Below are 144,179 nucleotides of genomic sequence, written 5' to 3' on the forward strand. Positions count from 1 at the left end.
CGGGACTCCTGCCTTCGCAGGGACTCCTGCCTTCCACCGCGTTTGCCTCCTGCCTTGTCTCCGCACCTCCAGACCAGCAGCGGCAGCTCTGTATGCTTTTAACTTCGGCACAGAGCTGCCCCTAATCAATAGTTTAGCGCGGTTTCATAAGGCAGCCTCGGGGCCTTTGCTAGGCCAGCCCACATCGCATCATCGAAGCGGGCCGGCTATCAAAGGCCCCGAGGCTGCCTCATGAAACCGCGCTAAACTATTGATTAGGGGCAGCTCTGTGCCGAAGTTAAAAGCATACAGAGCTGCCGCTGCTGGTCTGAACTCTTGGGCCGCTGAAGGAGGGCAAAGAGCAGCTGTCCTGGAGGTTTCCCTTCCTCTCGCCTTTACAGGTCCCTTTTTTCCACCTTTTTTTTTTTTTTTCCTTCAAACGGCAACGGGCCCCAGCATCGACATCAATCAAGTAAGTTCCACTGTCAATCAAGCGGTTCTGCTCGGCCAAAGCTTCCCCTGTGACATGAGCCACCCTCAGGGGAAAGAAAGTGACCCACAAAGGTGAGGGGAAGGGGGGCAGATGATGGAAGTTGGGGGGGGAGAGAGAGAAGGGGCAGATGATGGAATGGAGGAGATGAGAGAGAGAGAGAGAAGGGGACAGATGATGGAAGTGAGAAGAAGGGAGAGAGAGCAGAAGGCAGATGGATGTCAGTTGAGAGGGGAGAGCAGATGCTGAATGGAAGTGGGGAAAGAACACATACTGGATGGAAGGAGGAGATAAATAAAGGGGGAAGAAAATAGTAAGATAATGGAGGGGTGAGGGAAAGGGGTGACAAGCTGTGCGTAGACACAGTGAAAAGAGGGAAACAGGACTAAATAGTAAGAAAGAATTTAATTTAGATGGAGGCAGAAAATAGAGAAGGAAGACCAGAGAAGAAAAGGGAAGAGAGAGCAGAGAATGATCAGATCTGAGTGGAGGAAATGAGAAGAGAGATATGCTAAAAACCACAGGGGGGAGGGAAGGATAGAGATGCCAGACCATAAGGGGAACAGAAGGAAGATGATGGATGCTAGACCAAATTGGGGTGTGGGGGGGGGCAGTAGGAGAGATGGCAGGGAAAGACAGACAGTGAATGGAAGGGGCAGATGCTGGACTGAAGAGACAGAGAAGGTTATTATGCTGCTGTACCGGGCCATGGTACGCCCTCACCTGGAGTACTGCGTCCAGCACTGGTACTTGAAGAAGGACACGGTACTACTCGAAAGGATCCAGAGAAGAGCGACTAAAATGGTTAAGGGGCTGGAGGAGTTGCCGTACAGCGAAAGATTAGAGAAACTGGGCCTCTTCTCCCTTGAGCAGAGGAGATTGAGAGGGGACATGATAGAAACATTCAAGGTACTGAAGGGAATAGACTTAGTAGCTAAGGCAGGGAGAACGAGAGGGCACTCTCTAAAGTAGAAAGGGGATAGATTCCATACAAATGTAAGGAAGTTCTGTGGTAGAAAGCTGGAATGCTCTTCCAGAGGCTGTTATAGGGGAAAACACCCTCCAAGGATTCAAGACAAAGTTAGACAAGTTCCTGCTGAACAAGAACGTGCGCTGGTAGGGCTAGTCTCCGTTAGGGTGCTGGTCTTAGACCCAGCAGTGGCAATTCTTATGTTCTTAGGGCAGACACTGGCTGGAAGAGAGTGAAAAGGCAATGAAAGCAGAAATCAGAGACGACAAAAGGTAGAAAAAAATAATTTTATTTCTATCTTGTGATTCAAATATATCAGATTTGAAATATGTATCTTGCTAGACATAATTGGGGAGTGCAAAGCCCAGGCAGTGCTTCTTTAGCTTCTAGCTGGCTTAGGGCTCTCTCTGACCAGGGGGCAGTTGCCCTAGTTCCACTCCCTTAACACCATTCCTGTCATGTGTGACTGTGGTATTCTGTTACTTGATATTTGTGTAGCATTCTGTAATAATTTGGCTTATTCAGTTTTCTTGATAGTAGAGGGGATATATGTGAAGGGGAGGGGAGACAGGGGTTTTGTTGATTTTGCCCTGTATTATTTGTATTTATAAAATGACAATTGTATAGAATATTGTTTCTTTTTATACTTTAATAAAATATGTTCAATATAAAATTATAACTATTTGAGGCTTGTGCGGATGGGATCAGATGGTTTGTGGGACCGAGCTTGCGGGGACGGGGCGGCGATGGTTTTTTAAAAAAAATTTCAGTCTTAGTAGTTTGCCGGTCCACGAAATAATTATTTTATTTCCGCCGGTCCATAGGTGTAAAAAGGTTGAAGAACACTGGTCTAGATGTATACCCAGGATTTTGAGGGAGCTTTGTATTGGGTACTTGATTGAGTTTACTTCCAGTTCTGTTAGGGATGGTTTTTTGTCCTTCTCTAGCATTAGGAATTTAGTTTTGTCTGGGTTCAGCTTCAACTTATGATTCCGATGATTGGAATGGGGGTTCATAGAAGCAGCCCCATAAGTTACATCAAAATTTGGTGTGCTCAGCCCTCTTAGGGCTTTTCCTCCCTTTCATTAATATCATTGGCTTTACTACAAGAATTGAAAATATAAACATTAAAAAAAACTAAAGGAAGGTTAAAGCATTTCACTATTTGCTCTGAGTGTGTTACACATTGTTGTTTAGTGGACTTTTTTTTGTTCTTTTTGTTTAGGGATACAGTTATAGGAACATTAATATGGACTCTTTTAAGAAAACCGAATTGGACACAATTGTTTGAAGAATATTTGGACAATTTGGAATATTGGGGGTAGAGAATGACACGGTGACAAAATTCATCACCGTTCCCGTCCCCGCGGATAACCACGGGAAACCATCTTCATGTCATTCTTTAAGGAGAGAGGGAAGAATCAGAGTATGAATGGCCACAACCACTGACCCGCAAGCTTTGCTTTGAAGAATGCTGGTGTAGAAGGACTGAGGTTGAAACAGACACTACAGAATGACAGTCTCTGGTATCCAGAGCAGATATTGTGATGTCATAATGCCTCATTCCACCAGTGCCTAAGAGCCAATCACATCAGTGATGTCACAATGGCTTCATTATCCTTGGCTCACATAAGAATCAGAGTATGAATGGCCACAACCACTGACCCGCAAGCTTTGCTCTGAAGAATGCTGGTGTAGAAGGACTGAGGTTGAAACAGATACTACAGAATGACAGTCTCTGGTATCCAGAGCAGATATTGTGATTTCATAATGCCTCATTCCACCAATGCCTAAGAGCCAAACTCATCAGTAATGTCACAATGGGTTGATTGTCCTATACTTGGTTCCCATAAGAATCAGAGCATGAATGGCCACGACCACTGACCCACAAGCTTTGCTCTGAAGAGTGCTGGTGTAGAAGGACTGAGGTTGAAATAGACACTAGAAAATGACATGAGATTATTTCCCGCGGTTATCTGCGGTGACGGGAACGGTGATGAATTTTGTCACCGTGTCATTCTCTAATTGGGGGCTGTAAGGAGATGTTTCATTCTACTTGACTTATAAGTTGTCTCTTTTTTGCAAATTTTGATGTTGAGGACATGGTGAGTATTAGTTTTGGTCATCATTCCATGCATTTTGTTTTTTGTAATTATTTTTTTTTTTTTTACAATCTTTATAAAATAGGCAATTTTTAGAAAATTTTCTAGGCTTCCTATTATAACTCCTCTTCCTATTTTGTTTGCCTTTGAAATAAATTTTGCAGTTGCTGGTGTGCATAGAAAAACTGTTGAGACAAAATCAAAAGAGGAAAGTTTGCAGTTAGAAAATTTCCCCAATAAAGAAGCAAATTGAACTCTGAAGAATGACAGGGTTTGTGGCCTAAAGCAGGCCCACTGACAAAAAAGTTCATTGAAAATTTTCAGATACATCTAAAAAAAATCGGACTGGAGAACTAACAGGCTTATAAAATAAGTTTTCTGAGAACTAAAGAAAACAGCTGAATGCTGAAAAATCTACCAAAAAGGCTTAAAACAGTGGGAGAACCACTGGGGAAAATTGCATGTATCATTTTATGTTACTGTATGAAGTGGTGCTGAAAAGTTCTCAGCCCAACCAACCAACTTCCTAAATTCTGAGCTGAAGTGCCAATTTGCAGAAATGAAATGCTATGTTTTGATATTGTTTCACATCATTGATTGAACCAAATCCAAGCCACTCTCGTCTTGGTTGGGCTGAGAACTTTCCAGCACCCCCTTGTAGTGAGAAGTCTTTCAGTCTCTGGTAACCAGAGCTGAGATTGTGATGTCATAATGCCCCATTCCACCAATAAGAGCCAACCTCATCAGTGATGTCAGAATGGTTTGATTGTCCTATACTTGGCTCACTTTTATTACATACGAGGGGCTGCTGAAAAGTTCTCAGCCCAACCAACCAACTTCCTAAATTCTGATTTTTTTTTTTGTCACTGGAGCTGAAAAGAGTGTGATTTTATTTCGTGAAGTACCAATTTGCAGAAATTAAATTCTCTTTTGACATACACTTCTCCCTCATCATTCGCGGGGGATACGGGCATAGCCAGACCGCGAATGCCGAAAAACCGCGATTATCCGGCTCTGACCCACCCCCACCTCCCTGCCACCTTACCGGCCTTGCCTGGTGGTCTAGAGGGCTTTCGGGGCAAGAGCGATCTTCCTATGCTCCTGCCCCCATGCAGATCGCCATTGGGAAATGGCTGTAGGGAGTTCCCGTCGTAGTCTCGAGAGACTACGGGAACTCCCAGCAGCCATTTCCTCATGGCGATCTGCACGGGGCAGGAGCGTAGGAAGATCGCTCCTGCCCCGAAAGCCCTCTAGACCACAAGGGAAGACGGCAGGGAGGAAAAAAAGATGGATTTTTTTTACATTAAGACTGGTTTTTTTATTTTCCCCCTCCCCAGAAAAAAATTGCGATTATATGAAACCGCGAGTGCAGGAACCGCGAATGGGGAGGGGGACGTGTATCCACATCATTCTCTTCTGGCTGAGAACTTTTCAGCACCCCCCTCGTATATGCGTTATGTGCTCTGCAGGGAGGGGGGGAAAGTTACCTGGATTGGCGGGTCCTACACTGTTAACATCAATCAATCAATAAATAATAAAACTGCCTATTTAGTTCCTCCTTTTTTAGCCAAATTGATTTGGTCTTTAGCATTTTAAGGGCTCCTTTTACAAAGGTGCACTAGCGTTTTTAGCGCGCGCACACGATTAACACGCGCTTAGCCCAAAAATTACCGCCTGCTTAAAAGGAGGCGGTAGCGGCTAGTGCGTGCAGCATTTTAGCGCGTGCTAAAACCGCTAGCGCACTTTTGTAAAAGGAGCCCTAAGTCTCTGTTTCTCTGCTTCATTGGAACCCCTGAAACAAATCCTGGAGTTTTTGGCCCCCAAAGGAGCTGAATAATTCCAACTGCATTCCATCAGCTCTTAGCATAATCTTGTTCAAATCGATTCCATGTCTCTGCAAACGGTTCAAGTGGGGTTCTTGTAAAGAAATTGCAAGATGTTAAGTGTTGTTTTTAGTCTTTTAAATTATGGATGGTATCTATAGCAACACAGAGTACTTCATTATTTCTGAGTCTCAATTTTCCTGGACTAGTGGCGTTTAGAAATATAAATTAAAGAATACTAATTAGCAAACAGTTTACCCCAAACATGCTTTGCGTAAGTGCGATCAAATTCAGAACAGAAAAGATATATTTTAGTCATAGAGAGGCCCTTTTACTAAGGGCTCCTTTTACGAAGGTGCGCTAGGGCCTTAACGCACGGAATAGCCGTGCACGCTAGCCGCTACTGCCTCCTTTTGAGCAAGCGGTAGATTTTCGGCTAGCGCACTCTAATCCAGTGCGTGCGATAAAACCGCTAGCGCACTTTTGTAAAAGTAGCCCTAAAATGTGATAGAATCTGGGCTTAAACCAAGTTAATGAGGGATTTTACCGTGTTCTAAGTCCAGATTTAATGCAGTTTTGAAAAATATGCATTTTATTGCAGGTCATGTGCTGATGTTGCCTAGAGTTAACCCAGGAGCCCCTGTGTTAAGTGCTCATGCGTTAAACCCCTCCCCCCCCTTTTTTATGAAGCTGCATTAGCATTTATTTATCGCCGGCCGTGTTGATAAAAGTTCTGGCGCTCATTGGAATTCTATGAGCATCGAAGCTTTTACCGCCGTGGCCGGTGATAAAAAAAACATTAATGCGGCTTCATAAAAGGGGGGCAAATCTGCATTATCCAGTAACCCCCAAATTGTATAAATGGCGCTTTGAGTTGTGTGTGCAAATTTTAAATTGGAGTGTGTACCCAATTTACGTGCACAACTTAATTCAGTAACATAGTAACATAGTAGATGACGGCAGATAAAGACACGAACGGTCCATCCAGTCTGCCCAACCTGATTCAATTTAAATTTTTTCTTCTTAGCTATTTCTGGGCAAGAATCCAAAGCTTTACCTGGTACTGTGCTGGTAACTGGATTTTTAACAAGCAATTATTAACATTAATAGGTTTTCACTTAAATTTATGCATGTAAGTTTACGCGGGGTATCACAAAAGGGGGGACGTAAATGGTAGGGTCATGGGCGGATCAGAATTCCTTAACGTTATGCACATAATTGTAGAATAAAGGACATCCACACTAGAGAGTTGCACGGGGACAGAAATCCCACCCATCCCCGCCCGCCCCGCCAGGATCTTCTCCGTCCCCACCCGTCCCCGTCAGGATCCTCTCCGTCCCTACCCGTCCCCACAAGGAATTACCTCCATCCTCGTCCGTCCCCATAAAAAGCAGCAATTACTTCTGACAGGATCATCAATTCCACAGTTTCTTTTGTGTTTGCGCTGCTGTTTTCCTTGTGGAATCTCTTTGGTGGAACCCTTTTTTTGTTTTCTGTTCAGGTAATTAACTTATAAGCCCCCTCTTTTACTAAGGTTGACGTGTCCATTATATTATATGGACGAACCCTGCTTCCAAAGCCTTCCATCCCCGTGGGAGTCCCGTTGGCTAGAGGGGGGGTCCCCGTGGGAATCCCGTGGGCCAGAGGGGGGTCCCCGTGGGAGTCCCGTGGGTTAGGGGGCGATTCCCACAATCCTCGTTCCCATGCAGACCTCTAATCCACACCTAACTTTAGGCATCAGATTTTGCACTGCATTTTCATTGGAGCAAATTATCACGCCTATAGGGTTTCTTTTACTAATGCACACTAACCGATTTATCACGCGCTCAATGCTAAATCAGTTAGCGCGCCTTAGTAAAAGGACCCCATAGTTAGGTGCAGCTCTGAGGCATAAGCATTTTTCTATAAAATGGTGCCTTTTTGCTTAATTTCGTGATTACGCAGTGTTACCTTTGTAATGAAAGCAGGACTGTAGGTGAAAGGTTAAAACTGATCTACCGAGTAGTGCTGCCTTTTGGCTGAATGTGACACCAGGAAAGAGAAAGAAAAAGCCGCAGTTTTGGGTAAAATAGTAGTCACATTTCATTTTCAAATTTCGTTGACGTGGAGGGGCATAATCAAAAGAAACATCTAAGTCCGTTTTGGGCCTCAGTCGCAAGTCGCCCAAAGTCGGACACGAGAAAAGGTCAATTTTCAAAAAATATGTCCAACATTTGGGGGGGGGGGGGGGGGGTTTCCAAAAATCGTCCAACTGTATGTCCAGCCGTCTAATCGCCCAGACCGCTAAGTCGTCCATCCTTATACCCCATTTTCATCCAAAAATTTGTCCAAGTCACAAATGCCTAGAAAAAGACCTTTTGGGTGCGGGAGGGGCCAGAAAAGTGATGGACTGGACACCCAGGCATGGCATCAGAGTACTGGGGTACCTTATAGGACACTGCTGTGAATATCACAAAAAGGGTCCCACATACACATCTCACTATAGCTCCCCCCCAAAACACCCCCAGAATCTACTAGACCCACCTATCTACCACACCAACAGCCCTTATGGCTGCAGGTGCCACTTATATGTCAGTATAAAAGGGTTTGGGGGTTTATGGGGGGTGCACGTTTCACCATGAATGCAGTGGGCCTGGGTCCTCCTCCTTACCCACCCTCAAGACCACTTAAGCCACCTCTGTGCAGCTCTATTTGTTAACTAAGAATCTTCTCAGCTCTGCTTACTCAACCAGTTACCTTAATGAACAATATAGCTTTCATATTCCTTCATTATGTAAGATTGTATGTCTTTGATTGGAACCTCTTCGCTGACCTTGACTGTAACCTCTTCGCTGATTGTCCAGCGCTTCTTGCTGCAAACCGCCTCAAACTTCTATGGCTTTGGCGGTATATAAGAATAAAATTATTATTAAAAAATTTATTATTATGACTAGGCTTTCCTATGCCAGGCTGCCAAGTTCTGATGCTCTGGAGGCAGATATGTAAAATTGTTATTATGATTTTTATGGGGGATGGGGGGGTCAGTGATCACTTGGGCAGTGTGTGGGGGTCTGTACTTTGTGTCTGCAGTGTTTATCTGATCACTTTGGATATCTTCTAGTGACTTAGACCTGGTTTTAGATGGCCTAAGTCACAACGTCCAGGTTGTACATGGAGTATGACTAAGTCTAGGATGGCCCACATCCGTCCAAAGCCCGCCCTCGACACTCCTCCTGACATGCCCCTTTTAGCTCTGGTCGTTCAGCAGCACTGTGAAGGCCTAGCTCGTTTTTAAATATGTCTAAAATCCAGTTCGATTATCAGCATTCGGACGACCTGTCTTACTGATCGACTAAGTGCCGATTTTTAGATGTATTTCTGTTTCGATTATGAGCCCCATATTGTTTTACAATCTTTAGCTTTATCACATATTTTGCAAAAATCAGAAGCTAGGTTGTTGGATATTTTATTAGGAATAGTTATACAACAAATATTAGTAAACTGGAAAAATAACTCCGTTTTGTCTGAATGTGTTTGGTGGAATGCTTCTTTGCTTAGTAAGGAAATATGACGAGACAGCTGCAGTTAAAATGCACAATTTATCAAATTTTAACAAGGTTTGGAGACTTTTAGATGACTATTGTAGTAAATATTATATGATGTTACATAGAAACATAGAAAATGATGACAGAAAAGGGCCAAAGCCCATCAAGTCTGCCCACACTAATGACCCACCCCCATAACTTTACCCTCCAATATATCCCATAGCCCATCAAGTCTGCCCGCTCTGATTGCCCTCCCCCAATTTACCCTCTTAGAGATCCCACATGTGCATCCCATTTTTTCTTAAAATCTGGCACGCTACTGGCCTCAATCACCTGCATTGGAAGTTAATTCCAATGATTAACCACTCTTTCCCGCCCCTGATTTTCAGCGGATGCTCTCTTGTTGCCGAGGGTCCCCTAAGAAAGAAAATATCATCTTCCTCCTTGATACGACCGGTGATATATTTAAACATCTCAATCATGTCTCCCCTCTCCCTACGTTCTTCGAGATAGTACAGCCGCAATTTAGTCAGCCTCTCCTCGTATGAGAGATCCTTGAGCCCCGAGACCATCCTGGTGGCCATTCGTTGAACCGACTCAACTCTCAGCACATCTTTTCGGTAGTGTGGCCTCCAGAATTGTACACAATATTCCAGATGAGGTCTCACCATGGATCTGTACAACGGCATTATGACCTCGGGCTTCCTGCTAACGAAACTTCTACGGATACACCCCAACATTTGTCTAGCCTTGGATGAAGCCTTCTCCACTTGATTAGCAGCTTTCATGTCTTCACTAATTATTACTCCTAAATCACGCTCTGCTGCAGTCCTAGTTAAGGTCTCACCATTTAGGGTGTAACTTCTACACGGATTTCTACTGCCAAGGTGCATGACCTTACATTTCTTAGCATTGAAGTTAAGTTGCCAAGTTGAGGACCAGTGTTCCAACAGGAGTAGGTCCTGTGTCATACCGTCAGGCAAATTGCTATTACTTACTATGTTACATAGTTTGGCGTCATCGGCGAATTATGTTATTTTATCTTGAAGCCCCTTGGTCAGGTCTCCTACGAATATGTTGAAGAGGATTGGGCCTAAGACCGAGCCCTGTCTATAAATCTTTGTTCATATTTTTAAAACTCACAATAAGTATAACACAAAATACAATCATTTTATACTTTAACATTACTTATTATATCATCAAATTATAGCTTTCATCAAATATCTCCCCTCCCTTATATCCAACAATTAATCATAAACAAAAGAAATCATAAAATATTTCAACCCCACCCTGGATGTGTATGAACATAAGGGAATTAATATTTATTCTATGCAATAATTTCAATCTTTACAGTATCTTGTTAATGGCTCCCAAATAACCTGAATTTTTTTTTAATTTCCCTGCTGTATAGCAATTATCCTTTCCATTTTTAATATGTGGCATAAAAAATTCCACCAAAAGCTGTAATTCAGCCTCTTCCAATTTTTCCAGTTATTCGTAATCTGTTGTATGGAAACCCCTGTCATAATGAGCAGAAGCCTGTTATTAGAGGATATTTGGCTTTTAGCCCTCATTGACATGCCAAACAATACAGTGTCATAGGATAATGCCACTGGATTTTCTAACAAATTATTTATTTGACCCCATATTGATTTCCAAAAAGCAAGAATGAATGGACAATAGAATAACAAATGGTCTAATGTCCCAGCTTCAAGATGACAGTGCCAGCATCTATTAGATTTAGAGCTATCTAACTTCTATAAATGAACCGGGGTCCAAAATGCTCTATGTAACAGAAAAAAACAGGTTTGTCTCATAGATGTAGACACTGTACATCTCATCCTCCAAGACCAAATTCGTGGCCATTGAGACGCAGTAATTAGATGCTTAATTTGGATCACATCTGTCTATATAAATTCAATAAAAAACTAAAGCAGAAAAAGCCACCCTCATCAGAATGACGCTATGACTTATCAGATAACCCAGATGGCCAGAAAAATGAAGTTTGGATAAATGAGACTCTACAGTATCTGGAATTCATCAGATAATATTATCATATGGTTATGAGCAATTAGAGGTAACCCTATAAATGAGGCAAGTTTATCACCCAAATATGGCTGCTAACATTAAGGACAAGTAGTGAGTGAAAGTGTGCTCTGAGGCCACCTCTAATTATATATTAGAATATTATTTGATCATAGCGTTGAACTGGTGATTTATACCTAGTAGTTTTCAAGTGCGTTGTCATAACAACAGAAATTGAAATTCATTGTGATAATATTCACTCATGGGTTTTCTGGTAGCAGTATTTTTTCCACTATTTGAAGATCTTATCACATTTCAAAGGGTTGGGTTGTTGTTTTTTTTAAATATTTCGGGCAGAAATGAAAAAAGTAAAGATATTCATTCCTTAATCCCTCAGATAAGATCCTGGCTAAAACAAACACTTTTAAAAGTTCTCTGTGTAGCCCTTAACTGAAGCAGAACCATTGGGGCCATTTCTTTACATGAGATATATTCCCATTATAAGAAAGGAAATTCACGTATAGATTTTTGGCATGCCTGAAACATGCTCCTCAATCTCTCTGTATGCCAACTATTATCACATATCAAACAGCAGCTTTCTGAAACTGCAATTTGCATGTGGAGGCCTATACATACATGTAAATGCAAGAGGATGTGGTAAGAGCAGTTAATGTAGCTGGTTTTAAAAAAGGTTTTGACAAGTTCCTGGAGGAAAAGTCCATAGCCTCCTATTGAGACAGACATGGGGGAAGCCACTGTTTGCCCTGGATTGGTAGCATGGAATGTTGCTATTATTTGGATTTTTGCTAGTTAGCGTATTTTCACGCATATAACGCGCGCACTATACACGATTTTACAAACCGAGCATAACCATGCGCGTTATATGCGTGAGCGCATTTTACAATTTGTTTTTTACATTGCTGGTTCCCCCCCGACATCCGATTCATCCCCCAGCCCCCCCCCCGCACCATTTGCGGTGGAGAAGCAGCCTACCATGGGTTCACATGCCAGTGAGCCCTGTGCTGCTTCCTCTGCCGCGGTCCCACCCCTTCTCTGCACTGCTTCCTCTGCTACGGTCCCGCCCCTTCTCTGATGTCAGAACTCTACTGCAGCTTAGTAAAAAAACAGGGACTAATTTTTAAAAATAGATGTTTAATTGGTTTTTTTTAATGGCGCTTTCAATTATCAGTGCTGATTAAGCCAATTTTAAAAATTAAGCGCCCAGATCAGTTAGGCGCACCGATCTAAGCGCTTAACTTTAGGTGTCATTTATAGGATCAGGGCCTTTGTGCCGGAACATGGATCTGTGTTGGGTCTCCTTTGCTCTATCCAAATCCTTGAAATATTTTAATTTTTTTTTGTATCTAGAATAAAATACTTTTGGTTTTTACCTCGAGTGTCTCTTCTTTCTGTTGGTGCTCACGGTCCATTCGATAAGGCTGGCAGTATATCAAGCTTTAAATAAAACATATAAACGTCCCTTCTTTTTGTAGGCTGGTTTAAAGCACACGGTGGTGTAGCCAGGGTAAATGGCGCTCCTTCCCGCCCTCATCTCTACTCCCCCGCTCCTTCCCAACCCCCCCCTGCTTTGCACGTAACCCCCCTTCCCCTGTACCTTTTTAATTTTCCAGGCGAGAGCAAGAGCACAAACTTGCTGCCCGTGTCATGTTGGCTATCCCGCTGGCATCACTTCCTCAGCTCCGGAGTCCAGAAGTGATGACAGAGAGCAGCATCGCCGAGGCGGGAAAAATTAAAGAGGTACGAGGGGCAGAGAGGAGGATAGGTGCTTGCACCCTTTACAAAGAGCATGCCCGAGGCAGACCGCACCCCTCTTCCTACGCCAGTGAAAGTACATCTTTCTCTGAAGGGATAAGAACAAGGCAAATGGAGTGATGCCTGTGACGGACTTTGTATTCTTCACACAGTAAGTCATTCAGGGCCCATACCCAATAAAAACTTTTTTCTCCATAAATAGAAAAGGGTAAATTCCTTAATACATTTGGGTTTTATTTCACAACAGGTAATGGATTTAGCTGCACATGTTTACATCAAAGTATTTGATTAACTGTGTCTACTACCACAAGCTACGCCTTGTCTGGAATGAATGGAAAGTGTCAGTAAACTTTGGCAAGATTCATCCGAGTCCGCACCCACAGAACGTATGGCATGCAGCACGAGCGAACCTCTGACAACAGAAACAATAGCCTGCATTACACAATAGAGTGCCAGTGTATCCAGAGATGAAAACAAGGCTTGAATTAACTCTAAAAAATAATAACAACAAAGAACTCCTCGAAAATAGGCTTTAAATCATATTCCCCTATCTCATTTTTACAGCACCGCTTAGGCCATATAGTTGATGCTTTTAAAAGTACTCTGTATTTTTCCATGGAGGCAATGTATATTTATTGTGGTTATCCTGAAAACCAGATTGGCTAGAGAGTATTCCAGGACCAACTAGAGAATCACTGATCTATGTAACGGAAGAGGTTACTGTGCTGTTCATCATCAGAACCTAAAAGCAGGATGTCAACTGCTTAGAGCGATCATAGGGGAGGAGAATTTTAAAGCAGCAATACTAAAAAAAAAAGGCATTCAGCTAGCAGGGACAACAAACCTATAGATCTATTACAATCCTCCATTTGTGCTTTGACTTTTATTTATTCTGAGGAAATGTTAGCATATAGGAGGGAATTCTATAAATGCCACATAAAATGGGCACCAGTAAAGGTCATTTCTAAGTGCTAGTCTATAAAGGGCGTGTAGCGGTTATAAAATAGTGTTTAGTACGAATTCCCATGCCCAGCTCTTGGTGCCAGTCTAATGTCTGCTGAAACCTGGTGTAAATTCCTGCTCCCATTATTCTCTAGCACTGTGTGGAATGCTCCTGACTCACTCATGCAACCTCCCATGGTTATGCACCTTTATGGATTGTACACTATGGGCTCCTTTTACAAAGGTGCGTTAGGGCCTTAACGCACGCTAAATTGCCACGCGCGCTAGCCGCTACCGCTTCCTTTTAAGCAGGTGGTAATTTTTCAGCTAGCGCACGCTAATCCAGTGCATGCGCTAAAAATGCTAGCGCACCTTAGTAAAAGGAGCCCTATGTTTATAAAAACTTTATATACCGCATAACAGCCTAAAAAGCGGTTTACAGTGTATAGTTCACATTCATTAAGAAAAGAACTCCATTTAAAAATAGGAAAGGAAAGAATAAGGGCAAAAGTTAATTTTTTTTTCATAAAATACTATAACAATCAACATCTCAATAGTAACAATTCTAATAAAATTCTATTAATAAAATTCTATAACAATCAAAATCTCAATAATAAACCAAAATAAACAATTAATATCTCAATAATAATTCTAATAATAAAAATTCTAATAATAAAACAGTAAAACAATCAAATCTCATGAAACCATAACTAATACATACAACTAAAAATTTCCATAACAAAAATTAATCATTACATAAATACAGATTACAGTCCCAGACTCAATTCTTCAATTTGAGAAAGCCAATTGAAAAAAATATGGTTTTAAATGTCTTTTAATATCCTACTAGGGAGATTTATATAGTAATCTGTGAGGATTAATAATAATAAACTTCAATGCTCACAGCTCTAATAAATTTCATAAATATATCAAATTATGATTGTAAAGTGCTCAGACCCATACCCAAATACATCTGTGATAACTAGACTATGGTTGATGTGGGACCATCACTGCTCTTTACTGTCCCAAACCACTCACTATTTTTTTTAACTCGAGTCGGGAGGGGGGGGGGGGGGCAACAGTTTGGATATGGCTAAAGGTTTTTATTAGCACTGAGCACTGGCACTTTATTGAATCTATGGTTGTTTGTTAGAACTTATATCAACCGCTCGATATACCAGATAAGTGACTATAACATCTTTTATTCTATAACATCTTTTTAAAAAATAGTGAGTGGTTTGGGACAGTAAAGAGCAGCGATGGTCCCACAACAACCATAGTCTGTAGTTATCACAGATGTATTTGGTTATGGGTCTGAGCACTTTACAATCATAATTTGATATATTTATGAAATTTATTAGAGCTGTGAGCATTGAAGTTTATTTTAAATGTCTTTTAAAATTTATATATGATTCTTCTTTTCTCAAGTCTATGGGCAAGTTATTCCATAGCCGCAGAATCAGATGCCCAGCATTGTAGAATAACATGCAGCCAGATGCATGCACAAATCTAATTGGTGCCAATTAACATCAATAAATCAGTTACTAGCATCCAATAGAAGCTGTAAAGGATTTGTCTCCTGGGCAACTAGCAGGGAAGAAATATCCGCAGAAAAGCTCTTGACAAACTATTCAATGAAGACCAGACTTGTTCAAGCTCTCATTTTCTGTGTTCAGTTACGGATTTGAAAGCTGAACGCTAGAGAAACAAGACAGAAAGAAGATTGGCTCATTTCAGCTTTGGTGCTGGAGAAGAATTTTATGTGTGCCATGGACTACGAGAACTAACAAATCGATTCTGGAAGAGATCATAACGGCAATGTCACTCGAAGCCCAAATGATGAAGTTACGACTGTCTTATTTTGATCACAGCATCAGAAGAGAGAGATCACTGGAGAAGGACATCATGTTTGGGAAGATCGAAGGAACCAGGCAAAGAGGGTGACCTGCAATGAAGAACATAAGATTTGCCGCTGCTGGGTCAGACCAGTGGTCCATCATGCCCAGCAGTCCGCTCACGTGGCAGCCCTTAGGTCAAAGACCAGTGCCCTATTTGAGTCTAGCCTTACTTGCATATGTTCTGTTCCTGATGTGAATTGTATTATGCAGAATATAAGTGTGTGTGTGTGTGGGGGGTGGGGTGGGACATAACTAATATGTATTAGATACACTTTTAGTTAGGGCTCTGAAAGACAATAATATTATATGGAAGATGTAGTTGAATAGTCCTTCAGTAACCTGTGACACAGCAAACATAGCATGCAGAGTACATATTTTTCCTTCATAGAACAAAATATTTTGGTTTAATGTTTGGAACAAGATGCTGGAGCCATAACATAGCAGGCCCCTGGAAATAAGCTAAAAGTCACACTGACATATTTGTCTCTTGATGAGTTAGGGGAAATCATGCGACTACAGAAATGTATTGTTTAGCAAATGAGAGTTTCTGGTAAACATATTTTTCTTCCAGTAGTTTAGAGAGAAAAACACATCTGTTTATAAGAACATAGTTTTCTTCCACTTACATAGTTAGGGCAAATATTGATGAGTTGGAGTTATATATTGTTTCTGTGAATGAGATATTTGCAATAGAATAGAACATGTCTGCAGGGTCAGCATGACCTCAGTAAACCAGTAGCATGTGATGAGTTAAGTCACTGTTACTAAGGAAATTGCTAGCAAAGTAAAATTAAGAAACCATGTGACTTCAATTTGTAACTGGATTGTGATTGGAAGATGTACCAACTACGTATGTTTAATAATGAATTAGGGTAATTAATGATGTCAATAAAATGGCCAATCACCTGTATTTGGGAAGCCTTTCTGATGTCCCGCTTTTCAAAGCTTTGACTATTTTTAATTTTTTTTTGTAATTGTTTATTTATTTTTAAACCACACTTGTGTGAAATGTCTTTATCTGGTCTCCCCTGAAATAGAATTAAGAACTGAGGACTATATGGAAGGCAGGTAGGTAGCCTGTGTATATGATTAAATACACCTTTTGATGAAGACCATGCACCATTTTAGTAGACTTCCTCTGGACCAACTTCATCCTTTTTATATCTTTTTGATTGAAGGTGCGGCCTCCCAAATTGTACACAATATTCTAAATGAGGTCTCACCAAAGTCTTATACAGGGGCATCAATACCTCCTCTTTCCTACTGGCCATATCTCTCCCTATGCACCTTCTAGCTTTCACCATTACCTTTTCAACCTGTTTGGTCACCTTAAGATCATCACATACAATCACACCCAAGTCCCGCTCTTCTATCATGCACATAAGTTCTTCACCCCTAAACTGTACCATTCCCTCTGGTTTTTGCAGCCCAAATGCATGACCTTGCATTTCTTAGCATTAAATTTTAGCTGCCAAATCTCAGACCATTCTTCAAACTTCGCCATGTTATTCACACCATCCGGCGTGTCTATTCTATTGCAGATTTTGGTATCATCCGCAAAGAGGCAACTCTTACCCAACAACCCTTCAGCAATATCATTTATAAAAATGTTAAAATGAACAGGCCCAAGAACAGAATCTTGAGGCACACCACTAGTAGGATCCCTTTCCTCAGAGCAATCACTACCCTCTGTCGCCTTCCAATCAACCAGTTCTTGACCCAGCTTTCAGACTGCTCGCTACCATGTGTGTTCGAATGCATTCCCGCATGATATGCGGGCTCTAAAGTTTTGAAGAGAGAAGATGGAACTTCTATCCACTTGGGTGCTGTCCACAGACCTCCGACTCAATCATCATAGATCATCATACGGTTTGGTTCGATATAGCAGCCAAACTGGAGGATGGCCACACAAAACTCAACGTCCTGGATTTCAAACATGCCAACTTTAGTAGCAAGGGGGATGAGTTGATTGGATGGGAAAAAATTAGGGAAGTGGAAAAACAGTGGCCCAAGTTGAAAGGTAATAAAAAGAGCTACTGACCTTTATATGAAGAAAATAAATAAAAATAAAAGAGAAAAAAAGAAACCAATATGATTCTCCAAACTAGAGGTGGAAAAAAACAGAGGCAAAAGAATTGGTGTTCATGAAATATAAAAACTCAAGAAGAGGAGTACAGAAAGTAATATTGAATGAAACTGAAAGAAGTCAAGAAAACTAAAAGAAGTCAAGAGATACATCTGGTGAATGCGCAAATGGCTATAAATACAAGAAAGGGAGACAAAATCTTTTTCAGGTATATTAATGAAAGGAGGAAAACAAAAAATGGAATTACAAGACTGAAAGAAGGTACGAACCGCTATATGGAAAGTGATGAGGAAAAAGCAAATGTGCTAAAAAAATACTTCTGTTCGGTGTTCACAGAAGAAAAACATGGAGAAGGACCGCAATTGGTCAGAAAAGATACTGCACCGTTCACAGAAGAAAGCGTTTATGAACAACTTGAAAAACTGAAGGTGAACAAAGCTATAAGACCCGACGGGATCTGTCCCAGGATATTGAGGGAGCTCCAAGAGGTTCTGGCGGGTCCTCTTAAAGATTTGTTCAATAGATCTTTAGAGATGGGAGAGATTCCATGGGACTGGAGAAGAGCGGTGGTTGCAGAGATGAAGTAAAAAATTACAAACAGGTAAGCCTCACTTTGGTTATTGGTAAAATAATGGAAATGTTGAGTTTCTTATAATCTAATGGATTACAAGATCCAAGGTAACATGCATTTACTAAAGGTAAATTGTGCCAAACGAATGATTGAATTCTTTGACCAGAGAACTGGATCAAGGACATGTGCTAGATGTAATTTACTTAGATTTCAGCAAAGCCTTTGACACGGTTCCTCATAGGAGGCTCTTAAACTTCATGGGCTGAAGTTAGGGCCCAAAGTCGTGAACTGGATTAGAAGCTAGTTGACGGACAGAGGTTGGTGGTTAATGGAATTTGCTCAGAGGGAAAGCTGACTAGTGGAGTGCCTCAGGGATCGGTGCTGGGACCGATTCTGTTTAATATATTTGTGAGCGACATTGCTGAAGGGTTAGAAGGTAAGGTAAGGTTAGCCTTTTTGCGGATGATACTAAGATTTGTAACAGTGGACAGCCCGGAGGAAGTGGAAAACATGAAACAGGATCTTCAAAAGTTAGAATGGTCCAACGTCTGGCAACTAAAATTCAATGCAAAGAAGTGCAGAGTGATGCCCTAGCAGGATTTTTGGGGTAGGTTTCAATATAAGCCCTATCCCCGAAAATAAGCTCTAGTTGCTGACAGCAGCAGCGCTCCGCTCCCCCCCACCCCATCTCTCCCTCCCATCCGAACCACAAGACTAAATGTACCTTATAACAGACCGGCAGCGTTGGCAGCAATCTAAATAGGCTCCTTCGCAGCCTGGGCCATAACTCTGCCGCATCACAGTTGACATCATCAGCAACGCAGCAGAGGAACAGCCCAGGCTGCGAAGGAGCCTATTTAGATTGCTGCCAACGCTGCCGGTCTGTTATAAGGTACATTTAGTCTCGTGGTTCAGATGGGAGAGATGGGTCGGCGGATAGAAAGATGCTACATGGGGGATGGGAGGGAGGGATATAAGCTGCAAGGGTTCTGCTGCACAAGGGAAGGATGAGAGGGGAGGAACGATGCTGCACATGTGGGGGAGAGGAAGGAAATAGGAAGAATTGGGCTAGAGGAGAGGAAGGGAGAGATGATTATTGTACATTAAAAAATAAGACATCCCCAAAAATAAGACCTAGTGCCTTTTTGGGGCCCAAAATTAATATGAGTATCTTATTTTCGGGGAAACATGGTAGGTCAGGATGATCATGAAACGAGGAGCATTGCAGCCTCTGGTCACTCACGAGGGAACATTTCAGTGACAGGCTGCAGCTTTAATTCCTGGAGAGATTCAGAAATCAAATCTACCATATGCATGGGCTTGAAAAGTCTGCTCACATTAGGATCCTCCCCCAGATCCGAGCCTCCACTCAGATCCAGATCCTGAGATCTGCCACATCTGCAGCAGCTGTGGTGCCCCCCTGCATAAACAGGGGCATGGTAAAGGTATTTGGTGCAGCCACAGGCATTACCAGTTTGCCAGCTGAAACCTCACAGGGGAGGCAAGAAAAGTCCCTAGTCCAGACGAGGAGTCCTTGCACCGTAGCGTTGCCTGCACTCTCCCCAGGGCCCTCGACACCATTTTCATGGGTTCTAGGGCAGAAATAGCGAGAAGGCTCCCTTCAAAGGTTGAAGGCACTGAGTCCAGGCAAGTCTCACCCCCCTTACGGGCCACAGTGCACCCAGAACACAGCAGTGCACCCAACAACCAACCATCCACTGCAAATAAGACATGAATTCGTCACATTCTGCACAGGGAATCCATCTCTGTTGTCTTGCAAAAACAAAGCTTGCAAGTACTAAAATAACTTTGAAACAAAATTGGGAAAATCCAAGTTGGCCACCACTGGTGCCAATTTTCACTAAAAATACATTACATTACATTAGTTACTTATATTCCGCCTTTACCTTGCAGTTCTAAGCGGATTACAGTATAAGACAGCTGGACATATCCAGGAAGTTACAATTCAGGGAATGTTTACAGTTCTAAGCGGGAAATAGTAAAAGATAGCTGGGATTTTCTAGGAAGTTACATTTGTGGGATGCTTACATAATAGATGCAAGGAATTATAATTTAGGGACGTTTACATAGTGGATGCAGGGGGGATTACTGTATAGGGAAGGTATAAAAGAGGAGGCAGAGGAGAGAAGTTGGGGAAGGGAGGAGAGTTGAGGAATACTAGTAGGAAAGAAGGGTTTAGGCTTGGATACTTGTTAGGGTCGGTTAGAAGGTTGTATAGTTTTTTTGAATAGTAGGGTTTTGATTTCTTTTCGGAATAATTTAAAGTCACTTGTAGTTGATAACAAGTTGGAGATAAAGGGGTCCAGTTTCGCTGCCTGAGTCGCTAGGAGGCCGTCGTACATCTTCTTTTGCTGAGTTCCCTTGAGCGGGGGATAGGCGAATAGGTTCTGGGTTCTTCTTGTTCTGGATGTGCAGTTGAAATTTAGACGGTTGTTGAGGTAAGTGGGTGCAGATACGTTTATTGCTTTGTATAGTAGACAATAAAATTTGAATTGGATTCGAGCACGTATTGGTAGCCAGTGAGAGTCATTAGTGATATGGTCAAATTTTCCGAGAGAGTAGATCAGCCCGAGGGCTGTTTTGAATGGTCTGCAGTTGGTTTATCAAGTTTGTGGGGCATGGAAGTAGAGGATATTGCAATAGTCCACTAGTCTTAGGACAAGGGATTGAACTATGATCCTGTAGTGGTTTTTTTCGAAGAATTTTCTAATTTTTCGGAGGTTGCGCATGGTGAAAAATGCTTTTTGAGTAGTTTTGTTGATTTGTGTCTGCATTGTGCAGCATCTATCTATCGTCACTCCAAGGATTTTGAGAGAGTGTTGTATGGGGTATTTGGTAAAGTTAATTGCTAATTCTGTTGTGGATGGGGTTTTGTCTTTTTCGAGTAGTAGGAATTTTGTTTCAGTTTCAGTTTGTGTTTTAGCATCCATTCTTCCACTACTTCCAGTGTTGTTTTTAGCTTGCTTAAAGAAGTGGGGTCTTGGGTGTCGAAGGGGAGGAGTATGGTTATGTCATCTGCGTAGCTGAAAGATGTTGCATTTAGGGTATCTAGAGTGAAGTAAAGGGAGGATATGAAAGGTTTGAAGAGCATAGGTGATAGTGGGGAACCTTGTGGGACTCCACAGGGGTTAGACCAGGGTTCCGATTTAAGGTCGTTTGACTTGACTCTGTAGGTTCTTGATTTTAAGAATCCTTGGAACCAGTTGTACACTGCTCCTGAGATCCCTATGGCGTCCAGTATCTGGAGTAGTATGGTGTGGTCTACTAGGTCGAATGCTGCTGAGAGATCGAGTTGAATTAGTAACATTCTTCCTCCTTTACTAAGGTGCTGTCTAGCCCTGGAAAATCAGGGAGAGCCCTCAAAAATAGCAAATTTAGGGGTAGGGTAGGGCATGCAGGGAACCACCCAAACCCCCTTTTAAAGACCCTCCAAAGTTGCTGATTCAGGCTGTTAGCCTGTGCTGAAACTATACTAACTGAGACATGTGCTGAAACAGCTTACAGGGAGATCCTCTGCCCTAGCATTCCAAGCGGGCAAATGGAACAATTGCCTTACTGCCCTCATTTCCAACTCCCCGCCCTACCACCTGTTCAGGAAGTCACTAAAAACCTACCTCTTCGACAAATTCCGCTAACACTACCTTTCCCCCTTCCCTGCACCCTCCTGACCTCGATATGCCTCCATGCCCTCTGACTACGCCCCCCTCCCAAGCCACTATGGCCTCTCTTACTCAATCTCTGTTTTATCTAATTGCCCTGCCTTATCATTGCCTCACATTTAACATCACCGTAAATGTATCACCGCTATAACATGTAACATCGCCGTATACGCACAGCCTCCTCTTTAGTATATGCCTTTTTATTACTGCTATTTATGTAACATCTCTGTAAATGTAACAACACTATAATATGTATCATCGCTGTAAATGTACAGTCTCTTCTATTGTTAACCGCATTGAACTTCCATGGTATTGCGGTATACAAGAATAAAGTTATTATTATTATTATTAGGAAGCTGGCAAGCTGGTCTTCAATTCTTCAGATTGCCCCGCCAGCTGGACATCGACGCCTGGGTACCTCCGTCAAGTCACACTGATGTCTGGCAGATGAATAGTCTGGCCCCAATCCCAGGCGCGCCTCTACAGAGCAACACAGCCTGCACTCAACCCACTAGCAGATGAAACTGGGGTAAGCTCCCAAGGGAATGGTCCCCAAGCCCCAATCTGAAGTGCAGGCTGTCCTGAAGGTGTACTTGACAGGCAATGAACCCCCTGGAAGCAGACTTTACCAAAGGTCTGCAATCTCCTGCAGTCAGAACTGAACCTCCACAGCACAAGGGCAAAAATCCACCAACATCCAATTTGCGCAACTGTTTCTGCTCAGAAGAACCTGCCTGACTACCAAGGACTGAGAGGACCACTGACTGACATGAAAAGGAGAAACTACCTTTGGCAGAAAGGAAGGAACAGGCCGCAACACTACCCACTCCCTAGAAAACTCAAGGAAGGGAGCCTGCAACTCCGAAACACATCTAGCAGAAGTAATAGCCACCAATAAGACCGCCTTAAGAGTATGGTCCTTCAATGTGCAGGCACCCAAAGGCTCAAACAAGAAGCACACAAGCCCTAACAGGACCAGATTCAAATCCCAAGAGGGAACAGATGGTCGCAAGGGAGGCTTGAGCAACTTGACCGCCCGCAAGAATCGAACGATATCAGGAATGGCAGTCAGACGCTGACCCCAAAATAACCCATAAAAGGCTGAAAGGGCCGCAAGCTGAACCGGGAGAAAAGATCAAGCCAGGCCCCTGTATAGGCCATTCTGCAAGAACTAAGATGTTAAGGTAGGGAAGCACAAAAAGCAACCACCCCTCAAATATACACCACACTCGCACATAAGCCCAAGAAGTGGAAAGTCTGCAGGACCCCAAGAGAGTGGAGATCACTTTGTCTGAATACCCCTTCTTACCTAGGCGAGACCTTTTAAGAGCCAAGCTGTAAAACAAAAGGGACCCAGATCAAACATGGGAATGGGGCCTTGAGTCTGAAGATCATGCGAAAAAGAGGCAGAGGAAGAGGATCAGACACCAGATGCCTAACCAGATCCACTTACCATGGTCACCTGGGCCAATCCTGAGCCACCAGAACCACCATGCCCGGGTGATGAACAATGTGGAGAAGAACTCTGCCCACTTATGGCCACGGAGGGAATACATAACAGCCACTCCGTTGACCATGGTTAAACCAGAGCATCTAGACCAGGGGTGTCCAATGTCGGTCCTCGAGGGCCGCAATCCAGTCGGGTTTTCAGGATTTCCCCAATGAATATGCATGAGATCTATTAGCATACAATGAAAGCAGTGCATGCAAATAGACCTCATGTATATTCATTGGGGAAATCCTGAAAATCCAACTGGACTGCGGCCCTCGAGGACCGACATTGGACACCCCTGATCTAGACCCTCAGCCTGACCGTCTCTGCGACCACTGAAGAAATGGGGAGTTTTGGCGTTGACTCCTGTGGCCATCAAGTCCATTAGGGGCTGACCCCAATACTGCATTATCAACTGAAAGGCCACGTGGCTTAGACACCACTCTCCGGGATCTAATGTGTGACGACTGAGGAAATCTGCTTGAATATTCTCCACTCCGGCTGTGTGGGAGGCCGAGATGACCTAAAGATGCAACTCTGCCCAGAGCATGAGCAGAGTTGCTTCCTCCACCACCTGAGTGCTCTTGGTGCCCCCCTGACAAGTGAGAGGCCAACACCGTGGCAATGTGTGGCAGAACCCAGACCGATTTGCCTAACAAGAAGGAGTGGAAGACTAACAGCACCAGACAGGTGGATAAGACTTCCACAACCGCACCGGCAGCTGTTTTCATGCCGGCCGCGAGTGCCTCGCGTCTGGATCAAATTGTGCACCTCTCCCCCTGAGCAGTGCTCAATTGCTCCATACGCAACTTAGCTGAAAGAAAAGTGCCGGTTAGTTGAAAAGTAATTTACAGCATATTTAAAGGGAAAGCAACCTTTTAGACCGGCACTGCCTCAGGATTCCCCCCCCCCCAGAAGACTCCACTGGCTCTCTAAACAATATGCCTTACCACCAGGGGGTAGGCTTACTAATGAAGCACCTCTACAAAAATGTGGTAAGGTGGTGGGAGGGACCCCGCTCGAGTCCCACCAGGTTTGACACCCCCCTAGGTTGGACGGACCCCCAAACAGGGTCAACCCAAGCTCAATCTGGCAGCAAAAAGGGACAAAAATTCCAACAGCCTTACCAAGGGAGATGGGTACAGCTCACCACAGCTGCTTGAGACAGAGAAGACTGAGGTAATTAGGAAGGGGGTCACATGATATGTACAGTTCCAAAGTTTTGTCTCAGTCGTCACCTGCTGGTCATGATGGAGAGCGTTCTGTTTTTGGCATGGGCTGCATTGTGGCAAGATCTGCAGTCAACGGCATCCCGGCTGATCGTTGTGCCCTGCGGAGGTTTTTGGTGCTGAGGATTGCCCCCTATAGTTGGAGATCTCGATGTTGCTGGTTCACCTGTGGCCTCTGCGGACTTCTAATATCCGGTGTGCTGGCGATGATCGGCTGATGCCTGCAGTTGATGCACTGAGGACAACTGTGGACATTTCAAGCTGGACTTCTGTTTAGACTGTTTTGATTTTATTTAAAAAAATTTCTTCGAGTTTATGAATTTCATTTATCATTCCCTTGTTTTTACCCCTTTGTTTTATTTCATCATTTAAATTTCCCCAGAATTCTATTGTTTAACTGTTCCTCCCTTCTATTCCATCTCTCTACTCTTTCCAACCTTCCAAAGTCCTCCCTACCCTTCATCTAACCCCTTCCTGTGTAACATCACCTAGACTAGAGTTTGTACAGGTTATGTGCGACACAAATGGAAGACATAAATAAATATCCGCTTGTAAGATTAATCCTATACCGGTCTGGAGAGTGCTAAAGCAACAATTTTACATCAATCTCCGGGAACTCAAGCAATTTATTATGCTCTCAAAGCTTTCCAGCATTTGATGATCAACCATGTCCTTCTGCTTTGCACGGACAATCAAGTAGCCATGTACTATATTACCAAGCAAGGAGTCACAGGTTCTCTGTCAGAAGGCTCAGGTGACCTGGCAGTAAGCAATTGCTTGCAACATCTTTCTCAAACCTGTTTGCATTCAAGGGGATCAGAATTTCTTTAGCACAAACTCAGCAGAATTCTTCATCCTCACGAGTGGATGCTCAATTCTGCAGCTCTCCATCTGTTTCTCAATGGGGAACTCCTCAAATGGATTTATTTGTAGCTCCCCACAACAAATTATCCTACTTCTGCACCAGACTACTCCCCTCAACGTCTGGAGGCGAGCATTTTTTCTTCTGGATTGGACACACAAGTTTCTCTATGCATTTCCACCCATTCCTCTCATTCTAAAGACGCTTATCAAAACCAAACAGGAATCAGCCATCATGATACTCATAACTCCCGAGAGGCCCAGACAGCCTTGGTTCTCCCTTCTACTTTAACTCGGTATCAGGAAAACAATGCCTCTCCCAATTTTTTCACTTCTTACACAAAGTCTAGGATCGCTTCTGCACCCCAGCCTGCAGTCTCTGCGCTCAACAGCTTGGTATCTCTCAGGCTGAGCTCTGCTGATCTTTGTCTTTCTCAGCCTGTTTGATTGATATTAGAAGCTTCCAAAAAACCAATCAAAAAAGGGGACAGTTTTCTTCCTGGTGTCTTCTACATCATCATGATCCAAAATCCATCAGTTTCACTAGTTGGATTATCTTCTTCATTTATAATATAATAGCTTTATTTATATCCCGTCATACCTTTTCAGTTCAAGATGGTATACAACAAGTGGAGTTGTAAGGACAGCGAAGTCACATCAGTTAGATTTGGGAGAGGTAGACAAAGGTGACTGGGAGAAAAGGAGGAAGGGATGTGTAAGGCATGGTAGGTGTTAAGCAGAATTGAAGGGTCAGATAAATCTGTCAAACAGATGGGTTTTTAGTGATTTTCTGAATAAATGGTATGTTAGTGAATTCAGGATGAGGTCACTTAAGGTGTTCCAGATCCCTGCTTGAGTGTCCTGTTGAGGAATCTTGAATTTGCATCCTTTGGGGGGAAGGAAATGTGAACAGTAGTGCTTGTGTGAAAAGCAAAGTTTGTCCTGTAGGGTGAGGTGTTTCAGTAGGTAGGTGGGATGCCGAAGAGAGTCTTGAAGCAGAGGCAAACGATAATTCTGGCCTCGATAGGTAGCCAGTGAAGTTTCTTGTAGTATGTGGTGATGTGGTCGGATTTTTTCAAGCCAAATATTAGTCAAACAGCTGTGTTCTGGATAAGTCTCAGTTTCTTGATTTTTTTTGTGAGATCCTAGGTAGATTATGTTGCAGTAGTCCAGCAAGCTTAGAACCAGGCACTGGGCCAGCCGTCTGAATGATGTGAAATCGAAGTATGGTTTTAGGGTGCATAGTTTCCATAGTAAGTGGAAGCATTTCTTAATCAGGATGTTGGCAGTTGCTGATCTAGGGTGATTCCTAGGATTTTGATGGTAGGGTTAACGGGGAAGTTTCTTCCATTTAGGTTGATAGTAGATTTGGTTTGTTTGTTGGGGAGGCCATAAATATCTTGGTCTTTTCCGGGTTTAGCTTAAGTTTGACCATTGTTCTACCTGGTTGATGATAGATGAGAGGAAGTGTCTGACTGCTCTCAAATTTACATCTATCATTCCATCTCAGTGCTATCACTGTCTTTCATCAACCAGTGGATGATAAACCTCACTGCTCACCCATTGGTTTCCAGATTCACAATAGGATTTTTCACTGTTAAATCACCTCTGAAACCATCTCCAGTGGCAAGGGATCTCAATGTGGTTCTTGCTAAGTTGATGAAGCCTCCTTTTGAACCAATGTCTATGGCTCATCTCAAGTACATTACCTGGAAAGTTTGTTTTCCTCATCTCTCTCACTTCAGCCAGAAGAGCGAGTGAACTTCAAGTGGACCCACCGTTTACAGGTCCAAAGTTCTTACCAAAAGCTGTCACTGAATTTCATCTCAATTGATTGTACTTTGTGTTTTTTTTTCCTAAGCCTTATTCTCATTCAGGAGAAATGGCTCTTTCCACTTTGGATTGCAAATAGGCTTTGGCCTATTATCTCGACAGAACAGTTCCATCTCCTCAACTTTTGATCCTAACAAGTTGGGGCATCCTGTTTCCAAGAGATCAATTTCCAACTGGTTGGCTGCTTGCATATTGTTCTGTTATGCTCAAACTGGGCTGCAACTGGAGAATCGGGTCACAGCCCATAAAGTTAGAGCTATGGTAGCTTCAGTAGCTTTCCTCTGTTCTACTCCGATTGATGAAATCTGCAAAGCTGCTACTTGGTCCTTGGTTCGTACATTCACCTCACATGTCTGGAATCTTTTTCCAGACAGGATGGGTACTTCGGCTAGTCAGTATTACAAAATTTATTTTCCTAAAGGTCAACACTCCCACCATCCCATTCTAGTTAGCTTGGAGATCACCATGTGAGAATATGCTGCCTGCTTTGTCCTGGGATAAAGCACAGTTACTTGTCCTGGGATAAAACAGTTACTTATCTTAACAGGTGTTATCCAGGGATAGCAGGCAGATATTCTCACAACCCACCCACCTCCCCTGGCTGGCTTCTTAGCTGGCTTACTGAACCAAGGAGCCATGCACCCACATCAGGCGGGAAGGCACTTGCCCTTGTGCAGTACAAACTCTGGCAATGCACTTTTAAAGTGTCCCTGGATAACACCTGTTACGGTAAGTAACTGTGCTTACCACCCTGTCCCAGCCTCTCCATCAGAGTTCTACCATTCTCATCCTCTTCCTTCTCCACCCTTATAGCCCCAACACATAATTGTATCCTGGGACAGACCAAAAGTTCATCCAGCCCAATATCCTGTTTCCAACAGTGGTCACCCCAGGTCCCAAGTACCTAGCTAGATTCAAGTAATAAAAACAGATTCTATGCTGCCTATCCGTAGTGGTTTCCCAAGCCTTCTCAATAGTGGCCTATGAACTTCCTTTTTAGGAATCAAAATTTTTTTTTAAATCCCACTAAGCCAACCAATTTCACCACATTCTCTGGCAATGAATTCCAGTTTAATTACACATTGTGTGAAGAAATATTCTCTCTAATTTGTTTAAATCTACTAAGTAGCTTCACTGCATGCTCCCTTAGTCCTAGCATTTCTTAAGAGTAAAGTGATTCACAACTACCCTTTACACAGTATTTTATAGACCTCTATCATATCACCCCTGAGCTGTCTCTTCTCAAAGCTTAAGAGCCCTAGCTGCTTTAGCCTTTCCAAATAGGAAAGTTGTCCCATCCCTTTTATCATGTAACCCTTCCCTGTACCTTTTTCAATTCCACTACATCTTTGCGATAATACCGAGTGTAATTCTGGTCACTAAGAGGTGTGGCCATACCATAGTGATACAAGGGCTACTATATTAAAGATATCTACATTTAGCTTGCTTCATTAAAGCCATTACACACCACATTTAAGTTAATGGTCTTTTATTGGAAAAAAGACTAGCATTTACAACTTGGAATGGACAAATTGTATCTGAACAGCCATGTTTAATCTTTGTGCTGAAGTCCTATAGGCTACTCTGCCGGCTCCAAGTCATGGTACACAAGATTTAAAAATATGAGAGTCCAAAGATGCTCCCTTGGTGAATGTTTTTCAAAACTGAACAGTAACAGCTTGACAGCTGTTTCACTATATAGTGCAATGCAGACAATGTCAAACCAATAAACAGACATGCCATCTGTAGTTAAGATCATTGCATTTTTGGAGCACACTAAAATTACAGAACCATTCATCCTTAGGGTTTACTCAATTTGCAACCTTCAACCTTTGCTATACACCATCCTGAGGTAAACCAATTTAATCTTCAGTGACAATTTATACTACAAATTGAAATACAATCCACCTGTACAATAGTGGATTATTTTATTTTTTTTTAATACAAAGGTCTGACTGTGCTCAATTAAGCTGCATGCATGAAAAAACTGGCCAGCCCAAACAGTGTAATTGTTAGCAAATGGAACTTAGTCCACTAAGTGCTTCCTTGTTGTTTAAGGTAGTACAAGTATTTATACTTTAAAACTGATGTTTTTTTAACTTGATCTTCTGGGGACAGGACCACCATTACATGCAGTTTGTGGACAGAAGGTATTCTTGACATTCAGTTTTGCTATACAGAAACAGAATGAGTAAATGAACATTTTTGCAAGAGGTAAGTAAAAGATCAATTTTATTCTTCTAGAGGGGGAAAGGTGAAGAGTCTTCATTTTGCAGTCATCATCTGTACGAATTCTGGGGAGGAAAAAATAAAGACAGTGAGACTAAGATTCTAAATCCAAGATAATAGGCATAAACTTGTTATGTCCTACATCAAGGACAAGTTTATAGTAGCTTTTAAAGAATTCAAGTTGCCCTCATATACTTGTTTAAGGAGTTAGTGTACATTTCTCTTACTTCATTTTATTGATGAATAAAACTGGAATTGGCTTAGTGTTTTTCTCCAGCTTGTTGTAGGTTTACAGCTCAACCTCCATCTTTAGAGGTAGTTTTATAAATTAACTGAACCCAGACACGTTTAAAAGCAAGTTGACTATTTCAATGTACCAAATCTTACCTTCATAATTGACCTGTCCATCTCCATCAATATCTGCTTCCCTGATCATTTCATCTACTTCTTCATCTGTTAATTTTTCTCCTAAGTTTGTCATTACATGACGAAGTTCTGCTGCACTGATGTAACCATTTCCATCCTAAGAAGAAAACAAAAGTTTAAAACTTCCCCGTTTCAGCAGTTGCTACAGACTAGAAAAGGTAGGCACAATACACAAGACTCCCTATTCTCAGAAAAGCAACTACAGCTCAAGCAGCATCAGTAAAACTAGGAAGGATCAAGATCAGCTTTTTTCAGTAATGGGGACAAGGCAATATGTCTCTATTTATTTTTAGATAGACCAGTGATGAGTGTCCTTCAATTTCTACAAAGAATAAGCCCGATAGTAAAGCAGAGTTTATAAGTCTGGTGAGGGATGAGATGGCCTGCGTGGGAATATTCTCGTACATGTAGAAGGGAATGGATCCTGGGCACATTGGTAGGATTTCAGTTTGAGACAGAGTTTAGAGATCTGGGGTTCGGATACGAGTTTAAAAGCAGTCCAGGATCTGTCTGCTGGGATAGGGTTAGTCCTTGGAGGGAAGGAGCTCCTTATGGTAATGATCTTTTCATTGAATAATTTTGCTCGGCCGCCTGCTGATGGGGAGGAGGGGGGAATGGTGGAATCGTTTTTAGAAGTTAAGGTGTGCCAGATGTTAAACAAGTGCAGCTGTCAAATCATGGTAAACCTAAATGCAAGACTATTATGTGAAACAATGTGTATAAGGGCCTCGTTACAATGTGCAACCTCAGGCACAAGCAGAATTCTGCATTTGTAAAGCAATCTGGGTTAAGTTATTGGTAGTGAACATCTTTACTAAATCTTTAAGTAAAATATTTTGCAAGACATTAATTACCTGTAGACCTAGAAGCAACCAGGTTCAGTCATACAGAGGTGTCAAAGATTTAAGTCCTGAATCAGACATTCACATTCAACTGACATGTCTGCCTGGGATACCAATTAGAGTGACATGGGGACAAATTTGTCCCTGTCCCCGCAGAAACTCAATTTCCCCGTCCCCGGGAGTTGTCGCACTGTCCCTGTCTCATTCCTGTAAGCTCTGCCTTAACTGCACAACCCTCAAACTTATGATTTTAAAGTGTTTGAGGCTTCTACAGATGAGGACGAGCTTGCAGAAATGGGGGAAGGACAGGAAAGCAATGTTACTTACCGTAACAGTTGTTATCCAGGGACAGCAGACAGCTATTCTCACTAGTGGGTGATGTCATCCGACAGAGCCCCGATACGGACATCTTGCAAGCATGTCTTGCTTGAAGAAACTCAGAAGTTTTGAGATGCCCGCACCGCGCATGCGCCAGTGCCTTCCCGCCCGATGGTCTGGGCGCGTCTCCTCAGTTCAGGTAGCTAGCAGAGAAGCCAACCCAGGGGAGGTGGGTGGGACATGAGAATAGCTGCCTGCTGTCCCTGGATAACAACTGTTACGGTAAGTAACATTGCTTTATCCCAGGACAAGCAGGCAGGTATTCTCACTAGTGGGTGACCTCCAAGCTAACCTCAATGGGATGGTGGGAGAGTTGGCAACTTAGGAGAACAAATTTTGTAACACTGTTTGGCCAAACTGTCCATCCCTTCTGGAGAAAGTATCCAGACAATAATGAGAGGTGAATGTATGAACCGAGGACCAAGTGGCAGCCTTACAAATCTCCTCAATGGTGTCTATCTGAGAAAGGCTACAGAGGCTGCCATTGCTCTGACCTTATGGGCTGTGACCTTACAGGGAAGGGGTAATCCAGCCTGGGCATAGCAGAAAGAGATACAAGCTGCCATCCAGTTGGAGATGGTGCGCTTCGATACAGGTCGTCCCAACTTGTTTGGATCAAAGGAGACGAAAAGTTGAGGAGCAGTTCTGTGTGGATTGGTGCGATCCAAGTAGAAAGCCAAAGCATGTTTACAGTCCAGAGTGTGAAGAGCTGATTCTCCAGGATGAGAATGAGGCTTTGGAAAAAACACTGGAAGCACAATGGATTGGTTGAGGTGAAATTCAGAGACCACTTTAGGTAGGAATTTAGGATGAGTGCGGAGGACCACCTTGTCATGATGGAAGACTGTGAAAGGCGGGTCCGCTACTAAGGCCTGAAGCTCACTGACCCTGCGAGCAGAGGTGAGGGCCACTAGAAACACCACTTTCCAAGTGAGAAACTTTAGCGGAGCCTTGTTGAGAGGCTCAAACGGAGGTTTCATAAGCTGAGAAAGGACAACATTGAGATCTCAAACCACTGGAGGCAGTTTGAGAGGAGGATTGACATGAAAAAGTCCTTTCATAAATCTGGAAACCACAGGATGAGAAGAGAGAGGTTTCCCTTGTAGAGGCTGATGGAAAGCCGCAATAGCACTCAGGTGGACTCGTATAGAGGTAGACTTGAGACCAGACCGAGACAGGTGTAGAAGATAGTCCAATACAGAGGATAGGGAGGCTCGCTGAGGCTCCTTGGAATTGGAAACACACCAGGAAGAAAATCTAGTCCACTTCTGGGAGTAGCATTGACGAGTAGCAGGCTTCCGGGAAGCCTCTAAGACATCCCTCACCGCCTGGGAAAACTGGTGAGGAGTTACGCTGAGAGGAACTAAGCTGTCAGGTGGAGAGACTGCAGGTTGGGATGAAGCAGAGACCCCTGATGCTGAGTAAGCAGTGAAGGAAACACTGGAAGTAGGCAAGGTTCCCTGCTGCCGAGTTGAAGGAGAAGGGAGAACCAAGGTTGTCTGGGCCACCGAGGAGCTATCAGAATCATGGTGGCATGGTCAGACTTCAGCTTGACCAGAGTCTTTTGAATGAGAGGAAACGCATACAGAAAGCGATTCCCCCAATCCAGCAGAAAAGCATCTGCCTCGAGGCGATGAGGATCGTAGATCCTGGAGCAAAATTGAGGCAGCTTGAAATTGTGGGGAGCCGCAAAGAGGTCTATCTGAGGCGTCCCCCACTGAGCGAAGATCTGATGAAGGGTCCTGGAATGGAGTGTCCATTCATGAGGCTGGAGAAGACGACTCAGGTTGTCCGCCAAGACATTGTTCTTCCCCTGAATGTAGACAGCTCTGAGGAAGGCGTTGTGGCGAATCGCCCAATCCCAGACTCTGAGAGCTTCCTGGCAGAGGGAGGCCGGGCCCGTGCCCCCCTGCTTGTTGACATAATACATGGCGACCTGATTGTCGGTGCGAATGAGGACCACCATGTCGTGAAGCAGATGTTGAAAAGCTTGAAGAGCATTGAAGATGGCCCTGAGCTCCAGAAGATTGATTTGATGGAGTCGGTCCGCACTGGTCCAGAATCCCTGAGTGCGAAGACCATCCAGATGAGCTCCCCAGGCATAGGTCGAGGAATCGGTTGTGAGAACCTTCTGGTGGGGAGGAGTGTGAAACAGCAAACCTCTGGATAGATTCGAAGAGGTCATCCACCAAAGTAGAGACTGCCGAAGAGCAGGAGTGACGATGATGTGCCGAGACAACGGATCTGATACCTGAGTCCATTGAGATGCCAGGGTCCACTGAGGAATTCTGAGATTGAGCCTGGCAAACGGCGTCACATGAACTGTAGAGGCCATGTGGCCCAGGAGGACCATCATGCGTCTTGCTGAGATGGACTGGCGAGAAGACAGAGTGGCAGAGATGAAGAAGAGCATCCATGCGCTGAGGAGGAAGGAACGCTCTGAGGCGAATGGTATCCAGGACCGCCCCGATGAAGGGGAGAGACTGGCAGTGTTCCCTCTAAGCGGGCGGGTGTTGTGAGCAAACTTTTTTCACCGTGAGCCAAAAATATCGGGCGCCAGCAAGTTATGAGCCAACTCGCCCGATTCTCCTCTCGCCGCCCTGCCATCTGCCGTACGCCTCTTCCGATCGTGCGCTGTGACGAGAAACGTGTGCGCTGCGATGTAATATTTTGTGCGCCAGCGCACGCCAGCGCAGCTTAGCGGGAACACTGGTTCAAATGGTTTTATTTATTTCCCCAAATTTATTTTTGTTATACGCATTGAAAATATTTTATATTGCGTTTAAATCAAAATCTCAATAAACTTGAAACGAGTGCCCGTGAGATTGTGGGAGGGTTAAATACTCAAAACTTAGAAGTTTTTGCTAAGCCAGCTTTCTGGTATCTTTACATACAGTGGCGTACCTAGCATATGTAACATCCGGGGCCCATCATTTTTTGGCACCCCCCCCCCATCTGTAAGAAAAACATGATTTTTAGTAACAAACCACACGTCACACATGAGTACCTAGGAAAAGGCAGCATCTTACATATTGCAGTGAGCAGTACATCAATACACCCATTGTAAAACTAAACAAGCCAGACCAGCACAGATCAATCCTACACCGTCAATCCTAACAGAAAACCATGTCTTTCGAACACACAGAACACAGAAAACACCTTCGCCTAGTAAGGAATATGTAATCACAAACTAACCCCTCCCTCTTTTACAAAACTGTAGTGTGGATTTTAGCTACGGAGGTAACAGCTCTGATGCTCATAAAATTCTGAGCATCAGAGCTGCTACCACCAAGGCTGGTGCTAAAAACGCTTCACAGTTTTGTAAAAGGGGGGATAAAATAAAAATACATAGACAAAGGTTAAATTGAACCAGCAAGAAGCTGGACTCTGCATACAATGCTTCACAGAAACAGTGACACATGTCTCCTAAAGCAATAAATAAATAGAAATTTTTTTCTACCTTTGTCTTCTGTGGTTTCTCCTTTCCTCATCTTCTTGTAACTCTCTTCCTTCCATCCACTGTCTGCCGTCTCTCTTCCCCTATATGGCATCTTCTCTCCTTCTATGCCCCTTCCAGAAACTGTATGCCTCCCCCTTCCATCTCTCCTTTCACCCCATTGGTCTGGCATCTCTCTCCTCGCCTTCCCTCTCCCACACCTCTCCTCATAGTCTGGTATCTCCCCTTCCCTGATTCTCTGGCATCTCTCTCCTTTCCTTTTCTTCCATCTTTCGCTCCCCCTCCATGCTCTCACATCTCCCCCTTCCTTTTCCCTTAGACTGGCATACCTTCCTCCTACGCTCCAAGCCCTGGCATCTCCTTTAATTCCCTCCCTCATCTTCCTTCTCCCTCCAGCTGGGTACCGCAACACTCTTCCCTGCAGCTCTGCACTTCCCCACAATTGCCATGCTTCGGTTCCTCTTCTTCCTTCCTTCCTCCCCCCCCCCCCGCGGGACCCTGCGGCACCATCAACTCTTACTCCCTCTAATGTCGGCCCTGCAGCTCCAGACTTCCTCGCACCTTCTCCCCTCCCCCTTTGGATCGCTATTATTTTAAATGTTATAGCCGCGGAGCTGTATCCATCAGTGGAGATGTCTAACCTCGGCCTGCCCCGGAACTCTTACTGCAACAGTGACTTCCTGTTCCTGCCTAGACGGGCGGCTGCTGCAGTAAGAGTTCCGGGGCAGGCCGAGGTTAGACATCTCCACTGATGGATACAGCTCCGCGGCTATAACATTTAAAATAATAGCGATCCAAAGGGGGAGGGGAGAAGGTGCGAGGAAGTCTGGAGCTGCAGGGCCGACATTAGAGGGAGTAAGAGTTGATGGTGCCGCAGGGTCCCGCGGGGGGGGGGGGGGGAGGAAGGAAGGAAGAAGAGGAACCGAAGCATGGCAATTGTGGGGAAGTGCAATCCCCCCAATGCGTCCCCTTACCTTACCGACGCGTGTGTGCGCTGTGAAGAGAAACTTTGCGCTGCGATGTAATATTTTGTGCGTGAGCGCAGGCCAACGCAGCTTAGCGGGAACACTGGAGACTGGGTATGTTGTAGATGAGATTTGGGAAAGTTGATCTCGAATCCCAAACTCTGCAGGAACAGAATTGTGGACAGGGTCGCCAAGATGACCCCTGAGGCCGAGGGAGCCTTGATCAGCCAGTCGTCGAGGTAGGGAAATACCTGAAGACCCTGGTTCCGGAGTGCCGCGGCCACCAGCACCAGACACTTCGTGAAGATCCTGGGGGACGAAGACAGGCCGAATGGAAGCACTCGATACTGTAGATGGAGATGTCCCACCCGAAATCTGAGGAACTTGCGGGAGGCCGGATGAATGGGAATGTGAGTGTAGGCCTCCTTGAGATCCAGAGAGCATAACCAGTCCAAACAACGCATCGCTACCGAGCAGGCCGCCGCTCGGGCAGAGAGCTCGAACGCATCAAAGGCAGATTGCATCAACTGAAGCCGAAGTTGGGACAGCGAAGCAACCACTTCCTCAAACTGAAACCGAGCCTGGGACTCGATGTATGGTGTGAATTTCCAAAGCACAGGCAGAAAAAATTCCAAGTAGGCTGCAAAGTGGAAATTGTAATTCAGGACTCGGGACGTCATCATAGAATTCTGATAGATGCGTCAACCAAATTTATCCATGGTTCTGCCCTCGCGGCCCGGAGGCACCGAAGCATAGACCTGGCCAGGATGAGACCGCTTGAGCGAGGATTCGACCAGGAGGGACTGGTGAGAAAGCTGAGGACCCTCGAAGCCCTTATGATGCACCGTGCGGTACCGAGCATCCAATTTTCCAGGGACCGCAGGGATAGAGTAAGGAGACTCGAAACACCTCATGAAGGTCTGGTCGAGGAGCTTGTGCAGAGGAAGGCGCAAGGACTCGGCCGGAGGACGAGGCAAGTGCATGGTATCGAGGTACTCCTTGGAGTATTGAGACCCAGCATCGAGGGTAATGTCCATGTCATCCGCCATCTGTCTGAGGATTGAGGAAAAGGACAGTTGGTCCGCCGTCGCCGGTCTACGAGAAGGACTAGAAGAAGACGAGGCTTCGGGCTCCATAGAGGCCTGTGAGCAACAGGGCGAGTAGAAAATCTCGGGGTCCTCGAACTCCGGGCCCGGAGGAGGAGACCCAGTCGAGGCAGCATAACCCATCCGAGGCAATTTCTTCTGAGGCGAGACGGTCGAGTGTCGAGAGGAATGCCTCGAAGAGTGTCTGGATCGATGCCCCTCTCGATGCCTGGAAGGGGATCGAGCCCTTCTGTGAGAAACCTGGTCAGATGCCTCCAAGGAACAGATCGGACTCGATGCCGACGATCGCAGAGGCGGAAGAGTCGATGCCTCCCCCGACGACGCCCAAGCTTGATAGGGGGTTCGGAAGAACTCGTCCTGCTTCCTGCTATGCCCAGGGCTGGGAGGCTTCGAAGGTGGACGCCACAATGAGTCATGGGGCAGGGTAACAGGTTCCAAGGGAGGCAAATCACTAAACGAGGCTTTCCTCGAGGGGATAGGCTCCAAGGGGGGCATATCACTAAGGGAGGCCTTCCTCGAGGGGATCGGTTCCAAAGGAGGTATAGCACTAACTGAAGACCTCCTCGAGGACCCGGACACCGCTCGTCGCTCCTCATCGCCGAGCAACAAGGTCATGCGGCGCGGCGGGGGAGGAGGGGGGCGGTCCGCCCCTCGGAACCGGGAGGTCACCCTGGATCGAGGCAATCAGCCGGGGTCCCATGGTTTGCATGAGTTCCACAAACTGAGCCTCCAGAAGGGACTTCAACGAAGCCGATATGGAGGGATCCGCACCAAAAGGGGGCCCTTCCGCACGGTCTCCGCGTTCTTTCGGTGCAGTGTGCTTCTGCTTGCCAGCCTTCGGCACTTTAAGCACCACCGGAACTGTAGGTGTCGATACCTGCTCCGAGGAGACGGAGGAAGGCACCGGCGCCGAAGTCGAGGCTGAAACCGGCGTGAACGATGCTGGTTTCAGGAGGCCCGAAGCAGCTGGGGAGGCAGTGGGCTTCGCCGATGGAGTCGAAGCACCAGTCGATGTCGAAGCTGAAGGATCCAACGAAGCTTCCATCTTGAACATGGACTCCCACAGCAGACAGCGGCGCTTAAACGCTCTCGCCGTCAAAGTGGAGCAAGGCCGGCACGATCTCGGGAAGTGATCCGGTCCCAGACACTGTAAGCAGCGTCGATGAGGATCCATGAGCGAAATCGCGCGCTGGCACTTGCTACACTTTTTAAAACCGGTAATCGGCCGGGACATAGGCCGGAAAAGTTCCGCCGCAAGGTCGAAGGCGCGGGGCCCCAGCCACGCAGCCGACCCGGTGCCGGAAGAAAAAAAATTTTTTTTTTTTTTTTTTTTTGAAAAAAGAAATCAAAGAAACAAATGCACAGGAGAGCCAAAAGAACTCGACCCGCGGCAAAACAGAAGGCAAAACGAAATTCAATGGGCGCGAAGAAAAAGAACTGAGGAGACGCGCCCGGACCATCGGGCGGGAAGGCACTGGCGCATGCGCAGTGCGGGCATCTCGAAAAGCACAGTTACTTACCGTAACAGGTGTTATCCAGGGACAGCAGGCATATATTCTCACATGTGGGTGACGTCATCTACGGAGCCCCAGCGCGGACAGCTTTTCAAGCAAACTTGATTGAAGTTTCAAGTTTGCTACACTGCACCACGCATGTGCATGCCTTCTTGCCCACTAGAGGGCGCATCCCCACCTCGTGGTCCTCAGTTCCATAACCAGCAAAGAAGCCATCCCCGGGGAGGTGGGCGGGTTGTGAGAATATATGCCTGCTGTCCCTGGATAACACCTGTTACGGTAAGTAACCGCTTTATCCCAGGACAAGCAGGCATGATATTCTCACATGTGGGTGACCTCCAAGCCAACCAAAAAAGGGCAGGTGGGAGGATGGCAATTTAAGAAAACAGGTTACGTAACACCGACTGGCCAAATCGGCCGTCGCTTCTGGACAAAGTGTCCAGACAGTAGTGGGAGGTGAACATATGAACCGAAGACCAAGTGGCAGCTTTACATATGTCCTCCACAGGAGTAGACCGGAGGAAAGCAACAGAAGCTGCCATAGCCCTGACCTTATGCCCCGTGACTCGACCATGGAGCGTGAGACCAGCCTGAGCGTAGCAAAAAGAAATACAAGCAGCCAACCAGTTGGACAAGGCGCGCTTGGAAACAGGATGTCCCAACCGATTAGGATCAAAGGACAAAAACAATTGAGGAACCTTCCGATGAGACTTGGTACGTTGGAGATAAAAGGCCAACGCCCTCTTACAGTCAAGCGTGTGAAGCGCCACCTCACCAGGATGAGAGTGGGGCTTCGGGAAGAACACCGGAAGGACGATGGACTGATTGAGGTGGAAATCAGACACAACCTTAGGCAAAAATTTAGGATGGGTGCGAAGAACCACCTTGTCATGGTGAAACACAGTAAAAGGTGGATCCGCAACCAAAGCCTGCAGCTCACTAATCCGACGAGCGGATGTGAGCGCAAGCAAAAAGACCATCTTCCAAGTGAGAAACTTAAGATGGGATTTATCGATAGGCTCGAAGGGAGGCTTCATGAGTTGAGCTAAGACCACATTAAGATCCCAAACTACAGGAGGAGGTTTCAGAGGAGGGTGAACATTCACTAGACCCCTCATGAAACGAGTCACCAGAGGATGAAGAGAGAGAGATCTACCCTCAAGAGGCCGATGAAATGCTGCGATGGCACTGAGATGCACCCGAATGGAAGTCGTCTTCAGTCCGGACTTAGACAGGTGCAGCAAATATTCCAACACGGAAGACACTGGAACCGAACTCGGGTCCAGATGGTTAGAAGAACACCAGGAGGAAAATCTGGTCCATTTCTGGGAATAACAAAGCCTAGTCGAGACCTTGCGCGAGGCCTCCAATATCTCCCTCACCGACTGAGAGACAGGAACCGAAGTCAAGGGGAAAGGAACCAAGCGGTCAGATGCAAAGACTGCAGATTGGGATGCAACAGCGAACCCCGACTCTGAGACAGCAGAGAGGGAAAAACAGGCAGAAGCAGAGGGTCCCTGACACTGAGTTGAAGGAGCAGGGAGAACCAGAGCTGTCTGGGCCAACGAGGTGCAATGAGGATCATAGTGGCCCTGGTCGATTTGAGATGCACTAGCGTTCGCAAGATTAGAGGAAAAGGAGGGAACGCATAAAGGAACCTCTCTCCCCAGTCGAGAAGAAAGGCATCCGCCTCGAGACGATCCGGGGAGTACATTCGAGAACAAAAGAGGGGTAGTTTGCGAGTCTCCGGGGAGGCAAACAGATCCACCTGAGGAGTCCCCCAGCGGTCGAAGACCTTGCGCAGAACCCGGGAGTTCAACGACCATTCGTGCGGCTGAAGGAGACGACTGAGTTTGTCCGCCAGACAGTTCACCTCTCCCTGAATGTAAACCGCACGTAGGAAGATATTTTGGGAGACCGCCCACTCCCAAAGGCGCAGGGCTTCCTGGCACAGGGCCCAAGACCCCGTTCCCCCTTGCTTATTTACATAATACATAGCCACCTGGTTGTCCGTCCGTACGAGGACTACCTGGTCGCGAAGCAGGTGACAGAACGCTCGAGCCACCAGAAAAATGGCACGAAGCTCCAACACATTGATGTGACAAAGACGGTCCCCCGCCGACCATAGACCCTGGGTCCGCAGACCGTCGACATGAGCCCCCCATGCGTACTCCGAGGAATCCGTCGTGAGGACTTTGCGATGCAGAGGGACGAGAAAGAGCAAACCCCCTGAAAGATTGGAAGAGTTTGTCCACCAACGGAGCGAGCGTCTCAAAGAAGGAGTCACCGTTATGGGGCAAGAGACCGGATCGCAATCCTGACGCCATTGAGAGGCCATGGTCCACTGAGGAAGCCTCAGATGCAACCGGGCGAACGGCGTGACGTGGACCGTCGACGCCATGTGGCCCAGGAGTATCATCATGCGCTGAGCTGAAACTGTGGGCCTCAGCGAAACTTGTCGACTCAGTCGAAGCAGGGCCTCCAACCGAGGAGGGGGGAGGAAGGAACGGAAGCGAACCGTGTCCAGCACGGCTCCGATAAACTGCAGGGATTGAGTCGGATCCAAATGAGACTTGGGGAAGTTCACTTCGAACCCCAGACGTTGAAGGAAGATGATAGTCTGTTGGGTCGCTGAGATAACTCCCTCCCTGGTAGGGGCCTTGATCAGCCAATCGTCCAGGTAGGGAAAGACCTGCAGCCCCCGAGATCTCAGGGCTGCCGCGACCACCACCATACACTTTGTGAAGACTCGAGGGGACGAAGCTATACCAAAGGAGAGGACCCGATACTGAAGGTGCCAATCCCCCACCTGGAACCGTAAAAACTTGCGGAAAGCGGGATGCACCGGAACATGAGTATAGGTTTCCTTCAAGTCCAGGGAGCACATCCAATCCCCTTCCTCCAACAGAGGGTACAGAACCGGAAGAGACAGCATACGGAACTTTTCCCGGACCAGGAATTTGTTGAGCTTCCGGAGGTCCAAAATGGGACGCAAGTCCCCTGTCTTCTTTGGGACTAAAAAGTAACGGGAGTAAAAACCCCGTCCCCGTTCTGGGGGTACCGGTTCCACCGCCCGTAGGCTCAACAAGGCCCTGGCCTCCAAAAGGAGAAGGGGAAGTTGGTTCCAGTTGCACGGACAAGTTCCGGGTGGACGGTCCGGCGGCGTGGCTGAGAAATTGAGCGAGTAGCCCTCGGAGACGATCCTGAGCACCCATGCATCGGATGTAATCTCAGTCCAAGCCACATAAAAGGACCTGAGTCGACCCCCGATTGGAAGGGGGTCGGGCGATATTGCGGAGGGGGCCCGCCCCCATCCGCACAGTCCGTCAAAAGGACGGGGCCGGCTTGGACGCTCCCTGCGCTGGAGATTTCGGTTGTCCCCCTCTACCCTGTTGGGGCGGGCGCCGAGCCGGAGGTCTAGAAAAGGCCGGCGTAGACTTCTGCGGGTAGACTTCGGCACCTGGCCTGCTTTTCCAGCCCTCTTAAGGGCTTTGCAGACCGGGCCATTCTTCCCTGTTCCAGCACAGTGAAGGGGAAGGGAGATCGAGTCGTCCCCCTTCACTGCACCGGAGGAGCAACGCGTTCGGCGGTCTGCCCCGCCCCCAGCAGCCACTTCGGCACCTGGCCTGCTTTTCCAGCCCTCTTAAGGGCTTTGCAGACCGGGCCATTCTTCCCTGTTCCAGCACAGTGAAGGGGAAGGGAGATCGAGTCGTCCCCCTTCACTGCACCGGAGGAGCAACGCGTTCGGCGGTCTGCCCCGCCCCCAGCAGCCACTTCGGCACCTGGCCTGCTTTTCCAGCCCTCTTAAGGGCTTTGCAGACCGGGCCATTCTTCCCTGTTCCAGCACAGTGAAGGGGAAGGGAGATCGAGTCGTCCCCCTTCACTGCACCGGAGGAGCAACGCGTTCGGCGGTTTGCCCCGCCCCCAGCAGCCACTTCGGCACCTGGCCTGCTATCCAGCCCTCTTAACCCTTTCCGCCCCCCCTCGGCGAATACCTTTTCTTCCAGAGAGACACCATTACCACAGCCCAAACCAGAGACACACCAGAACCAAAGAATCTCCCTCTACACAAACAAAATGGAACATTACATATACAAAACCACACTTGCCATCCTAATACTTTCACTACTCATTTCCAACTGGCAAACCACAGGATATCACCTATCACCCATCCCAATTCTCACAACAACCTACAGGCAACCACAACCACCCAGAAAAATCCACACCATGAGAACCCTAACATCCTGCCCACTGACCAGCCAAGACCACATTCCCACCACCTGGGGAAAAAGACCTCCACCAAAGCACAAGACCACTACTCAAAAACAACTCACATCACCTAAAAATATCCTCTACCTTAATTGCAATCCTAATTCCAACACAAAATATACCTCACTAACCTGTGCCTACATGAATATAAGATCAATTAGCCCAAAAGCAAACCTAATCAAAGACTGGCTGACTGAAGAACAACTAAGCTGTCTATTCCTAGCCGAAACCTGGCTAACATCCAATTCGGACCCATGCATAACCGAATTCTGCCCCAAAGGGTACAAATTAGAGCTGGTTTGTCGAGAAAACAAACGAGGGGGAGGACTAGCTATTCTAGTACAAAACAACCTCAACCTAAAAGTTCTACACAAACACTCAACCCCTCACTTAGACCTTCTTGCATGCCAACTCTCCGACAACACACTCACAGACACCCTGAACTGTCTATTATGCTACATCACTCCAGGAAAATGGAACACCTCAAAACTTGAACTCGAAGAATTCATATTCCAGAACTCTCTAACCTCCACATACAATCTGCTCCTAGGAGACATCAATCTCCACCTCGAGGACCACACATCCAAACAAGTAGACGATATACTCTCATACCTCGACGCCCTATCCTACCAGATCCTCAATCCTGAACCCACACACGAAAAAGGCCACCAACTTGATATAGCAGCATTCACGTCTCATAACCTCCACACCCCAAAAATTCATATCACCAATGGTACCTGGCATCCCTCTCTTTGGTCAGACCACCACAAATACACTTTCACCATCAACTGGCCTCAAAATAACACAAAACCCAAGCCACAAAAAACAACCTTCAAATCTAGACAGAAAATTGAGCCTGCCACATTCTGGGATAAAGTTGACCCTATAATCGCCCCCATCGACCCAACTGACTTCGTAAATCACTGGCGCATCCTAAGTGAAACAACCTTGAACGAGCTAGCCCCTGAAAAAACCAAACACAGAACCTGCAGATCCTCAGACAAGTGGTTCGACTCCGAACTCCTCCTACAAAAAAGGCACTGCAGACAACTTGAAAGATCTTGGAAAAAAAAGAAAAATGATCAAACCAAATCCGCATGGAGAACCCAAATCAAACTATACAACATCAAACTAAAAGAAAAGCGCAAAACATACTACTCTAAACTAATTGGCACAAACACTTCTGACACAAAAACACTCTTCAACTTAGTAAAAAAACTTACGGACACAAACCCATTCCTTGCCACTCAAGGCAATAAACCACCAACAGCTTCTCAACTAGCAGAACACTTCAAACACAAGATCACTACAATCAGAAATACCCTCAACAACTCAACCACCAAACTCTACGAGATAATAACCCCCACAACGGAAGAAACCATATCTGCAGACAGAACATGGACCACATTCCCAACTCTACAATGGTCTGATTTGAACCGACTATACAAAAAATACAGCCACGCCTCATGCGACTTGAACTACTGCCCATCGTATCTGCTAACAAATGCCTCCCTTAAATTCAAAACCAACCTCATGCAATGGATTCAAAGCACTCTCATAGAAGGTCAATTCCCGCAAGATCTTGGAGAGATCATAATCACACCCCTACTGAAAGATCAAAAAGGCCCTATAGACGCTCCTACCAACTACAGACCTATCGCTTCGATCCCATTATATGTCAAACTGATTGAAGGACTTGTGGCTCAATACCTCACCAACTACCTATTCGACCATAATATACTTCACTCCTCTCAATCAGGATTTAGATCTCACCACAGCACGGAAACACTACTAGCAACACTACTAGACATAGCACGACAACACCTCAGTAAAGGACACAGGATCCTAATTATCCAACTGGATCTATCCGCCGCCTTCGATCTAGTCGATCACACCATATTACTCCAGATACTTGATGCAATCGGGATCTCAGGGGTGGTTTACAATTGGTTCCAAGGATTCCTCAAAACAAGAACGTACAGAGTTAAGACAAACAACACGAAATCTAACTCATGGTCAAATCCATGCGGAGTCCCGCAGGGGTCACCACTATCGCCCATTCTATTCAATCTCTTCATCTCCTCCCTCGGCACCACTCTAGACAACCTAAATGTAACATCATTCAGCTACGCAGATGACATAACTATTATCCTCCCCTTTGAAATCCAAGATCACACCTCAACAGGACACCTGGAAATAATTCTGGATGAAGTAGAAAAATGGATGACAAACCACAAACTGAAACTAAACTCGGACAAAACCAAATTCCTAATGCTAGAAATGGACAAAAACCCATCCATAACAGACCTAGAAATTAAAGCAACCAAATACCCAATCCAGACCTCACTCAGAATCTTGGGAGTGCTGATAGACAGATGCTGCACTATGCAGACCCAGATCAACAAAACTACCCAAAAAGCATTCTTCACAATGCGCAACTTAAGAAAAATAAGGAAATTCTTTGACAAAGAACACTACAGGATAATTGTACAATCCCTGGTACTAGGTCTCGTGGACTACTGCAATATCCTTTATCTCCCATGCCCCACAAACATGATCAAAAAACTTCAAACCGTTCAGAACACAGCCCTTAGACTAATTTACTCACTCGGAAAATTTGACCACATCACCAATGCCTACCTAGACTCACACTGGCTACCGATTCGAGCCAGAATTCAATTCAAACTATACTGTCTACTCTTCAAAGTAATTAACGGTACTGCACCCACCTACCTAAATGACCGCCTAAACCGTAACCTTCCAACCAGAACAAGAAGAACACTGACATCATTCACATACCCACCACTCAAGGGTACTCACCGCAAAAAGCTTTATGATAGCCTCCTGGCAACACATGCTGCAAAACTCGAACCTTCCATCACCAAATTGTTAACCACAACATCAGACCTCGACATTCCGTAAAGAAATCAAAACACTGCTGTTCAAAAAATATATACAATCTACCTAACCTCCCTCACCCCTTCCCCCAAGAAACCAAAACACTGCCGTCCAAAACATCTTCCGATGTTATTAAGTCTTTACTATCATTCTGTCATTAAGTCTCAATCCTCAAACTGTATTCTCTATTGTCATGTACCATCCTGGAAATGTCCAGTTCTCTTCTTATGTAATCCGCTTTGAACCGCAAGGTACAAGCGGAATAAAAATCACTAATGTAATGTAATGTAATGTAATGTAATGTATCTTCTCGGGGTCGGCCGGAATGATTTTTGCGGCGGGGGCCGAGGTTTCATCCGGACCAAAGAGGCCAAGGAGCGCTCCTGCTCCGACAAACGTTTGGTCGCCGCCTCCAGGGATTCATAGAATAATTCTGAACCCACGCACGGTAAATTGGCCAGGCTTTCCTGTAGGTTAGGATCCATATCGAGGGTACGGAGCCACGCCAGGTGGCGCATAGCCACCACAAAGGCCGACACCCTCGAAGCGAGCTCAAACGCGTCATACACCGCGTGGAACAGGTAGAGCCGCAATTGAGACAAGTTGGACATGAAGTTGGTAAACCCCTCTCTATGGGAATCAGGCATGACCTCCCGATACTGAGGCAAGTCCTTCACCATGCTACGCAGATAGGATGAGAACGTAAATGCGTAATTGAGTACCCTGGTCGCCATGAGGGAATTAGAATAGAGGCGACGACCAAACTTGTCCAGAGTGCGACCCTCCCTACCGGGCGGGACCGCCGCCGAGACTCTGGAGGGCTGCGTTTTTTTAAGCGCCGACTCCACGAGCAACGACTGGTGTGAGAGTTGCGGTTTATCGAACCCCTTAGATGGAATGGTCCGGTACTTGGACTCCATCTTAGACGGCACCGCAGTGACTGTAAGAGGGGAGTCCAAGTTTCTGAGGAAGGTTTGTTGTAATACTTTATTCAAAGAAAGACGAGGAGTTTCCCTCGGGGGAGTGGGAAGGTCCTGTTCCTCGAGGAACTCCTTAGTATATTGAGACCCTGCCATTAAGTCGAGACCCAAAGCTCGTGCCATATCGTGCACGAACCTGGAGAAGGAGGACGTCCTGGCGGGCGGCGAGGGAGTTCGTGACCTCCCCGCCGAACAGAAGGGGGAAGCCTCGTGGGAATACCGCGGTTCCCTGCCAGACCCTGATCCCCAAGAGGCCACATCTAGCGACCTCGAAGGGGTCGTGGAGCGCCTACGCCCCGAAGAGTCCTTGGGGAAGCCCCCAGGGTCCGAGGCACCAAGGCACGTCCCATCCGTCTCGGCGAGGAGTCTCTCGAACCCCCTCTCGCGGGGGACCGAAACAGTCGAGGGTTGTCGAGGCGGAGCTCCGAGACCCGCAACGACTCGCCCCCGAGCGGCGAAGAGCGACCACGTCGTTGAGGAGAACCCCGAGCACGTTTGGGCTTCCTCAGACGACGCCTCGCCCGAGGCCGGCCCGAGGGCGAGGAGCCCCGTGAGGACCTCGAGGAAGAGGACGACGATATTCTCCTCACCCGGCGCACCTTGTCCCGAGGTCTAACGCTCCTCTCAGGTTGGGTCCCCGAGGTCGAAGCCGAGGGCAAGGTCGGAGTCGAGGTCGGGGCCGTCCCAGCACCTGAAGTCGAGGGTACCGAGACTGGGACCGTCGAGGCCGGTGCAGTCGAGGCCGAAGCCTGCTGCAACTGCTCGATGGCTCCGGACAGCTCCGAGGTAATCAAGGCTCGGAGCAAGTCTTGGAAAGCCGGGATCCCCATCATGGCCGGTAGATCCGAGGCCGGGGGGTGCTCCCTGGAGGGCGACCTCGGTCTCGAGTATTCCCTCGGGGCACTAGGTTTGGCTACCTTGGCCTGGGCCGAGGACGACCCACCCGCTGTCGAGGAGCCCGAGGATGGCTTCTTCATCGATCCTGGGGCTGAGGACGGAAGCGGGGACTTACCCGAGGCAGGCTTGGTCGGAGCAGCAGGCTTCGATGAAATCGAGGGACACGGCAAGGTCGAGGATCCCGAGGCCGAGGTCAAGGCCGGGGCCTAAGCAGACGTCGAGGCCTTCCCCGCCGCGGAGTCGACCGCGAAAAGCTCCGCCATCCTGGCACGGCATCGGCAGAGCGCTCTGGCCTGGAAAGTCGAGCACCTGTCACAAGAGTCTGTCGGATGCTCGGGCCCTAAACAGAGCAAGCACCACCGGTGAGGATCGGTAATAGAGAGCAACCGATCACACCGGGTGCACTTCTTAAAACCCGTCAAGGGACGGGACATGAAAGCCGAAAAGGCCCGAACCAAGAATGGCCTGCGGCCACGGGAGCCCCCGGAGCCGAACGGATCGTAGAAAAACTTGTTTTGTTTTTACAAAAACCGACTGAAAAACGATGGAAAAACAATAACCAAGCACAGCGGCCGAGCGATAACACCCAGACGCGGCGACAGAAGGCAATGCTATAAGAACTCAAATTCGACAGGGCTTCTGGCTCCGCGGAAAAAACTGAACTGAGGACCACGAGGTGGGGATGCGCCCTCTAGTGGGCAAGAAGGCATGCACATAGGTGCAGTGTAGCAAACTTGAAACTTCAATCAAGTTTGCTTGAAAAGCTGTCCGCGCTGGGGCTCCGTAGATGACTTCACCCACATGTGAGAATATCATGCCTGCTTGTCCTGGGATAACTTCTGAGTTTCTTCAAGCAAGACATGCTTGCAAGATGTCCGTATCGGGGCTCTGTTGGATGACATCACCCACTAGTGAGAATACCTGCCTGCTTGTCCTGGGATAATAGAACTCATGGGGTCAGGATGGGAAAATGAGCTCCCATGGGGAAAAATTTGTCCCCGTTTCATTCTCTAATACTAATGACAATTTGGTATTTAGACTAGTTTTCATAAAAGCCAAGATTACAAAATGCTTACTTACACACCTTGTCAAAAACTCGGAATGCTTCACGAATTTCTTCTTCGCTGTCTGTATCTTTCATTTTTCTAGCCATCATTGTCAAGAATTCAGGAAAGTCAATGGTGCCATTCCCTGAAGGGTAAAACATTTTGTTTTTAAAATCTGGATAAGTAGATTTGCTAGGCATTTTCAAACCAAACCAATCATGTTTCATATGCAATGGAAAAGGTAAGGCTTAACGCAGACTGAATTTTGAGAAGTCACCCCAAGTACTTATTTTAGAGCTTCCCAATCGCCATGTGCTGGAATCACTGCTACTGTTCCAATTATCTTCCAGTAGTAACACTAAGACCAGTGTGTCTTGGGCATTCTCTACTTATGATATGCAGTGAAGAAATGCCAACAGGCTAACTGCTTTGCTGAAATTATTATGCAGTTTCAAGATAACACTAAATTTGGAGTTGCAGAGATAGGGAGCTTCAGGTTAAAACATTACTACAAAAAGACAGGCACAGTCTCCTGTGGCAGATTAAGATGCAACTAGTTTCTGGACATTTGGGTTAAGATGTTTTCATGTGAACTACATTTTACCAGCAACACAGAACAGACTCCACAGCTCTCAAAGCTGGAGGGCTGACCAACCAGGGGGCTAGGTCGCCAGATGAGGCACCTCTACAAAAATGTGGGGAGGTGGAGGAAGGACCCAGCATGAGACCCACTGAATTTAACATCCCCCGAGGTTGGACAGATCTCCAAACAGGACCTGTCCAAGCTCTATCCAGCACAAAAGGGGAACCCAAGAGTCCAAAACAAAATTCCAACAGTACTAAGAGGGGAGCCGAATTAATGGAGACTGAGGAAGACTGGATTGCAAGAGGGGAAGCTATCCTGATCTACAGGTTTGTTCTCAGTCTCCACCTGCTGGTAGCAGTGAGGTATACAACCCATTCGTAAGGACTATACAAGTCTACCAGGCGATACAGAAAAACCATGTTTCTTGATCCTAGTGGGAGATAAACAGTAAAACCTTGGATTGCAAGTAACTTGGTATGCAAGTGTTTTGCAAGATAAGCAAAACATTTTATTAAATTTTAACTTGATAAACAAGCAAGGCCTTGCAATACAAGTACATACAGAATACATACATCACATCTAAGCCAATGGTTCTTTTCTCTCTCCGACACTGCAAGAGTGTAGTGACTGTTCTAAACAATCAAAATCTTGCAATACAAGTACCGTATTTTCCCATGTATAGACCGTGGCCTATATATGGGTTTTACAAATCTGTGCAATGGGTGTAACTTGCTTAAATGGGGTGGCTTATCTAAAGACATTAAAACTCACTGTTAGATAAGCTGCCCCATTAGAGGAGTACTGTAACTGAACTTCCCCCTTAAATACCTGAGCAAACTGTAAACGCTGGTGGAAGGTGTGGACCCAAATTCATCACTTGGAGTCAGGTTGGTGCTGGCTGTGGAGCTTAGGCCCAGGCCCCTCTGCGTGCACCGAAGACATCTCCACTGGTAGGTCCCTCCGCGTGCGTCGAAACATCTCCACTGGCAGGCACTGCCTCCTCCAATCGCGCTGTGCAGGGCAGGAGCGATGTTTGTCATCTCAAGCCTCTCCCCGCACTGCTTCCTGAATGGATGCTGTCAAGAAATCTGACGGCAGCCAATCAGGAAGCAGTGCAGGGCTGAAGCTCGAGATCGCAAACATCGCTCCTGCCCTGCACAGTGTGATTGGAGGAGGCAGCCATCCAGGAGGTATTTACCGGCAAGGAGGGAAGTATTTAAGGGGGGGAGGGGATGATGTATAGGCCACCCCACTGTATAGGCCGATAAGCTGCGGCTAGTAACATGGAGCAACTTATCTAAGAGTTTTTAAACCTACATCAGCATTTCCTGCGGCCTATACAAAGGGGTGACCTATACATTGGGAAATACGGTACATACATCAATCACATCACCACAACTGAGCCAATGGTTCTTCTCTCTCCGACGCTGTGGGAGTGTAAAGTAACTTGGTATGCAAGTGTTTTTGCAAAATAAGCTAAATATTTTATGAAATTTCAACTTGATAAACAAGCAAGGTCTTATAATACAAGTATATACAAAATACACACATCACATCTGAGCTTATGGTTCTTCTCTCTAATACTGCAGGAGTGTAGTGACTGTTCTAAACAAGCAAAGCCTTGCAATACAAGTACATATAGTATTTTGTATTGATGTTTAGGGATGCTGTAGAAGAATTTCCCAACAATGTGTTGGGCCCTTTCTGCTTCTGGTCTCATTAAGGTCCCAATTCTCTCCCCTCCAACCCCTAGGAATCGTCTCCATTGCTATTAAATCCCCTTCACCCACTGACACTACATAACTTGTGTTCTTCCCTCAGCAGAGACTTGCTATCTGAGCTTATAAATTTAACCTCAATACATGCAACACCACAGCTTACTCAATCTCCCTTTAGTCGGTACTATGTCTCAGCAAGCCCCCAAATCCCTCCCTCCCTTCTCCAAAAGCGCATATTTTTTAAGATATTCCACCAGGCCGAGATCTCTTTTCCCACTGGTTTACTGCAACACATCTTAATTCCCTTATTGCCTCATGGTACCTCTAGTGCAGAGGTCTCAAACTCAAACCCTTTGCAGGGCCACAATTTGGATTTGTAGGTACTTGGAGGTCCGCAGAAAAAATAGTTAATGTCTTAAAGAAAAGACAATTTTGCATGAGGTAAAACTCTTTATAGTTTATAAATCTTTCTTTTTGGCTAAATCTTAATAATATTGTAATTTATAGCTAAAGAGACTGATCAAGAAACTTTTATTTTACTTTTGTGGCCCCCCAAGCCGCAAGTTTGAGACCACTACTCTAGTGTGTACCACCTCACCTTCTGCAGCACTCCCCAGCCTGTCTTCAATCTCTTCCTAGTACTTAAGCAGAAGTGGAATGAGAACAACTACTGCTGGTTCTAAACTTAAAAATGAAATCACAAAACTCCACAAACTTTGTTCAGATGAGGGATTATGTCAAGGAATTGTCTTGATGAGAACATCTGTAAGTAGGAAATCAGGGTTTTTTTTCCCCCCACTGAAAGAAGCTATTGAGGGCAAACAAACCATTTTGTAAGGAAAAAAGAAAAGAAGGCCACTGGTTCTCAAAAGCAGTAGCTTAGAGAAGGTAAGGAAAAATTGATTAACTTTTCATAAAAGTACAAAAGATCGCAGAAAGAGATGGGCAAAAATCTGGAAAGAGAGGCTGGTCAAGTAGTCAGGAAAGTAAAGATGCAAATAAGAGAAAAAAAAAAAAAAGCCCACATAGTAAAATGGGGAAGACGTGATATGAACTGCAAAAGGGGCATTGAGAGAGACAAAGGTGAAGTTGAGGAAATAAGTTGATAAGATGAGGCTGAATTGCTAACAATACAGTGGAACCTTGGTTTATGAGCATAATTCATTCCAGAAGCATACTTGTAAACCAAATTACTCGGAAAGAGGTGGGCCAGAAGGCCTTAAGCATGTGCAGATGCTCAAAGCCCAGTCCAGCAAGAGGCAGGATCTTCAGGCACTGGCACCTCCTGTGGGTTGGTGCTGCGTGCTGGTGCCAGATGGGGGTAAGTCTTCAGTGCGGGCAGGTGGGGGATGCCAGTTCGTGAGGGGGGGGGGGTAATGCCGGTTTGCAGGGCAGGGGCGGCGTTTGCAGGGTGACTCACAAATCGAGTCAACGCTCAGTTTGCGAGTCACGATTTGCGAAATGTTTTGCTTGAATTGCAAAACACTTGCAAACCGCATTATTCGCAAACCGAGGTTTGACTGTATTTCTGTTCTTTGTTCACAGCCGACGTGTCGGGAGCAGGACCAGGACTGCAGAAAAAAGCAAATAGGGATGAGGTATGGTAGACTGATTTCACTGCACAACAATTTTTTGGTTAAGTCTTGATTCCTGAAAAGTTTTTGGTGATTATGACAGGTACCAACTTGGTATGCTCAAATATGGTTTTGGTTTTACTGCATCACGTAAGAACTATGAGAAATAGACATTTTTATGTTTACTGACAATAAAATATATAGTCAAGTTTACGTTTCGCACAAGCGACTAAATGAAACAGAATTAAAAGTGTTTTGCTCCCGAGTTTCTTTTATATTCAGTGTCTGGTGCATCACGTTGTAGCATCCAACAATAGTCGGCAAGCATTGACGGATTCCAATTGCCCTGGTATCGTTTCTCCATCGTAGCTATGTCTTGATGAAACCTTTCACCGTGCTCGTCACTCACAGCACCGAGATTTGCGGGGAAGAAGTCCAAGTGTGAATGGAGGAAATGAATCTTGAGTGACATATTGCACTTCATTCTCTTGTATGCTTTGAGAAGTTTGTCTACCAGCTGAATGTAGTTTGGGGCTCTGTAATTGCCCAGAAAATTGTCAACAACGTCTTTCAAGGCTTTCCAGCCAATTTTTTCCGGCCCAACTAACAGATCTTCAAATCGCTTGTCACTCATAACATGTCTGATCTGGGGGCCAACAAAAATACCCTCTTTGATCTTGGCATCAGTTATTCTTGGGAACATCTGTCTTAAATAACGAAAACCTTCCCCTTCCTTGTTCATTGCTTTCACAAAATTCTTCATGAGTCCCAGTTTAATGTGAAGAGGAGGCAAAAATATCTTTGTCGGGTCAACAAGCGATTCATGTGCTACATTTTTCTGTCCTGGAACTAACTTTTTACGGAGTGGCCAGTTCTTTCTAGAATAGTGCGACTCTCTGTCTCGGCTGTCCCATTCGCAGATGAAACAGCAGTACTTTGTATAGCCAAGCTGCAGTCCTAGTAACAGAGCAACGACTTTGAGGTCTCCACAGATATTCCAGTTATACCTGGTATACTGGACATACTTTAGTAACATTTCCATATTCTCATATGTTTCTTTCATATGTGCTGCATAGCCAACAGGTACTGAAGGATAAACGTTGCCATTGTGCAACAGAACAGCTTTCATGCTTAACATTGACGAATCAATGAAAAGACGCCACTCTTCCGGGTTGTGATCACAACCAAAGACCGAGAACAATCCTTCAATGTCACAACAGAAACAGAGACTGTCGACTTGTGCAAAAAATTTGGTTATATCATGATGCCGGTCTCGAAACACAGAAATTTTCGTACCTGGTGATAGCAAACACCATTCCTGCAGTCTCGAACCTAGCAGCTCAGCTTTTGCTTTTGACAGACCCAAATCTCTGACCAAATCGTTCAATTCGGACTGTGTTATCAGATGTGGATCGCCTGATGAGGATGGTTCAAAATCCGGGTCAATGTCACTGTTAGAACCCTGCACTGCAGTTTCTTCATCTGGTTCGTCTAAGGTCCAATCCTCTGGTGGTTTCGGAACTGGAAGACTGTCATCATGTGGCATGGGTCTCATTGCTGAAGGCAGATTAGGATATTCAATTGACTTCTTGTTTTTGGCAGAGAAACCAGACACATTAGTCAAACAGAAATAACAGTCCGTCACATGGTCTTTCTGTTCTCGCCATATCATCGGAACAGCAAATGGCATCGTCTTTCGAGTACCTCTGAGCCAGGCTCTCAGACTAACAGCACATGTCGCACAGCAAATGTGAGGCGCCCATTGCTTGTCTTGATCACCTATTTTGCAGCCAAAATACAGATGATAGGCTTTCTTTACAAGGGCAGTCATCGAACGTCTCTGAGGCGTAAGTGTATATTCCCCACAGATATAGCAGAATGTGTCGCGGCTGTTACGACACCGACGAGACATATTGCCCGACACCAAAACGTCTATAGCATCAAGCTTACTTACTGTTATATTGCTACAGCTACTATACTACTATACTTTACTATACTGATACTATATACACACACGGACTATCTATATTAACCAAATGAGCAGGATCGGTGTATGGAAGCCACCATTATAGCATGGTGAGACAGCGCAAGCTCGTTCAGACCTGCCCAGACATGCCCAGGATGTCATCTTCCATAAAACAGCTTCCAACCTGGCTAGATTTTATGCATGGACATACCCAGGCGGCACAAACCGTTGTTGATAAGACACTTATGGGAGAAAAAATTGTTTGCATCCAAATATAAGAAAAAATCACGACAAAATTGAAGATTTCTCTGAAATGGTACGTGATGGGTAATTTTTGATGTAATATTCATGATCAGCACCCAAAATTCTATAAGAAACACCCAGCAGTGTTCAGGAAGCAAAAACTTTGTTGTGCAGTGTTTTCAGAGAGGATTGGTCTTTGTGAGGAGCTTGCTAAATTAAAGGTGGCTAAAGCGATGGGACTGGATGGTGTATATACCAAGGGAACTTTAGAGAAGCATTGAAAAGGTTAGCCAATGGAGCCAACTTCTCCTGAGTCGGGAGTAGTACCGGAGGATTGGAGAAGGGTGGATGTGGTCCCTCACCACAAAAGTGGAAAGAAAGTAGGGAACCACAGGCCAAACAAAGTCTGACTTCTGTGGCAAGTAAGTTAATGGGAATGCAATAGTGCAGTTTCTGTTTTAAATTCTTTATTCATTTTTGCACATTACAACAAGTGTAGCAGATAAACTCATATGAACTTATAAATACACACTTGATTAATTCTCATATAACACTAAGTATAACATTTCATTACAAATTAATATTCTATAATATTTTGAATATTATGTAATAAACCTAATATTTAAACTATTCTTATTAAATAGAAAATCCTCCCCTCCCATCCCAACATTACATAAAAGTACCATTATAATGAAACAATTGATATAATCATATATTATGAAAAAATAAAAATAACCCCCCCCCCCCAATATTTCCCCTCTAATCAAATATCTTATCTTGGGAAAAGTTTATCATTCATTACAAAAATCTGTTAATGGTCCCCATATCTTCTGAAATTTACCAAAATATCCTTTAGTGCAGTTTCTGGAATACGAGAGGCAACATGGATTCACTAGAGGCAGGTCTTGTCACACAAATCTGATCAATTTTTTTTGCTGGATGACCAGAGAATTGGATAGAGGGAGTGCTAGATGTGATGTATTTAGGTGTTAGCAAAGCCTTTTGAAAGTGTTCCACACAGGTGTTTAATAAGTAAACCGAGTGCCCTCATTATGGGCCCAAAGTGACAAGACAGATCAGGAACTGGTTGAGTGGAAAGCAACAGATGTTAGTGGCTAGGTGAGATTGCTCTGAGAAAAGGGATGTTGCCCAGTGTTCTCCCCAGGGCCTTACAGCCGGGCACTGCGCCCAGCTGATTTAGATGACCACCCAGCTAATCCTGCTACCGATGCTCCTTCCCGGGCTAACTCGCCGCCGAAAATTTTGTTTGACGCCTGCCTTTTTTTTTTTTTTTTGCCAGCATGCTTTTACTTGCTTCGGGCCTGCCTTTGCGGAAACAGAAAGTGGGCAGGATCCGGCAACAAGGAAGGCCCGAAGCAAGTAAAAGCAGCAAGTGTAGTGGTATACCATTTGAGAAAAACAAATGCAAGGACATCGGACCTGATTCTGCTTGCTCTTGTAAAGCTCCGATCCAAGCAACCTTGGTGCTTATTGTGGTCAGCCAGGAAGAATGAAATCAAAAAAGTTCAAGTTTAGTCAACCTGTGATTTGAACTTTATAGGCTTTTTTTTTTTCATCCTTTAACTGGCAGGCAGAAGGATGCTCCATTTATTAATCTTGCAAAGTCTGATACAGGAAAAGCTAGAAGTGCATCAGGATTTAAGGAGCTTGGGGTGTGCAAATCAATTTAATGCAGAAATTACAGTAAAACCAAATCACTTTTCTATTTCACTGCAGCTCTATGAGGTTCTTTTGCACTTAGCTATAGTCAAATGATGGATAGGAATATGTTTATTTCATTTAAGCTAAGGGAAAACAATATTTTTTCTGAGTATCCTTTAAATAATGGTTCACAAATTAATTCAGCCTGTTTTAAGGCTGGGTTTTGTTTTTCACATTATTGCTTCTGTTTTTATAATCCTAAAAAAAATAAGGGGCAATTCTCCAAGTGGGTTCTTCCTCGTAGGCACCCTGAGACTGTACAGGAAACGCCTATTCTATAGCAGCGAATGGGCTCCCAGGTTCCATTACAGAATGGTAGCATATAGCCTTAGATTCAGGCACCTTACAGTTAAAGCAGCCATAAAGGTGATGTAACTAAGCATGTCCACTTGTGGGAGAAATGATTTTATTTTCAGTTTAGTGATCAAAATGTGTCTGTTTTGAGAATTTATATCTGCTGTCTATATTTTGCACTATGGCCCCCTTTTAGCGGTTTTTAGCACAGGGAGCCTATGAGCCTAAGCAGCAACGAGACCAGCCACAACCACCGAGAGCACACAGACCCGATCCTACCAAGAGTGTGAACTCTTCCCCCCATGCAATCCGCTAAGAAGATCGACTGTCGGCTCTGGGCGGCTTTCCCGCAGAGGAGAGAATCCTGCATTCACAGTGGGCCTCATCTGGGGCAGCCTCCTTGGAGCGGCTGGGGCACGGGCAGTGTGTCTGGGAGGGAATGCATGGATGGGAGAACATCGCAGGGGAGGAGACATAGGCATCCTGGGACTGTCTGCCAAGTCTCTTCCCTGAAGAAGCCCTTTCTGGAAACGTCAATCGCTCCTCCTAAACTTACTTGCTCCACTTCATCACTGACGCTGAAACCGTGGATTGAAGACAAAGTTTTATTTTATTTTTCTTTCCAGCTTATGATTTATCTTTAATCTTATCTATTGTTTTGCCTTTTGTCTTTGTTTTGTTCTATTTCTATCATTTAAATTTCTCCAGAATTCTACTGTTCAACGGCTCCCCCTTCTGCTTCTATTCCTTTCTCTCCTCTCTTCTACCTTCCAAAGTATTTAGATCAATGCTGTCTTGTTAAAATGTTTATTTTATTTTTATTTTTCCTCTAACTCTACTTTTCACTTCTCTATTACCCTCCAGGTACTTTAGTTAGATTGTGAGCCTTCGGGACAGTAAGGGAATTTTTCAAGTACCTTTCTTATTTCTAATCTTAATGTATATTTTCTGTAAACCGCTTAGAACCTAACGGATGTAGCGGTATATAAGAAATAAATTACATTACAAATTACATTACATGAGCATCGAGAGCAGTGCAGGGCATTCAGCGCATCTCCCTGCGCTAAAAACCGCTATTGCGATTTAGTAAAAAGGGAGGGGTATATTTGTCTATTTTTGTATAGTTGTTCCTGAGGTGACATTGCATAGAATCATCGTCTGACCTCTTTGAAAACCTGCGGAATATAAATGATAATTAACATTTTCTCTGTGTACAGTGTGCTTTGTGGGTTTTTTTTTTTTATTTTATTGTTGGTAGATCATTTTAACTTGGTCATTTTAAAAGTAGCTTGCAAGCCCAAAAAGTGTGGGCACCCTTGCTGTAGAGCCATTTCTTGTATGACTGGATCAGCTATATTTATCTTTTTTTTTTTTTTTTTTTAGTTGTTTAAATTAGTCAGGGCCTCTGGTCTGCCTCAGCAGAGGCAACTTCTTATGTTCTTAATTCATGCAGAAATAAATGGCTAGATTGAACCTAATGACTTCATTAACGCCGTTCCCTTTTTTTAACCTCTATACCATTTGAAAGAGGGCAAAAACTTCTTAAATTTAGTAAAAAATATTCTGGCACAAGTGTCAAACCTTAAAAAAGGAAGTCATATTGAGCATTGGAAAATAATAATAATAATTAAGTAATAAAAATAGTACACTATTATCATGATCACCAAAAATCTGTTCTCCTTGTCTCTCTTGACTTGTCTGCAGCCTTCGACACCATCGACCACTCCCTCCTTATCAACCGACTTAAAGACTGTAGCATCACAGACCGGGCTCTTTCATGGTTTGTTTCATACTTTAACGAACGTTGTTTCAAAGTTCATGTAAAGAATGAAATTTCTTCCTCTATTTCACAAACCTATGGTGTTCCGCAAGGCTCCATTCTATCTCCACTCTTATTCAACATTTTTCTCTCTCCTCTTCTTACATTAGCGCACACTATCGGATTCACAATCTTTGCCTATGCAGATGACATACAACTACTTCACCCTATCAATACCTCAAACACTTTAGAAATAAACGACATCAACAATAAATTGGACGCAATAAATGACTGGCTTTACACAAATAAACTCTCCCTCAATATCGACAAATCCTGCGGTCTTCTACTCCCAATCAACAACAGTGAGACTTTATCCGGTAAAATTTTTATCAAATTCATCCCTATAAAAATGGAATCAAAAATAAAACTTCTAGGAATCATCATCGACAAAGACAAGACCTTACTTTCCATGATCACTTCAGTTCGGTAGCAAAAATTTGCTTTTTTAAACTTCGCCTTATCCGTTCCCTCATTTCAATTCTAGATACGGATTCAATTAAGATTTTAATTCACTCTCTAGTTATCTCCCACCTCAACTATTGTAACTCTCTTTTCAATGGACTCCCCCAAAAAGAACTCCGACGCTTACAAATAATTCAAAATACAGCAATAAAACTCATCTATAAAACTGGCAAATTTGACCATGTTACTCCACTTTTGAAGGAAGCACACTGGCTCCCTATTACACACCATATCACCTATAAAACCATTCTGCTCACCTTTAAAATAAGACTTTCCCACCAGCCTTTATATCTTGAGAAGCTTCTTAATCCCACAATGCCCAACACGCCTACTGAGGTCAGCAGATCAGAAACTTTTGTTAATACCTTCCATAAAAGACTTCTACACTAGGAAAATAAACCGCAGTAGTAGCTCCAACTCTGTGGAATGCTCTGCCACAGCAACTCCGATTCGATCAACTTGATAAATTCAAGATAAGCCTGAAGACTTTCTTATTTAGCGACCTTTTTTTTTTGTTCTTTTCTCTTTCTTCTCATTCTTTTCTATTTTTTTTTCTTCTTTCCTTATTCAGCAAACCGCTTTTATAAAGCGATCCCGCCCCACATGTTTTACCCTCTCCCCTCTTTCTCCCTTCTTTTAACATGTAACTCTCCCCTCCCATCTCCCTTTTTCCCTCACTTTCATGTCTATCCTGTTTATGTCCTTGGTGTGCACTTTTATTATTTTTTTAATTATTTATTTTTTAAAATTTTCATTGTAAACCGACCAGATACTTGCTGATGGTCGGTATATTAAAACTCAATAAACTTGAAACTTACACATTTAGGGCTCCTTTTACTAAGTTACAATAGTGGTTTTAGCGTGCGCTTAGTGCGCGGAGAATTGCCACATGCGCTAGATGCTAACGCCAGCATTGAGCTGGCGTTAGTTTTCCCACATAGCACAGGGGTTTGCGGGTGCTAAAAATGCTAGCGCACCTTAGTAAAAGAGGGGGTTAATTTTCCCCACCACCAAATTTCTCCATCCCGCCCAGCTACTTTTTCATGCCACCCGGCTGGAAAAAATTTCTGGGGAGAACACTGTTGCCAGTAGTGTGCCTCAAGGCTTGGTTCTTGGGAATGGTCTTATTTTTGTAAGTGATATTGAAGGATGGTGAAGGGCTGACTGGTAAAAGATTTGTCTCTCTGCAGATACCAAAAGCTGCAATAGACACCCCTGATGTGAACATGAGGAAGGACCTAGTGAAGCTTGAGGAATGGTCTGAAATTTGACAGCTAATATTTAAATGCCAAGAAATGCAAGGTCATGCATTTGGGCTGCAAAACGAGGGAAGGAGAAATTAGGTTCTTACCTGCTAATTTACTTTCTTTTAGCCTTTCCAGACCTGAATAGGTTAATCTTACAAGCGGGTTATCTCATCATGACCAGCAGGTGGAGACAAGACAAAACTTTGGAATGGTACTTAATAGGTTACTCCCTCTAATTACCTCAGTCTGCCAAATAGCCAAGCAGAAGTACTGTATATACTTCTAATATAAACTGGGATTTTTGGACCAAAAATGAGGGTCCCGGTTTATATTTGAGCCAATACACCTCCCCTTCTAAAATTTTTGCAGGCCACCGCCTCCGTGCACCCTGCCGAATTCTCACGGGAACCATTAAGGAAGCTGCTCAGCAGTGCAAAATCACACACCTGCTCGTGCTTCTCAGCGGCTTAAGACACTGTAGCCAGTTAACAGCGGGGCAGAACTTGGAAAGTTTGCTCCTGCCCGCTGCACCTCCACAGACGATCATCAGTAGAGGTATGAGCCGAGTCTAGGACAGGGAGGGCAGCAAGGTGCAGAGCCTGGGAAGTAGGGAGGGTGCAGAGTCCGATGGGTGAGGGAAGGAAGGGTGCAATGCCTGACAGGGGAGGGAGGGAAGGGTGCTGGGTGCAGTGCCTGGCAGAAAGGGAGCTGGGTGCAGAGCCTGACAGGCACGGCACTTGAATATTAAGCCGCCCAACATATTCGAGTCAACCATTTTTCCTCCTTTTGGGGGAGGGGAAATGGGGTCTCGGCTTATATTCGAGTATATACGGTATGAACTGTAAACAGAAATAAACAAGACTCCGAACAGGAATAACAACTAATACTGTATAGCTAAATACTGTTGAAAAATGCAAAGGAGAGATCCCAGCAAGAAAATGTCCCCACAGCTACGCATGCAAAACAACCACAAGATCACGACGATAGACAGGATGGGGTCCTATGCCAGTCTAGAGAGGCTAAAAGAAAGTAAATTAGCAGGTAAGAACCTAATTTCGCCTTCTTTAGCAACTCTCCAGACCAGCATAGATTGGTTCTCCAAATTCTTGCGCTCCCGCTCTTACATGGTTAACATGAGCGGCACCTCATCCTCCCCCTGGACCCCGACTTGTGGTGTCCCACAAGGCTCACCCCTCTCCCCGATCCTCTTTAACATTTACATGTCCTCCCTGAAACTACTCCAACTATCCCCCCTTGAAACTCTTTACACTTACACTGACACTAGGAAGTTCTTCTTCACAGAAAGGGTGGTTGATCGCTGGAATAGTCTTCCACTTCAGGTTATTGAGGCCAGAAGCGTGCAAGATTTTAAGGCCAAAGGGGACAAACATGTGGGATCTATCCGCAAAGACAGATAGGGAGGGTCATTGGAGTGGGCAGACTTGATGGGCCGTGGCCCTTATCTGCCGTCTATTTCTATGTTTCTATGTTTCTATATTGGGATGTATCAATAGAAGCTTCGTCAGCCTCAAACCTGAAGTCATAATGCCACTGTATAGAACCATGGTGAGACCTCATCTGGAATATTGTGTGCAATTCTGGAGGCCACATTACCGTAAAGACGTGCTTAGAGTTGAGTCGGTTTAGCGGATGGCCACTAGGATGATCTCTGGGCTCAAGGGTCTCTCGTATGAAGAAAGACTAAACAAATTGCAGCTCTACACTCTAGAGGAACGCAGGGAAAGGGGGGACATGATTGAGACATTTAAATACATCACAGGACGTGTCGAGGGGGAAGACGACATCTTCTTTCTCAAAGGACCCTCGGTCACAAGGGGACACCCGCTCAAACTCAGAGGAGGGAAATTTAATGGTGACACCAGGAAGTATTTCTTCACAGAAAGAGTAGTAGATCACTGGAACAAGCTTCCAGTGCAGGTGATCAAGGCCACCAGCGTGCTTGACTTTAAGAATAAATGGGACATCCACGTGGGATCCTTACAAGGGTCGAGATAAGGAACTAGGACATTAGCACTCAGACTTAATGGGGGGGGGTCAGTAGAGTGGGCAGACTTGATGGGCTATAGCCCTTTTCTGCCATCATCTTTCTATGATGACATCCTCGTCCTCCTTGAGACCGACTTGAACCTCACTAACCTCTCCACGAACATATCCTCATGCATAAAGAACCTCCAATCCTGGGCATTCACAATGCATATGAAACTAAACGAGTCCAAAACAAAACTCCTTTGGCTCGGCCCAAAATTAGACCATCTACCTTCCTCCATCCCATTGTCCTCCGGCCCCCCATTACAGCTCGAGTTCTCAAGCAAAGTTCTGGGTGTCACCTTCGACTCTTCTCTATCCTTCAACGAACATCTCCAATCCCTGGTGAAGAAATGCTTCTTCAGCCTTCACATGCTAAGGAAAGTCAGACCCTATTTTCACCAAAAACACTTCGCAGTCCTAGTACAATCCATCATCCTCTCCAGATTGGATTATTGCAATTCTATCTACCTCAGCCTAACCAAGAAAAGCCTCCACAGACTTCAGCGGATTCAGAACGCCGCAGCTAAGCTTGTTTTCACGAAAAGCAAATTTGATCACGTCTTACCACTCCTGTCTAAGCTCCATTGGCTCCCAGTAATCCCCAGGATCCACTTCAAATGTGCGTGTCTGGCCTACAAGATCCTACATGGCATCCTTCCTGCCGTTATCCCTCTATCTTGGAACTCCCCAACCCTTACTTCCTCCAGATCCTCCCAAATTTTTAAACTATCCTTCCCTTCCATAAAAGGTATTTCCCATGCAGGCAAACTTGGGTCATCCCTCCCCTTTAGAATCACTGAGATCTGGAATAACCTCACCTCCCCACTCCGAACCTCAAGCTCCCTTCAACTCTTCCGCAAACACCTAAAAACCTGGCTATTCTCAAAACTGTAACACTTCCCCCCTCTTAGGCATCTCACCTTCCCCCTTTACACCTAACTCTTTAATCTCTCCACTGTAGTTCCTCTCTCATCCTTCTTCCTGTAAACCGTGCTGAGCTCTGCATTCGTGGAGATGGTGCGGTATATAAACCCAAGGTTTAGTTTAGGTTAATCTTACAAGCAGGACATACCAAAGCAGTCCCCATCATGGGTTGGACCCTTGAAGGGCCGACACCAGAACATGCTCACCGAACACTGTGTCCCAATGTGCTTGAACGTCCACACAGTAGTGTCTGACAAAGGAATGCAAGGAAGACCAAACAGCAGCCTTATAAAAAGTCCACTGGCGGCACTAGCGAAGACTCAGCCCAAGAAGCATTCTGACCCGAGTGGAAAGAGAAATTGCGGAACAGGCTTTTTTGTAAAGAAGATATGCAGAAGCAATAGTCTCCTTGATCCAACGCAATGGTAGCTTTGGAAGCGCCATCCCCCATACGAGGACCCACTAAAAGGACAAAACGATCCGATTTTCTAATCTCCTGGGTCCTTTGGACATAAGAGCGAAGAACCCAAGCAACATCCAACTTGCGTAACTGATTCTGCTCTGCTGATCTGTCCCTGAGAACCCAACAGCGGGAGGACCACTGACTGACATGAAAAGGAGAAACTATCTAAGGCAGAAAGGAAGGAACAGTCTGCAAAATAACCCGCTCCCTAGAAAACTTCAGGAACAGAGACCTACAAGAGAAAGCCTGCAACTCAAAAACACATCTAGCAGAAGAAATTGACACTAAAAAGACCGCTTTAAGAATAAGGCCCTTCAATGTGCAGGCCCCCAAAGGCTCGAAAGGTGGGCACACCAGCACAGACAAGACCAGAGTAAGATCCCAAGAAGCAGCAGACAGTCTAACAGGAGGCTTGAGCAACTTGGCCGCCCACAAGAAGCGAACGGCATCAGGTATAGCAGTCAGATGCTGACCCTGTAACAATCTCCGAAAGGCTGACAAGGCCGCAAGCTGAACCAGAAGAGAAGACCAAGCTAGGCCCCTGTCCAGGCCATTAGTCAGGGAAGCACAGCACAAAGAGACCATTCCACGCGCAGCACACCACTCCTAAAATATACACCAAAACCTGCACAAAGTCTCTGGTACCCCAATAGGGTTGAGACGATTATCTGAATACCCCTTCTTACCTAGGCGTTCCTTTTCAAGAACCAAGCCATAAGACAAAAGGGACCCGAATTGAACATGGGAATGGGACCCCGAGTCAGAAGGTCGGGCAAGAGAGGCAGAGGATCTGCTACAAGATGAAATCACTAGATTCACATACCATGGATGTCTGGGCCAATCTGGGGCACAGAACTGAAAGTGCTGAACCAAGATCGCAAAGCGAAGGAAATTGCTGATGGGAGGCTCTGAATGGAACATGCAAGTAAGCCTTCAGTGTCTCCATGTGAAAAGAAGGAACCCTGAGAGCCTTGTTGACCCCTTTCAAAACTAAGCCCGATTCTTCCACGGTGCCTGACAATGCAAAGCTAGAAGAAGATCTGGCAGGGAGTGAGCAAACTCCAGGGCATAACTGTTCTGAATCACCCACTGATCAGATGCAATTTCTGCCCATTTTGGAGGGGGGGAGGGGAAAAAAAAACAAAAACCCCAAAACAAAACTCGCACAGCCGGGCACCCACCGGAATCAGAGGGGGCGGCGGCAACTAGTCATTGGGCAGGACGGGGTGCGAGGGCAGCAGCGGAGGGATTATGAGCTCAACGTGCCCCCCGAAAGGACTCCATGTGCTGAAAGAAAACAACCCCTGGAAAACCCAGAAGAGAATGGAGCAGCCCCACACCTAGGGTGGTATCTGTGGAACTCCCGCAAACTTCCCCGAGCAGTGCCAGCCCTAACAGCTGGGCGACCACAATCTTCAGGCAGGCGGAGCACGTTAGAGTCGAGTCTGAACCAACTTATCCAAAACCTCTCCAAGCAAAAAAACAAAAAAAACAAAAAAAAACACCTCCTAAAGAGAAATTTAGCAAGTTTTGTCTTGAACGCCACAACCGCTGACCAATCACGAATCCACAAGGTACGAGCAATCACCCCAAAAACCATACACTTGGCGGATGTCAACACCAAGCGCTAGAGGGTGTCTTGAGAGGAAAGAGGCTGCCATCTGAATCTTTGCCACTTCCTGATCCACAAAGGAACAGTCAAGACTCGCTGTCAAAGACACGCTCGGCCCACCAAGCCCCTCACAAATAGCTGCCTCGGCACCCAAGGCAGAGACATTAAAATTGTGCTTAAGAATGGTCTCCAATATATGCTCCCCAGAGTCCTGCAAGGCAGAACCGCCCTCTTCGGGCACAGTATGCAGTTTAGCAATAGCCGAGACCACCACTTCAAGGTAGTCCTATCCCCCTCCAAGATGGGATACAAACGAGGCCTGGAGCTCGCAAACTGAAAACAGCTGCTCTGGCATATTCTAACTGCGCCAGAATATCCCGAAACATAGGAAAAGAGCAGGATGCAGAGCAGATCCCCTAAAGAGGGTTGTCCACACACGGGTTCTCAGATGGCGCCTACTCAAAGCGCAACACCGAGGAGACCTGAATCAAACTAGGAGCTGGTTCCTCTGAATAAAAAGGCACACCATGAACACCTCCTCACTGGTAGACAGAAAAACCAAGTCCCCAATACCAGTGACCGTCCCCTCGAAAGGATCCTGGAGGTCTCCAAGGGTCCAGGTCCTCATGCATTAGCTAAAACGCGCCTGGACAAGGGAGGAGGGGGGGCGTGAAAAAGTTAAGGAGTCAAACAGCAGGGGGGCGCAGAGGGAACAACCTCCCTCTGAGACCCCCAGACACAAGCAGGACCCCCAGCCTGCCTGAATTTATGCTTTACACAAAGCAAAAGAAAATGAGGGGGGGAACCCCTCCCCCCCGGGACTCCCTGCCATAGCAGAGTACCCAGCTGAAACCTGTCCCCGTTATACCAAAACAGGGAGGTCACCTGAGGCTACATACAAGATGGAGGGGTTTCCTGACAAAAAAAAAAAACATGAAAATTGCGCCAAAAATACCCCTCCAGGACCTGTAGTGGCTGGGAAGCCTGAAGTGTCCCAGCCGCTTAAGCAGGCAAAACAGCATCAGCTGTAAGAGAAAACAGCTGAGAGGAAATCCCCACCCCTCTGGTGATAAGAGAATCCTTTTTACCCTTAGCTTCGGTGGCTGAGGAAATCCCTCCATGGGCAGCAGGGGAAGACCAGGCTTCCCTGCAAACCTCTGCTGACTTGCGAGGCACTAGCAGTGGAATGCCCTCGACTCCAGCACCCGCTGCTGACAAGACTCCTCCACCACACTGGCCCAAACAGCTGTTTTCAGGCCAGCCACGAGTGCGTCGCATCTGGAGCACAATGAGCACTTTTTCCCCTGCAAAGTACTCATTACTCCAAAATGCCTGTTAGTTGAAAAATATAATAATTTACAGCAAATTTAAAGGGAAAGCAATCCTTCAAACTGGCATTACCTCAGGATTTGTTTTTCCACAGAACAGACTCCACTTGGCTCTCCAAACAGTATGCCTTACCAACCAGGGAGTAGGGGGTAAGGCTTACTGTTGACACCTCAAAAAAAAATGTGGGGGGAGGTGGAAGAAAGGGGATGAAGGACCCAGCACACGACCCCCCCCCCCAAACAGGGCCCACTCAAGCTCAGTCCTGAACAAATTCCAACAGCCCTACAGAACGGAGTTGGGTACAGCTCACCAGCACCTGGTAGAGACCGAGGTAATTAGGGGGAGTAACCTATTAAGTACCAAACATTCCAAAGGTTTTGTCTCAGTATCCACCTGCTGGTCATGATAAGATATAACCCGCTTGTAAGATTAACCTATGCCGGTCTGGAGAGTTGCTAAAAAATGGTAGGGGGTGAACAACATTTGTGAACACACCCATACAAAAAAATAATAAAACTTGGGAGTGATAGTATCTGATTTTAAAATTTGGCCAAGCATGTTGAAATGTGAAAGCTAGGATGCTTGGGTCCACAGGGAGAGGAATAGCCTGTAGGCAAAAGGAGGCATTGATGCCTTTATACCAAGTACTCTGGCGAGACCTTATTTAGAATATTGTGTACAATTCTGGAGATTGCACTTTCAAAAAGATACGAGGGTAAATAAAAAGGCAAAATACATTTAACAGCTTTAATAGAAGTAACTGAACAATTGAACATATCACTTTTCCACATTTAAAAAATGCAATGGGGACTATCATTCAACTAGCTTATTGCATGCCTGCAGAGTTATTTACTGCTCCCGAAGCCACGTGAGCACCACTTTTACTTTATCATGCTTTGTCTTTTGCTCTCCGGTCACAATACATCCATGCCTTTTTGCCAGTGACAATCTCCAGAATACTCATCTTCATACTGTCTCAGGAACTGGGTTGCAGCCTTCACATTCTGTTGCATGTGCAGATCAGGAAGTTGTTTGGGAACCCATTGTGTGCAGACTTTCCTCTATTCCCAAGGATAGAGGAAATGCAAATGCAGATCCATAGCCGATATCCAAATTTACAGCCAACTAAGACACAATTATCTGTCAGTCTCCTCTAATCAAGGCATCTGCCCAATCAATATGCTCTTGTTGTGGTCTATATCATAAAAATGTATGGGGACAAAGATCAATAAGTATACTATGGAGGAAAGGCAGGAGAGGGGAGATCCGATGGAGATTGTTTTAAATACCTATGAGGCAAGTCTTTCAATTGAAAGGAAGCTCTGGAATGAGAGGGCATATGATGAAGTTATGAGGCGTCAGGCTCAGGAGCAATCTAAGGAAATACAGAAAGGATGGTAAACATGTGGCATAGTCTCCCATAAAGTGGTGAAAAGGAAAAATTATGTTCTTACCTGTTAATTTTCTTTCCCTTAGACGCAGCAGATGAATTCAGAGACCAATGGGGATAGCACACATCTACCAGCAGGCGGAGATAGAGAAACTGATTAACAGGTGGTCCTACTGGTTGGCACTCCTCCTGTATCTCCAGTATAGCTCCTTGCCCAAGCATCCGTAACCATCAATAGGCATAGCATGTAAAAAACTTCTTTCCCATAACAAAATCACAAAAGGCAATAATACAGAATACAACCCTCAATAATAGCAAACTTCGAAAGTTGCAAAAGAAAAAACAGACAGACAATATCCAGAAAGGATGGGGCTCTGGATTCATCTGCTGCGTCTAAGGGAAAGAAAATTAACAGGTAAGAACATAATTTTTCCTTCCCTAGCAACAGCAGCAGATGAATCCAGAGACCAATGGGATGTAGCAAAGCAATCCTCAATCTGGGTGGGAAGCAAACGCCGCCTCTGCAACAACCGAAGCACTAAACGCATCTACCGCATGCGCCCCCACATCCAACCAGTAATGCTGAGAGAAAGCACTCTCAGAAGACCCAAGTAGCCGCGAGACAAAACTCTTCCAAGGAAAAAACCTCTGGACCAAGTCCAAGAAGTAGCCAGCGCTCCGGTGGAATGGTCATGAAGTTCTTTCGCCAACCGCTTCCCTGCCATCAAGTAAGCGTAAAGAATGTCCTCCTGGACCCATCGAGCGATGGAGGCTTTGGACGCTGCCATATGTTTGAGGCGTCCCTTGAAGACTACAAAAAGGTGATCTAAACAACTAAGTCAATAGAAACCTTGCTCGCGGAGAACGCTATGCACTTTAAAAAAATGCAGTGACTAAAAGCACGGCTCCCCATTTCTCCTCCCAGGAAGAAGGAAGGAAAAGTGAGCGTGTCATAAAAGAAAGGATGACACCTCAGAAAGAATTGTGGTACTGTCCGAACTGATACCCCAGATTTTGGAAATCAGAAATAGGAATCCCCGCTGAACAAGGCCTGCAACTCGGAAAACTGCAGAGTCGAAGCCATGGCCACAAGAAACCCCGTGTTCAACGGCACAAGGAGGAAATGAAGCCTTCGGCAAACTGCGAAGAAGTACCTGAAGATTGTACTCCGGACAAGGCTTTCTAAGAGGTGTATGAATATACCTTACTCCGTGTAGGAACTGAACTACATGAAGCTGAGAAGGAAGCGAAGAGCAATATACCTAGCCCTTGTAATAAGCTAAGAATGGCACTTGAAGCTGAAGGGAATTGAACGCTAAGCCCCCGGCAATACACCTGTGCCAAAAAGGAACTCTGGAAGGGTGCAAATGTTGAGAAGTATCCAAGAAAGGAAAAACCTCCAAAAGGAAGCAGAAGCCACAGGTGAAGACGTCTGTAGTGCCTGAATAAGAGAAGAAACAACCTGCTTCGCATAACCCTTACACGTCAGTCATGACTTCTCAAAAGCTAGGTTGTAATACCAAAGTAGTACGAATATCCATGTTGATCGGACTCTAGGTGAGCAAATCCGGAGATACCAGGAAACTCCTTAGTCCAGCTGTCGAAAGACTCATCAGATCCGCTTAGCAAGGATGGCGCAGCCAAGCCAGAGATTCTACAAATACTGTGCCCGGAAAGCGAGCTTGAGATGGCAAATCCAAGCCATCATCAGCCAGGGGAAAACACTGAAAAAGAGAAAACAGAGGCGAGAAAGAAGCCACGCTGCTACCCCCTCTAACTCCCACTCCCTGTGCCCGCCCAAGAAACTAGGAAGCATTGAATTGTGAGACGAGGCCATGAGATCTCGTTCCAGGAGATCTCACGTCCATAAAAAGAGCTGGAATGCCCGAGCCAAAATTCCCAATATCCAGGATGTAGAAGATTTCACTAAACGTTTACACTTTCTAGAGCGTACACAGCGCTGTACACTGTAACATACAATAAATGGGCCATGCTTAGATTTCGCGGAGAGAAAGTCTATCCAAACTCTTTTCCTGACCCATAAAATTATCTGCCAACAGAAGAGGAAGATGAGGGTCCACCCATTGAAGTAGAACAACAACTTTACCTGGCAACTGAGTAATTCACCTACTGCCCAAACTATAGAAAAATACCCCCATCATAATACCGACTGAAAGGACCCTCAGCGGCATTCCGGAAGAATGGTCTGAAGCTCCAGAAAGGTAGCCTGACCATGCTCAAGAGAAGAAGAATGAACAAGTACTAAGTCGCCCCCTAAGACCAGACTCCTGGAGCAGAGGATGGAAGGCACTGAGCCCCCCAACCCGACAGTCCGGGATGTTTGGTGGCCATGAGTTAGTCTAGCAAAGACAGAGGCATGCCTTTGAAAAGAGAAATCTCACTGAGCCACCAAATACAGAGCGATGCATGAGGAGCCTACCAAATAATTGGAGCCCTGAGATACCGGGAACCACCAGAACAAAAGCGACTGCTGTAGCGTTATAATGGGAAATCAAGCCGAAGTTCCCAGTGGAGTCAGCAACATGGATCCTATAACCTGTACAGAATCACATACTCTTGATCATGGCAACTGAAGAAGAATGCAAACCTGAGATTGTGACCCATCGCCCTAGTCTCTGGGAAGAAACACATTTCTCTCCTATATGAATAAAAACATCTCCCCGATATACCTATAAACAGTACAGGATAAAAGAGCGCTGTGGAAATTTGAAGATTCACGACCAAAGAACTGAGGAAAAGAAACCACCCTTTTCGTGTCAGTCAAATGGCCCGACTGGAAGACGTCCGAATCAAGCAGTCAGTCAAGAAGAAATTAGGTGAATCACCTGGTAGCGCCAAAACGGTACCACTGCCCACATTTTCTAAAATGGTCTCGAAGCCTTGGGTAGGTGAAATGGCATGTGCCAAAACCGAAAGCACTGCTCAAAGAGAGGCAAGCAAACCTAGTGCCGATTTGGAGTCCATAGTGAAATGTAAATATTCTCCCAGTTTTTCTGCAGAAATGTGTAACCCTGAGAAACTAATTCAGCAGAATGGGATCCAGCCTGCCCAATGCCCCTGTCTTGGGCACCATGCAGTAAGTGGAACAACGTCCCTTAGTTCCCGAAGAACTACAAAAACTGCCCTGAGGACCAGTAACACTGAAAAGGGAAACACAAAACAGAGACTCCAAGAACGAACTGGAAATCTGAGGAGGATGCAAAGTTGCAGGCATCCTGAAAAATCTTCACAGCCCCCTGACCCGACATTATAGCGTCTTCTCCCTCATGAGAAAGCCTGAAGAGTCATTGGAAGAAGTCAAGATCCCCTCAGAATGAAGTGCAGAAGGTCAGGGAACGGCAGGATGAGAACTGTAGGATCTGCAAGAAGATTCTCCTAGGAAAAATCAAGTTTCACAATGTAAAGAGGAATATACTGGAGCCATAAAAACAGTATTTCCATGCAACATGAACGAAATACGTATGTCCTTTAAAGTGAATACGTACTAGACTCAATCAAGAAGCTGCATCTACCGCCCCGTGGAAAACAACAGCATTCTAACAGGTATCAGACAAAGCTCACATCGCTAATGAGAGCTTCAGGGATGAGGCTAACAGCCACATAGCGCGTGATCCTCCGTGGGTTTGATAGAATAGGTAACTTGCTCCTGGTTAAAAGGAGCCGTACAGCTCTTCCTGTCAGGTCGGGGAGCCCCGTCTAGCATGTGCCAGGAGAAAATGGCGACAGGAGAAACCAGCGTGATAAGCATGGAAATCTGAAGTCCAGGCCCCCTCAGAAATAGAGAAAGAGTCCTGGCTGCAGGAAGATGCGGAGTGTCATTATGCCCATAAAGACAGCCTGAACTTGGAAACTGTTTGTACTACCTTTAGGCATATATATCCTGTGCCACTACTAGACACATGCAGCTCAGCACAGAAACCCAAATAAGGACAGTTACCAACAGACAAAGGCTCAATCTGCAGGGACCTCAAGAGCGACAATGAGATACCTGTGTGAAATACAGGGCACTATCTTACTGCTGATCTCACCGTGCCGTGAGTTGCCGTATGTCGCCCCAGTACGAAGACAAACCGAGACTGGGTGACCTAGCACAAGTCAGAGTCTCTCTGGTAAACCCCTTGAGGGTTAACCCCAGAGTCCAATTAAACAAGCAGCTTCCTTCAAGGGAGTACAGCAGGAACACAGAGAGACATATAAACCTGCCCAAGCTTGTCCCAAAGCTGGTGAAACATACAACTTTTCTGAACCGGAAAGGAGAGAAGCCCCGGCTTACCCTGACCAAAGTCAGCTGGAAACAAACTACCGGAACACTGCAGCTCTCCCACCATTGCCGGAGACCCAAGCGCACGCCTGATTCTCGCTGACACGTGGCCGCTGCATCAACGCTCCTAGAAACATAGTCGGATTCAAGCCCTGCAAAATTTACCCTGCCACGGCTTGCAGAGAAAAAAAAAAAAAAAATCAGACTCGGGGAATAACCAGAAGAATGGCCCACAACGCCGGAAAAAACATGTCCCATCTCATGCGCGCTGTTATAAACCAGCACCTGCACAATCAGCTGCACATGGCCGTGACAAACACTGATGAAAGAGAACCTCAGAATAAACAGGGCTACTACTACTGAATTGAAACCCAACATGAGAACAAGTGCGAGCATGAAATCGCACCGCTATTGCCGCGCTGTAACCAACAAGGAAACCAAGCGCGTGCATGCAAAGGGCGGGAAGTTCAGGCTCCCTCCACGGATTTCTAGTCATAAAACTTAGCCTCAATAAAATATCCATGCCTTAAACGTACGTAGACCGAACCCACATTACTAAGACTCTCAAACAGAACCTGAAGTTCAAGCAACAATAAAAAAAGCACAGACATACTCACAAGCTTGTTGGTAGGGCCGGTTGAAGCCAGTTAAAGCTGATTGATTGAGACCCAGTCAGACCCTCTAGCAATGGAAGGAAGGTGAGGCAGGGACCTGGGGGGGGGGGGGGCCCAGGTGTAACCCCTAAAGCTGGCACCATTCAGCCGGATACCCCTGTTTCACTGAAGAGAAACCCTCAACAAGAGAAACAGAATGGCAGTCTCACTGAAGAGAAACCTCAACAGGAGAAAATAATTTTCCAGTCATAGCCAGAATTCAGGAGCTAGTTGAATAGCGACCTTTTCCTGCTGGGAGATAGAGAATACCGGAGATACAGGAGGAGTGCCAGCCAATAGGACCACCTGTTAATCAGTTTTTCTATCTCCACCTGCTGGTAGATGTGTGCTATCCCATTGGTCTCTGGATTCATCTGCTGCTGTTGCTAGGGAAGACAATTCAACAAAGCATTGATAAGATTGTGGGATCTTAAGGGAGCATAGGAGATGGAAAAATTATGTTCTTACCTGTTAATTTTCTTTCCTTTAGACGCAGCAGATGAATCTAGAGACCAATGGGATAGCACACATCTACCAGCAGGCGGAGATAGAGAAACTGATTAACAGGTGGTCCTATTGGTTGGCATGCCTCCTGCATCTTCAGTATTGCTCCTTGCCCAAGCATCCGTAACCATCAATATGCTCAGCATGTTAAAAAACATATTTCCCATAACAAATTTCAAAAGGTAACAATCCAGGATACAACTATCAATAACAGACTTCGAAAGTTGAAAAAGAAAAAACAGTCAATATCCAGAAAGGGTGGGGCAAATTAGACCGCAAATGTGAGCTAGGATTTAACAGAGAGAGGAAAAGTCTTTGTTTATTTTGTTTACACTACAGCGCTAGTGTGGTTAGAAGGCAAAGGGGGGGGGGGGGTGAAGAGGCTATAAAATAAACCTACCAGGATATTTGAAAAACACCCAATTGGGCAGGAAAATCGAATCAAAATTTTTTTTCACGAATCAGGCAGCACTAATCTAAACCCATTTCCTGTCTTGTAAAAATGATGCGCCGACAGAAGAGGAAGACTAGATTCCACCCATAGAATTAGAACCATTATTTTACTCGCCAGACATCACGTACTTTCCAGGCTGTAGGGGAATACCACCGTCATAACACTGTCCTGAAAGAACTTATCGTCATTCCTGAAGAATGGTCTGAAACTCTTGAAACGGTAGCCTGTTTCAGTCCAGAAGAATGAACGAGTACCGACTCCTTGCGCTGAGGAATTGAAGGCACTGAGCCCCCCCCCCCCCCAACCTGACAGCCTGGGATGTATGGCAACTTGGAGTCAGTCCAGCAAAGACCGAGGCATGCCTTTGAAAAGATTAATCCCGCTGAGCCACCAAATTATATTGAGTGATGCTTGAGGAGCCTACTAGAAACTACAATTGTAGCCTTGAGATACAGGGAACTAATGGAACAAAAGCAACTGCTGCAGCGTTCTCATGTGAAAACAAGCCAAAGTTCCCAGTGGAGTCACCCCCATAGGTCCTAGAACCTGTACAGAATCCCATACTCTTGTTCTTGGTGACTGAAGAAGGCAAACCTGAGACTAATATCTCCCCCAGACTCTGGGAAGAAACACATTCCTCTCCTACGTGAGCAACATCCCCTGATATTCCAATAATTAGTACAGGAGAAAAGAGCTCTTTGGAAATTTGAAGATTCACATCCAAATAATTCAAGAAAAGACGTTCAAATAAAAGAAATCACCCGTTTTGTGTCTGACAAATTGACCTTGCTTTAAGGCATCCGAATCAAGCAGTCGTCTAAGAAAGAAAGTACCTGAATCTCCTGAGAGCGCCAAAACACCACGACTGCCCACATTTTCTAAAATGCTCATGGAGCCGGGGCTAGTTCAAATGGCATCTGCCGAGCTGATAGTGCTGCCAAAGATGTCACAGCGAATACACCGGTGATGTGACGGTCATATGGGGATATGTAAGTAGTCCTCTGTGAGACCGAGTGCTGTAAAGAACGCTCACTGTTGCCCCACTGCAATCGATTTCACAATTTACTTTCAGAAAAAGTTTAACCTTGAGAAACTAATCGATCCATATGAGATTCAGCCCCTGACCGACCGATCCCCCCTTCAAGGACACTACGATGAAAACTGAATAACTTCCCTTGCCCCTTTGTTCTGGAAGAACAGAAACTACGGTCTCGTGTTCCAGGAAGCCTTGAAGGGGACCTTACACCCATATCACCTTTGGCTGCTCATTATACAGCGAGTCTTAGAAAGAATCAGGAAAGGGAGAAGAGGATTCAGAGTTGATCAGACATTCTCTTGTCCCATCCCCCCCAGCACACGGGAGGTCGGGGAACGGGCTGGATGAGAGTTGTAAGTTCTGGATGAAAGAATAGAACCATCCTTAGAAAACTCCTGTTATGCTGTGCAAGAAAGAAGAGAAGAGAGCGGCCAACCCGGACCATACAGATTGGAATTCTGAAAACAGAATTGTGATGGCTAGAAGTAAAAACTCCACAGAAGCTTCTCCCCAATACCAATGACTCTTAAAGTAAAGACACCTTAAGGGAAAAGTAGAAACTGAATACAGTGCCCCTAGGTAAAGCATATGTACCCGGAAGTCTGAAAAATAAGACACCCATTCCAAAAGAGAAACTTCAGGGATGATTCAAACTGACATAGACTTGGCTCCCCCTCTGAGAGCCGCCTGGCTCATGGCAGCAAGATGAAATGAACCCTCGAATAACTATGCAAACAGGGAAAAATAGGGGGGCTGCTTATCATACGTCAGGAGAAGACGGTAGCCTCATAAGTCTGTTTAATATCCTTTAAAACACAGGACCTTGCATCGCTCCAGAAACAAATAAAACCTAGTCCTGCCTGTTGGAAAAGGCAAGGTGTCATCAGGCTACCTCACTCCATCCATAGAGTGCAGCCCAATAGGAAACCTAGCACTCTAGGACAATGAATTATTTCTATAGCGCTACCAGATACCAGCAGCGCGGCCCAAGGCACAAAGAAGAGGAAAACAGACAAAATGTATAATACTCACCATACAGGGACCCCTGGAGATAGGATAGATCCGAACCAAGACCCGGATATACCCCTGCCGCTGACCTCCCTCAGCGGCAATGTGACTGCTGCCACCCCAGTGCAGGAACAAGCAGCAACCGAGAAGCCAAGCATGTAATGGTTCTCCCTCTTTAGCGCCCTCAGGCAATTCAGGATGGCTCCCATGCGAGAAAAGTAGATAGGCCCAAACAATAGCCTCAGGAGCGAGTCCAACTGCCACATTATTGGCAACTGCAGCTGCAATCCGCAGACGCGGCTATGTCCAGAAACAGGGAGACTGCGGTATGTGCAGAGAGAAGTTATTTGCCGAAACAGACTCCAAGAACGCCGCGGTGCTCCCGCCAGCATCTGAACACAAGTGCGAGCCTCCAGCTCGCCGAAAGGCACTGGATCCACAAACAGTGACCATCCTGTCAACTCTAATACAGCCGCGGCACAAGCTGTGCAAATGGCAGCCTCAGTGAATAGGCTGCAAATGCTAGGACTCTCCCGCCCACGCATGAGAACAAGCTCGCGCCTCCCGCGCATGGGAAGGCACCGGCTCGTTCAACTGTGCCCAAAATACACATCTGGAGCACTCCATCGAAACATTTTCACACATTCCAAAATTTTACAAAATTTAGCGTTTGAGAAATAAATCATCTATTTGTTGAACCACGTGACCACATAGCTGCAGTTTCCACAGAATTACAAACCATAATACCAACAACAAAACCCGCAGTTCTAAGACAACTTCACAACAAAACTCACAGCTCCAACACCACTAGAAAATATAACCCGCAGTTGCCATTTAAAAAGAAATACTCACAACCTGGTTGACAGGGCTGATAAGACGCCGGTAGACACCGGTTGAGCACCACTGACAGGGCACAATCATATAGCAAATGTGGCTTCTTTTTTTTTTTTTTAAAGGGGAAGAAGAAAAAAAAATAGAGACCCAGTTAGACCCTCTATCACTGGAGGGAGGGTGAGGCAGGGATCTGGGGGGCCCAGGAGTAACCCCTAAAGCCGGCACCATTCAGCCAGACACCCCTGTCTCACTGAAGAGAAAAAAAACTCAACAGGAGAAAAGAATGCTCCAGCCACAGCCAGAATCCAGGAGCAAGTTGAATAGCAACCATCACCGGGAGATAGAGCATACTGAAGATGCAGGAGGCGTGCCAGCCAATAGGACCACCTGTTAATTAATTTCTCTATCTCCGCCTGCTAGTAGATGTGTGCTATCCCATTGGTCTCTGGATTCATCTGCTGCTGTTGCTAAGGAAAGTGGATGATGCAGATGGGGTGGATGGGCAGACTGGAGGCCTACCTCATCATGATGGAAGACAGTGAAAGGTGGGTCCGCTACCAGGGCTTGAAGCTCACTGACCCAACGGGCAGATGCGAGAGCAATAGGAAACACAACCCTCCAAGGAAGAAACTGCAAGTGAGCCCGCACTAGCGGCTCGAATGGGGGATTACATGAAGGAGCAAGAACCACGTTAAGATCCCAAACCACCGGAGGAAGTGTAAGGGGCAGATGAATGCGGTGAAGTTATTTTGGCAGCTAGGTTATATGTTCAGAATAGTTACATTTGCTATAAATTCGATACAGCGGCGTTACAAATAGCAGTGTTACATGAGGCGGTAAGGGTCTAGGGGGGAGTGATCAGAAGAGAAGGGAGGAGGAGGGAGGATGAATCAGAGGAATTTGTCAAAAAGGTAGGTTTTAGTTAACTTCCTGAATGTTTGATAGTGGGGGGAATTGGAGATTAGAGAGGTATTTGTTCCATTTGCCCACTTGGAATGCTAGGGATCGGTCAAGGAATTTTGTTGTAGAGGCAGCCCTTCAGGGAGGGAAAGGAGAACAGGTAGGTATTTCGAGTACGAGAGGGGCCAGCAATTTCAAGGTGCTCAGATAGGTAGATTGGTGAAGAGCCTGCTAAGGTTTTGAAGCAGAGGCAAGCGAATTTAAAGGTGATTCTTGCCTCCACCGGCAGCCAGTGGAGTTTAGCGTAATAGGGGCTAACGTGGTCGTATTTTTAGAGGCGGACGGCGGCATTTTGTACTATTCTTAAACGTTTGATGGTGTTTTTATAGGCTCCTAGGTATATGATATTACAGTAGTCCAGTATGCGTAAGATTAATGATTGGACAAGTAAACGGAAGGAGAGGTGGTCGAAGTGGTGTTTGATGGTGCGAAGTTTCCAGAGTGTGCAGAAGCATTTTTTGACCTGGGCACTGGTGTGGTCTTCGAAGGTTAAGCATCTATCTAGGATGACTCCGAGTATTTTTATGGAGGGGTTGATAGGATAATCTAGGCCGTTCAGTTTCATGGAGGTGTTTTGTTATTTTATGGGTAGGGCTTGCCAGGAAGATTTTGGTTTTTTCAGTGTTCAATTTTAATTTAAATTGCGAGGTCCATAGTTCTAACTTGGTGAGGATGGAGGATGCGAGTTGTTCTGTCTGTTGGGTGAATGAAGTTAGGGGGATGATGATGGTGATGTCATCGGCGTAAATGAATGATTTAAGGTTTAAGTCGGCTAGTGTCCGTGCTAGAGGTGCCAAGTAGATGTTAAAGAGGGAGGGGGATAGTGGGGAGCCTTGTGGGACTCCGCAGGAATTACGCCATTGATGGGAGAAGATTCCATTGCTGTGGACCTGATAAGTACGGTTAGTTAGGAAGCATGAGAACCAGTGTAGTACTTAGCCGGAAATGCCAATGGAGTCAAGGCAGCGGAGCATGATATCGTGGTCGACCAGATCGAAAGCGCTGCTTAGGTCGAATTGGAGTACTAGGGCGCTTTTGCCCAGTGAGAATAATTGGAGGAGGTAATTGGTTAGAGCGGCTAAGACCGTTTCCGTGCTGTGGTTTGAGCGGAAGCCGGATTGGGAATCGTGAAAGATGTTGAACTTTTCTAGGTAGTTCATGAGGTCATGGTTAATGAGGGCTTCCATGAGTTTTTGGAAGAGTGGTATGTTGGCGATGGGTCTATAGTTGGTGGCGGAGGAGATGGGTTCTTTGTTGTTTTTGAGGCGAGGGGATACGAGAATGTGGCCGAGTTCAGTCGGGAAGAGACCAGTGGACAGGCATAGTGAGACCCAATTGAAGAGTTCGGCTTTGAATGGGGGGGGGAGGGGGCGGATTTAATAATGGTGGGTGGGCAGTTGTCTAATAGGCAGTTGGAGTTGGCGTATTTTGAGAAGAGTTTGAGGAAAAGGTTCCAGTCTGGGCTTTCGAATGAGCTCCAGATCATGTCGGCCCTTGAACCTGTTATGTCTACTGCTGGAAGGTTGAGTATTGTCTCAGTGTTGGGAGTAGTAAGTGACGATTTTAAGGTTTGGATTTTGTTGGCAAAGTGGTCAGCTAGGATTATTGCGGGAGGCAGGAGTTCTGAGCTAGAGCGTTTGTGAGAATCGGTGTCTAGAAGGGAGTTGACTAATCTAAAAAGTGCTTTACTGTTTAGAGAAGGGGTGTTGATGAGTTGGGAGTAATATTTACTGCGTTTCTCGACTATCAGTTTTTTGTATTCGCTGACTTTTTTTCGCCAGTTTAGTCTTGTCATTGTTGGTCCCTGATTTGCGCCATGTTCGTTCTAGTTTCCTTACTTTGCGTTTTGTGGCTAAGAGATCCGCATCAAACCATTTGTTTGAGGGCCGAGGGGTTTTATTGCGGAGTCTTGGGGGGGGGGGGGGCGATGGTATTAAGGACTTGGTCGCTGAAGTGTTTCCAGTCAAGGTGGAAGTTGGAGTTGGAAATGAGGGTGTAGTGGGACCAGAAATCTACAGGATAATTTTTTCTCTTGTCCAGGTCATCGTCTTTATTTGGTTAGGTGTGTATTTCCTGTCTGGTTGTTTTTTGAACTAGGATAGTTCAAAATGGCATAGGAGATGGTCGGACCAAGGGGTGTTAGACCAATTTTGTTTTGTGAGACTTATGTTTGGAGTAGTGGGGGAGTTGGAAAGGAAGGTGACCATGTCAAGCTGGTGTCCTTTGTGTGTTGTGGTAAGAGGGGGCTTGGCGAAGCCTAGCGATGTGAGGAAGGAGTATAGGTCTGCAACATTGGGGTTTTCTTCTTGCTCAAGATGAAGGTTGATGTCTTCTGCTAAGAGGTTGTGGGTGGACAGCCAGACCTAGGAATTCAAAGTAGTCTTCTTTTGCAAGGTTCCATTTATTAGGGGGGAATGTAGAATAGCGTGACGTTGAGGTGATCAATGAGGTCGGTTTTAGAGATTTTGCAGGTGAGGATTTCTAGATCATTGGTTAATTTGGAATCTAGGATTTGGAAGTGAAAGTGGTCGCATAGTATGATGGCCAGGCCACCTCCCCTTTTGGAGTTTCTTGAGAGGGGGATGATTTTGTAGTGTGGTGGGAGAATGTCTGCTATGATGGCATCCTGGTCAGAAATGAGCCATGTTTGTTAGAAGTATAAAGTCTAAATGGGTTTCTTCTAGCCAATCTTTGAAGAGTTGAGCTTTATTTCTAACCGAGCGAATGTTCAGGTAGGCGCCCGGTAGGATGGATTGTTCTAGGGGGGGGCGAGGGTTCCGTGCGTTGTAAATTTTTTAGGGATCGTTTTTTGTTTGTCTGGGTGGGTGGCGGGTAGTGTGGATCACAGGGATGGGGAAAGGACCTGTTTCTGTGACGTCCTGAACGAGTCAGTGGGGTCTGAGGAGTTTGTCGTGTCCCGGGATTCTAGTCCATGCGATGTAAGTAGGTATGGGTTCGAAGGCTAAAGCTTTAGAGATCCAGCCTTTTGTAGTAAGCAGATAGAAAAGGAGAAGGGCAGTGAGCTTGTGAGTAGGGCTAGACATGTTTGTTGATAGGTAAGGTGGCTAGGGGGGGGGATGGACAGGAAGAGGGGGGAGGGCAGACTGGAGGTGTAGGGTAGGAGGAGAGACAGATGGACAGTTGGACAGTTAAGATTATGAGCTAGGAATATGAGCGGTGTTATAAAAGACAATGAACAGTTCTATGAGATGGAATATTGGTCTAGGCAATCATGATTAAAGGCATGAGCAGTTGTACAGTATGGATCTTAAGCTAAAATGGTATAAAAGGTAGGAACAGGTAAGAGTCCTGGGCATTTAACAATTATAAGTGTATGAGTTTTAAGAGAGGGTGCTCTGATCCGAGTGGCCACAAGTAAGAGGCAAGGGATATGTTATTTGGCCCTAACGAATTAGGGACCAAGAGCTTGGGATCGGTCCGTAGTGAGTCCCTGTAAGCAGGGCCGATGGTGTCTCTCGCTCTCTTTGGCTGCGTGGGCTGGTTCCCGCCGCCGAATCTCGACGGAAAAGTCACCTCTCCCGGTTAGCAGATCAGGAAGCTTCAAAGGCGCGTGCTGACGTGGCGATCAAATGCAGCAACCCCGCTGGTTCGGGGGAGAGGCAGCGCGGTGCACACGTGCCTCTCTCGGGCTGGTTTCCAATAAAATGGCTGGGCTCGGTGGCAATCAAATGCAGCAACCCTGCTGGTTCGGGGGAGGGGCAGCGCAGTGCACGCGTTCCTCTCTCGGGCTGGTTTCCAATAAAATGGCTGGGCTCGGCGGCGATCAAATGCAGCAACCCTGCTGGTTTGGGGGAGGGGCAGCGCGGTGCAAGCGTGCCTCTCTCGGGCTCGTGCCTCTCTTTTTTTATTATTTGAATTGTACCTTTTCCTCACAATTCTTGTAATTGTGTTATATCTTTTCTATTTTAATAATTGTTTACTCGGATACTTTAGCTAGATTGTGAGCATTCGGGACACATAAGGAAGTTCTAAGTACCTGTATTTTATTGTAAACCGCTCATCTGTAATATGCTTATGCGGTATTTCAAATTTTAACAAAACAAACATTTCCTCCTTGCACACCTCACATGCACAAGTTTAACTTGCAAGAGCCTGCTGTAGGTCCTGTGATGACATTTTAGGGGTTTTGGAGAGACTTTTTTTAGCATCTTGCAGTCTGCTCTGGGGTCAACTTGCTTGGACGACCAGACCTAGGCATGTTGGCAGTTTGAAGAGTCCTTCACTTGCACACTATTTTCCACACCGTGGAATGGCTATTAGAGAATGACACAGTGGTTGTTACCCACAACTAGCCACGAGGAGCCGCGGGTAACCCACCGAAATGGAAAAAAAAAAAAAAAAAAAGTGGTCCCTATGGGAACAAGGCCATTCACCGCCCCGTGGAGCAGTGAATGGTCTTGTCTCCGCAGTGAGGCAATCAAGGATCACGCAGTGCAGCAGCTCCCACCCGCCCGATCGCAGCATTTTGCCATCTCCCTCCATCTTACCTTAGATGCAGAGTTTGCCGGCTTTCTTTTTGCCCAGCCGCATGCGCAGCTGCTCGAGTTGTTCAATCTTCTCCTCTGCTGCAACTTCCTGTTTCCGGTTGCGTTGAGAAGATTGAAACGAGCAGCCGTGTGTGCGCAGCTTTTTGAACACGTGCAGCTGGGCGAAAAATAAAGCCGGCAAACTCGGCATCTAAGGTGAGGTGGAGGGAGGGAACTGACAGAAAGCTGCAATCGGGCAGGAGGGGGCTGCTGGACTGTGCGTGTTCCCGGCTCACACTAGGAAGGAGGGAGTGAAAGGGAAAGAGGTTCTGGGCTAAGGGGATGAAGAGGGAGAGAAAGAAACCACAGCAGGAAAGAAAGGCAGGTGAGCCAGATGCTGGAAGCGAGGGGGGAGGGGGGGAAGAAAGAGGGAAAGAAGCTAGATGGGGTTGAAGAGATGACACATTAGTGAGGAAGAGAGGGGAAATCTGGACACAGGAAGGTAACAGAGGGGAAATTATGTGCCTGGGGGCACAGGGACAGACATAAAGGTAACATACATGCTATGGGGATGGTATATGGACAAAGGGGGGGCAATGCCAGATACATAGGGGAGATATTAGAAATGGGGAAAATAGGAACACAGAAGTGAGATTGTTTGGGGACCGAGCTCGCAGGCTCCAGCAGCTTGCACAAATTACATTGTAACGTGCCAAGAAAGTAAGAGGGAGGGAGGGAGGTAGATAGATAGGCCATGCGAGAGGAGCTGAACGGGGGTAGAAAGGAACAGATGGTGAAGGAGGGAGGGAAGAGTGGTAGTGGAAAGGAATAGAACAGACATTGAAGGAGGGTGGAGAGGAACAGATCCTGAAGAGAAATGTGAAAGAGAGTGGGGAGAAGACGTTGGAAGGGAAGAAGACAGATGCCAGACTATGGGGGAGCAGAGGGAAGAAGATGGGGTGCCAGACCAATAGGGGGAGGGGGGGGTGAAGGGAGAGGCACAGTAACAGAGCAAATGGAAGACGCAGAGAGAAGAAACACAGTGGATGTAAGGAATTGATGAGATGAGGAAAGCAGAAACCAGACAAGATAGAAAAAAAGAATTCTAATTATTTTCTTTAGGATAAAGTAGTATATTAGTTAAGCACATAAGCATTGCCTCTGCCAGAGGTCCATCATGCCCAGCAGTCCGCTCCCGCTGCAGCCCCCCAGGTCAATGACCTGTAGTGATCTATTACTCTACTACTCTAATTGTACCCCTGGATGCCCTTTTCCTTCAGGAACTCGTCCAATCCCCTTTTATACCCCAAAGTCGTACTTCTGCTCTACCACCTCCTCTGGAAGCGCATTCCAGGTGTCCACCACCCTCTGTGTGAAGAAGAACTTCCTAGCATTTGTTCTGAACCTATCTCCCTTCAATTTTTTTGAGTGCCCTCTAGTTTGTTGCCCCCACCAGTCTGAAGAATCTGGCCCTCTCTACCTTCACTATACCCTTCATAATCTTATAAGTTTCTATCATATCCCCTCTAAGTCTCTGCTTTTCCAGGGAAAAGAGCCCCAGCTTCTCCGCATACGAGAGGTTTTCCATGCCCTTTATCATTTTTGTCGCTGTCCTCTGGATCCTCTCGAGAATCTCCATATCCTTCTTAAGGTACAGGGACCAGTACTGAATGCAGTACTCCAGATGCAGTCGCACCATCGCCCTATACAGCGGGAGGATAACTTCCTTGGTTCCGGTAGTGATACCTTTTTTGATAATGTCCAACATTCTGTTCGCCTTTTTTGAGGCCGCTGCGCACTGTGCCGCCGGTTTCATTGTTCTATCCACTAAAACCCACAAGTCCTTTTCTAGGTTGCCTTTTCCCAATGTCATCCCTCCCATCGTGTAGTTGTACATCGGGTTCCCTTTCCCTATGTGCATAACTTTACATTTCTCTACATTGAAGCTCATCTGCCATTTATTTGCCCATTCACTCAGTTTGTTCAGGTCCCTTTGAAGTTCTTTACATTCCTCTAAAGATCTAACCTTACTGGAGAGTTTTGTGTCATCCGCAAATTTTATAACTTCACACTTTGTCCCTGTTTCCAGATCATTAATATTGAATAGCAGTGGTCCCAGCACTGACCCTTGTGGGACCCCACTCGTGACCCCTTTCCATTCAAAATAGAAACATAGAAAGACGACGGCAGATAAGGGCTACAGCCCATCAAGTCTGCCCATACCATTGACCCACCCTTTTAAGTCTACTGGCCCCCTTAACTCTATTGACCTGCTCTATTAAGTCTATGTCCTAGCGACCTATTCATTGGTATGACCCTCGCAGTGATCCCACATAGGTATCCCATTTATTCTTGAAGTCTGGGATACTGCGGGCCTCGATCACCTGTACTGGAAGCTTGTTCCAATGCTCTATCACTCGTTCCGTGAAGAAGTACTTTCTGACATCTCCACGAAACTTCCCTCCCCGAGTTTGAGCAGATGTCCTCTTGTGTTCGAGGGTCCTTTGAGAAGAAAGATATCATCTTCCACCTCGACCCGTCCTGTGATGCACTTAAATGTCTCAATCATGTCTCCCCTCTCCCTACGCTCCTCGAGAGTATAGAGCTGCAATTTGTTCAGTCTTTCCTCGTACGAGAGACCCTTTAGCCCCGAGACCATCCTGGTGGCCATCCGCTGAACCGACTCAATTCTGTGCACATCTTTACGGTAATGTGGCCTCCAGAATTGCACACAGTATTCCAGATGAGGTCTCACCATGGCTCTGTATAATGGCATCATGACCTCAGGCTTCCTGTTGACGAAACTTCTCTTGATACAACCCATCATCTGCCGTGCCTTAGATGAAGCCTTCTCCACTTGAGTGGCAGTCTTCATGTCTGCACTGATAATCACTCCCAAGTCTCGTTCTGCCATAGTCTTGGTCAAAGTTTCTCCATTCAAGGTATAAGTTCTGCATGGATTTCCATTTCCGAGATGCATGACCTTACATTTCCTGGCGTTGAAGCCCAGCTGCCAGATAGAGGACCAACTTTCTAAAGTACGGAGGTCCTGTTCCATAGTATCCTGTAGATTGTAGCCGTTTACGATATTGCATAGTTTGGTGTCATCAGCGAATAAGGTTACCTTACCTTGAAGCCTTGAGTCAAATCCCTAATGAATATGTTGAAGAGGAGTGGACCCAGGACTGAGCCCTGCGGCACTCCGCTGATCATTTCTGACGTTTTAGAGAGGGTACCGTTAACCATCACCCTCTGAAGTCTGCCACTTAGCCAATCTTTAACCCATGCAGTTAGTGTTACTCCTAACCCCATCGATTCAATCTTGTTCAGCAGTCTGCGGTGTGGGACGCTGTCAAAAGCCTTGCTGAAGTCAAGGTATACGACGTCTAAGGACTCTCCCGAGTCCAGCCTTCTTGTTACCCAGTCAAAGAAGCTGATAAGATTGGACTGGCAGGACCTATCCTTGATGAATCCATGTTGACTGGGGTCCCGGAGATTCCCCTCATTCAAGACCGTGTCTAATTTATGCTTTAATTAGTGTTTCCATGAGTTTATACACTATTGAAGTGAGACTCGTCTATAGTTCGCAGCCTCAGCCTTGCAACCCTTTTTATGCAGAGGTATGACATTGGCTGTTTTCCAGTCCAACGGAACTTTCCCCGTGCTTAGTGAGAGATTGAAGAGCACGGCCAACGGTTCTGCCAGAACATCTCTCAATTCTCTAAGCACTCTTGGGTGTAAATTGTCCGGTCCCATGGCCTTGTTCTCCTTGAGCCTTGTCAGCTCGCTGTAGACGTCTTCAGGTGTGAACTCAAAATTCTGAAACGGGTCTTCCGCAATTTGTTTTGCCTTCAACTGTGGTCCGTATCCCGGTGCCTCACAGGTGAAGACTGAGCAGAAATATTCATTTAGTATTTCGGCTTTTTCAGAATCCACCACCGCATAGTTTCCGTCCCTTTACTCCTACTCTCTGTTTCCTGTTCGCCAGCCAGTTTCTTATCCATCTGTGTATGTCCCCTTCCACCCCGTGGTTCCACAGTTTCCTTAGTAGGCGCTCGTGAGGTACCTTGTCAAAGGCTTTCTGGAAGTCCAGTTATACTATGTCTATGGGGTCACCTTTGTCCAAATGTTCGCTTATCCCCTCGAAGAAGTGCAGCAGGTTCATTTGGCAAAATCATCCAGTACAGAAACCATGCTGGCTTGTTCTCATCAGCTTATTTCTTTCTATATGCTCATTGATATTGTCCTTGATTAGCGATTCGGCCATCTTCCCCGGAACTGAGGTTAAGCTGACCGGTCTATAATTCCCCAGGTCGCCTCTGGATCCCTTCTTGAAGATAGGTGTAACATTTGCTATCCTACAGTCCTCCGGTATTACCCCCGTTTTCAAGGATAGGTTGCAAATCTGCTGCAGTAACTCCGCTATTTCGTCTCCAAGTTCTTTTAGTATTCTTGGGTGGATTCCATCCAGGCCCAGAGATTCGTCAGTTTTTAGCTTATCTATCTGTTTGAGTACGTTTGAGGCTTACCTCCATGCACAATAATTTATCCTCTTGGTCCCCCTTGAAGAATTTTTCCAGTTCATTGGATGTGTCCTCCTTCATGAAGACCGACGAGAAGAACTTGTTTAATTTGACCGCTACTTCTTTTTCCTCCTTTACTACTCCTTTCCTGTCACCCTCGTCCAGGGGTCCCACCTCCTCCCTTGCCGGCTGTTTCCCTGTCACATATCGAAAGAAAGGTTTAAAATTCCGTGCCTCCTTTGCAAGTTTCTCTTCATACTCTTTGCTGTTCTGACTGCGCAGTGACATTCTTTTTGGTGCTTCATTCCCTTCTTCTTGGTCCTTATTGTCTTCCCCATGTAGTAGATTTATAAACAAAGCCCTGCCAGCTGAACATCTTTCTCTAGTTCAGCAGCCAGAACTTTGATTTATAAGGAAGGAATAAGCTAAATATTGCAGTACTGAGGCTTATATGGATGCTGTGGGGATGGTGGGCCTGGGAAGGGGCAGCGACGGGGACAGATTTTTTCCCTGTGTCATTCTCTAATGGCTGTCAAATTCTTTTTAAATCCCTTACCAGATTTATAAGCTGCTACAATCTTCTTTATGAAGGCCTCAAGACAACCCAGCGCTTTTGATCTCACCATGGTGGTGTTCACTCTCACTGCAGCAGTCATGAGCACACCAAACTAAATATCTGAGATTTAAGTAAGGCAAACCTCCTTCAAAATGCTGAGTAATAATGTTCTAATCATGTTTACCTGATGTACTACACTTGTGTGATTTGAGCCATTTTAACTGGGAGGATATGTGGGGGTGTCCTAATTTATTCCTCAGTTAGAATAGACATTTTTGTGGATATTTTTTGTTTCAAGAGATATGCAAGGAAAATGTTGGTGTTTACCTGCAATTATATCACTTTCTTTTCCAGAGATAAATAAAGATTTGACACTGATATGTGAATATTTCTTAAGAAAGAACTGAATATTTCATGGGGTGTCCTAATTTTTTCACATGACTATATTCATTAGTGCGAGGGCATTCCTGAAAGATTAAGTTAGGGCCACAGATAATTATGACCAAATTCTATAAAATGATGCTAAAAATTATGTACCCAATTTGAGTGTAATTTAACTGAACAAGCCAATTAGTTCTAGTTATGTGCCATCAGCACCAATTAGCATTAAAAATTAATCCATTTTTAGGCACTGGATCCACATGTAAGTTTTACACATGGTAAAAAGGAGCATGGCCATTGGAAGATCAGGAGTGTTCCTGCAATTTATGTGTACTGTTCTAGCATAAGAGGGATATGATCACTACACCAGGGTTTAGTTGGTGTAAATCTTCATGCCCAAGTTAGGTGTGGATCCCAGCATTATTCTAAGTGCTGTTTATAGAATGGTACTTGGCACCTTTGTCGGTACTGTTTTTTGGCATCATTTATTGAATGGAGTCCCAAGTTTTGCTGCATGTCCCAAGCCTAGCTTCTCTTCCTTTGAAGAGGTATTAATGCATAACCACCTACCCAAGTGAGGATAGGTACATGTACCAATGTACACTCTTACACCAGTTTTCTTCAACCGCCGGTCCGCAGGGCTGGCACATGCATCAGGCCCCAGACAATGCGCTTCAGCGACCAGTCCACGGTGCAATCAATGCAGCGTTGTCTTCGGGCTGGCTCCCTCTTCCACAGTGCTGCAGTGCACAAAGCCATGGGCAGAGGCTCCTACGCACATCCTGTGCCTGAACCAGAAGCCTTCAGACATTGCAATGTCAGAGGAAAGGCTTCCAGATGAGGCACCGCTGCCCATGGCTTTGGCAACTGCAGCACTGAGGAAGAGGGAGCCAGCCTGCCTGAAAATAACACCGGGAGGGGCAGGCAAGAAGGCAAGGCACAGCATGGAGGGAGAATGATTTTATTATTTTTTAATTTAGTGATTGATTTACATCTGCTGTCTGTTCAGGAAGAAATGCGTTTGTTTCTTTTCCTCTGGGGTTGTACTGCATGCAGTCTTGCATCTTAGGGTTTGTTTGTATATTAGTACTTTTAGTTTTCATTATGTGTTGTTAATAAGGGGGTGAAAATGGTGTTACAAATAGTAAAATGATGGGGGCGGGGTCTGGGACAGAGATTGGATGAAGATGGGCAGGGTCTTGCCCACAACTTAGCCCTGTGTTCAACTGCCGGTCCGCAGACTGGTGCTGGTCCACAAAATTATTTTATTTCCGCCGGTCCATAGGCATCAAAAGGCTGAAGAACACTGCTCTACACAAGTGTTTTCTGGTGCAAGTGCTGTACCATTTTGATTATTTTTATTTGATTTTTTAGCCTGTCCTCCAAAAGGAGTTCAGACAGATTACAAATCAGGTACTTGTGCATTTTTCCATCTGTCCCAGCAGGCTCACAGTCATCTAATGTACCTGGGGCAGTGGAGGATTAAGTGACTTAACCAGGGTCTCAAGGAGCAGCACAGGGTTTGAACCCACCACCTCAGTGTGCTGAGGCTGTAGCTCTAAACCACTGCACCACTCTCCTTTCTGGATGGCCTCCAAACATAACCCATATTTGCAAATAAGGTTTTAACCCCTTTTCTGATATGATACATCTATGCAGCCTGGCATTTTTTTTTTTGCTTTAGTCACTCTTGATGTAGCACAGATTAAAGCAATCACCTCAAAGTCTATGGTTCATTTACAACCTTCTTTATACAGCTCAAACACATTACTCTGCATGTCACGTTAATGCTAACTACCTGAACGAAATCTTACTGGCTTTTGTATCCACAAAAGGTAGAATACTCAAAAAGCAATGTGGAAGATAAAACTAATGCTTTATAGTAGGGCTGTACATCAATTATATTTTTAAATTGCCCAACCCTAATGCAAAAGAAGAAATTAGGTCTTACCTACTAATTTTCTTTTAGTCCCGCCAGACTGGCACAGATGGTTTATGCCAGCAGATGGAGACCGAGAACACACTGAATTCTAACAGTACAAGTGGGCTGTGCAGTTAGTTCCTCATAGAACCAGTCTGATGAATAGCCAAGCAAGAAATCAAAACTAAAGCTCTGTCTAGAACAAAAATTTTTTTTTTTTTGTAAAAAGTAACAGTGCAAAACAAAGTACAACTGTTGGAAAAGGATCAGAACCAAACCAACACTAAACCCCATAAACCTGATGTTGCTGCTCCACAATCAATATTTATACCCCCCCACACACACAAAAGGCAAAAAGAACAAAAGCACAAGATAGCAATCCCGAGAAAAAAAAAACACAACTCTCTTATCAACAAGTTCTGTGCCAGTCTGGAGGAACTAAAAGAAAGCAGACAAGACCTAGTTTCTCCTTTATCATCCTTCTAGACCAGCACAGATAGATGGGACATATCAAAGTACTCATCATGGGTGGGACCCCTGAAGAGCCACCATAAGAATGTGCTCACCAAAAACAGCATCCTGACGCGCCTTAATGTCCATCCAGTAATGACACAGAAAAGAATGCAGAGACCAAACTGCAGCCTTACAGATATCCACCAGGGACGAGAGAGGACTCAGCCCAGAAAGCCGCCTGACCGAGTGGAATGAGCTTTGAGAAACTCTGGAACTATTTTTTTTGCGACGGTGGTACACCGAAGCGATTGTCTTTTTATTCTCCCGACAGGCAGTCATTAGAGGGAAGGTGCCTCTAAGGCTTCGATCGTACGCTGGATCAAAGACTGTCCACCTGAACTCCCAAGTCCGTTTCATGTAAGTACAAAGGACTCTGCTGATATCCCAACTTGTGCAACTGCCTCTGCTCTAAATTACCCTCTCAACTAGTGCTGTCCGATTCACTTCGGATGAATGGATTCATAATTGATTTGATTTTTTGTAAATTTAAAAAAAAAATAAATAAAATTTGGCTTCCCGATTCGGTGACCGACTCCCCCTTCGCCGTCTCTTGCTGGCCGGTTAGGGGGGGCGAGGATTGCTGGTGCTAGCGATCCTTGCAGGCTGCCATCGGCCTCCAGAACCGTTTCCTCTGCCACGATCCTGCCCCTGATGTCAGAGGAGGGGCGGGACCGTGGCAGAGGGAACAACAGCTGCGGAGGCTGATGGGAGCCTGTAAGGATCACTACAGGCTATGCTGCTGCTCTAATTAAGTAAAAGTAGGACCGGGGGGGAGGGAGGGAGGGAAGGGGGACAAAGAGATGTGCATATGCCAGACTGGGGGGGAAGAAATAATGGGTCTAAAAACAGAGGAGAGGGAGAGAGATGGTAGACAATGCGATTTAAGGAGGGAAGGAACAGAAAGGGAGAGAAGCTGGACACAAGAGATGGTATGGCAGGGGGGATAGAAATACTGGATAGAAGGGTAGTTGGGAAGAGAAAGGGAGAACTCGTAGAACCTGGGGTGGTGGGGAAGGAGGAAGAGATGCTGGATGAAAGTAGTTGAGAAAAGGAAAGATGGTGGATCTGGGGTCCATCGCTGCAGCTGCGGGGATAGCGATGAAAAAAAGTAAAGATATCAGACCTTCGGGGGAGGGAAGGGAAACGGAAGGGGAGGACAAAGATGGAAGATGGATGGTTAGCACGGAGAAAGGAGACCCTGGCAAGCGAGTTATCAGAAAACAACCAGAGCCTGGGCCCAACATAATTTGAATAATGACCAGACAACAAAAGGTAGAAAACAAATTTTATTTTCTGGGTTTTTTATTACAATGTGTCGGATTTCAAATGTGTATCCTGCCAGAGCTGGTGTTAGCTGTGAACATGAGCTAGGATTTAACAGAGGAAAAGTCTTTTTTGTACCACATCACCAGTGTGGTTAGGAGAGGGCAAAGGGGATGAAAAGGCTATAAAATAAACCCACCAGGATATTGGTGGGGGGGGGAACCCCAATTGGGCAGGAAAATCTAAATTTAAAAAAAAAAAAAAAAAAAAAACAACACAACACAAACCCGATTCAATAGGCTGAATTGAATCTAATTTTTTTTCCGAATCTGGCAGCTCTACTCCCAACTACCCAAAGCCAGAAGAGCAACAGTCTTTAATTCACATGAAAATGGGAAACGACCTTAGGAAGAACAGGCCGCAACACCATATGCTCCTTTGAAAGCTCCAAGGGGACATGACAAGAAAAGGATTAAACTCAGACATGCACCAAGCTGAGAAAATGGCTACAAGAAAAACTGTTTTCAAAGTAAGGTCCTTCAGCATGCAGGAGCCAGGGACTCAAATGGGGGACGAATCAACATAGAAATCACCAAAATCTCTGAATGAGGCACTAGAACCATTGCCTTGAGCTCTACTGAAGAGTCTTGAAGCGCCTGCTTTTTCCAAGAGGCCTGACAAGGGGAAGAGAAAAAAAAATAGATGTCAAGAACAGTCGAACGAGAACATACCTGTCTTGAATTACCACTAGAACCCACTGATCCATTGTGATCTCAGTTCACCCCCAGTAAAACTCCTGTAAGCGGGTGCCCACCTGAACCAGGAGAAGAAACAGTCACTGGGCAGGTCGAGCCGAGGAGGGGTCCCAAGCAAGCACCCTGGAAGGGTTGCATCCACTGGAAGAAACGACCGCACTGCAGACATACTGGCAAAACTCCTGAATATGACCTTGACCGACCCCCCTGACTCCCCAGCAGGCTAGCAAGGTTTGTCCTCCAGTAGCCAGGCCAGCTTAGAGTCTGCTAAACTCTGAACCAGCTTGTCTAATTCCTATCCAAAGAATCCATAAAAGGAAACTGACTAAGCTTGGATTTGGAGGCCATCCATGTCTGCCGACTATGGAGCCAGCCCCGAGGCCATAGACTTAGCTGAAGCATGCAAATCATACATAGCATCTGAAAGGTAAGTGCCCATTTCAATTATAGCCACCTCCTGATCCATCAGTGACCAGTCATTAGAGTCCCCATTGAACACATGCTCAGCATACCAAAAACAGGCTCTGGCCACCAGAAAATTGCTGTCTGGACCTCTGGAGCTGCCCACATCAAAACCATCCTTAAGAAGAGACACCATCCTTCTATTCTGGGGGTCCCTCAGGGTTGAACCACCACCAACCAGAAGAGTATGCCTCTTGGCAATGGTTGAAACCACGGCATCCATATCCGGTGATCGAAAAGAATCTATCAGGCTCAGGAATAGGATAAAGCTGGGACATGGATTGTACCAGCCAAAAAGGGGGGCCCCCAGAATCTTCCACTGAGCATGACGTATGTCCCAGAGATCCAGATGCATGGGAAATGCCAATCGAATCCCCTTAAGAAGAGGATCCAACACCTGTAGAACCTCTTTGGTGTCTTCCTCAAAATGCAAGACAGAGGACATCTGAAGAATAAGCTCTTGAGCTCTTCCTGGTGAAAAATGTGCACCACAGACGAATCTTCCCCTGTAGGCAGCTCAGACATACAGCCACCTGCATTGTCTGCGCCCCCTCCCCCCCAAGGGTGTTGAAGGTCCCCTGAGATCACCAGGTCCTCATCAGGGGACAAAACATTGTCAAGGAAAAATGTCCTCCCATGAAATACAGCCATTTGGGTGAAGCCAACAAAGATGACTTCCCCCCCCACCCCCCCCAGACGAGGCCGAAGCCACCGGAGAGGGGACTGGACCATCAGCCGCATGTATGCGATATGATATACAACCCACAGGTGGGATAGCATCACACTCCCTCGAAGACGCCTGCACAACTGTTCCTGCCTCTCCAATCTAGGTGGGAGCTCCCAAGACTCTGCCAAAATGGCTGAAACTGGCAGCAAATGGAAGAGAAATAATGAAAACAGTCCCTGCAAGCAAACACAGAAAGAAAAAACACTGCCTCTGGTCTGGTTTATTTATATAAAAAAAATGAGCAGACCCCCAAATGCACTCAAAACTGTAGTCTTTGCCCCCTTGGTACCTCTATAGAAAAATTGGAGAGGTGGGGAAAATGGGGAGAGGAATGCAATGCCACCACACCTCCGCAGTGAAAATTCTTTAAGTTTAAAACATTTCTATTCAAAGATTCATATCAAAACTGCAATTAAGAACCCGATAAAGGGAAAATAAAAATTAATAAATAGTGAAAGGCTTTCAGGAAACATTTCCTTTATCCTTGTTTTATCCTCTCCCTCTTATTTTTATTTACACAGTGTAATTAAAATCTCCCTCTTCCCCCTGTGCCTCTCGTCTCTAACCCATCTTAATTTTGTTCTTGTCCTGTTTACTCATTTTTTAAAGCTATTCTAAATATTTTAATTTTTATTATTGCAAACTGACCAGATACTTGTGATGGTCGGTATATCAAGCTATAAATAAACTTGAAATTTGTTTCCTGAATGTGACATCCCTAAGGTGTAACGGACCACCCATCCCCTTATCCCCCGTGGGAACCCAGCTCAGTCTGACAAGAAAGTAGGGGCAGAGGGAAAAAAAAAAAGCCACTACTTAGCTTTTCCAACAGACCTGCCAAGGCCTAAAAGATTGCACAAGCTTACCACCTCCACCTGCTGGAGACTGAGGACTGGTTCTCTGAGGGACTGCATAGCCCACTTATACTGCTAGAATTCAGTGTGTTCCATCTCCACCTGCTGGCAAAGGAGTGTAAACCATCTGTCTGGATGGATGAAGAAATTTAGCATGTACAGCCCTACAAAAAGGTGGCTCCTTTAACAAAGCCACAGTACCAATTCCTCAATGTCAAATGCACTGAAGCCCACAGAAACTGAATGGGATTTGTTGCATTTAATGCACTAGGACTCACTACCACAATTTTATTACAAAAAGGGGGGGGGGGGGGGGCAAAGTCTGATAATCCTCTTCCCCTCTCTCCCAGGCAATTTTTCCTTTCTACCATCTCCTCCCTTATCGTCCCTTTACCTGGTTTTACCCTCACTCAACTGCCTCTGGTCTACATCATCTTGCTGGCATATCCTCTTGCTTCTCCAGGCCCTTCACAGCCCTCTCCTCTGTTCCTTCTCCTGCCCCTCATGGCCCTGAACCCAATGCTTGAGTACCTGAATGTACTACTTATATACTATGTATATGTACTACTTATATACTATGTATATGTACTATGTACTACTTATATACTATGTATATACTATGTACTACTTATATACTATGTACTACTATATACCACTTAGGCTACAAGTGGTATATAAATACTAAAAATAAAAAAATAAATAAAAATAAGTCATGCCAGTGTTAGCAAGCTGGTTTCCATGTGGGATCCCTTAGAGGGTTAAGCCAAGGGAACCTGTCACCAGGAGTGGGATCCCTAGGATAGTAGACTTGGGAGTGGGTCAGTAGAGTGGGCAGACCAGATGGGCTATGGCCCTTATCTGCCGTCATCTATGTTTCTATGTTTCTCTGCATTGTTGAAAAACGGTATGTTCTACCTCTGACAGAATGTCCCTTTTCCCCCAACACTATAGAGGCTTTGGGCTGGCTAGAAACCAGCTTGCTTTCACTGTGGCATGATCGGGTTCAGGGCCCTGAGGGGCAGAAGGAACAGAGTAGAGGGCTGTGAAGGGCCTGGAGAAGCAAGAGGATGTGCCAGGAGAAGACAAGGGTGGAGAGAAGTTAAGTTCTGTTATTTTTTTTTTTTAATGTGATTAAACTAGCATGTTAATTGCATTAATACGTTAAATGTACAGCCTTACTGTATAGCTGAATGCAGCTGTCTTTTCCTGACCTTAAGACCATGTATAAGGTACTGACATGCCAAGTTTTAAGATCTTCAAAAGCAATGAAGGGGGCTGATGAACCTACCAAGGTCTATTTGAATTTATTCACCTGCTGCAATACCAACAAGGAAAATTTTTTTAAAAAATTCACCTGTCAGCATTTGATGCACATACTTGTGAGCCTTTTAAGTCAGTAGAGGTATGTACAGTGAAGCATTCCTATAACCACCACCTCCCCCCCCACCCAAAAAAAACCCCAAGAACAGCTTCAGTAACAAAGCCCTGGTGTCTAGCACTTATTCCCCCAGGTGAACATGGATTCTCTCCCAAGCCTTAAGAGGCAGCTAGCTAGATAAGGCTTAACCAGCTGCAGAATTTGTTTACCATGTAAAAGTAGAGATCAGGAATTGAGAGGCGATTTAAGGAAACTGCATGTGTATGTAACTGGAGATGCAGTCTTACGGTTAGAACAGCAGTCTAAAATCAGTGAAGCAAGGGCTCAAGTTCCCTATGTTGCTCTAGCATCAGAGAACCAATTTAATCCTCCCATTACCTAAGGTATAGACACTAAGCCTATGTAATAATAAACTTTATTCTTCTATACCGCCATAGTCAAATGACTTTTGGGCGATTCACAAAGAAGGCTGGACAATCATGTACAGAATACCAGACTAACTTACCCTGAGCTATTATACCTTATGATCCCCACCTCTGCTTAAGTGAATTGTGTTGACATTAAATAGCATGCCTGGTACCGTTTCATTAGGCAAAACAAACAGTAAACTATAACATGGAGATGCTACATGTACTATCTTGGATTAATCTTCAAGAATACAGTAAATCTAACTGGAAATGTAAACTGAGGGAGGAGAAAGTTTATTCTAGAATAAGCATACATTAGCTACCAGCTTGTGCAACCTACCACATTCCCTTCCCCCATTTCCCCAGCAGCACAAGCTTGGGTTACTAAGAGCTGAAGTTGATATCGATATTCTACAACCTTATTTATATTAGGTCAAGCTTTTATTCAGTATAGAAATGTGCACTGCATTGATCCACATTTGAAATGTCCATACTATTTGGTCTCCATACCCACTAAGCTATTCTGTGAACCCACTACCTCCAAACAGTTACTTGTGAGCTGAGTTCTTGTTTGGCAGGTAAGGTTTTTGCTATGCATTACAAGATTACAAAAGGACATAGGGCAGAAGCAAGTCAGCTGTATACCATTTGTTCTATTAAGTGGCAGAAAAGGAGCAGTGCTTTTAGGTCCTCCTTTTAGAGGACCAATAGCAGAGACCATGGCTCAAGATACTGCTGTTCCCAATCAAGACCTTAGGGCAGTGTCTCAAACTTTTTTAGCTCTGCCACACTAAACAGAGCAAATGTTTTCAAGGCACATTATAATTGAAATTCTAAAATTGCAAAAACAAAAAATTAAGAGTTATTTATTTAAAGTTCTTTTAAGCTATGTATGGGTAATTGTAACAACGGTGAAACTAAAGTAGAGAGAATAGAGTAGCTAATCAATGTGATGGATGTGCTTGTTTTTGAGTGCAAATTAACTCAAAATGCAGCTCAATAGTCAACATGCAAACACGCCTTTCATTATCCATCATCTGCAGTTATCTTTATTTAATTTCTGTCAGAGCTGAAAATCCAAGTTCGCAAAGATAAGAAGATCCAAATGGTAAAATCTTGATTGCTTTTTTGCTCAAGTTAGGATAACTACTGCATAAAAATAAAAATACTACTGCATTAAAAACAAAAAACCCAAACAACTAAAATTACTTGCCGTTAGTTTTTCAAGGACCAATCGCGTCAAAGAATGATACTTGTCTGGGCAGTTATATCCTTCACAAACATATAGACGTTCATAATATTGCTTACGCGATGTACATGTCATCTATTCTAGTATATACTTATGAAGGGAATTTTTAAAAATAAAGTGAAATTCTGGAATCTGCCATGGCACAATTTGAGACACACTGCCTTAGGGGAAGGAGGCAGGATGAGTGATTTGGCATAGAATTGCTTCTTCCGCACCAAGGTTAATACATCTTCACCTTCACATTAAGAGCTTAAAAGTAAATGTGAAAATTCACATCAATACATAATACTCTGCAAGATTGACCTTCCAGCTACTGTATGGAGGATGTGCACCGAGTACCTCCCTCCAAAGCACAACCTTGTTCCAAGACTCCCTTTTAGAGCGATTTTCAAATACTTAAGTATGCAATGCCTACTGTCCAATAGCACCATTTCAGTATCCTTCTACCAACCTTTAGAACAGTGGTCTCAAACTCACAGCCTGGGGGGGCCACAAGTGGCCATCAGGTAATATTTTGAGGCCCTCGGTATGTTTATCATAATCACAAAAGTAAATAAAACAGTTTCTTGATCTTATGTCTCTTTAGCTATAAATGACAATATTATTATTAAGACTTAGCCAAAAGGAAAAATTTATAAACTATAAAGAGTTTTACCTCATGAAAAACTGTCATTTCTTTAATAAGACATTAACTATTTTTTCTGAGGCCCTTCAAGTACCTACAAAACCTAAATGTGGCCCTGCAAAGGGTTGGAGTTTGAGACCACTGGCCTATAGGAAGAGAAGATGCAAATGTTAAGAGCCTTAGCCAATAGGGAGAGGAGGAGATAGTGGATGCTCTGGATGAGCCATCGTGTTACTATGTTTCTATAACCATAAACTTCTATGACATCACAATGCAGGTGTAAAGAGCCTTAGCCTATAGCAGTGGTCTCAAACTCGTGGTTCGCCAGGTCCTCTTTTGAGGCCCTCGGTATGTTTATCATAATCACAGAAGTAAAATAAAACAGTTTCTTGATCATATGTCTCTTTAGCCATAAATTACAATATTATTATTAAGATTTAGCCAAAAGGAAAGATTTATAAACTATAAAGAGTTGGGTTTTTTTTACCTCATGCAAAATTGTCATTTCCTTAATAAGCCATTAACTAGTTTTTCTGAATCCTTCCAAGTACCTACAAATCCAAAATATGGCCCTGCAAAGGGTTCAAGACCACTGCTTTAGAACATGCAAGCTCCATTAGAGAACATGGTGACAGAATTCACCCCATCCCCACAGATAACCAGATGAAGCCTTCCCATGTAAAATTCTTTAGTGTATCTCAACCTCAGTCCTTCTACACCATTCTTCCCTCTCTCCTTAAAGGACATGGGAATGGTGACAAATTCCATCACCATGTTATTCTCTACGCCATATTTGATAATGCTCAAGAATTCTCAGCGACTTGTGAAGATATGCCATTTGCTTCTCACAGCTCACTAGGTAGTCCTGTACTACTATTACTGTTGCTTGATTTAATAGCCACTGATCAGCTATCATGCCAAGATTCCTTATATGGCTACTTCAGAAAACAAGTTTTATCAAACACCTTTAAACACTACTTCTAACAAGAGCAGGAAATATATTGGTATTTATATCAGAATGAAAAAAACTCATGCCATGGAATGTAGTGGCCCAACATAATTAGAAATGCTATCCTGCCTCACAATGCAGCATGTTTGAGGAGCAACTTTAACTGTTTATGCATCAAACTTGTGTTCTCTCAAGTAAGAATTTCAACTTAAGTTCTATATATTCCATGGCCCAGGCACAGTAATTAGATTAAAACAAGTTTCAGTTGGGCTACCTACTATACTAAACTTTAAGCTTATATACCACATCTCTATAGAAAGAAATATCGGCACGATTTACAAGAGTTTAAAAAAAAGAAAAATATAATTAGTGATTATATAGAAAGCAGCGGAATTTACATTTTTGAAAAAAGCCATGTTTTCAGATGTTTTCGAAATAATTGGAAAGAGCCCAAATTACGCAGCTGGACAGGAAAATTATTCCAAACCTCAGTTATTTAAAGTAAAGAGATTTCCCTAATTTTCCAATATACTCGATAACGCCTTTTAACGAGCGGAAAGAATTTAAGCTTTTGAATAGATTTGGTAATATCAGGCCTCTCAGAACTCAAGGAGGAAGAGTGCCATGCAAGATCTTAAATGTTAGCCAGGCACATTTAAAGTAAACCCTAGAGATTACTGGGAGCCAGTGAAGTTTTAACAAAAGCGGGGAAACCATCAGCCACAAAGGATTGTTCCCATACAGGTGATTTAGTGTAAGTCTTAGACAATTTCTCAAACTGTTTTGTACATAGCAGGGCACGTGGAGTAAGGCACAAATCAAGTAAACTTGAAACTAATATCAAAGTTTTCTGGCGTTCATAAAATGTATGGGCAAACTTAAAGTATTGCTTTCCATTCTTCAGTATGTCCCACTGGTATCTGTACAGGTGAAACGGAAAAACTTGTAATACCATGAATTCTAATTTCTAGAAGGCTGAAATGAAACGGTAGCTGATTAACTGATTCAACTAGTTCCATCTATTCTTTAGGAAAGAAAAAAACCCTTTGCTGTCAAACTAGTTTTATTGTATGCAAAGACCATTTTTAGAAACCAAGTTAGACAAGCAGGAAGATGAACCCTTTGTGATCTTTCAATCCTTCCATATACTCAGTAATGGTAAAAACTTACTAAATTTCTGCATATTAGCTTTCAAAGGAAACTGAATAAATGCATCCAATATTAAAGTTGATTTGAAGTCTACAATTAGTTGGAAGAACTAAGCTAGCCGATTCCTTTTGTGATAAACCTCATTTCCAAATGAAAGCCGAAGATAAAGCACAAGAACCTGCTATGGTTATTTAGCCTTGTTTCTGCATATAACGCTATGTATGCCTAGTAGCACTACAGAAATAGTAGTTTCCAAGCCTAGAAAGGCTTGGGAGCCACAAATCTGACTAGTCATTTGTTTCAGAAGCTTTCTGTACATTTTTTTTTTTTTAGACTTACCATCAGCATCCACCTCATTGATCATATCCTGTAATTCAGCCTCAGTTGGATTTTGGCCTAGTGACCTCATAACAGTCCCAAGTTCTTTTGTTGTGATAGTGCCATCACCATCTTTATCAAATAAGGAGAAGGCTTCCTTGAATTCTAAAGAAAAACATTGCCCAAGTCAGTTAAGCTTAAATTATGTCATTGAGAACCATTATAAAGCAAATATTTAGTGATGATCTCAAATTTAAATGCTTTTACAACTGCTAAATTTTTTGAAGTGAACAGACCAAAACAAACACTTTAATGTACTAAACTTTTTATTGGCTTCCAAACTAAACAAAAATTTAGTTTTATAGACCGAGTCATCAACCAAGAGGATCTCGACTGTTTACAATAATGTAAAACATAATACATAAATTTGACAAGAAAAAGTAGACTGAAATAGTTAATTTCCAAAATGTTTAGCAAAAGAACCTAAAAGTCCTAATGTAAGCGGTAAAGCATTCCAGAATTCGGTTAATTTAAAAGCAAAAGAATAACTAAATTTCTGTTCAGGTGAGTGCTTGGTATTCTCCAAAGTATCATTTACTCTCTTACTAGACACATGAACATTGACATTCTATCAAGTCTAGAACAGATATGCTGTGGGCGAGTGTAGAAACAGAGGTAGACTTTACACAAACCACTTCATAGAATATCTGCAAGCAATGAACTATGCCAATGTAGTCAGCACCTTCTATCCAACCATATCCTTATGTAGCCCTGTAGCACATACCCAAGTTACTAAAGGGCTTACTACCCTAAGGGGGGGGGGAAGTACAGCCATTAGAAGTTAACTATGTAGAATCTCCAGAACCTTAACCATACACAAAAAGAAACAAGACCAACAAAGGGTATAATCCTATGTATTTTGATCTGTTCCGTGTTAATAGACAAAAACTGTCCACTGATAGAATTGCTGCAAGTTGACCGCATACAAAACTAAAAAGTCTGGGTGCCAGGTTACCCAAGTGTCTAAAATTCATGAGCTGGAGAAGCCAACAGAGAAAAGCAGGTATGGGAAAGTGATCAGAGGCACTTCCTTTAAGGCAGCCAGCCAGTCATTGTTTTCCCATTTGTGTCAATTGAAAAAGGCCAAGTTAACAGCAAATATTAACCCCATGTAAGTTTTTCAAGTTCATATCAAGCTAACTGAACCACAAGTTATACAACTTTAGTCCACTTAAGGGTCCACCCACAAAAAGCATCATTTGCCCAAAAGTTAAAAGTGCTTAGCAAATAAGATCCTTAGAGCATGTGAAAATATACTCAACAAGCTTTAGACTTTAGGCCTGGATTCTTGAACCAGTGCTGATTTTCTGGGCACCCATACCTCTGTTAAAAATGAAGTCCAAATAGTGTTTAACTAAAATTTAAGGAGCATATCAGCACCTAGAAAGTCTAGATCAGAACTGTGCCTACATAGGTGCTTTAGGCTAACACCAAAGTAGGCATGGCCAACACTGGAAGTGGCATTAGATGGCCTAAAGCGCCTACATAGGCACAATTCATGTGAAGATAGGCACCTGAAATGTAGGCCTGAAAAACCCTGACCTACATTTCTGGTGCCTATCTTTTGTGTCAGCACAATTCCAAAACCAGCACTACAGAATGACATAGTGGATGTTATCCGCAGCTAGCCGCGGGTAACCCACCAAAACAGTGGAGGAGGGAAGGTGCTCACCACAGGTACGGGGACAAGGCCATCCACCGCCCCGTGGAGCGGTGAATGGCTTTGTCCCCCACAATTAAGGGAGTGAATGTGCGCGGTCACCGATCACACGTGGCCCCCTCCCTCCCTTACCTTGGCGGCGCATTTTAAGGTTGGAGACTTGTTGAAAGCCTCCGGAACTTACGTGCAGTTAAGTGTGTGATGCAACTTCCAGTTGCGTCAGAATAGAAGCCTCCACCCACACACGCAACTGCATGAACACTCCCAGCGGCTTTCAACAAGCTAATCAAACCTTAAAACGCGCCGCAAAAGTAAGGGGGAGGGAGGGAAATGCGCGGACCGCACGAGGGAAGGGTGGATGCTGCGTGGATGGGACGAGGCGGTGAAGGGGGCAGTGGTCCAGCGGTGGGGACAGATTTTTTTCCCTGTGTCATTCTCTAACCATCACCAGACTTGACATGTGATCAGCACCAGTTCAAGAATCCAGGCTTAATGAAATAAGATAGCATGAAAGTTTCATTAAACTAGTTCTACTTGTTAAGTTAGCACTTGCAATCATTCTTGCTGGTTCAGAATGCCAAGTGAACCTGGGGAACAGTTCACCACCTGATCTATAACCAACCATTACCAAAAAACTAGAAATGCTGACCCATTTCAACCCCAAACCCCATATGACTACCTAAGTAATCACAGAAACATACCAGCAATCTGTTCCTCAGTCAGCTGATCAGCCTAGAAGAGAGTAAGAGTTCAATTAAAAATATGCATCTCAAGTGTGCCTGGAAGGCAATATCGCATCCCATAAAACAATGGAGAACTTCAGTAGACAGCTCAATAGTACACGAAAATTATAAGATTACAGCTATTGTATTTTTAAATTATCCTGCCTTTTAAGCAGATTCCTGAAGCACTTAAAATGGATTAGTTTCAATTATACATATTACAACCACAGTTTAAAATAAAGCCACAAGACAGGAGCTTGCAGTTTAAAATGATTAAATATGCAATCCAGTATTACTAAATAACGCTTCATATGAATTATGGCATTCATTAGCTATAAGGCTAACAGCATGAAGCATGTTGAATTCATCCAACACAATTTTATGCAGACCCATATTTACATAGCCTAGATATTGTTAGAGGTAATGAGGTAAACTACTAAAGCTCATGTTCCTAGCAACAAGTCAGCAGCTGCCATGGTTACCAGGGCAAAGGTATAGAGTAATCCTAGGCTAAAATACACTTCCATTTCAGAGACTGGCTGAAGGAGTACAAGTTTTCTAAACACCCACCCCATAAACAAGGCATATCCCTAGTTATATTCCATAATGCACACCGAATAACATAAAACCAGCAGCACTGCAGCCCTTGAGTAGAGGCAGATTAGGAAAAGGGTTAACAAATTGTTGCTTACAATACACATGGCTGCAGTTTCAGCGCGTGCTCATCCCTCCCTGGAGGAGCCCGAGTCTTCTAGAAAAGCTATTGGCTTGCAAATGCCAGCCTCGCTGCCCAAAGCTAGCAGGTATCAGACTCCATTAGCCCCCTCTAGTCCGTATAAGCAATGGGATATTGTTACCTTGGAGGACTCTTTTCCAGTCTTCACTTTTCTATTTCATGGACAGTAGCCCGACCACCACTATATTAAAGTGGACTATAAAGGGCCGGGGGGGGAGGGGTTAGACTGCACCGAGTGTCAGTCAGTCAACTCCCAGACCACCTTTCTGGGCAGACTGGTCGGGCCGTGCTGCTCTACTTGCAGTCACCGACTTGTTTCTTTCGCCCCAAAAACACCAGCTTCCCCCAAGTCCCAGGGCTACATAAGCCTTCAACGCCATCGGGGCCCCTAAGCCGAGGATCCCCCCCCCATAACCGCGCCCACCGCGCCCGAATTAAAGACCAAAGAGACGAAGACAGCCATTTTCGGCCAAAGGCCAGATTCGAAACGCTGCTTTCGCGTTATTTCAACCAAGACGACGTAACACCCCCCCCCCACACCCCCTCGGCACCCAGGGCTTTTTGCTCGTCTAAAGGGCGCAAAGACTAGCAACGTTTAAAGATGTTCAGGAAGGAGGATTTTTTTTTTTTAACCGTCTCGACTCGGCTTTAAGCACCGCAAGATAAGAAAGTGCGCAGCCTTACGCGAGAGGGGGAGGGGGGGGGACGCTAATAAATATGCTCGCCATGTGCCAGTTAGGTACAAGCAAATGCAATATCCAAGCCAACCCTCTTTTTTTCTTTTTTTTTGGGGGGGTATAATACGTAGAACGCATATATTGGGTTGGGGCACTCCTCTTCCCGCCCCCACCCTTTGTAAATAGAGCGCAACAAATGTCGGTGCGGAGGAAGGAAAGAGTTTCGCTCGAAGCTGCCCCAAAAGTATCCCCGCATCAACACTCTCCCGCATTTTTTGTTGTTTTTTTTAAGGTCTTACCCACCGTCGTATTTCCGACACGTTAATTCGTCGCGACGAGCAGCAGGTGGAATCGTACCAACAGCTCGCACCAAAGCATCGCCACAGCACCCCCCCCCCAAAAAAAAACAAACCAAAAACAGCAAAACGCAAAAAAAACAAAAAACAGCAAAACGCAAAAAAATAAATAAATAAATAAATAAAAAAAGTGCGTTAAAATAAAGAACAGACAAGGAGATAAAGCCAACGAGAGAAGGCAGAAAAAGAATGCATCAGTTGCTTTGGAACCTTTCAAACACGAAGCATCCTCCATCACGAAGCAAAGAACGTCAAGATGCAGCTTTTTTGTGTGTGTGTGCGCGCGCAAAAGATAACCAGGCGGCGCAAAATCCCATCAGACGTTAGGTGCACAGCTTCCAGAACAGCAAACAAAACGACAAAATGAGCGACGACGACGGCAAAATATATATTTTTTTTTTTTAAAAAAGGGTTTTCGGCGAACCGCGTGCCTCGATTTCGCCTCACACACACACACGGAGCGAGGGAAAAAAACCGTTACCGCACGCGCCATCAACACCCCTCGCAGAAACGGCAGCGCGCGCGCGCTCTCACTCTCTCTCTCTGTCCCTCTGCCGGGTCCTTCGGTCCAAAAAGCCCGCACGCCGTCTACCTACCATGGCAGCGTGTACTCCGGGGCGGGGAGGGGAAACAGGTTTTTAGCGAGGCTCCGGCGGCGATACCCTTCCCTCGAGCGACACCACAGACTGCTGGCAGTGTCGGACCGCGCGGCGCCTCTATATAGTGCCGTATCCCTCCGCTACCGGTGAAGCGGCGGGTGCGCGACTCTCTCGGAGGAGGAGGAGGGGGGGGAGGGTGACTGCAGCACGCGGCTCCGCCCCCCTGCCGACCCTCACTCCTCCCTTGACCTAGCGCTGCCGAAGTAGGGAAAGGAAAGCTCGTTGCCGTGCGGGGACGGCGGGGTGCGCGCGCGCGCTGCTGCTGCTGTCGATGACGTTTTCTGACAATTTGGTGCAGAAAGGCTGCAGAAACTTTTGCTGTAGGGTGTGGCGTGGCAAAGAACACAGGGAGAGAAGAGGAATGAATGAATGCGTGCATTTTTGTGTGAAATATTTGGCAGCTTTCATGTAAGGAAAAGATACGAAGCAAATTGTAGGTGTTCACTTTATTCCTTTCTCTTGTTGGGTTGGGCTGGACCCGAATGGTCCATCCAGTCTGCCCAAATTTAAATTGAATCAGGTTGGGCAGACTGGATGGACCATTCGGGTCTTTATCTGCCGTCATCTACTATGTTACTATGTGTATCAATTAGATAAGCTTCAGTTTGGGGCATCACATTACAAAGGGCCTCATTATTTGTACAGTATTATTTTTAATAATTATTATTAAAACTGTATGCAATTTAGTACTTTTTCCATGCACTTTCACAAACATGTAAAACTACTAAACCTACAATTCACTTCCCATTTAATGGGAGGGGGAGGGGAGGGGAAGAGCTCTTACAGTACGTTAAAACTTAAGAGGCACCATACATATAAACATGTTCTTGGTTTTTAGTTCTGGTCACCCCAGCAAGTACTAGCTTCCCTTTTCTGTTGTACTTTGGACTGCATGTTTCAAAATAGAAGAGATCTAATCTAATCTTCTATTTCTGCCTCACTCATACCTAGGTAAGCTCAAGGCAGCTTAAAGAGGGGGGCGAGGAAGGGGAAGGAGGGAGAGGGGTGGAGAGGGGAGGAGAGCATACAGGTGGCTAAGTGTCAAATAGATGAGTTTTCAGTTTCTTCTGGAATATGGTGTAGTTAGGTTCCATCCTGGTCATTTCAGTAAGGTCATTCCAAGTTTTTACGCCTAGAAAGGTGATCATGGAGTGGAAAACAAGTTTGTATTGCAGATTTTTTTGTGGAAGGCAGATTTAGAAGTATTCTGTTGAGGGTTCTGCGGGAAGTAGACCATGCCTTGGAGAAGAGCTGGATGAGAGGAGCCACAGTTTCCGTAAAGTATACAGTGAATGATGCATGAAGTTTTGAAGGTTATTCGTAATGGGATGGGTAGCCAGTGCAGTTGCCTGATGAAGTCTGTAATCGAGTCATATTTTCCCAGGTTGAAGATTAGTCTCACAGCAGTGTTTTGGATGAGTTGCATTTTGTGAATCAGAGTGGTGTTGATTCCCATGTAGATGGAGTTGCAGTAGTCCACTTGTAGTATCATCAGTTGTACAACTAAGGCAAAGTGGTGTTGGTGAAAGTACGGTCTGATTAGTCTTAGTTGTCTCAAGGTATAGAGGGATTTCTTTCAGAGACTGGAGATTTGTGGTTCCATGGTAAGTGGTGGGTAAGTGTGGAGTCCAGGATGCAAGCTAGGATTTTGGAGGATTCTTCTTCAGGGAGGGTCTTGCCCGATCAAAGAGTGATGCTTGTTGGTGCCGTCTGTTGGGGTGTGTGGAAGTATAGAACTTTGGTTTTAGTTAAGTTTAATTGTAGTTTGTTAGTAGTCGCCCAGATTTTGATTCTTTCAATATTATGTGAGACTTTGTTGGTGATGTCCGAGTGATTGTTGATTATGGGAATAAGGAGAAAGATATCATCTGTGTAGGATAATATGCTCTCGTCTTCAAACCTGATGTTACCGAGAGAGCTCATGAAGAGATTGAATAGGATGAGGGAGATTGGGAAGCCCTGTGCCACGCCATAGATGGCTTTCTGACTCAATTCCTCCAACAATTCTCAAATGATACTTTGCTACATTCGGTCCTCATATTCTAAAATTAGTTTCTACTAGTTTGACAACAAGCTCTGTTCCAAAATCCTGGAAGGAAGCCCTTATTCATCCAATCATAAAAGCCTCGAAAATTAGTGCGGCCGAATGTACAAATTATCGCCCCTTTTCTAATATCCCCTTCTTATCAAAAGTTACTGAAAAAATCATCTTCAATCAGATATCTAATTTTGTGGAAAACACCAGTGCTTTACACCCAAATCACTGGATTAGAAAACATCATTCAACTGAACTCTCTTTAATTGGTCTTACTAACATCAGTTACCACTTGGACCACCATAACTCTATCTTACTAATTTCTCTTGACTTATCTTCTGCTTTTGATACAATCGATCATCCTTTGCTAATTCATCGACTAGAGGAAATAGGGATTACTGGCCAAATCCTTAATTGGTTTATTTCATATTTCAAGGAACGCACTTCAAAAATATCATTTAATGGCTCAAAATCTTTCGCATTCACTAACAAGGATCCATATCCTCTCCACTTCTCTTTAATATTTTCCTGGCTCCGTTAATCACGCTAGGATTAACAGAGCCAACAATATTCAATTAATACATCCCCTCAACTTAGATAATCCAAACGATATTCATACCATTAACAAAAAGCTCGATAAGATTCATGACTGGTTAAATTTGAACAAATTATCACTAAATATCATTAAAACCAAAACAATGTTTTTTTTTCCTTTCAAGAAAGATAGTTCTCCTCTCTCTCCTATTAAAATCAAATCTATGTCAATACAGACTGTTCGCAGTATCAAATTTCTAGGTATCACTTTGGATGAATCTCTCACTTTTCATGATCATATAAGTACAGTTATAAGAAAATGTTTTTATTGTTTAAGAATGAAACGCTCTCTAAATTTCTTGACATATCGGCTTTAAATGTTTTAATCCATTCACTAGTCATTTCTTGTCTGGATTATGGCAATGTCTTATACCATGGCACTACCAAAACAGAGTTAAAACATTTACAAATAATCCAGAATACAGCAGTAAAAGTCATTTACAAGGCCAAAACACACGACCATGTAACTCCTCTTCTGATTAAAGCCCATTGGCTTCCCATCCATTATCGTGTTATTTATAAAACTCTATTATTGACTTTTAAAATAAGAAACATTGGACAGCCAGAATTAATTAATTAATTTTTGATACCGCACATTACATCGCGTTTTTTTCGTTCTTCGGAGCAAAATTTATTAGCAATTCCAACTCTAATCATATCAACACTAGAAGAAACACTATCTTTTCAGTAGTTGCCCCAACACTCTGGAATTCGGCACCAAATGCTTTAAGAATCTTTGAGAAATTTAAATCTTTTCTTAAGACATTCCTTTTTAAAGATTCCTTTCAAGTACAAATGTTCTTTTAAGAATTTTAAAAATTTCTTTATTTTTTATGAGTCCTCTTGTATTGGACTTATTTGTTTTTAACCCCTTCCTTATGTTTATACCTTTATATCTTACTTTTCTTTAACTATTGTAGTTCTACCCGTTTGTCTAGTCTAGTATGTTAATGTTTTGCATTTTCCTTGCATTTGTTTTGAACCTGTCTCCCTTCAGTTTCTCCGAATGCCCCCTCGTACTTGTTGTCCCCTTCAGATTCTTCAGACTGAAGGGGACAACAAGTACGAGGGGGCATTCGGAGAAACTGAAGGGAGACAGGTTCAAAACAAATGCAAGGAAATTTTTTTTCACACAAAGGGTCGTGGACACTTGGAATGAGCTACCGGAGGAAGTGATCAGGCAGAGTTCGGTACAGGGATTCAAACAGGGATTGGACGGATTTCTGAGGGATAAAGGGATCGTGGGATACTGAGGGAGGAGCTGGGATGTAACACAAGTATAGGAAGTTAACCAGGTAATGAGTATAAACCAACCAGGTCGTGCATGTGTAAGACCGGAGGGCTAGGACTTCGATAGGAAGGCAGGACTTAAATGGGAAACCAAGGTGGCAAGGGAGCCCCTTCTGACGATTCAGACAGGTCTGACCTGTTTGGGCCGCCGCGGGAGCGGACTGCTGGGCAGGATGGACCTGTGGTCTGACCCGGCAGAGGCACTGCTTATGTTCTTATGTTCTTATGTTCGAGTATGTTTTTTATGTTAATTTGTATTATTTGTTTTTACCCTATTTTAAAATGTATAACCACCTTGAAATAAATTGATAAGATGGTATATCTCATTTTTAATAAACTTGAAACTTTCCAGGGGTTGGAGATCTCTCCGTTCAGTTTGACGACGTATTCCCTGTTTTGCAAGAAATCTGAGAACCATCTTAGCATTGTGCCTGTTATGCCAATTTCCTCAAGTTTTGTTAGTAGTAGGTGGTGGTCTACTGAATCGAAGGCTGCTGAGATGTCAAATTGGAGGAGTATTGCTTGACTTCCTGTACTGAGCAGTTGTTTGATTTTTGTGATCAAGGTGAGGAGGAGAAGTTCTGTGCTGTGCTGTTGACGGAATCCGAATTGGGATGGGTGGAGGCATGAGTGCTGTTCCATGTAGGTTGTGAGCTGTTTACACACGTGGATCTCGATATTTTTGTCAGGATTGGTATGCCTGCAATGGGTCTATAGTTTGAGGCTGAGGAGAGATCTGCCTTTGGTGATTTCGGTATAGGGGTGAGCGCTATTTTGCCCATTGTTTCTGGCAAGTGGCCTTGATTTAGAGTGTTATTTAGGAGGTTGGTAATCCAACTGACGATCTGTTCAGGAACGGTAGCCAAAGATCGATCAAAATATTTTTTTATAATGGCAATTTTGGGGGTTACGAACAGTAAATAAACCAGTACACCGAGTAGGCCTAGTCGAACGGTACCATTCAAAATGAGAGAGGAGATATAGCGGAGCTAATCCAAATAACATCTTATAGCAAATACAAGCAAATTTGAAAAGTATTCTTGCTTCCATTGGCAACCAGTGCAGCTGACTGTAGTAAGGGCTGACATGTTAAATTCTTAGAATTGGCTGGGACAGGAGGCGGGAGGGATCCCTGCTGTTCCGGCTCACCGCTGGACCACCAGGACATAACGCAGGCCTGGTGGAGGCCTGCAAAGCATCGGGAGGGAGGGGGGCTGGGTGCAGAGACTAGCAGGAGAGGCAGTGAGTGAGGGGGCTGGATGCAGTGCCTGGTAGGACAAGGTAAGGCAAGGCACTGCACTTGAATATTAACAAACCCCCCTCCCCCCCAGTTTATATATTTAAGTCAACCTTTTTTCCTCCTATTTTTTTTTGGGGGGGGAAGATTACCTAGGTTTATATTCAGATCGGTTTATATTCAAATATATACAGTACCTACTATATGTGTCTTTATAAAATAACCTTACTATGCCCCCAGAAGGCTTATGATCGGTATTGTACTTGAACCATGGTGCTCAAGATCACAAAGAGTAGTAATACAGTAGGATCTGAATTCCAAGCTGGTGCTCTAACCACTCCAGGGGTAGGCAATTCCAGTCCTCGAGAGCCGGAGCCAGGTCAGGTTTTCAGGATATCCACAATAAATATGCATGAAATAGATTTGCATCTCAAGGAGGCAGTGCATGCAAATCCATCTCATACATATTCATTGTGGATATCCTGAAAACCTGACCTGGCTCCGGCTCTCGAGGACTGGAATTGCCTACCGCTGCACTAGGCTAATAAGGCTACTCCTCCACTCCCAAGGGGAGTGTAAATTTTCCACTGAAATTTGCCCTCGCCAGCTCTGCTCATCCTTCACCCTTAGGAACACTGTGAACTTTTATGCACCCATACCCCAGACAATTCTCTGTGTAAAATACTGATTTACGTTTCAAAATTACATCCGAACAGTGTCAACAGTTTTTGTTTGTTTGCTTCTGAATACAGAAAGATGTAGTCATGGTTTCCTACATTATTCTTGAAAAGACAAAGCTTTGATTGACAGATTCTACCACATTAAAGGGAGAGAAAGCAATATCTGAAAAGGAAACATTAACATTCTGGAAATTAATCAGATATTAATATGTGGAGAGGGAATGAAAGGTTTGCTGGTTCAGCAGCTCATCTAAAACACATGGAGAGACATTTACAAAGCATATGGCTAAGTCCATTTTGGACGTATGGTGCTAGCTGTCCAAATCAGCCTATTTTCAAAAGGCAAACCAGGACTTCTATCTTTATACCACATTTTTGACCAAAATTTTGCCCAAGTTCCAAACGCCCAGAACAAGACCATTTGGACACGGAAGGGGCCAGTCCTGTAATGGACTGGCCATTCCAGACATGGCAACAGAGCAGTAGGACACCTTAGAGGGCACTGCTGTGAACTTCACAAAAAGGATACCAGATAAACATCTCATCAGAACTCCCTTTTAGGTTATGGTGAGCCCCCCAAAACCCGCTATACCCACCTGTCTACAACCCCAATAGCCTTTATGGCTGCAGGTGGCACCTATATGGCAGTAGAGGAGGGTTTTGAAGAGTTTTGGTGGGCTCACATTTTCCACCATGAATGTACTGGATAGAGTGGCTTATGGGATCTGCTACTCCTCTCTATGGTTCACTAGCCCCACCCACCAGGCTACTTAAGACTGTGTGCAGCTCTACTAGGCTTTCCTATACCAGATGCTGATGTTCTGGAGACAGGTATGTACATTTGTATTCTGATCTTTGTGGGCATGAGGGGAGCCAATGAGCACCGGGGGAGTGTTGGGGTGTCTTACCTTGATGCAAGCAGTGGTTATCTAGTCAGTTTGGGCACCTTTGTGACACTTAGATCCTTCTATAACAGGTCTAGTTCCAAACGTATAAGTTCTGTTCAGGATGTCTTGTAAAATGTTTGATTATCTCTGCAAGACATCCATGTCTAACCCACCCTTGAGGCCACCCAAAGCCCGCCCATAACACACCTCCACTGTGCCTATCTCGTGCTCTGAACGTACAGAAGCTGGAACACCTCACTAGATGTATAGAAAGATGTTTTTGATTATCGGCACTTGGTCACTCTGGCGATTAGGGCGTTCAAGTGCCGATTTAGAATTCTTTTTGGACATCTGTTTTTTGATTATGAGGTTGACATCAAGCATTGAATGAACTTGGAAACATATGCATATGTGTGTGATGGGAGGAATTTAACTGATAAAAACTTGCTTCTTGTCCATGCTATCAAAAAAATATACAAGTAAACAGCTACAACACTCTACCCTACTGTAAGGTATATAGATGCCACGTTACCCATTCTAGGCTGGAGATTTTGGGACAGTCCTTGATTTTTGACCACCTGATCCTATTGCATTATGGGACTTTCAACACTGATTTCAATGGGCGGGATCCAACACTACAGTAATAAACTATAAACTATATAAGTTCAAAACCAGAACTGACCAAAAAGTCTTCGGCTTGGAAATGGATAACTTGGCTTCTATGAAAGTATAAACGTAGAAAAAAATCAGACATTACCAAGTTTCCAAGTTTATTCTAGTATTATTTGAGTATCTGGTCAGTTTACAATACTAAGGGCTCCTTATACGAAGCCACGTTAGCACTGAGGTCGGCCAGCTGTCTAGGCCTACCCCGAGATAGAGACCTCACACTCTATTTACTGGTATCAATCAATAAGTATATTTATTAACAAATCAGTAACAGCTTACAAGAATAAATCATTCAGCATATAGAGTAACAGAATGTGATCTTCAGGCCTTAGGATCCTCTGATGTCTGTTCTGCTTACTTCCTGTTAAAGGCCTATTTTTATACATTTCTTGGTGGCCAGCACCACGTTGGTCTAAATCACATAATAAATCTTTATTGGTTATTTCTTACACATCATTACTTTTGTTAATTCATTAATTGGTTCATAATATCTGTGTCATACCATATGCATGTCCTGTTTACCAGAAAACCTATCCTTTTCCCGCATATGCCCTTTCAATCTACCATATCAGCAATTCCAAGCCTTGCCCCTTTGCCCTTTTATCACATGATATATTCTTGCTAAATAATATTCTTGAGAATTCTATATATGCTTCATCCTTTTATGATATCATAACAGATGTTGTCAGGCAGAAGAACTGGATCTTTGCTTGTTTTTTTTGCTTGTCATAAGTTTCACTTCTCCTAGCTCATGACAGCTGATAAGTGTAGTCAGAAATGTCTCATAAATCATTTTTTAGACTTTTAATACACTGATTTATTATAGTAGGAGAGGAGAGAGAGAATTTTTCCATTTTGAGGTCTGATCTCTTCACCTTTAGCGTTATCTAAAGGACTTACTGTGCTTCACCTGTATCATACAAGGACTTCCTCGGTGTATTCTCCTTCATACAAGAGCTTACCGCATTTTCCTCTTCCTCTCAGCACGCGCTAACCCCCCGCGCTAGCTGAAAAACTACCGCCTGCTCGAGAGGAGGCGGTAGCAGCTAGCGCAGCCGGCAAATTAGCGCACGCTATTACGCACGTTAAACCGCTAATGCGGCTTCGTAAAAGGAGCCCTAAAATGAAGGTACAATTGTAAAAGAAAGGGAGAACATTTTATAAATATGACATGAGTGACTGACAAGATATAGACAAATTTGGTACGAGAGGTACTGGGGTTAGGACAATGTGAAATATATCGAATTAAAATTTATGAGGAAGGTAAGAGAGGGAGGGGGAAAAAACAAGGGGAGGGGGTGTCGCTTCTTGAAAGCGGTTCTCATTCATTACTGAACTTAAGTGGAGTTGGCATTACACAACCATCTTTGTAATATACGAGATGTTATGTTAGCATTTTATATCCTGCCAAATCCTCCTAAGGTAGAATTCTAGGTGGGTTACAGATATTGCATAGGACTATTTACAACACATAGGGCTCCTTTTGCAAAGGCGCACTAATGGTTTTAGCGCATGCTAAAATGCCGCGCCCTAGCCGCCTTTTAAGCAGGCGGTAATTTTTTGGCCAGCGCATGCTATAGCATGCGCTAAACTTGTGCGTGCGCTAAAAACGCTAGCGCACCTTAATAAAAGGGGTCGGTGCTGGGACCGCTGCTGTTCAATATATTTATAAACGACTTGGAAACAGGGACGAAGTGTGAAGTTATAAAATTTGCAGATGACGCCAAACTCTGCAGCAGAGTTAGGATCACAGAGGAATGCGAAAACCTGCAAAGGGACCTAAGCAAGAGTGGGCAAATAAATGGCAAATGCGCTTTAACATAGAGAAATGCAAGGTCATGCATATAGGGAAAAGGAACCCGATGTTCAGCTACAAAATGGGGGAATCATTGCTGGGGGAAAGTAATCTTGAAAAAGACTTGGGTGTGCTGGTGGATACAACAATGAAATGATCGGCACAATGTGCAGCGGCCTCAAAGAAAGCAAACAGAATGCTGGGCATCATTAAGAAGAGTATCACAACCAGAACGAAGGAAGTCATCGTGCCGCTGTATCGTACGATGGTGCGCCTGCATCTGGAATACTGTGTCCAATATTGGTCGCCGTACCTCAAGAAGGACATGGCAATACTTGAGAGGGTCCAGAGAAGAGCGACGAAAATGATAAAAGGTATGGAAGACTGTACATACGCTGACAGGCTGGGGCTCTTCTCCCTGGAGAAGAGGAGACTTAGAGGCGACATGATAGAAACTTTCAAGATCATGAAGGGCATGGAGAAGATAGACAAGGATAGATTCTTCAAACTACGGGGGACCACAAACACAAGAGGGCACTCGGAGAAACTGGAAGGGGGCAGGTTTAGAACCAATGCCAGGAGGTTTTTCCTCACTCAAAGGGTTGTGGACATATGGAACGCACTCCCGGAGGAGGTGATCGGGCAGAGTACACTACGGGGATTCAAAGAGGGATTGGATAGATTCCTGAAGGATAGGGGGATTGAGGGGTACAGAGAGAGGTAGAAAGGGTATAGAAAGAGTACAGATAGAAAAATAAGGGAGCTATAGGGCTAAATCAAGAAAATATGACAGGTCATGGACCTGATGGGCGCTACGGGTGCGGACTGCTGGGCGCAATGGACCTCTGGTCTGACCCAGCGGATGCAACTTCTTATGTTCTTACATAACGATCAAGTTGCTGTTTTGGCACGCACTTGGGTTCATAAGGTTATAATATTGTGTTCATAATGATTATAAGGCATTTCAGCTTTGTAGGGTAGACCTTTGTTGGAGTCTAATTTAGATTGCATCCCTCATTGAGGTTTCTGAAGAGCCATATTTTCAGTCATTTTATGAAAGGGGGTATAATTTTTCTAGTAGTTCGGGCCATTGTGGGAAGAGAGTTCCAAACTTTTCCTGTTTGATATAATTAAACAATTAGCAGTGAGAACTCATATTTTATGCCTTTTAGTGATGATAAATTATATCATTAGATGATCAGAGTTACATTACATTAGAGATTTCTATTTCGCCATTACCTTGTGGTTCAAGGCGGATTATAAAAGAATTATAAATGGTGGGTTACAATGGAAGAACATTTGTCATTTCTAGAGAGGTAAAGAGAAGTCTGGTAGTTTCAGTGTGGCAGGAAGAGGGAGGAAGGGCGGTAAATGTGATGTTAGGACTGTTTCAGGGATTTCATGAAGAGTATAGTTTTTATTTCTTTTCTGAACATCTTGTAGTCTGGGATAGATATCAGTAGATTGGAGAGTTGCGGTGATTAGTAGTTCTGTCTAATAGTTCTGTGAATCTGGGAAAGCAGTCTGGGATATCTCCATATATGGCTTTAAAGGCTATGCAACATACTTTGAATTCAATCCATTTTTCTATTGGGAGCCAGTGTAACTCTCTGAGTAGCAGTGTGACATGGTCAAATTTTGATTTGTAGAATATCAGTTTTGCTGCAGTGTTTTGTAATAGTTGATTTATTTTCATTATTTTTTTTAGATTCCTGCTAGTAAGGCATTACAGTAGTCTAAGGTAGATAGAATGGTTGCTTGTACTAGTATTCTGTATTGATGTTGGAAAATATACGGTCTGACCCTTCTTATCATCTGTACTGTAAAGAACTCTCACTGCCAGGGGATCTCGTGTCAAGATTATTAATGCCTTTGTATATAGATTTATATTTCCTGTTTCTCACACATCAGAAGGAGAAAGCAGAATGTACAGGTGTTTAATTCCGATTGATAGAAGAATAAAAAACAGCCGGCGGGTTTTGAGGCAGGTTATAATCAGCGTTATTACACAAAGGTAAAAGTACAGCGCAAAATCAAAAACAATTTAAATTCCTAACATAGATTTTTAAAGATTTTTAAACAGCATTTTCGGTACACGAAGATAAACATACAATGCAGAATCAAAGTCAAACAAAACCTCTAACAAAGACTTTTTAAGACACATTTCCGTTTATTCCTAACCTCAGATTTGCAAAGCTGTTAAAAACCATAGATCAAAATAATGTTCTGTTATGTCCCTCACAATAGATATGATACAGTTCATACCCATAACATGAATTATTTTACCGCAAGTTGAAAAGGTGACAGCGAAAGCTAGAAAGATGCTAGGGTGCATAAGAAGAGAGGTATCAATGCCCCTGTAGAAGTTGGTATACCACCTTATCATTTATTTCAAGGTGGTTATACATCTTAAAATAGGGTAAAAACAGATAATACAATTTAACATAACTTTAATAAAATAAACATACACGATTAGACAAAACAATAACATACACGACTGGACAAACGGGTACGAGTGCAAAAAAAGGGGAGAACTTCAATGATTAAAGAAAAGTAAGATATAAAGGTATAAACAAAAGGGGGTTAAAAACAAGTAAGTCCAATACAAGCGGACTCATAAAAGTTTAAAAAATTTTTAAATCCTTAAAAGGACATTTATACTTGAAAGGAATGTTTTAAGAAAAGATTTAAATTTCTCAAGATTAGTTATCTCTCTTAGAGAATCTGGTGCCGAATTCCAGAGGGTTGGGGCAACTATTGAAAACATAGAAACATAGAAAGTGACAGCAGAAAAAGGCCGAGGCCCATCGAGTCTGCCCACACCACTGACCCACCCCCCCTATTTAATCGCTCTCCGATGACCTTTCCCTCGTAGAGATCCAACATGAGCATCCCATCTGTTCTTAAAATCCGGCACGCTGCTGGCCTCGATCACCTGCACTGGGAGCTTATTCCAGCTGTCAACCACTCTTTCGGTGAAGAAGTATTTCCTGGTGTCGCCATGAAACTTCCCGCCCTTTATTTTCAGCGGGTGTCCTCTTGTGGCGGAGGGTCCTTTAAGAAGGAAAATATCATCTTCTCCCTCGATACGACCAGTGACATACTTAAACGTCTCAATCATGTCTCCTCTCTCCCTGCGTTCTTCGAGAGAGTATAGCTGCAATTTGTTCAGTCTTTCTTCGTATGATAGATCTTTAAGCCCCGAGACCATCCTGGTGGCTATCCGCTGTACCGACTCGACTCTCAGTACATCTTTATGGTAATGTGTCCTCCAAAATTGTACGCAGTACTCCAGATGAGGCCTCACCATGGTTCTGTACAAGGGCATTAGGACGTCGGGCTTCCGACTAACAAAGCTTCTCCAGATACAACCCAGCATTTGCCTAGCCCTGGATGAGGCCTTCTCCACTTGATTGGCCGTTTTCATGTCTTCACTGATTATCACCCCCAAATCCCGTTCTGCTGTAGTCCTTGCTAAGGTTTCACCATTTAATGTGTACGTTCTGCACGGATTATTGTTGCCCAGGTGCATGACCTTGCATTTGTTAGCGTTGAAGCTAAGCTGCCAGGTCGAGGACCAAAGTTCCAATAAAACCAGGTCTTGCGTCATGCTGTCGGACAAACTGCCGTTACTCACAATGTTACATAGTTTGGCATCATCGGCGAATAATGCTATTTTACCTTGAAGCCCCTGAGTCATGTCTCTTACGAATATGTTGAAAAGGATCGGGCCCAAGACCGAGCCCTGCGGCACCCCACTGGTCACCTCTGACGTTTTAGAGGTGGTACCATTAACCACCACCCTCTGAGTTCTTCCACTCAGCCAATCATGGACCCATGCTGTAAGTGTTTCACCTAATCCCATCGATTTCATCTTGCCCAATAGCCTGCGGTGGGGGACGCTATCAAAGGCTTTGCTGAAGTCCAAGTACACGATGTCCAGGGATTCTCCCATATCTAGTTTCCTTGTTACCCAGTCAAAGAAACTGATGAGATTGGATTGACAGGACCTACCCTTGATGAATCCATGTTGGTGGGGATCGCCTCTTCGTCTAGTATCCTCCTCGTCTAGTATCATGTCTAATTTGCGTTTGATGAGTGTTTCCATGAGTTTACTCACTACCGATGTGAGACTCACCGGTCTGTAATTCGCAGCCTCTGTCCTACAACCCTTTTTGTGCAGAGGAACGACGTTAGCTGTTTTCCAGTCCAAGGGCACTATTCCCGTGCTCAGGGACAGATTGAAGAGTACTGATAATGGCTCCGCTAGGACGTCCCTGAGCTCACTGAGCACCCTGGGATGTAGATTGTCCGGCCCCATTGCTTTGTTCACCTTGAGTCTTGATAATTCGCCATAGACGTCTCCGGAAGTAAACTCAAAATCCCGAAACAGGTCTTCTGAACTTTGCTTTGCCTGCAACTGTGGACCTGACCCCGGTGCCTCGCAGGTGAAAACAGAGCAAAAATATTCTAGTGTTTCATCTAGCGTACGGTATCAAAAATTTATTAATGAATTCTGGCTGTCCAGTGTTTCTTGTTTTAAAGGTCAATAGAGTTTTATAAATGACACGGTGATGGATGGGAAGCCAATGGGCTTTTATCAGAAGAGGAGTTACATGGTCGAATTTCTGGGCTCTGGTGACACCTCATTTAGAATATTGTGTACAATTCTGGAGGTCGCACCTTCAAAAAGATATAAAGAGGATGGAGTCAGTCCAGAGGAAGGCTACTAAAATGGTCTGTCATCATACGGCGTATGGGGACAGACTTAAAGATCTCAATCTGTATACTTTTGAGGAAAGGCGGGAGAGGAGAGATAGGATAGAGACGTTTAAATACCTACGTGGCATAAATGCGCATGAGTCGAGTCGTTCATTTGAAAGGAAGCTCTGGAATGAGAGGGCATAGGATGAAGTTAAGAGGTGATAGGCTGCGGAGTAATTTAAGTATTTTACAGAAAGGGTGGTAGATGCCTGGAACAGTCTCTGGGAAGAGGTGGTGGAGACAGAGAATGTGTCTGAATTCAAGAAAGCCTGGGATAGTCACGTGGGATCTCTTAGAGAGAGGAAGAGATAATGGTTACTGCGGATGGGCAGGCTGCCATCATGTTTCTATTTTATGCAGTGGGAACTAGGGGTCCTTTTACCAAGGCATGCTAACAGATTTAGCATTATGTGCCAGTGTGCATTATGTGCTATGCAGGCCAGATTATACACACTAATTCATTAGTACAAATAAATGTTTGACCCTTTCACTATATTTTGGGACTCCTTTTACAAAGTCGCGATAGCCATAAGAATTGAATAGACTTTGGTGCATTTATCGTGGTAGCATTTGTTCCACTGCTTTGTAAAAGGGGCCCTTAGTGCTGGATCCTTCAGAATATTTTAATAATTAACTTATTTGCATCATTCCTTCGTTTGGGTAAACTCTTATTCATCATTGATCCATTTATTCCTCTTATTTTTCTATCTTATGTTCTAATTTTTCTATTTATATTCTCTAAGGTCCCCTCTTACAGAGCATTTTAGCGCAGTTCGGCACTTCAAATGCCCTGTAGCCCATAGGGATTTAAAGAGTTTGGGGGCTTGTGAAAGGGGGCTTATATCTTTTTAGATAAAAGCCAGTAAAGAAGACTTATCTTTGTAGTAACAACATGAGACAACTGATGCCGATATGAATTTCTTTACTTAGACCCCCTTTTATCAATCCACATTAAGGTTTTTTTTTATCGCCGGCCACTGCAGTAAAAGCTTTGACACTTGTAGAATTCCTATGAGCATCGGAGCTTATACCAAAGCGACTCATGATACAAAAAAAAACCCCTAACCCAGATTCATAAAAGGAGGCCTTACTATTTTAACTTATTTTTTTGTATTTATATTATGAGACTGTCCTGTGATTCAGATGCATGGCAAAATATGGATTCATGTGGATATCAGTTTTTTCTATTATTACTACAAAGATAAGTCTTTTTTACTGGCTTTTATTAAAAGGACTTAGTTGAATAGTGTAATTAATTTAAAAAAATAGAAAAATAAGAGAGAGGAAGAAATGAAGAAATGGATCGATAACAAATGACAGTTTAACTGAATGCAGGAATAATGCAAATGGGTTCATTATTGAAATTCTGACGAATCCAACATTAAATATAGTACAGTATACTGATTGATGGGGTCAAATGTTTGGGTTTGATTACTATTCACTTTTCTCAGTTCTTCTGATCTTTTGATGCAGGGATGTGCGGCATTAGCATGAGCTAATCAGTGCACGCTAAATCCGTTAGCACGCCATAGCGAAAGGACCCTTTAGTTATTAATAATGCATGTTAACGGCGTTAGCGTGTGATAAAGAGTTACGCGTTAGCGTGTGATAAAGAGTTACGCGTTAGCGTGTGATAAAGAGTTACGCGTTAGCGTGTGATAAAGAGTTACGCGTTAGCGTGTGATAAAGAGTTCGCTGTCCTTCACCGAAACTTGTTATTTGGAAGTACTTCAGATTGAAAACATAGACCTTATATTTGTGCTTCAAAAAGAAAGATGCCAAGCAATTAAAAAAACAACAAAAAAACAAAGAAGAGGCTGAAGCATTTATGCAATTAAAGCTAAGAGGAAAAGGCCAAGATTTTCAGAAAAGGGAAGATCATTCATCAGTGTTATACTAAAGCCAGTCCCTGTTTTTTGCTTTCTTTGTGTGTTTAGATTCAACAGCTCAGTTCAGATATTATATCTAGTTTCCGGTTTGGTCCTGCTCTGACGCTTTTACAGAAGGAAGCTGCTGTGTGCGTAATAATCTCACTGGGGCTTAAGGAGTTCCAGTGTCTTTCCCTGGGGACGCACCATTGCCTTCCAGATCTCTGTAGAAGTATGAATGGGACCTACAAGCTGCTCCTTTTACAAAGAAACCCTTTTCAAAATTAAGAACTAGAAGAGCAGTTTTTGCTTTCATCAGCTCTCTGCTCAGAACCACATTTTGCAGTTGCTTGAATATTTCCTGCTATTCATAACAATTCTTGATCCGCCCAGCTGCAACTTATTTCAGAAGATGACTTGATGGGCTGAACTCTTGTGTTTCCTTCCCATGGCAAAGGGCAATTTGGTGTCCAGGAAATGAACTAGAAGCCTGTAGCTAGACCACTTTTCCTAATAAATGTTGCCATTCCTGGGTAAATGTCTGGACCAGTGCTTGAACTACATCAGCAATGCTCCGCTAACAGACACCGGGCCACCAAGCTGAGGTTTTACGCACCTTGCACGGATGCTGCAGAACTGGTTTTCAGTGTGTATAGTGGTTCACAGATGTTCATTCGTAAGAGACCTAGTGGCTCATGGGACAATCAGGGTCTATTGAAACTGCAGTCAGTTAAATCTGAATACACAAGAAAGAAATACCCGGAGAGCTAGAGGTACCCACAGTAATGATTTTCTAGAACCTATTTGAACTTGTATTCTTTTCCCGATTGTTCCTGGAATGGAAAATGGAAGCAATGGAGCTCATTTCCAAAGCACTTAGACTTACAATATCCCATGGGTTACTATGGAATTTAAGTGCTTTGAAAATATGCGTGAGGCTTTATCCGTAAACTACTGAAACGCAGAGAAATAATTGCAAGTTAGCTGTTTATATAATTCTGGAGCATGCAGTTTGCAACCGTATATGCAGTACTGTGTAGTAGAGAATGACACGGGGACCATTTACCACGGTAAACCGTGGTCACCGCAATAAATCCACAGGAATGGAAACATTTTGCAACTGGTTTACTGCAGGAACGGGGACAAGACCTTTTACTGCCCCATAGGAGCGGTGAAAAGTCTTGCTCCTGTGGTAAAAAAAATTGCGCCCTTGTCAGACTCGGCATTTCCTCTCCAGCTCCTCTTGCGCCTATTTTACTTTCAGGAGCCAGCCATGCCACTATGAAGACAGAAGGAATCCAAAACCAAAGCCTGAGACCAATGTGATTTGAAGAATAAAATTACCAGACAACAAAAGGTAGAAAAAAAATGTATTTTATATTTTGTGATTAGAATATTTCAGATTTGAAATATGTATCCTGTTAGAGCTGGTATTAGACATAACTGGGGACCGCTAACCCCAGACAGTGCTTCTTTAGCTTCCAGCTGGCTTAAGGCTCTCTCTCTGACCAGGGGGCAGTTACCCTAGTTGCTCTTCCTGCCATGTGTGACTGAAGTATTCTGTTAGCTTGATTTTTCTGTGTAGCATTCTGTAGTAATTTGGTTCAGTTTTCACATTAGTGGAGGGGATATTTGTGAAAGGGAGAGGAGTCAGGGGTTTTCTTGATCCTTGCTCTGTATTATTTGTGTTTATAAAATAACAATTGCACAGAATATTGTCTCTTTTTATACTTTAATAAAATAAGTTCAGTATAAAATCATAACTATTCGAGGCTTATGCGGATGGGATTTGACAGTTTGCAGAGCGGAGACAGGGACTGAGCTCGCGGGGACGGGGACGAGCTAACGGGGATGGTGCGGGAACGGTTTTAAATTTTTTCCCGTGTAGTTCTTTAAAACATTATTTCACCCCCCCCACCCCCTTTTACAAAACTGCGGTTTTTAGCTCAGGCCGGTGTGCTGAATGCTCTGCGTTGCTCCTGACACTCAGAGTTCCTATGAGCAGGAAGCAGTGCAGAGCATTCAGCGTGCTGGCCTGCGCTAAAGGGGAGGTTAATTAGGATTTGTATTTGTAAATGTTTAAATTGTAAACTTAAAGGTTTATCTTTCAGCTAAGTAGAGATTGTTTGAGGGTACAAAAAATCTATGTCGATCAGTATTTTTGTAAAAAACAAAAGGAATTGACCCCGAACTATCCACAAAGAAGAAAATCCAGAGAAAACAAAAAAAAAAACTCTGTGGATTGACAATGTTCCTAAATGGACTTTATTTGAAAGTGTCGAAGTTCCAAAGGTCCACTGAAATCATCCACATAAGAGCCTTAAAGGATCTAGTCCGCTAGGGATACAGGACCCAACACGGTCCGCGTTTCGACAAAAAGTCTTCTTCAGGGGTCCCTGGGGGTCCTATAAAGGTGAATAGGTGGGAAACAAATGCAAGCAGTGTCTCACTTCCAGCTCACCACACAATTGTTTCCCACCTATTCACCTTTATAGGACCCCCAGGAACCTCTGAAGAAGACTTTTTGTCGAAACGCGGACCGTGTTGGGTCCTGTATCCCTAGCGGACTAGGTCCTTTAAGGCTCTTATGTGGATGATTTACTTTTATGTGGATGGAATTATTTTATGTGGATGATTTCAGTGGACCTTTGGAACTTCGACACTTTCAAATAAAGTCCATTTAGGAACATCGTCACTCCACAGAGTTGGGTTTTTTTTGGGTGATCGGTATTTTTATGGCACAGGTTATTACTGGTATTTTTTCTTGTTGAATCAAATATACAATATACACTTGCGCTGCTGATCAGAAAAAAGGCACAAAAACCGAATGTAAAATCCAAGGCAGGCCCTCGGATAGGTTGAGAGAGTGCTTGGGGCTTTAATTTTTTGGTATCAGGGTGTCTTATAAAAAGCCCTAACACAGGAAATAACCATGGGACCCTTTTTCTAAACTGCTGTAAACATTTGACGTCACCATGCATTTGTTACAGAAACTAATGTGTGGCCAAGATTCTGCAGTAACCGTTGGGCAGGTGCCCAGCTTTTTCCTCATACTGTTAAATAGACTTAAAAACATAAACCACTACTAATCATTTCTAAAGTGCAGGCTCTTTCTCTGTCCCTAATTGGCTCACAATCTAAGGTGGTGGTGGTGGGGGGGAGGGGAGGGTGTACCTGGAGCAGTAGAGGGTTAAGTGATTTGCTCAAGGTCACAAGGAGCTGCAGTGGTAATTGAACCCATTCCCCCCAGGATCTCAGTCTGCGGCATTAACTATTAGGCTACTCCTAAACCACATTTTTTACATAGGCCCTGATTCTATATAGGTTGCCTAAAATTCGGCACCAAGTAGTGTGGCACTCAGTGTGATCCTATATAACACAGGTGTCAAAGTCGGTCCTCGAGAGGCGCAATCCAGTCGGGTTTTCAGGATTTCCCCAATGAATATGCATGAGATCTATTCGCATACAACGAAAGCAATGCATGCAAATAGATCTCTTGCATATTCTTTTTTTTCCAATTCTTTATTCATTTTTTTAAAATTTACAATAATTGTAACAGCATTTATAACATTTTAAACTCAAATAAACACGTAATATTCTGTTAAAATCCATATCAGAATTTATCCCCCTCCCCCCTAATCAATAACATTCTTTAAATTCAAGAAAACCTACCATAAACCCCATTCCTATATACCTTATTTAATATTCAAATCATAAAACCCTTCCCCCTCCCCCCGTTCTGGATGTGCATTTTTAAGGGGAAAAATAATATTCAATCATTACAATATTTTGTTAATGGCTCCCAAATCTTGGGGAAATCCTGAAAACCCGACTGGATTGCGGCCCTCGTGGATCGACTTTGACCCCCCTGCTATATAAGTTAGGTGCATTGTATAGAATCATACTTAGCGCTATGGAAGCAGCATTAGGCATTGCTAAACGTCCCAACCTTTAGGCACAGGGGTTTTTTGGCCTCAATGCGTGCCCTAAGTTAGACGATGGCCCCAAGTCAAAACCAGACACCTAACTCGAAAAACACGCCCACGATCCATCCCCTAACCATGCCACTTTTAGGTAGGTGCTGTGGACAAGGCGCCTGTTTTTTTACGGAATTGTTTATCGAGTTAGGTGCCTAACTTTCAATTAAGTCCAATTAACAGCAGTTACGAGGTGCGAAGTGCCCATTATCAGCGTTGATTCACCCCCCTTTTTTACAAAGGTGTGCTAAGCTTTTTAGCGCAGGCTAAACACACGCTAATGCGTACATGTTTATCCTATGGACGCATTAGCGGTTAGCGTGCGCCAAAGCCACGCTAAAACGCCTAGCGCGCCTTTGTAAAAGAGGGCCTAAGACTATTAATCAATTTAAGTTAGGCGCAACGATGTAGGTGCCTAACTTTAGACAGACTGTATGGAATTTGGGGGCATAGTGAACGTTCCGATCCAAAATTTAAATCGGTTTTAAAAATGCATCTCTTTTCGCTGGCCTTTCTTGGTGGGGTACCTTGTAGAGTCATGCCTCTAGCAGTAGAACAGCCTGATCCTTTCCCATTTTTCCCCCTCTTCTTCATCCCCTTCTCCATTAACTCGTTGTCCTTCTCTAAGAAGGACTGTGCTTCCTTTCATACTTTATTTTAGTCTGTAAACTGCCCTGATAAAAGGTATGAAAAACCTTTCATATGCTGAGAGATTGGAGAAACTGGGACTCTTTTCCCTGGAGAAGAGGAGACTTAGAGGGGATATGATAGAGACTTACAAGATCATGAAGGGCATAGAGAGAGTAGAGAGGGACAGATTCTTCAAACTTTTGAAAAATAAGAGAACAAAATGGCATTCGGAAAAGTTGAAAGGGGACAGATTCAAAACAAATGCTGGGAAGTTCGTCTTTACCCTACGTGTGGTGGACACCTGGAATGCGCTTCCAGAGGGCGTAATAGGGCAGAATACTGTACTGGGGTTCAAGAAAGGAATGGACAATTTCCTGCTGGAAAAGGGGATAGAGGGGTATAGATAGAGGATTACTGCACAGGTCCTGGACCTGTTGGGCCGCCGCATGAGCGGACTGCTGGGTGCGATGGACCTCAGGTCTGACCCAGCGGAGGCTTTGCTTATGTTCTTATGACTGTTTCACAGAACAGCGGTATAGAAAGAATCAAGTAAAAAACCAATAATAGAGGGGTTATATTTATCACTGATTAACACAGTCCATTCCCTCCCTTTCCATACTGTGCAGTTAACATGTGAATTAGCGCATATTAACCGTTAAGTCGCTGCATTCGCTGCTCCCATGGCCATGCCCTAGCAGTAAACGGGCCCCGTGTGAATTTGGTTGTAGTTCCGCAGGTGATCTGCAATATTTTCCACAGTTGTGCCAGAGGCAGCAGAATGGGTTGGCCCCCTGGGGCTGCCGCCCAGCCAGTATTTGAGCTTAACGCAGGATCAGCATCTAGAGAGCGTGAGATAGGGAGATTGGTTTCTTTAGAGAGACACCGAGTCTCGCTCATTAGGAACCTGTTGCACTCATTTGAAAGCTTTCTCTTTGAGTCCGTTCTTTCACTCATTAAAGCTTCAGTGCAATGATCCTAGTTACTGCTTGTTTGAGAGGCAAGCCTACCAGCAGGAAGAAATCCCAGGACATCTTCATGTGTACCACCTTCCCCACCCCCTTTTTCCCCTGTACCCACAGATGCAGATGTTGTAAAAACCTGTGCGTGTATTTATAGTCACTGAGTGGAGAGCAATTTTTAGGTAACTCCTTAGTTACCTGGGCAAATCTATATGAAAATGCCCTCATGGGTTACCAACATGCTGTCTGTATTCTTATAGAGTCAAAATTCAAATATTGTTTATGCTACTGCTTTTCATTTGCAAAGCAATACTACACTTAAATCTTTCTGAAATTGTACCCTGGATGCACTGCCTGGAAAATCTCACACTTTGGCCTAGAAAGTGACATGGTAATTGTTACTGCGGTAATGGGGGAGCTTGAAACAATTTGCCCGGTTTTATTGTGGTAGCAGTAAACTGTTCCATGGTAATGCTGCAGGAACGGGAACCACTGCCACACTGCAGTGGGGACTCAGGGTGGCCCTCCCATGCCCTACCTTTTAACGGCCCCGGTGGTCTAAGGGTCTCTTCGGAGGTAAGAAAGAAGAGAACGTGACTCTTTTCTGCCCCTGCTGCCATAATAGTTGCTTCTACTGCGCGAAGAGTTTCAAGATGGTTGCCAAGACTTCATGTGGCAACCTCATGAGACTTTGCAAAGTCTCATGAGGCTGCTGTATGAAGTCTCAGCAACCATCTTGAAACTCTTTGAACGGTGTTGGTAGCTATTGGAGCAGGAAAGAGCTGGGTTCTTTCCTGCCCCCAAAGAGGCCCTTAGACTACCAGGGATGTTAAGATAGGGTATGTGGGGAAGAGGGGTTGGGTAAGGGCTGTATTGCAGGGGTGAGGAGGAGAGTTTGGATCAGGGTTGTACTGTGGGGGGAGAGGAGGTGGGTCAGGTTGGGTTGGGGTTGTTTGCGGGGGATGGAGGGAGGGAGGGATGGTAGTGTATGGAAGGAGGGCAGTCAACCAGCATGCCTGGTAGCCAGCCTGTCTTCCTACCAGCCAAACATGGTAGGGGAGAGGAGAGAGATGCCAGGGTTGAGTGAAAGGAAGAGAAGGGCAGGAGACAGAGATGCCAGGAGGGAGAAAAGGGAAGGAGACAAAGATGCCATGGAGGAGAAACATTTTTTTCAGACAATGCGGCCCAGGGAAGCCAAAAGTTGGACACCCCTGCTCTCAAGTGTAGGATCCTGACATGAATGGTAATGTCAGCAAGTAAAGTTTGCTTTAGTATTTGTTGCTAGAGGTTGAAATTATTTGCCCCAAGTGATACATTCTCTCAGTATTTCAAACAAATCGTTTAATCATTAAAGGGTTGCCTTTTGTATAGAACTTATTATTGTAATGATTTGCATGTTTCAAGCTGCAATTACATTTAATACTGGTATAAACAAATGTTTTGGATAAATTTATAGACCGGTAGAAACAATTTGATAAACTTATAGTTAATTTGTTTTTAATGCAGTGGGCTCCTCTTACTAAGGTGCGCTAGCGTTTTTAGCGCACGCAGGAAATGATCACACGCTACACCGTGCGCTACGCTTCTAGAACTAACGCCAGCTCAATGCTGGCGTTAAGGCCTAGCGCCCGCGGCAACGTAGCGCGCGCTATTCCGCACCTTAGAGTTCAGCGTGTCTGTTAGTTAATGAGATTCAGCCATGAAACCAATCCAGCGTTTAACAATCGTTTTTAAAGACGTCAATCTTTATTGAGTCAGAAAAGTTTCTTAATTAAACGACAATTAGATTGAATTATATGAAATGAAACTATTGCATAATTTTATTTTCTATTTCAGCAATGTTTTTAAATAAGAATTGGACTGCACCAAATTAATTTAACCAGTTTAAACAATCGGGTTGCCCTGTTGCCATCTGCCTTAATATAAAATGATTGTACTTGTTTTGCCTTGTTACAAGTGTGCATTGTTGTAACTCTATACTGATAAATGTTACCCAAAAAGAAAAGAGGAGACTACAGATAGTTCAAAATACCGCCATCAAATTAAATACACAACCGTAAAAAATTTGACCATGTCACACCACTCCTGATTGAATCACGTCGCTCATCGTATTACTTTAAAAATTTTACTTTTAGTTTTTAAAATATTGTCCTCAAACGAACCTCAATTCATTAATAAGTTACTTATTCCACATAGTACATCACGTTCTCTAAGGTCCACTAATCAAAAACTTTTAACAATTCCATCGCTAAAAGTTATTGGAACTCGTTGTCTTGATATTTTTTCTGTAATGGCCCCACAATTATGGAACACTTTACCTCAGTTTATAAGAGAGGAAAATGACCTAAAACTTTTTAAAGGCATTCTGAAGAGCTTCCTTTTTAAAGACGCTTTTAACTTATAATCATATTTTAACTTATAATCATATTTTTTTTTTCTTTTAAATCTTAATCACCCTACCTGCTGTTTTTATCATTTGTGTTTTCTTTTATATATACAATTGTAGTTCTGCCCTTTCTTCCCTTATGTATCTGTTAGTTTATATGTTAGTATGTCAAACTTATTTAATCTATTATTATTAACCTAATGTGTACACCTCTTTCTTTTTTTTTTATTTGTAAATCGCTTAGCAAATTAAATTAAGCGATTCAATAAGTTAAAAATAAACTTGAAACTTGAAACCCCCTCTTCTACTAAACCACGCTAGCGGTTTTAGTGTGAGGAGTCGCACTGAATGGCCTGCGCTGCTCCCGACGCTCATAGAGTTCTTATGAGTGCCGGGAGCAGCACGGCTCCCCGCGCTAAAACCGCTAGCGCGGTTTAGTAGAAGACGCCCTAAGTTTTCATTTTGGTTTGCAATGCCATCAATGGTTTGTTATGCTTAATATTATTATACGACAATGATTTTGCTAAACAAGTGAATAGAACTTTTTTGAAAGTACTCTTACCTGTGATTCCTCCTTCTCCATTTAAACATTTTTATAACATTTCCCTGATGAAGCAGTTATTGTGAAAACGGATGAGCCGCCATCGGATTGTACAGTGGTACCTTGGTTTGCGAGCATGATTCTTGTTGGGCCAATTAATTTTATTTTCAAATTATGAGCTTCTTAAAGTTCATAATTGAAGCTATTAAGGTCACTTTGCCAATTAAATTAGGCCCCTAAATTGCCGATTTAGACACCTCTTATAGAATCTGGCCCTTGGTGCCTCCTATATGAGGTGGCAAATGGTTCTGTGTTAATGCTACTTTAGTGGTGGTGAATGGGGGAGTGTGGCAAGGTGGTTAAAGCCAAAACAACAAAATCCAAATAGCACCAAAAGGTTCCACAAAGGAAATGAAGCAGCAAAACAAAAAAAAAGATTGTGGAACTGAAGATCAGATGGACTAGATTGTAATTTAATAGGTGTCCAAATAACTTAAAAACAATCCACAAAGGATGTATACAGTCACAAGTGACCCACAAGATATAAACCAAATAAGGTATAAAATACAAATGACCCAACACAGGCCGTGTTTCGGCAAAATGAAAAGCCTTCCTCAGGGGTCTTATAGGGTCATTGGCTGTCTTAAATATAAAAACATGAGAGTCACAAAAAAAAAAATCCAAGTAGTTTAAGACGCTACAAACGAATAGCACACAAGCCTCCAGTGTAAGCTGGTGTAGTTAAAGCTACAGCCTCAGCACCCTGAGGTTGTGGGTTCAAACCCCCGCTGCCCCTTGTGACCCTGGGCAAGTCACTTAATCCCCCCATTGCCCCAGGTGCATTAGATAGATTGTGAGCCCACAATCACAGACAGGGAAAAATGCTTGAGTACCTGAATAAATTAATGTAAACCATTCCAAGCTCCCCTGGGAGAATGGTATAGAAAAATGAATGAATGAATGTAACACAGTAAGGGCCAGATTCTGGAAATGGCGCCATAATCAGTGTCCGCCTACATAAACAGTGCCAATCGCATATCAATCACGATATGGCACCATTTGCATAATCATGGCTTCCGTGAAAAGTAGGTGCCGGTAACGTAGGCCGGTGCCTACCTATGATTGAGAATCATGCCTATTGGCGCCTAAGGTCTTTTCCAGCTCAAACCACACCGACTTTGATCTTAGGCACAATTAGGCGCCTCTGTAGATGTAATTCTGGTGCCCTTTTTGTAGGCACCTACATTTTTTTTTGGGGGGGGGGGCGAGATTTTAATTGGATTTGAATCAGCACAGTCAATTAGTGTACTGCCTCACGTATGGCACTGTTTGGAGAATCTGCTCCTAACTGGCTAATGCTTCCATGCCCACTCTCCATGCCATGCCCTTGACAGAAAAATAAGTTAACTTGGAAATTGGCAGATTCCTGCAAGAGCCCTTATGCAGTCACCGCTTAGCCTGCTTCTAGGCTTTTAACCATGTGTTAAAATTCAATGCAAAGAAGTGCGGAGTAATGCATTTGGGGATTAGAAATCAGATGGAGCCGTATGTACTGGGAGGTGAGAGGCTGATATGCATGGATGGGGAGAAAGATCATGGGGTGATAGTGTCTGAAGATCTTTTTTTTTTTTTAATATCTTTATTCATTTTTAAGGACTTGGGGGTCTTGGTGGATAAAACAATGAAGCCGGCGACATAATGCGCAGCGGCATCCAAGAAGACGAACAGAATGTTGGGCATTATCATAAAAGGTATCACTACCAGAACCAAGGAGGTTATCCTGCCGCTGTATCGGGCGATGGTGCACCCGCACCTAGAGTACTGGGTCCAATACTGGTCGCCGTACCTTAAGAAGGATATGGCGATACTCGAGAGGGTCCAGAGAAGAGCAACAAAAATGATAAAGGGCATGGAAAATCTTTCGTATGCTGAGAGGCTGGAGAGGCTGGGGCTCTTTTTCCTGGAAAAGCGGAGACTTAGAGGGGACATGATAGAAACTTACAAGATCATGAAGGGTATAGAGAAGGTAGAGAGGGACAGATTCTTCAGACTGGCGGGGACATCAAAAACAAGAGGGCACTCAAAGAAATTGAAGGGAGACAGATTCAAAACAAATGCTAGGAAGTTCTTCTTCACCCAGAGGGTGGTGGACACCTGGAACGCGCTTCCAGAGGAGGTGGTTGAGCAGAGTACGATTTTGGGTTTCAAAATGGGATTGGACGAGTTCCTGAAGGAAAGGGGGATTGAGGGGTATGGTTAGAGGGTAAACTATACAAGGCCAAATGTTTTAAGAAAAAGATCACTAACAGGTCTTTGACCTGGGGGGCCGCCATGGGAGCGGACTGCTGGGCATGATGGACCTATGGTCTGACTCGGCAGAGGCGATGCTTATGTTCTTATGTTCTTTAAACTATACATAAGTGCAACATATTATACAATCATATTACACTATAAAAGCACTTAAATTCAATCAAATTGTAATCCATGACAAATCAATATATCACCCTCCATGCTCATATTCAAAAATTGCACTCAAATTAAAGAATTAAAAAATATTTTTCAACCCCCCCCCCCTCCTACCCACCCTGGACGTGCATGATGAAAGGGCAAAATCAACCATCACTCTTTGCAAAATTTTGTCAATGGCTCCCAAATCTTCAGAAACTTTTTGTAATGTCCCTGTTGTATAGCCATAATACGTTCCATTTTAAAAACATAACACAGAGACTCCCACCAAAAGGTATAGTTCAGTCTATCCCAGTTTTTCCAATTCCTTAAAATAAGCTGTATGGCAACCCCTGTCATAATAAAGAGAAGTTTATTATTATGAGATGATATTTGGCTTTTAGCTCTCATCAAAGTGTCAAATAGCACAGTGTCATATATTAGTGCCACTGGATTTTCCATTACTTTGTTTATCTGATCCCAAGTGGATCTCAAAAATTGAAGTATCAAGGGACAATAATAAAATAAATGATCTAATGTCCCAGGTTCAAGATGACAGTGCCAGCATCTATTAGACTTGGAACTATCTAATTTCTGTAATCTAACCTGAAGATCTATAGGCTAAAAAACAGTGTGACAAGGCAGTGGCTGTTGCCAGGATGCTAGGCTGTATAGAAGTGTAACTAGTAGAAGAAAAGTATTGATGCCCTTGTACAGGTCGTTGGTGAGGCCCCACTTGGAGTATTGTGTTCAGCTTTGGAGACTATATCTGGCAAAGGCCATAAGAAAACTAGAAGCGGTCCAGAGAAAGGTGATGAAAATGGTAGGAGTCTTGTACCAAAAGATGTATGAGGAGCAACTAGAAGCCCTGATTATGTATACCCTACAGGAAGGACAGGGGTGATACGATTCAGATGTTCAAATACTTGAAAGGTATTAATGTAAAGCAAAATCTTTTCCACAGACAGGAAAATGGTAAAACCAGAGGGCATAATTTGAGCTTGAAGGGTGGTAGACTCAAAAGTCATGTTAGGAAATTCTTCTTTACAGAGAGGTTGGTTGATGCCTGGAGTGTGCTCTCGAGGGAAGTGGTGGAGAGCAAAATGGTGACAGAGTTAAAAAAAAAAAAAGCATGGGATGAACACAGAGGATCTCTAATCAGAAAATAGTGGGTATATATTTGAAGAACTAAGGCCAGTTCTGGGCAGATTTGCACGATCTGTGCCCCATATATGGCCATTCCGTTGAGGATGGGCTGGGGAGGGCTTAGAAATTCTGATTTAATATTTTAAAAAAGCATTTCAGTGCTTTGGAAGCTCCGCACCATCAGAAAGTACTTTGATGAAGCCTCTTTTCGCTTGTTAACTCAATCTTCCATTTTAAGTATTCTGGACTACTGTAACATCATATATTTGGGTGCTTTTAAGAAAATTCTCAAAAAGTTGAAAGTAGTTCAGAATATGGCTGTTTGCCTTATTTTTGGTTTATAAAAAATGGGAGCATATTACTCCATTCTATCAAAAGCTTCATTGGCTGCCATTGGAATCCAGAGTCTTATTTAAGTTCTCATGTATCTGCTACAAAGCAGTATTTGGCATGCTACCAGGCTATCTTACCCCGAGTTACATTAATAAGAGCTCTCGAAGAGTACACTTGTTTGCTTATCCCTCAATAAAATTCTGTCATTACAAAAGGTTCCTCGACAGAACCTTTTCTTTTCAGGCGGCCACACTGAATACATGGCTTGCCAAAATTGCGTTAGAAGCGTCCTCTTCTCTTGATTTTAGAAAACAGATTAAAAACTCAATTATTCAATAGACTGGCAACCTAATGTATCTTATTACTTACTTATAATTTTTATCTCGTTTTAAATTGTTTGTATCTTCCCATTGTAAGCTTTTAACTTTGCTGAGATTTTAAATGATTTCTTTTTTTCCCCAATTCTTTATTATTTTTGAAATCTTACAATAAGTATAACAATAAATACAACATGTTTTACTTCAATATCACACTTAATATTCTATTAATTTTATCTATTTCAAAATTATTTCCCCCCTCCCTCCTAAACAATCACTGACATATATAATTTCTACAATGACCCTCAATTCAATATATCTAAATTTATTATCCTGTCAAACCTCCCCCCCCTCCTGGATGTGCATGTTTATAGGGGAAAACAATGATTAGATGTTACAATATTTTGCTAATGGCTCCCAAATCTCCTGAAATTTCCTAAAATTCCCTTTCTGAACAGCTAATGTTATTTCCATTTCATACATATGACACAATGAGTTCCACCAAAAACTATAGTTAAGCCTCTTCCAATTCTTCCAATTGCTTGTAATTTGTTGTATGGCGACTCCTGTCATTATTAATAAAAGTCTGTTGTTCTTAGATGATATTTGACTTGCTCTCATTGACATTCCAAATAACACAGTATCATAAGACAATGCCACTTGATTTTCCAATAAACAATTTATTTGGCCCCATATTGAATTCCAAAACGCCAAAATAAGTGGACAATAGAACAATAAATGATCTAAAGTCCCTACTTCGAGATGACAATGCCACATTTATTTGACTTAGAGCTATCTAACTTTTTGTAAATGAACAGGGGTCCATAATGCTCTATGTAACAGAAAAAAACCAAGTTTGTCTCATAGATGCTGATATTGTACATCTCAACCTCCAAGCCCAGATTCGTGGCCATTGAGATACACTTCCCCCTCCCCATTCGCAGTTTCGGTAATCGCGATTTCACATATTCACAATTTTTTGGGGAGGGGGAAAAAAGAAAAATAAAACATTACATTACTGATTTCTATTCTGCCTCAACCTTGCAGTTCTGGGCGGATTACAAAAGAGACATCTGGACATTTCCAGGATGATTACAAAGAGACTTCTGGACTTTTCCAGAAGAGTTACAAGAAGAAGAACATTTCCAGAGGAGTTATAAGAAGAATGGTGTAGTATAGTTTAGGGAATGGGATACGGCAAGGAGGATTGGGCTATTCCAGTGGATATACAATTCGGGATGCTGTATAGATAGGATATAGTGCAGTTTCAGTATATATGCAGTTAGGGAAGTAGTTGACAAGCTTGGGCTTTGAGGGGGAAGGGTAACTGGTGAAGAAGGGAGGATGGGGGAGTCACACTGAGGGGAATCCAGGTTGGAGTTATGACATCTGTATAAATTTTTTGAATAGATGGGTTTTGATTGTTAAGTCTTCCCCCCGGCATCCTGGCCTTACCTGGTGGTCTAGCAGGCTTTCGGGGCAGAAGCGATCTTCCTACGCTCCTGCCCCGTGCAGATCGCCATTAGGAAATAGCTGTAGGGAGTTCCCGTCGTAGTCTCAAGAGACTACGGGAACTCACAGCAGCCATTTCCTTCCCTTCCTGCAGCGCCCGATTCAACCCAACCCCCCCCCCCGGTCCGCTGCCGCTTCTTGCCAGCCTCTCTCCTTCCCTCCCTCCAGCGCCAATTCAACCCCCCCCAGTCCGCTGCCGCTGCTTACTGCCCACAAAAGGAAGGTCCAGGCGCCGGCCCACAAGCCTTCTTCCCGATGTCAATTCTGACGTCGGAGAGGAAGTTCTGGGCCAGCCAGGCACCGATTGGCTGGCCCAGAACTTCCTCTCCAATGTCAGAATTGACATGGGGGGGGGGGACTTGAAGGTCTGGCGCTGGACTTGAAGGTCTGCAGTGAAGTTGCTGCACGCGCCTTGGTGTTGCTGCTTCAGGGAAATATGGTGCGTGGGGGCAGGGGAAGCAGGGTGGCTTGGGGGGGAGGGGGCAGGGAGAGAGAAAGAAAAAGAAAGAAATGGAAAAGAGGATGCACAATCAAAAGGAAGTGCAATCAGAGACTCATGAAATCACCAGATAAGGAAAGTAGGGAAAATGATTTTATTTTAAATTTATTGATCAAAATGTGTCAGTTTTGAGAATTTATATCTGCTGTCTATATTTTGCACTATATTTAATGGGATCCGGACGATCGGGGGGGGGGGCTGAGGGGGGAGGATCCTGGGGGGTCTTTTCCCGTTTTGTGGAAAAAATAAATGGTCCCGTTAAGGATGGGTGATGCCCCTCTCCCCCTTACTATGCCACTGATCTGCCGTTATTTACTGTTACTATGTGTTAAGTGCTTAACGGTTTCTTAATATAGGAAATTAATTGAAGAGGTTGAGCTAATGCCAAGTGTAAGATTAATGAGTACACGATTTTTTCCGAGCTTCTAAGCCGGGAGCCGGTCAAACTTCCTTTGCAAAAACCCTCTGTTCGTGCTGTGCCCAAAACTTTACACAGCACAAGGCAGAGCTTCTCCCTGTCCGCCCTCATTCACAGGGACTACTTGCTTCGGCGGAAGGTTCCTGTACGTCTAACGCACGGATCTCGCCAAGCGCCCTCTGCTTAGCTGGCGCTGCCAAAGCCTTCGACCGGCGTTCTTGAGAGACGCGACTCGATTGGTCAGCGGGATTCCGCAATGCTTTTTGCCGGAAGAGTCGCGGACTGCCATTGGTTGCGTTGCATCTGCAATGCGTCAAGTCACGATGGGAGCCGGCTTCAACGCGCGCCGCCGTAAGACAGTGAATGGTCGAGCAGGAAAGTTTGTGGGAAGCGTCTCGCGGGTCTCTCTGAGGACTTTGCAAAAAAATAAAAAAAATCTATTCCTGTGTTGTTGGGGTTTGTTTTTTGATGGGGTTTTTTTTGCAAAAAAAAGATAAAGAGATCGAGATCCTTATGTTGCATTAATGCTTTGCCTTTTCTGCAAAGTTCATCAGGATTGCATCAGGTGGCACAGGAGAGAAGACGTCTCCGCTTACTGCTCAGTGTCATCTTCTGCAAACCCGATTTCATTTCCCGCTTCGGGCTGACTGATGGGACTCAAGCGGGGGAAAGAGCCTAATAATAACTGAGCTCGAGCTGTGCAGAGAAAGAGAAATGACAGACACACCAGAGCAAAGAAAAATCCAAAACAGGTCCATTGGGTTGAGAGATCTGTAACTGGAACAAAAATACAAAATCATAATATATATATATATTTTTTTAGCCAAGGCATGTGCACAAACAGCTGTGAATTATACATTAAAAAAAGAGTTATATTTTTAATATAGACTCTTTAAGAAGCATTCCAGCATCTCTCACTTTATTGTTTTGAGCTGTTGTGCCAGTCATAAACGGCTTTATTGAACCTGTTTTCTAGTTGGTAACAGTTAATGAAATAAGTGCATTAGCAACAATATACTTCTCCAAAAGAAAGCACTGAAAACCAAAAGATGACCTTTTACAGTTAAGACATGGGATGGCCAGGTCAGAATGTTCAAAGTTTTACAAAAGTTTGGCCTTTAAAATTTTTTTAAAAAGCCTATAAAGATAAAGTAATACACATAAATATGCTGACACATGTAGCAGGAGTAGAAAAGGAGCAGCATCACTATAAAACAGTGGTCTCAAACTCGCGGCCCAGGGGCCACATGCGCCAGGTACTATTTTGAGGCCCTCGGTATGTTTATCATAATCACAAAAGTAAAATAAAACAGTTTCTTGATCGTATGTCTCTTTAGCTATAAATGACAATATTATTATTAAGACTTAGCCAAAAGGAAAGATTTAGAAACTATAAAGAGTTTTACCTCATGCAAATCGTCATTTCTTTAATAAGACATGAACTATTTTTTCTGAGGCCCTCCAAGTCCCTACAAATCCAAAATGTGGCCCTGCAAAGGGCTGGAGTGGGAAACCACTGGCCTATAGGAAGAGGAGATGCAAATGTTAAGAACCTTAGCCAATAGGGAGAGGAGGAGATAGTGGATGCTGTGGATGGCCATTGTGTTACTATGTTTCTATAACCATAAGTTCTATGACATCACAATGCAGGTGTAAAGAGCCTTAGCCTATAGCAGTGGTCTCAAACGCGCGGCCTGCCAGGTACTATTTTGAGGCCCTCGGTATGTCTATCATAATCACAAAAGTAAAATAAAACAGTTTCTTGATCATATGTCTCTTTAACTATAAATGACAATATTATTATTAAGACTTAGCCAAAAGGAAAGATTTATAAACTATAAAGAGTTTTACCTCAAGCAAAATTGTCATTTCTTTAATAAAACATTAACTGTTTTTTTTCTGAGGCCCTTCAAGTACCTACAAATCCAAAATGTGGCCCTGCAAAGGGTTGGAGTTGGAGACCACTGCTATAAAACTTCCATATACAGTATAGCTGCCAGCAAACATACCTGGAAGTGTGGATTTTCACCATTTCCATGTATAACTACCAGCGAGTAGAAAAGTCATATTCTGGACAGGTATACATATATACAAGGGCAGGCTAACAAATGAAGACTCAAAAGGTAAATTTTTTATTTTTTAAATATTCTTTATTCATTTTTAAAACTTACAATAAATGCAACAGCAAATATCAATTTATACTTAAATACATCACTTAGGACTCCTTTTACGAAGGTGCATTAGCGGGCTTAACGTGTGCGACTTTTCATTACGCGCTAACCCCTGCACTAGCCAAAAAAACTACTGACTGCTCAAGAGGAGGCGGTAGCGGCTAGCGCGGCCAGCGGTTTAGCGTGTGCCATTACGCGCATTAAACTGCTAACGCGCTTTCATAAAAGGAGCCCCTAATATCTTATTAAAATCTAATTCAGATCCAGTAACCTTCCCCCCATATTCGATAACTTTCACCAAACATAAAGAAGACATATAATAACCCCCCTCCACATTATTTGCACTCTTAAGAAAACCAAAATCCCCCCCACCCTTCTCTCCCCACCTTGGATGTGCATATTTAAGGGTAATAAATGATATTCATTCATTACAGTATTTTGTTAATAGATCCCAAATTTCTTAAAATTCCCCTGCTGCATGGCAATTACCCTTTCCATTTTAAATACGTGACATAAAGAGTTACCTCCAAAAGCTATAATTCAAGCAATCCCAATTTTTCCAATTCTTCATAATATGCTGTATGGCAACCCTTGTCATAATGAGTAATAGCTTGTTGTTATTAGAAGATATTTGGCTCTTAGCCCTTATTTGATGTACCAAATAACACAGTATCATACGATAACGCAACCGGATTTTCCAACAAGCTATTTATTTTTACATTTTAAAGCTTATACAGAGTATAACCCCTTCAATTGCTCATTTCAAGCCCTGATGAAAATAAGTTACAGAACTTTATGTACTTTGCAAGAGTCTCAAAAGGCGATATGGAAAATTTTCAAAATGTACATGTATTCCAGTTTCAGGATATCATTTTTTTAATCACTCAAACAATGCCCAGGTTTTGTGGGTCATCACCATTTACCTATATGTGCTATCATATTTGATCCTTCAATCCCTCTGGTGGAATGCTAATAGATCCTGTCATTCAAGGATTACAACAATTTATAAATTATCATTTCCATCCTCTAGTTTAGAGGACTTAAATGTGCCGGGAAGCTCAGTAAATCTTTGGCATTTAAATTGGAGAAAATTTGGAATAAATTACCAGATTCCTTAAGACTGTTAGGTCAGCTACATCAAGTCTAAAAACCTGGCTGTTTATGCAATCGTTTTTCAAGACTACTAGTTGATGAACATTAACGAAGCATATTCTATCTTTTAACTATTCAATATCTAACTAATCTTGACTAATAGTACTCTTTCCATTTGGCCTATTAGTTTGTTACTTTATTCTTAATAAACTGTAAACTGAATTGAGTTCCTTTGGGAAAAGATCCGGTATACTGTGTAAACTGAAGATTAGATTAGATCATGTATAAATGCCACTGTTTACTAGTGCTGCCCGATTCAGGGAAAAAAATTTCAATTCGATTCAGCCTATTGAATCGATTTTTCGATTCAATTCGATTCGATTTTCCTGCCCAATTGGGTGTTTTTTAAAAAAACATCCTGGTGAGTTTATTTTGTAACTTCTTCACCCTTTTATAGTCTCTTCACCCCCTTTGCCTTCTCCTAACCACACTGGCGCTGTGGTGTAAACAAACAAAAAAGACTTTTCCTCTCTCTTTCTAAATCCTAGCACACATTTGCGGTCTAACACCAGCTCTGGCAGGATACATGTTTCATATCTGGCATATTGTAATCACAAAACAGAAAATAAAATTATTTTTTCTACCTTTTGTTGTCTGGTCATTATTCAAATCTTGTTGGTTCCAGGCTCAGGTTGTCTTCTGATAACTTGCTTGCCAGGATCTCCTTCTTTCTCCGTGCTAATCATCCATCTGCCATCTCTGTCCTCCCCTTCCGTTTCCCTTCCCTAGAGGTCTGGCATCTTTCCTTTTTTTCGTCTCCATCCACAGATCCACCTTTTCTCAACTACCCTTTCATCCAGCATCTTTCTCTCTTTCCCAACTATCCCTATCCCCCCCTCCACACCATCTCTCCCTTTTTGTTCCTTCCCTCCCTAAATTCCATTGCCCCTCATCTCTCTCCCTCTTCTCTATTTTTAGACCCATTATTTCTTTCCCCCAAAGTCCGGCATATGCACAACTCTTTGAAACCCCCTTCCCTCCTTCCCTCCGTGTACTTTTACACCAGGGCCCATTCCCCTGAAGGTTTGTCCCCCCTTGAAGGTCTGTCCCCCCCTGAAGTCCTACATCCCACCCCTGAAGGCCTGCACCCAAGGCCTGCCCCCCCCTAAAGGCCTGCACCCAAGGCCTGCCTGTCCTCCCTAAAGGCCTGCCTGTCCCCCCTGAAGGCCTGCACCCAAGGCCTGCCTGTTCCCCCCTGAAGGCCTGTACACCCCCCACCACGAAGGACTGCATCCCCCCGGAAGACCTGTATAACCCGCCCATGAAGGACTGCACCCCCCTGGAAGGCCTGTGCAACCCCCCCACAAAGGACTGCACCCCCCCTGAAGGCCTGCCTGTCCCCCCCTAAAGGCCTGCCTGTCCCCCCCTGAAAGCCGGTATAACCCCCCCCGAAGGACTGCACCCCCCTGGAAGGCCTGTACAACCCCCCCCCCCCCCACGAAGGACTGCACCGCCCCCGGAAGGCCTGCGTGTTCCCTCTGGCCTCAATTTACCTAAATCCATTAGCCTGCATAAGATCGCTAGTGCTAGCGATCTTTGCAAGCTACCGTCGATTCTTCTGAGCTGTCTTCTCTCTGCCGCGGTCCCGCCCCCTTCCAGGAGGCCAGGGGGGAATCCGGACACTGCAGCACTTCCTGACTGACCCTCCCCCCTCGCCCTCTAAAGCAGGAGCGGCAGCGGCTGGCCAGCAAGAGCAGCACTGCCGCTCCTGCTTTAGTGGGCCAGGGAGGAGGGACCAAATTGGGAAGCCGATTTTTTATTCTTTGAAATTGATTCGAATCGGTGAACCAATTCGAATCGTGAATCGAGCAGCACTACTGTTTACCCATTAGCACCTATATTCAATGTTGTGGAGAAGGTGATGGAGAGCAGAGTTGCAGCCATCACAAGGGTGATACCTAATAGTTAGATACAACATACTAGAACATAAGAATAGCCTTATTGGGTCAGACCAATGGTCCATCTAGCCCAGTAGCCCATTCTCACGGTGGCCAATTCAGGTCACTAGTACCTGGCAAAACCCAACGAGTAGCAACATACCATGCTACCGATCCAGGGCAAGCAGTGGCTTCCCCCATGTCTTTCTCAATTACAGATTATGGACTTTTCTTCCAGGAAATTGGCCAAACCTTTCTTAAAACCAGCTACGCTATCCACTCTCACCACAACCTCTGGCAATGCATTCCAGAGCTTAACTATTCTCTGAGTGAAAAAATATTTCCTCCTATTGTGCTCTGCTGCCTGTGGTTGGGGGTTGTCCCTGCCATGATAGACTAGAAGAGAATTAAAAGAGGAAACTTATTTCCTTAAAAAGGAAAGCTCATTCAGGCTGCAGTATCACTTAAGACACTGGCTCTAATTGAGGCTGGAGACCCAGAAGAGGAGAAGGAGCAAACTGTTGGCACAGCCCTACCTTTTACTCCAAAATATACAGCATGGTGACTAGAGCAGCAGCCTAAGAACCAGGAACGCTAGGGTTCATAGTAACATAGTAACATAGTAGATGACGGCAGATAAAGACCCGAATGGTCCATCCAGTCTGCCCAACCTGATTCAATTTAAATTATTATTTTTTTTTTTTTTCTTCTTAGCTATTTCTGGGCGAGAATCCAAAGCTTTACCCGGTACTGTGCTTGGGTTCCAACTGCCGAAATCTCTGTTAAGACTTACTCCAGCCCATCTACACCCTCCCAGCCATTGAAGTCCTCCCCTGCCCATCCTCCTCCAAACGGCCATGCATGGTTCAAATCTTGCTGCCGCTCTACGGTTTATTGATTTAATATACTGCCGTTTATAATCAACAAAGCAGTTTACAATAAAAAGTGTCACACCACCCGCCATTTCTGTAATTACAAACTTAAAAGCAAGTGCATATGAAAGGTTTCCTCCGTGTTTTGTCTATGGAAAAATTACTTAGGGCTCCTTTTACTAAGGTGCGCTAGCGTTTTTAGCGCGCGCAGGATATTACCATACGCTACGCGGCTAGAACTAACGCCAGCTCAATGCTGGTGTTAAGGTCTAGTGTGCGCGGGAATTCAGCACGCGCTATTCCCTGCGTTAATGCCCTAACACAGCTTAGTAAAAGGAGCCCTTATTAAAGAGGGCTCTTTAGATTGTAAAGTCCTCTGAAGGCAGGGAAATGCCTATTGAGCCAGTATGTAACTTACCTTGAGCTACCATCTAAACCAGTGTATCTCAATCTTTTTTTTAGCTCCAGCACACTAAACAGAGCAAATGTTGTTTTTTTTGCAGCACATTATAATTAAAATTATAAAATTGCAAAACCAACAAAAAATTAAATTTGAGATTTATTTAAAGTACTTTAAGCTAATTGTAAAGTTCTTTAAGCTAATTGTAACAATGGTGAAACTAAAGTAGATAGAATAGAATTGCTAATCAATGTGATGGATGTGCTTGTTTTTGAGTGCAAAATAACTCAAAATGTGGCTCAATAGTTGACAAGCAATCACACATTTCATCATCCACCATCTGCAGCTTTTCTCTTTTTTTCAATTTAATTTCTGTCAGAGCTGAAAATCCAAGTTTGCAAAGATAAGAAGTAGAGAATGACACGGGCAAAAAATTTGTCCCCGTCCCCGTGAGCTCGGTCCCTGTCCCTGCCCCGTCCCTACAAGCTTGGTCCCCAACCCCGCTCTGTCCCCAAGAGCTTGGAACCCATCCCCACAAACCACCTGATCCCATATGCACAAGCCTCGAATAGTTATTATTTTATATTGAACTTATTTTATTAAAGTATAAAAAGAAACAATATTCTGTACACTTGTCATTTTATAAACACAAATAATACAGAGCAAGGGTCAACAAAACTCCTGTCTCCCCTCCCCATCCCTTCACAAATACCCCCTCCACTATTGAGAAAACTGAATAATTCAAAGTACTACAGGATGTTACACAGAAAAAATCATGTTAACAATACCGCAGTCATACATGACAGGAATAGTGTTAGGAGAGTGCAGGTAAGGCAACTGGTCAGAGAGAACCCTAAGCCAGCTGGAAGCTAAAGAAGCACAGCCTGGGCTTTGCAGTCCCCAGTTATATCTAAAATCAACTCTTAACAGGATACACATATCAAATCTGATATATTCTAATTACAAAATAGAAAATAAAACTATTTTTTTCTACCTTTGGTTGTCTCATTTTATTCCTTTTAGTCTCAGGCGCTGGTCTCTTTTCTTTTGTCTTCTCTTTACTCATTTGCCAGGGTCTCCTGACCATTTGACATGTCTTCTTTTTCCATGCTCACCATCCATCTTCCTTCTCTATCCATGCATTGTTCCCCTTGTTCAGCATCTCCCTTCTCTATGTCTCCCTAATGTCCCTTTCTAGTATTTACCCTGTGCCCATCTCCCTGCCTTCATCATCTCACCACTCTATGATCCTCCAAGTACAGTATCACTCCTCTATATCTAATTTAATCTTCTATCTGTGCATCGCTTACACCTATACAGGCTCAAGGCGACTGTAAAGAGAGGTAAGAGGGGAGAGAAAGAGGAGGGAGAGAGAGGAGGTAGATAGGTAAGAGGGAGAGGATCCAGCATCTTCCTTCTGCATTCTTATTCTCCCCCATGTCTAGCCATCTTTTCTCTGTGTCCATTTAGCCTCCCATCAGAAGGAGGGATTCGGCCAGAAGACAAAATAAGTACCAGTATTTAATATGTAAACTGCTTTGATTGTAACCAAAGAAAGGTGGTATATCAAATCCCATCCCTTTTCCATTCTCCCTTTCCCATATATGTCACATATATACACATAAGTGGGGAAGGGCTATGGCTCACTGGTTGAGCTGCTGCCTCTGCACCCAGAGGTTGTGAGATCAAATCCCAGTGCTGCTCCTGGTGACCCCTGGGCAAGTCACTTAATCCTCCACTACACCCCCCCCCTTTGAAATGCCAAAGTCACAAAAAGGTACTTGGCAGAAACCCAAATAGTAGCAACATTCCAGAGCTGAGACTGTGATGTCATAATGCCTCATTCCACCAATGCCTAAGAACCAGCGTCATCGGTGATGTCACAATGGCTTGGTTGTCCTATACTCAGCTCACATAAGAATTG

At 44.2% G+C, this 144,179-nt stretch overlaps 1 protein-coding gene across 1 annotated transcript; it reads right to left on the bottom strand.

Annotated features, from left to right (window-relative positions):
- Positions 1-29,155: 29,155 nt before the first annotated feature.
- On the bottom strand, positions 29,156-104,868 carry CALM1 (calmodulin 1). The gene is made up of 6 exons (XM_033952552.1): positions 104,739-104,868; positions 102,353-102,383; positions 99,953-100,096; positions 48,324-48,430; positions 29,895-30,030; positions 29,156-29,572 (listed from the first exon to the last, which is right to left on the bottom strand). The coding sequence occupies exons 1-6, from the start codon at positions 104,739-104,741 to the stop codon at positions 29,544-29,546; spliced, it is 450 nt and encodes a 149-aa protein (XP_033808443.1). The 5' UTR covers positions 104,742-104,868; the 3' UTR covers positions 29,156-29,543.
- Positions 104,869-144,179: the final 39,311 nt, after the last annotated feature.

Source organism: Geotrypetes seraphini, chromosome 7 (assembly GCF_902459505.1).
Source record: "Geotrypetes seraphini chromosome 7, aGeoSer1.1, whole genome shotgun sequence".
NCBI classification, from domain to species: domain Eukaryota; kingdom Metazoa; phylum Chordata; class Amphibia; order Gymnophiona; family Dermophiidae; genus Geotrypetes; species Geotrypetes seraphini.

Bases quoted from the DNA above. Each gene is read 5' to 3' on its own strand.
- CALM1 (XM_033952552.1), bottom strand. The intron at 48,431-99,952 runs GTAAGTCTAAAA...TTTACCCTTCAG, and splicing joins CAATGAGGTGGATGCTGATG to GGAATGGCACCATTGACTTT. The intron at 29,573-29,894 runs GTAAGATTTGGT...TTTCCTCCCCAG, and splicing joins TGGACAGGTCAATTATGAAG to AATTCGTACAGATGATGACT.